General features: G+C 43.8%; 11 protein-coding genes, 1 long non-coding RNA gene and 1 pseudogene across 20 annotated transcripts in view; 6 read left to right on the top strand and 7 right to left on the bottom strand.

Moving 5' to 3' along the window:
• The first annotated feature begins 12,499 nt into the window (after positions 1 to 12,499).
• Positions 12,500 to 14,775, top strand: LOC139612118 (transcription factor Sox-11-like). The gene has a single exon (XM_071467347.1). The coding sequence runs from the start codon at positions 12,685 to 12,687 to the stop codon at positions 13,864 to 13,866; it is 1,182 nt and encodes a 393-aa protein (XP_071323448.1). The 5' UTR covers positions 12,500 to 12,684; the 3' UTR covers positions 13,867 to 14,775.
• A 12,167-nt stretch (positions 14,776 to 26,942) lies between these two features.
• Positions 26,943 to 41,035, top strand: LOC139612101 (protein NLRC3-like). Of its 4 annotated transcripts, XM_071467310.1 has the most exons (10): positions 26,963 to 28,031; positions 30,265 to 30,375; positions 31,207 to 31,328; positions 31,442 to 31,520; positions 31,711 to 31,994; positions 32,067 to 33,857; positions 38,234 to 38,407; positions 38,552 to 38,725; positions 40,172 to 40,218; positions 40,463 to 41,035. In XM_071467310.1, the coding sequence occupies exons 4-10, from the start codon at positions 31,518 to 31,520 to the stop codon at positions 40,993 to 40,995; spliced, it is 3,006 nt and encodes a 1,001-aa protein (XP_071323411.1). In that variant the 5' UTR covers positions 26,963 to 28,031; positions 30,265 to 30,375; positions 31,207 to 31,328; positions 31,442 to 31,517; the 3' UTR covers positions 40,996 to 41,035. The 4 variants fall into 4 exon arrangements, with proteins under 4 accessions (XP_071323413.1, XP_071323411.1, XP_071323409.1 ...); XM_071467308.1 differs by lacking the exon at positions 31,207 to 31,328; XM_071467309.1 differs by lacking the exon at positions 31,207 to 31,328 and having other exon boundaries at positions 26,970 to 28,031; positions 31,711 to 31,939; positions 32,063 to 33,857.
• Positions 41,036 to 43,811: 2,776 nt separating this feature from the next.
• LOC139612098 (NLR family CARD domain-containing protein 3-like) lies at positions 43,812 to 54,848 on the bottom strand. Of its 2 annotated transcripts, XM_071467302.1 has the most exons (15): positions 53,991 to 54,848; positions 52,220 to 52,322; positions 52,010 to 52,126; positions 51,671 to 51,784; positions 51,235 to 51,351; positions 50,896 to 51,009; positions 50,573 to 50,686; positions 50,340 to 50,418; positions 49,969 to 50,191; positions 47,946 to 49,755; positions 46,934 to 47,107; positions 46,286 to 46,459; positions 45,996 to 46,169; positions 45,128 to 45,174; positions 43,812 to 44,872 (listed from the first exon to the last, which is right to left on the bottom strand). In XM_071467302.1, the coding sequence occupies exons 2-15, from the start codon at positions 52,306 to 52,308 to the stop codon at positions 44,301 to 44,303; spliced, it is 3,918 nt and encodes a 1,305-aa protein (XP_071323403.1). In that variant the 5' UTR covers positions 52,309 to 52,322; positions 53,991 to 54,848; the 3' UTR covers positions 43,812 to 44,300. The 2 variants fall into 2 exon arrangements, with proteins under 2 accessions (XP_071323403.1, XP_071323404.1); XM_071467303.1 differs by lacking the exons at positions 51,671 to 51,784; positions 52,010 to 52,126.
• A 111-nt stretch (positions 54,849 to 54,959) lies between these two features.
• LOC139612127 (uncharacterized) lies at positions 54,960 to 55,711 on the top strand. Its single transcript, XR_011686439.1, has 3 exons — positions 54,960 to 55,154; positions 55,236 to 55,312; positions 55,394 to 55,711. It is a non-coding gene; the product is annotated as an uncharacterized lncRNA (long non-coding RNA).
• Positions 55,712 to 56,519: 808 nt separating this feature from the next.
• Positions 56,520 to 87,651, bottom strand: LOC139612102 (protein NLRC3-like; annotated as a pseudogene).
• On the bottom strand, positions 71,498 to 75,112 carry LOC139612075 (basic salivary proline-rich protein 3-like). Its single transcript, XM_071467249.1, has 4 exons — positions 75,030 to 75,112; positions 74,808 to 74,924; positions 74,631 to 74,692; positions 71,498 to 72,123 (listed from the first exon to the last, which is right to left on the bottom strand). Exons 1-4 carry the CDS (start codon positions 75,110 to 75,112, stop codon positions 71,498 to 71,500), a joined length of 888 nt encoding a protein of 295 aa, XP_071323350.1.
• On the top strand, positions 75,759 to 85,470 carry LOC139612074 (uncharacterized). The gene is made up of 3 exons (XM_071467248.1): positions 75,759 to 75,806; positions 75,921 to 75,962; positions 84,940 to 85,470. The coding sequence occupies exons 1-3, from the start codon at positions 75,759 to 75,761 to the stop codon at positions 85,468 to 85,470; spliced, it is 621 nt and encodes a 206-aa protein (XP_071323349.1).
• On the bottom strand, positions 86,674 to 93,513 carry smpdl3a (sphingomyelin phosphodiesterase acid like 3A). Of its 3 annotated transcripts, XM_071467336.1 has the most exons (9): positions 93,354 to 93,513; positions 92,526 to 92,739; positions 91,104 to 91,248; positions 90,784 to 90,880; positions 89,522 to 89,685; positions 89,229 to 89,409; positions 88,820 to 88,944; positions 88,074 to 88,354; positions 86,674 to 87,651 (listed from the first exon to the last, which is right to left on the bottom strand). In XM_071467336.1, the coding sequence occupies exons 1-9, from the start codon at positions 93,424 to 93,426 to the stop codon at positions 87,642 to 87,644; spliced, it is 1,290 nt and encodes a 429-aa protein (XP_071323437.1). In that variant the 5' UTR covers positions 93,427 to 93,513; the 3' UTR covers positions 86,674 to 87,641. The 3 variants fall into 3 exon arrangements, with proteins under 3 accessions (XP_071323437.1, XP_071323435.1, XP_071323438.1); XM_071467334.1 differs by having other exon boundaries at positions 86,674 to 88,354; XM_071467337.1 differs by lacking the exon at positions 92,526 to 92,739 and having other exon boundaries at positions 86,674 to 88,354; positions 93,354 to 93,488.
• Positions 93,514 to 95,180: 1,667 nt separating this feature from the next.
• LOC139612126 (fatty acid-binding protein, brain) lies at positions 95,181 to 96,779 on the bottom strand. Its single transcript, XM_071467362.1, has 4 exons — positions 96,619 to 96,779; positions 96,342 to 96,514; positions 95,935 to 96,036; positions 95,181 to 95,463 (listed from the first exon to the last, which is right to left on the bottom strand). Exons 1-4 carry the CDS (start codon positions 96,689 to 96,691, stop codon positions 95,413 to 95,415), a joined length of 399 nt encoding a protein of 132 aa, XP_071323463.1. The 5' UTR covers positions 96,692 to 96,779; the 3' UTR covers positions 95,181 to 95,412.
• A 9,223-nt stretch (positions 96,780 to 106,002) lies between these two features.
• LOC139612108 (oocyte zinc finger protein XlCOF22-like) lies at positions 106,003 to 112,033 on the bottom strand. 2 transcript variants are annotated; one of them, XM_071467323.1, is made up of 3 exons: positions 111,693 to 112,033; positions 110,388 to 110,903; positions 106,003 to 107,752 (listed from the first exon to the last, which is right to left on the bottom strand). In XM_071467323.1, the coding sequence occupies exons 1-3, from the start codon at positions 111,862 to 111,864 to the stop codon at positions 106,563 to 106,565; spliced, it is 1,878 nt and encodes a 625-aa protein (XP_071323424.1). In that variant the 5' UTR covers positions 111,865 to 112,033; the 3' UTR covers positions 106,003 to 106,562. The 2 variants fall into 2 exon arrangements, with proteins under 2 accessions (XP_071323424.1, XP_071323425.1); XM_071467324.1 differs by lacking the exons at positions 110,388 to 110,903; positions 111,693 to 112,033 and adding an exon at positions 108,334 to 108,740.
• Positions 112,034 to 113,622: 1,589 nt separating this feature from the next.
• On the bottom strand, positions 113,623 to 129,886 carry LOC139612099 (protein NLRC3-like). Of its 2 annotated transcripts, none has more exons than XM_071467304.1 (14): positions 125,622 to 129,886; positions 123,969 to 124,015; positions 123,625 to 123,724; positions 123,372 to 123,512; positions 122,972 to 123,076; positions 121,791 to 121,937; positions 120,776 to 120,892; positions 119,169 to 119,247; positions 118,750 to 118,978; positions 116,801 to 118,580; positions 116,524 to 116,697; positions 116,206 to 116,379; positions 115,468 to 115,514; positions 113,623 to 115,223 (listed from the first exon to the last, which is right to left on the bottom strand). In XM_071467304.1, exons 3-14 carry the CDS (start codon positions 123,705 to 123,707, stop codon positions 114,670 to 114,672), a joined length of 3,630 nt encoding a protein of 1,209 aa, XP_071323405.1. In that variant the 5' UTR covers positions 123,708 to 123,724; positions 123,969 to 124,015; positions 125,622 to 129,886; the 3' UTR covers positions 113,623 to 114,669. The 2 variants fall into 2 exon arrangements, with proteins under 2 accessions (XP_071323405.1, XP_071323406.1); XM_071467305.1 differs by having other exon boundaries at positions 120,776 to 120,886.
• Positions 129,887 to 130,040: 154 nt separating this feature from the next.
• LOC139612125 (cysteine-rich protein 2-like) lies at positions 130,041 to 136,961 on the top strand. Its single transcript, XM_071467361.1, has 8 exons — positions 130,041 to 130,231; positions 133,342 to 133,436; positions 133,951 to 134,008; positions 134,099 to 134,230; positions 134,611 to 134,679; positions 134,885 to 134,979; positions 135,908 to 135,965; positions 136,400 to 136,961. The coding sequence occupies exons 1-8, from the start codon at positions 130,189 to 130,191 to the stop codon at positions 136,462 to 136,464; spliced, it is 615 nt and encodes a 204-aa protein (XP_071323462.1). The 5' UTR covers positions 130,041 to 130,188; the 3' UTR covers positions 136,465 to 136,961.
• A 1,532-nt stretch (positions 136,962 to 138,493) lies between these two features.
• Positions 138,494 to 139,682, top strand: part of pnrc1 (proline-rich nuclear receptor coactivator 1) — a 4,587-nt gene continuing 3,398 nt past the window's right edge. Inside the window, exon 1 of the mRNA XM_071467357.1 lies at positions 138,494 to 139,192. Within this exon, the coding sequence (XP_071323458.1) occupies positions 138,884 to 139,192 (309 nt within the window). The 5' untranslated portion in view covers positions 138,494 to 138,883. The remainder of the gene's footprint in view (positions 139,193 to 139,682) is intronic.

Genomic DNA, 139,682 nt, shown 5'->3' with positions numbered 1-139,682 from the left:
ACCAGCTTCAGCTTCAGTCTGGACATTTAAACCAAAACACATCAGAAGTGACGTCACGACTGCTGTGGCGCCGTGACATCGTTCTGAGTTACCCGGCCTGCTCTCCTGGGTCAGGCCTGGTCTGTCTCAGGCTAAATCCTGGATCCAGGGAGGTCCTGGTTTGTCCTGCTTTGATCCCTGTCCACACACAGGTTCCTGCCTGGTTGGTCCTGCTCTAATCCTTGGTGTAGTTTAACTTAATCCACAGTCTGTCCCCGGTTGATCTGGATCTGAGTTAGCCCCTGATTCTCCAGGGTTAATCTCCTGTTTACATAATTCATCTCAGTTTTATTCCAGGTGTCTTGGATTAATCCTTGGTTCATCCTGAAACTCAGCCTCGGAAATGAAATGTTAAAAACACTAGAGCAATGGGGCGGCAGTGCATACCATTTGAGCGCAAGACGCTCTTAGCAGGCAATCACCGGTTCCTGCATGTTATTCCCCTCTCTCTACCCCCTTTCCTGTCAGTCTCCACTGATCTAATAAAGGAACAAAAAGCCCAAAAACACTGGAGCAAAAACTTCAGAATCTTTCTTTTTGACGGTTCACCAGCCGAACAGGATTAGAGCCTGTGCTCCTCAGTCTAGTCCTCCTCCTGGTCTCATCTCCTTCTTTTCAGATGAAAACATGGTTTGTGAAGGTCACTTTCACCTGAACGCTGTGTACTGTACTGTGTTGGATCAGGTGTGGGCGGAGCCTGTGTGTGTCAAACACGTAAACATCCCACTTCCTCAGACTGGTGAGAATATCAACCTTACATCAGACATAAAGAGGATCTTCTGTCAGATCACAGGGATCCTGCAGGAGCTGAGACCTGAGACCAGGACGTTCAGTTCAGCTGCTCTGACAGGAGCTGGACCCACAGAGGAGAATTCACACGTCACTGTCCTGGGACACGACGCCTCCTGCCTGCACACACACACACACACACACACACACACACACACACAAACACACACACACACACAGTCAAAACGACATCTCCTAATTTTCACCACCAAACATATCCCACCTTGTTGCTACTCAGCAGGAGGATATTAATTTGGTTTGTGTGTGTGTGTGTGTGTGTGTGTGTGTGTGTGTGCAGCCAGGAGGTGTCGTCAGTGGTTAATTGCAGCAGCGTCTGGCTTCTCTGTCGGCTGCAGAAATAAATTCAGACAGCCAAATCCATCAGCTGATGTGGAGATGTGGACTCCGCTGCAGCTTTGACAGTTTCTGTTTGGATCCTGTCAGAGCTGATCGTCCTGCCCTCAATCAGACGCCGCTGTCGCCGCCATCTCATTTAAACAAACACCTCTGTGATTATTCGCAGGTTTTGGTGGAATATGGTTACCTGAGCAAGTCTGTGGAGGGATATGAGGGTGTTTTACTGCTGCTGGACCAAAGACCAAAGTGGATCATGGTGGTCCTCCAGAGTCTTTAAGAGACAGCTCAGCTCCCCCTGCTCAGAGACGTCCTGTAAAAACCTCCTGAACCACTGACACTGAAGGATCCAAACCAGGAGAATTCAACAACTCCCATGATCCCACTCTGCTGCATGATGTCACCAAACGCCGTCTGTTGTTAGTTTTGATGGAGAGACCACTAGAGACAGGAGTCACCTGTCCATCAGCTGGGTTTAGTTTAGTACATCCAACAGTCAAGACCCAGGCTAACGCTACCAGACTAGACCCAGAAAAGGACCTAACTGAGTCCATATCTGTGTCCCTATTCAGGGGCCACATCTGTCAGAGGATATGGTCTATGAAGGTGTGGCCTTTGGTAATAATATGTAGACATACATACACACGTCCCCCACCCCGCCGTGAAGACCAAACCAAGATAAGACGTTCAGGTCTAAGGAGGATCTGGTCTAATTTTTGCTCTCCTCACCGTTGCGTCACAAAGTGCTGCTCCTGGTGTGGTGTTTGCTTTCATAACCACTCGATACCAGTTTGAGACTCGACATGTCAATATTTTCAGTTCAGTTTTAGTGTTCAGTTTATAGAGTTATAGGTTTATTTTTAGGTAAAGCCAACGATCTACAGGTTTTTATTTCATGTTTCGATCTGCCTAAGAGACTGACAGTTTTACTGTTGCATCAGGTGAATCTTTAGCTAGCGGACACTGGCTCCTCCTCCTCCTCCTGTTCCTCCTCCTCCTCCTCCTGTTCCTCCTGCTCCTCCTCCTCTCTGAGCCTTGACTAGCTGGTTAGCAGCAGGTTGAAGTCAGTGTCTGTCTTTGTTGTTTTCATCCAGACTTTAAAAATATCTTTGGATTTTTGGACGACTTTTAAAAAATACACCTTCCTGACAGGAAATTCAGCAAATCACAATAGAGTTCATCAGTCACATGACTTCACTGTTAAACAGGTGTAATGACAGGAAAATTATTCTTTTTTTTTGGATGGGTGGAGGTAGAGGGATTATTTCTGAGTCTCTGATTGGACAGTTCATTTAACCTGAGCACTTCCTGTCCTGAGCTCAGCATCTGTGAATGAAACATCTGTGTAGTCTACACTTACCCCCCCTACCTGATCCTCCACCTGTCTGCACACACCTGCCCCTTACTACCTCATCATCATCATCACTGTGAGGTTCCTGCCTTCCTGACCTGCACCGTTACCTGTCTGCAGATAGAAGGATGTGTGATGTATGTGCAGTACACAACCATGCATAGTGTGTGTGTGTGTGTGTGTGTGTTTTATACAGGTCTATATTACACACACACATATACATAATAATACGTAGACATACACACACACGTCCCCCACCCCGTCGTCTTATCAGGTGTCTGGTGATGAATTTCAATGACCATCCATAATGCATGACGGGGCCTGTTGCCATGGCAACACACATCCAAGGTTAGGCCCCACCCCCTTTTTTCCTGATGCATAATTGGTTGTTGCGAAATACTGGGCTGATCTAAATTCTGTTCATGGTGGAGGGGAGACATCCATCAGACCCCCCCCCCCCGACACCACCAGCACCAGTGCTAATCAGCCCAGTGCTCCCAGTATCAGACTGGGAGGAGGAGTACAGATGGAGGATGAAGACAGAGGGAGAGCAGGAGACTTCAGATTTCAAAATGAAAGTATCATAATAAAAAAAAAAATCAGAAGCCAAATAAAGAGGAAGAATTTTCTTCTAAACATTTTCAAATTAGTTCTATATTTTAATTTTCCTTTGATTTTCATTTTGTTTTCATTTTGTGAGGCGGGAAACTTCCTCAGTCTGTCAAATCTAAAACTTGTCTGAATCTGATTCGATGATTCAAAAAGGTTTAATCTCTAATTTCAGTGGAACGTTCTTCATTTCCTCACAGCTGAGGTCTGACCACAGGGAATCCCTCTGTCACTTCACCTCAGGCTGCTGTGACCTCTGACCTTTGACCTCCTGCTCATCTCTATGAGGAGTCAGACGTTTGACATTGAAGTTGCTGACCTCAGTGACCTCTGACCTCACAGATGATGAGGCCTGTCACATGTCAGAGTTTTGATTCGTTGTTGTGTTGCCACAGTAAACCAGTCTCTCCTCCTCTTCACCTCCTCCTCACCTCCTCCTCACCTGACCTCAGTTTACTGGAGGGGGGTGCAGCTGTGGCTCGGCAGCTGTCAGACCTGGTCTGGGATCAGGTTCACAGGACTGTGTCAGTCTGTCCTACAGTCTGTGTGTAATATGACATCATAGGTTTATTGTGATTTATTTGTTGTGTTTTCAATCCTCTGTTCTTATGTGAAACCTGTCGATCACTTCTCAGATCCTCCATCGGGCTCTGGGCTGTTCTCCCTCCTTCCAGACAGACGCTGGTGTCACGACGTGTCTGTGTCGGTGAAATCAAATGAGTTGAGTTAATGAAAAACCGTTTTCAGACTGAGGCCGTGATGAAGAAGATTCACACTCAAACATCAACATTCGTACATTCAGTAAGTTTGACATGTTCCAGCTGTGTTGTGTTGTGTTGTGTGTTTGTGAGTCAGTCACAGGTGAAGGTCAGTGAGTTTATCTTTCCCCTGCAGACAGCTGCTGTATCAGCCGATCAGGTGTATTGATCAGGTCTGATCAGAGCTGAACTGAACTCATTGACCTTCCTGCAGATTGATCGAGAAGAGAAGAAAAAACTGTCTCAACAGTGTCCCCCAGTGTGTGTGTGTGTGTGTGTGTGAGTGAGTGAGTGTCTGAGCTTCATGCCCTGACCTGCCACCCTCCTCTCTGGCCTCAGGCTGCAGCAGAGGTCAGAGGTCAGAGCCTTATTAATCCTTCAGTAAACAGACCTGAGGTCAGCTCAGCTCCAGGTGTTTCGGTGCAGGAGGTGACACCTGGAGCTCACTGCTCTTTTCCTCTTCATTCATCATCATCATCATCATCATCATCATCATCATCATCATCATCACAGCACAGACTTCATCAGAATTTGATTTGTAATTATTCTAAATGTAAAAAGAGAAAATAATTTATTTGAATCCAGATGTTTAACGATGCACAGACGTGTAAAGTGAGGATCCTTTCAAAATAAAACCTGAATGGTTTTTATTTTTCACTGAACTTCATGCAAAGTTCAGCAACTAGACACATCTGATCAGTAATTGCTGTGCCCCCCTTCAGTCTTTAGTCCCACATCTGAATGAAATGTTGACTCACCTTAAAACACACGTCCACTCACCATCACCATGATTTCCCTCATAAAACCTTGTTTTGAACGGGGACTATTTTCCATGGCGGAGGTAGACATATACACCTTCTGCATAGTCCCATGTTCTGTTAGCAGAACAGATGAGTAGCTGTGATTGGACGGACTCTGTGAGAGGAGGTGTGAGGGTCATGATTCAGCCGAGTTACAACTAACAGTCAAAACGAAGACATGAACTTTCTGCAGCACTGAGACGAGACGCTCTGTCTCCGGATCTTTATTCCTGCTCCTGAACGCACCAGGAAGGATTCACAGATTCTAACACTGATAAATCTTAAGACACTTGAACAAACCCACAGCAGACGAGTGTCTCATTATGATGCTGTGACTCAGAGCCTCTCTTCTGATTGGCTGACTGTTTTCTGAGTGATCCAATAAAAATATAGTAGATTTCAGGTAAACACTCAGAGAAACTAAATCCTGCAAGGTTGGATGGTGGGTCCAGGCTTGGGGCATGGTTGGGAGTGGTGACTGCTTTGTTGTGACATCACAAAGTTCCAGAAGTCCTGACGGCTGGTTTTAAGGCTCAGTGTCTGAATACAGGCTGTGTGCATTTCTCTGTGGACTGAGGCTTTGATACTTTCACAGTATTAATATAGAACCTAGACCTGCTTTATAATCACACACACATGGACATCTACCTTTAGACTGTGTGGAGCTTTAATAACGACAGTAATGTGAGTTATAAACAGGATTTACTGAGCAAAACCACTGAATGGTTCTTCAAATGAAAAGGCTCAGAGGAGTTCTACAGCTTCCTTTCAAACTGACTCATTACATTAACTGCATCCTGTAAACACACACACACACACACACACACACACACACACACACACTTTGTTTCAGCCAATCAGCTGTTAGTCTTTTCGTATGCGAGCTGTTGGTGATAACATCTGAGCTGCTTCCCTGCTGCTCTGCACATGAATGAACCACACACACACACACACACACACACACACACACACACACAGGGATTATCACACTCATTTGTAAACTCTTTACAGATTTTTTACAGTGTGTGAAATAATGATCATCTGTTCTTCATCACATGAACTATCACTTCAGTGTCTGAGCTTTTAATTTGACGTGTCAGTGAAGTAACTGAGTTTGTTCCCAGACTCTGATTGAATTTCCATCTGAGGACGCTTCACATGAACAGTGTGGAGGAGCGGGACGTCTCACTGAGCTCACCATCAGCTGAGGAGGGTTTCTCTCAGGTTCATCCAGTGACAGACTCTGTTCTGGTTTGATCAAGTTTCATTTCATGTTGTGGAGAAGCTGCTGTTTGTTCTGATTCCACAGTTTAGTGACAGAAATCTGCTTCATAAGAACTTGAACAAGAGCTGATGATTCTGGCAGAAACATCATAAACTGAGTAGAAGGTGTTTCCACAGACTTTCAGGTGACCCTCTTCATTTCTGTGGTTTCCTGAAGATGAATTAGTTTAAAGTCTCAGCCTCACAGTCTCTGTCGCCTGCAGCTTCTCTCCTCAAGTCTTGTGTTTCCAGACAGGTGTTTGGCTTCAGGTGAGACGGACACAGTGAATCTTCATCATCATCTTCACACACTGACACCAGCCGCTTCCATCCACGCTGTGACAACCTGAGTCCTACAGGTAGTTTACCACACAACAGCAATACAACTGATCAGTGAGGTTTGAACACGTTCAGGTTCCTTACCACAAGATTCATTCTGGAGCTTTTGTTCATGTCACATGATCTTCATCATCAGATGACTGTTAATCACTGTGACCACAGAGTCTGATTTTAGCAGTGTCTCTGAAAGTCTCTGTTTTAGGGGCTGAAGACTCCGGAGTCGTGTGGACGGAGGAGGAAACAGAGAAGAAGAGCAGCAGGGTAATCTGCAGCTGGAGGATCCAGATGAAAAAGAAGCTGCAGTTCACCGCAACACAAGAGAAGAAGAGAGGCAACCATGGACACAGCCCAGAGTCCTCCATGTTTTCTGTTCCACTTCTTCTTCTGCACTCCTTCAGGTCTCAGATCGTGACAGAGTTTAGTTCAGTGCCAGAAACAAGAGCTAACACTGCTAACAGCTGCTAACTGCATTACCTGCAGCCCCGACCCGTCTGTTTGTAGTGGTCCGCGGTCGGCCCTGTGTCGGCATGTAGCTCTGAACCGAAACATGATGATTTCATCTGAAGAAAATATCTTATTTATAAAAGTTGACGGAGCAGCTGGAGAAAAGACCAAAATGCACAAATCACACAACACATCACCCTCCCACCAGCAGCATGAAAAACACAGAGAACAAACACACAGTAAATCAATAATGAAATCAATCAATACATGATAAATCAGACATAAAATAACCGATGTTATTGATTTGTTGTTTTCTTTAGTACTCGACTATATTTCCATCATGTGAAGGCCTCTCCAGGATCTCCTGCACTGAACTGTGGGGAACCTACAGCCTGTGTGGTTCTGGTTCCACATCTTCATCCAACTTCAATTAAATTCAGGTCTGAGTCTGAGGATCTATGGAGGCTCCTTATCACAGAACTGTAGAGGGGGAGGGAAGAGTCCCTGGGTCTGGGGGGGGTTTGATAAAGTGGAAACAGCTGGAGGATAAGGCCCTGGTTGTGTTTGTCACGGCCCTGCAGCTCCTGCAGCTCCATGTTATTAACTGCAGTGTCACCAGCAGCAGGAGCTGTGCTCTAATAATGACCTCTGTTATCTCCTCAAGCACCAGCTCCATCTCTGGACCCCGCTGCAGTGCTCCTCCTCCTCCTCCTCCTCCTCCACCTCATCCTCCTCCTCCTCCTCCTCCGGTTTGGGATTATTTTGTCACACATTTACTGATGTCTTGTTAAAGTCTGAAGCTCCAGACTCAAACCTGCAGGAGCACAGAGAAACCTCAGACTCTTCTCTGGTGAGTTTTCAAAGTGTTGCAGTAAAACTCCATTAAAATGCAGCCGATGTGTTTGAGGAGGTTTTGTTGACAAGAAGCTCTTCACGGATGCAAATACATCTACCCCCCCACCCCCCAATGATCCCTGTGTCCATACACATGTTAAATGAGGACTGGGGGGGTTCAGTGAGCAGCTCTGTGAGTTTTTAACACTGAATAACGAGAAGCAAGTCAGAACCTGCAGCACCTCCACGTCTGTGACTAAACACAAACTGTTTCAGGAAATAAAGCAGGAAACTATTCATATCTCATAACACACAGTGTAAATGATTTGGTTTGAATCGCGAATATGAATGATCCAGTTCTGCATCTGGATTTTTTTTTTACCTTGCAGAGATTCATTAGAAAATAGCCCAACATTAAAAATGTCACATTTCTTCTACATGTAATACACTCTGGAACATCCGTGTCCAAAATGAATTTTATATGCTTGCTCACAAAGTCCTGGATCTGGAGCAAAACCTGCTCTGTTGTTGTCTGGCTGCTGAATGTGCTGTTGAGCCGTGAAGCAAACCTCTGAGCCTTATTTTGAAAGACTCTCCAGATAAACTTGTTTTCAGAATCTTTAGAAAAATGGCATTTTATTTTATAACATTAAGATTTTTTTAAGAGAATAAAAGTAAAAACACGAGGAGGAGTCCTGGTGATATGGAGCTTTCTACAGGGTGGAGGTGTTAATATTACTGTGTCCCTCAAGGCTCTGTTCTCGATCCTGCTTTCTTTTCTATCTGCTCGACTCTGGTTTTTCCTAACTGATTATTTTGTTTTAATTCATCTCAGCTTGATGTTTGTCACCATCCTCTCTTTAATATTTTGCCTTCAAAGCTTTTTTTGTGAAACTCAGACTAACTTTTATTTCATAAGTGCCACATAAATAAATCTTCACGTACTCATGTACTTAACTCCTGCTCTCCGTTGTCATGGAGACAATGTAGGTGTAACCGATTAATACTAATATTTCCTGCAGCAGCAGCTCGACCTCTGACCCCTGACAGCTCACAGGACAACAGCTACATTCCTGAGTAACGGCTCAGCTCATCTATGTGAATGGACGGTAGTGCACTCACACACACACACACTCACACACACTCACACACACACACACACTCACACACACACACACACAGTCTAATCAATAGCCAGCAGTGATTGTCTCTCTGCAGCTGCTTTGTTTTCACAAGTAAAAAGCTCCAGATATATAGTGTAGTATAGTGTAGTATAGTGTAGTGTAGTATAGTGTAGTATAGTGTAGTGTAGTATAGTGTAGTGTAGTATAGTGTAGTGTAGTCTAGTATAGTGTAGTATAGTGTAGTATAGTGTAGTATAGTGTAGTGTAGTATAGTGTAGTATAGTGTAGTGTAGTATAGTGTAGTGTAGTATAGTGTAGTGTAGTATAGTGTGGTATAGTGTAGTGTAGTATAGTATAGTATAGTATAGTACAGTTTAGTATAGTGTAGTATAGTATAGCATAGTGTAGTGTAGTACAGTGTAGTATAGTGTAGTGTAGTACAGTGTAGTATAGTGTAGTATAGTGTAGTGTAGTACAGTGTAGTACAGTGTAGTATAGTATAGTATAGTACAGTGTAGTACAGTGTAGTGTAGTATAGTATAGTACAGTGTAGTATAGTGTAGTATAGTGTAGTATAGTGTAGTGTAGTACAGTGTAGTACAGTGTAGTACAGTGTAGTATAGTATAGTATAGTACAGTGTAGTACAGTGTAGTATAGTGTAGTATAGTGTAGTATAGTGTAGTGTAGTATAGTATAGTATAGTACAGTGTAGTACAGTGTAGTGTAGTATAGTATAGTACAGTGTAGTACAGTGTAGTATAGTGTAGTATAGTGTAGTATAGTACAGTGTAGTACAGTGTAGTATAGTATAGTATAGTGTAGTGTAGTATAGTGTAGTATAGTGTAGTGTAGTATAGTGTAGTGTAGTATAGTGTAGTGTAGTATAGTGTAGTGTAGTATAGTGTAGTATAGTGTAGTGTAGTATAGTGTAGTGTAGTATAGTGTAGTGTAGTATAGTGTAGTGTAGTATAGTGTGGTATAGTGTAGTGTAGTATAGTATAGTATAGTATAGTACAGTTTAGTATAGTGTAGTATAGTATAGCATAGTGTAGTGTAGTACAGTGTAGTATAGTGTAGTGTAGTACAGTGTAGTATAGTGTAGTATAGTGTAGTGTAGTACAGTGTAGTACAGTGTAGTATAGTATAGTACAGTGTAGTACAGTGTAGTGTAGTATAGTATAGTACAGTGTAGTATAGTGTAGTATAGTGTAGTATAGTGTAGTGTAGTACAGTGTAGTACAGTGTAGTACAGTGTAGTATAGTATAGTATAGTACAGTGTAGTACAGTGTAGTATAGTGTAGTATAGTGTAGTATAGTGTAGTGTAGTATAGTATAGTATAGTACAGTGTAGTACAGTGTAGTGTAGTATAGTATAGTACAGTGTAGTACAGTGTAGTATAGTGTAGTATAGTGTAGTATAGTACAGTGTAGTACAGTGTAGTATAGTATAGTATAGTGTAGTGTAGTGTAGTATAGTATAGTATAGTATAGTATAGTATAGTATAGTATAGTATAGTGTAGTGTAGTATAGTGTAGTGTAGTATAGTATAGTATAGTATAGTATAGTATAGTATAGTGTAGTATAGTATAGTATAGTGTAGTATAGTGTAGTATAGTATAGTGTAGTATAGTGTAGTATAGTGTAGTGTAGTATAGTATAGTATAGTGTAGTATAGTGTAGTGTAGTGTAGTATAGTGTAGTATAGTGTAGTCTAGTATAGTGTAGTATAGTGTAGTATAGTACAGTGTAGTACAGTGTAGTATAGTGTAGTATAGTGTAGTATAGTGTAGTATAGTACAGTGTAGTACAGTGTAGTATAGTGTAGTACAGTGTAGTATAGTATAGTACAGTGTAGTACAGTGTAGTATAGTGTAGTATAGTACAGTGTAGTATAGTGTAGTACAGTGTAGTATAGTGTAGTACAGTGTAGTATAGTGTAGTATAGTGTAGTACAGTGTAGTATAGTATAGTTCAGTGTAGTACAGTGTAGTATAGTGTAGTATAGTACAGTGTAGTACAGTGTAGTATAGTGTAGTACAGTGTAGTACAGTGTAGTACAGTGTAGTATAGTGTAGTACAGTGTAGTACAGTGTAGTACAGTGTAGTACAGTGTAGTATAGTGTAGTACAGTGTAGTATAGTGTAGTATAGTGTAGTACAGTGTAGTACAGTGTAGTACAGTGTAGTACAGTGTAGTATAGTGTAGTATAGTGTAGTACAGTGTAGTACAGTGTAGTATAATGTAGTGCAAACAGGACAAATAAGTGAATAAACACTGTAAAGTTTGCAGAGGTTTAAGGTATCAATACAATAAGGAATGATAAGTTATTGAGAGCTAAGAACTACTTGTTACCAGGACCAGGACCAGGACCAGAACCAGGACCAGAACCAGAACCAGAACCAGGACCAGAACCAGAACCAGAACCAGGAACAGAACCAGGACCAGGACCAGGACCAGGACCAGGACCAGAACCAGAACCAGGACCAGGACCAGAACCAGGACCAGGAACAGAACCAGGAACAGAACCAGGAACAGAACCAGGACCAGAACCAGAACCAGGAACAGAACCAGGAACAGAACCAGGACCAGGACCAGAACAGCAGGCTCTGGCTCTACTTCCTCTGTCTGTTGTTGCTTCCTGAGCAGCACTGGGGACATAAGTGTCCACTGTTGTTTGTAAAGCTCACCGCTGCAGGTAAGTGCCCCGTAACCCCAGGGGCAGAAATCTGTGGTCAGTCTTTTGAATGTACAGTGCAGCGGTGGACATCTGGCCCTGCTACAAAGAGCTCGGTGTCTCAGTTCAACAGTCTGAACTCCGTTTTCCTTCCACAGCATGCAAATGTTAATACAAGACTCCTGTAATTTACAGGCACGAACAATGATAAACAGATAAACTGTCACTCATATATTTAGTCTCATCTTTCAACAGATAACATGTGCATTCAAATTCACTAAAGAAATGTTCATCAACATCCTCCATCTGTCCTCAGAGTCCAAAACCTGTAGAAAGCCACGAATGAACTAAAAGAAACAAACTGAACAATGCTGAAGAAACAGTGTGAGGTGGTGTCACTTTAGAAAAACTGTAGATATTTGAGAATGTGGGGGTTAAATGAGGGGACGTGCCCCCCCAGCACAGCGTGAGGACAGCATTAAAACCTGCGATGATGTCATGTTGAACAGTGTGTTAGCAGCAGCTGATTGTGTGTTTATGCTCATAACTCACTGCAGACTGTTGTAAAGATCCTATCACTGCTCGTTAACTGTGGTAAAGCGAGCATCTGTTGACTCCTCTCTCTCTCTCTCTCTCTGCAGGTGTCGCCCTCTGTTGGTGGAGAGCTGCCCCCCCCCCCCCCCCCCCCCCCCCCCCCCCCACTCAGAGGCACCTCAAGGACCTGTGCAAACATTTCAGTGATCCTTGAAGGATCTACCTGGAGCTCCATGGAATTCCTTTATCGTTCCTGGAAAGGTCCTGGAATCCGCTCACAAACCCCTGAAGGTTTTTTAATTATCACTTTGAAGGTTTTAAGTCTGTGCTCTGACTTAAACCTGACCCTCATCTGCTGAATCCGCTTCAAACTGCGTCACAAAGGGACCCGTGTTTCTTCTGTGGGTATCGATCCTGCGATTTAAAACCACTAAACACCAATAAAACCCGAGGAATATCGATTACTTTCACTGTAATGATTTATCAATTGGAAATGAATTGAAGTAGCGGCCAGGCCCAAGGGGAGAGCAGGGGAGCTGTGATTGGCTGAGGCAGCTGCGGAGGCGGGAAGGTGGCGGAGAAGACGCGCGGTGATTGGTCGAGCGCGGTAACGTCGTGCGCATGCTCCGCCGGTTAATAAGCCGCCGGTTTGGGGGCTCCGCCGCAGAGAGATGCTGAAGGGCCGCGGCGGGGACACCGGAGCCCCCAGGAACCGTCAGCTACAGCCGGGAGAGTCTCCGCGGGGTCGTTTGAAACAGTAAAGCGGACTATGGTTCAGCACACGCAGCATGGCGGGGCCGGGGTCCACGCCGGGTCCCGCCAGGCGACCGACCCGGAGGACAGCGAGCTGCTGGCGGCCTCGGCGTGCAGCCCGGTGCCGCTGAAGCCGGACTGGTGTAAAACAGCGTCGGGACACATCAAGCGGCCCATGAACGCCTTCATGGTTTGGTCCAAGATCGAGAGGAGGAAGATTATGGAGCAGTCACCGGACATGCACAACGCCGAGATCTCCAAGCGGCTCGGGAAGCGCTGGAAAATGTTAAAAGACACCGAAAAGATCCCGTTCATCCGGGAGGCGGAGCGGCTCCGGCTCAAGCACATGGCCGACTACCCGGACTACAAGTACCGGCCCAAGAAGAAGCCCAAGACGGACGGCTGTGCGTTTCCTGCGGGGAAGTCCGCCGCCCAGTCCCCGGAGAAGAGCGCAGTCAGACCCGCCGGTAAGAGCACGGCCGCCGCCAAGAAGTTCCCCAAGTTGAAGCCCAGCGAGCCGGTGGTGGGGCCCGGCAGAGCCCGCGGCCACCTCCCGCAGCACCGGCACCCGGACCCCCGGTACCGGTACGTTTTGACCACCAGCTTCAAAACCAGCAAGCTCATTAAACGAGAGTTTACCGACGATGAGGAGGACGATGAAGAAGACTCCGAGGAGGAGCCGGAGCTGAAAGCGGACGAGGAGGACGAGCCGGCCCGGTACAGCCTCGCCAAGGTCCCGGCCAGCCTCAGCCTGAGCTCCCCCGCCACCGAGCCGGAGGGAACCGGCATGTACGAGTCGTCCGGTCGGCTCTTCTACAGCTTCAAGAACATCACCCGGCAGGGCACCGGCGCCTCCTCCTACCCGGCCTCCCTCTCACCCACACCCTCGTCCCGCTCCGGCTCCACCTCCTCCTGCTGCGGGGAGGACCTGGACGATCTCCCGGCGGAGGGCAGCGACTTCACCCTGAGCCTCCTGGCCGGCTTCCACGCCTCCTCCGAGCCGTGGAGCTCGTCCTGCAGCCCCGCCCCGGGGAACCTGAGCCTGTCCCTGGTGGATACAGACTTGGACTCGTGCGGCAGCGAGGGCAGCCTCGGGTCCCACTTCGAGTTCCCGGATTACTGCACCCCGGAGCTCAGCGAGATGATCGCGGGGGACTGGCTGGAGGCCGACTTCTCGGACCTGGTGTTCACTTACTGATGCTGGGGGGGGGGGGGCAGACTCCCCGGAGCCGGTTCTGGAGGTCGGGGACCGGTGATGTGGCCCGGACTGGACACACTCTGCGGTACTTCAGCAAAAAATGAAATGAAATGACCTCAACAGGGTTTTATGGATGTTGTTTTCAGTTGCTCGGGTCTGAACCTGGACCTGAACCCGTCCAGACCCAATGACTGTAACTGACACTAAGATCAGGACCTTAAAGTCTTTATTTTCTTGGACCAGGACCGTATGGGACTCTGGGTTTCCCTCACCTTTACCCACCTGTTTGTTTTGTATCGTGGGGGCTCCCCCCCCAGGTGTGGGAAATGTCATTAGATGTTGAGTTTAAAAACCCAAACCGACCACAGGTGTGGCAGGAAGCATTTTTTGATATTCACATAACCAAACATACCTCATCTTTTTAAAAATACGGAGAAGTAAAACTATTTTCAGGCATATTTTTGTACAGTCAAAGGGAATGTCACAGGTTTTTTCAGGCACTTCTTCTTCTACCACTTTTCATTCAGACTGTTTATTATTGTCGGTTACTGAGCATGTGAGGGTTCAGATCCCAGCCAGCCTGTTTTAACGTGTACAGACAGGGAGTCAGACCTGTGTGCTGCCACATCAGGATTGTATATGTTGTGTAAAATAGTTAAAGTGGAGGAGTTTATGTATATTGGTGTGAATGACAGCAGGAGAGAAACTGGATTTTCTGTTAATTTTTTATATCATCAACGGCACATGTTTGTTTTTGCTCATTATTTTTGTGCAATATAAAAGAAAAGAGGAAAAAAAATGAAATAAAGGAGCATCCGGCGTTTTTTGTAGCAGAAGAAGAAACTGCGTTTACTTGTCCTTCATGATGAAGTCTGTACATCCACAACTGAATAAATCAGCTGGAACTGAGCCAGGTCCACTGCTCTGTCTGATTATTGATCAGTGATCGGAGATTTCATTTCCGACTCTAACAACAACGTCCATTTAGCAGCTGCTCTGGAGCTTTCAGTCACATTTCATGATCTTCATTAAGGTAGTTTGTCCAGATGCAGAGCCTAAAGCTTTTACATTAGATTTAAAGTACAAGCCTGGTCAAGGATTTTCAAGGCTCTTCAGGTTTTCAAAACATTAAAGTCATTCATCTCTATTGTTTCAAGATGTTCCAGGAATCCTTGACGAGGGTCCAGGTGTCCATCTGGATAGAGATCACTGAATGTTTTTCACAGTCCTTGAAATTACTTGAAAATTCCCAAGATGGTCCTGAAAACCTGGACTGAGTTTCAAAGTGTGGGGGCGGTGGTTCAACGAGTGTCAAGGATTTACAAGGGTCTTGGAATGTTCTTTTAGGGTTCCAAGGATCCTTGAAGAACTTTCCATGTCCTTTCAGATCCTGAAATTGTAAGAAGGTGAGTTGTTTCAGTTTGAGGTGAATGAGGCCTGGAACTTCAAAACACAACAGTGAGGAGTCATGGAACGTCATTGCCAGTCCTGGAAAGTTATTGAAAAGTCATCACACAGCTCTCTGGATAAGAATCATGTAGATTTTACAATTTTTCAGAAGATTTTCAAAAGCAAGCTCAAAGCACTCTCATTACAAGGTCTATTTAGTAGCTTCTGGAGCTTTCAGTCATATCACATGGCCTTCATTAGCAAGAATGAGCTTTAAATCTCTTTTCTATGAGCTGTTTCCTTTTCCATCGTCTCCAGTGGAAGCTGAGCTGAGTTAATCCAGCAGCAAACATCTGGTCTTTGTCAGTGCAACATTTGGACCAAAGATCATCATCAGTTATTTTGTCTGTCAGAAGTTAGTGAAGGAAAATCCAAAGTGACGTCTGCTGATATCTGGATTTGTTCAAAAGTCATTGAACTGTCCTTGAATTCCCAGTCTCAGTTTCCTCTGATGGGTCAAAGTTACACATGAACAAATTCAACATGAGCAGCAAATGTTAAAGATCCCAACAAAAGAACTGATTCAGGTTTGTTTCAGTCTCATTCTGCAGGACGTTCACCAACACACTCAGACACACAAACACACACTGCTTTCTGAACATCACAAAGTTCAACCACAGTGAAATTTGAAGTAAACAAACAGCAGGTATCCCATGATGCTTTAGGGCCAGAACCTGTGAGGAAACTTCTCTCATTAAATGTGGAAAGAAACAGAATAAAACTACAAAGTCTCCTGTAATAAAGAGTCAGAGGTTTGTGCGACTGTTGTAGATGTACTGAGTCGTGATAAACACCAGACGTCGGATGATAAAGCAGATTACTGAGGAGGTTTGTGGTCTGACGCCCAAACACAGGGAGACTGTGGTCAGCAGTCTGACCAGAGGAGACCGGATCAACTGGAGCCGGTTTAACCGATCTCACAGCTGAGCGGTGTGAGTGTGTGTCTGACAGGACGCACACACTCATGGGAACAGCAGCAACACCCGACACTTCAACAAAGCACGTGTTGTAAAACAGATGGATGTGGATCTGCAGTGACCGTCGTCCTGTCAGATTCCATTCAAATTTATGTCAAATCTGTGAGGCTGTTAGTTTCTTACATGTCTATACTGTAGTTTTGCTTCTCATTTGACCACCAGTCATTCAGAGCTTGATTGTTAAAGCTTTTCACTGGAATTTTTAGTTGAATATTTAGTTGAAATGGACAAAAAATGATTAAAAAACCAATTTTTTAAATATGGTTAAAAAAATAAACATGGAGAAAATCTGTTACACAGCTTACACGTTAAATGTTAAACTTATTCATGTAATATTTTGTTCTCAAATGATTTTATTTCCTTATGTATTAGAAACCAGAGAAACTGAGGCTGCAGAACTTCACTGAGAATCCTCCTGTTTTTAAGTTTCCTTCAGTGTCACAGTGAAACAGAGACATCATGATACACTGCAGACAGCAGCTGATCACAGCTGATCACAGCTGATTCAGCATATGTCATTTTCTGCAGGTCTCCAGTCATAGCTCACTGAATCCATGGCAACGGTTACTTTACATCTGTTCCTGAGGTTTTTTAACGTTGACTCATAAATGATCTAAAAGACCATGTAACATGTATTTTACAGGATAATTAGGCTTAAGCTCCACTTACTAGCTTGTTGTGGAGCTTTTGATCGTCTTTCCTAAACATGCCCAGAAAAAAGGCTGATGATGATGATGATGAAGACGTGGTTAAAAGCTCCAGAATAAACTAGTAAGTAGACCTTGAGTTGATGTTTTTGTCAGCTCGGTTTCATTTGACTGAGACTCCACCCTTGGTTTGTTTACGTTACCCAGAATGCAAAGCTGAGGCGTGATTGGAAGTCGGAGTCTGGGGGGGTGGGGGGTCAGGAGGTCAGCAGGTCACTGGGTCGGCGAATGGGAGCTCAGACTGAGCTCGGTGTGTTTTCTCAACTGCTGCTGATTATGAGGAGGCTGAGTCCAGAATTTAGAGGAGAATAAACACAGACCACTGCTCGGAGGAGGAGGAGGAGGAGGAGGAGGAAGAGTCAGAGTCATCAGGGTCAGAGTAAGTTCTGGTTTCAGTGCAGAACATTTTAGATTTGTGATAAATAGACCACCGGAGTGGGTCATATCCACCTGAGTGTGTCAGATCCACTGGAGTGTGTCAGATCCACCGGAGTGGGTCAGATCCACCTGAGTGGGTCAGATCCACCGGTGACGCTCACCGTGTTGGTCCCTGGTTGTGTTTTAACAACAAACACTTGAGGACAGGAAACAGTTTGACACTCGTCCTGAAGAGAGTCCGTCTGTGAGGTGACACAAGAAATATCAGAAATGGCCCCTGGACACAGACGGGTACGCCCCCCCCCCCTCCACATGAGACCATCGGAGGGAAAGAGCCTGGGTGTGTGTGTGTTCTGTGTGTCTCTGCAGTTGTTTGTGTGCCTGTGATGTGATGTGGACTTGAATGAAGAGTCTGTGTCTGTGTCTTTTCTTGTGTTTCTCATGTTAGTCTGAACAGAACCTGAATCCCAACCAGCATCTTTCAAAACCTCACACACAGTGAGGTGTGTGTGTGTTTGTGTGTGTGTGTGTGATAAACAGAATGAATGAGGAGGATCAGTGTGAACTTCTCCTCTCTCAGACTCACTGATGGAGAAACACACGTTTGAAAACACTTGACCTAAATATTCAGAGAGCGTATCTGCAAAGAGTGTGTGTGTGTGTGTGTGTGTGTGTGTGTGTGTGTGTGTGTGTGTGTGTGTGTGTTAGTAGAAACAGCTTTGATCAGCAGCATCAGACTGAATTCACACACTGTAAAAAGAGTCCAGTGGATTTGATTTGAACCTCCTCTCCAGCAGGTCATGTGATGTTTCGGGTCAAAGTTCAGCTTCGTTATAACCAATGAAACAAGACTTTAGAATCAGATGTTCTGACTCACTGCAGAGATCTGAAGCAGGTTCCTCGTTCACTGCGACATGTTTTCTTCTTACTGCTCAGAGTTTCACTCTGATGAGTTTTAGGGTCAAAGGTCAGTCGGAGTTTCTCTGAAACATAAAGGTAATATGAGCAGCAGTGGTTGGTGTGAGTGACAGGTCAATATGAGCAGGTTGTTGTGACTGTGGCCCCTCCTCCTCCTCCTCCTCCTCCTCCTCCTCGGCCTCTTTAAGGCCTCGATGACAGAAAAGCTCATTTGAGCTCCAGCAGAGGACAAAGAGTCAGTGTTGTACTGCAGTGACATCATAGACCAGAGAGATGTAAAGACGGACTCATCATCAGACGCCGTCACTCACCTCAGCGTCAGACTGATGTAGCTCGGTGGTTGACACAGACGATCACAGACTGTCAGATCAATAAAAACTGTGCAGATGTCACTGTTCTGCCACCAACTAATATAACAAGCTCCACCTGCTCAGCTGCTGCAGCTCTCAGACCTGGACCTCCTCAGCTCCGTCTGTCAGCTCTCAGTAACAACAAGCTGCTGTCTCACTGTGTTTTCAGGGGACTGTTACAGCAGCAGTGTTTTTTGTGTGTGTAGAGTTGTGATGTTGTATCTCAGTCTGTATCTCCACCTGTAGAGTCTCCAGCTTCATGAAACCAGTTTCAGGGTCTGTTCAGACTCACACAGCTCCTGGTTCAGGTCAGAGAAAGATCCTGGTCTGGTTTGATCCAGTTAACCAAAACCACCACCTTTCACTAGCCCGAACCAAAGACAGACCAAAGGGTCTCTGGATGTGAACCCGGCCTCTGGCCTCACTGTCGTCCATCCTCCTGTTAATAAATGCAACTCAATTCATTAAAACCACGTCGCCTCCAGATGATCTGTGGTTGTGCGGTTGAGTTGTTTAGTGTGTTGTCAGATGATTGAAAACAAAACTTCTCTTCAGGCAGATTCATCTCTGCTGAATCCTCGTCTTCATGTTCAGTTTCATCATTAACGTCATCAGACTCTGAACTCTGACCTTTCTGATCAGATCCAGAATCAGAGACTCACCTCAGACTCAGCAACCATTAGTCTGGTCCCTGCTCCTTTTCTTTGGCATGACTGATGAAACATCTCCACAACGCTGACCAATCACTGAGTGGGGTGGCTGTGATGTCAGGACGTTAAAGAAATGATTGGAGGGAACCTCCACAATCTTCAGCTGGCTGCAGGGAGAGAGAGTCCTGCAGCTCCTCTGTCAGCTCATCTAGACTGCTGAGGAAACCACACACACACACACACACACACACACACAGACACACACACACACACACACACACACACACACACAGACACACACAGACACACACACACACACACACACACACACACACACAGACAGACACACACACACACACACACACACACACACAGACACACACACACACACACACACACACCCACACACACACACACAGAGCCTGAGGTCAGTTCAGGGAGGTGGGAAATGAGGGACAGGAAGCAGGCGCTTGGCCCTGTCTGACCTTGTCTGATTTTTCCACAGTGTGTGTGTGTGTGTGTGTGTGTGTGGGTGTGTGTCTTCAGTCTGTAATAACTCAGCTTTCTGCTCAGTTCTGCTTCTCACTGATGAAACTGGGAGAAGTGATTCACACACAGACCCCGGCCCTGTTAGAGGACTGGTCCACATGTTTTCAGGCCTGTATTCAGATGAACTGAAGGCAGGAACAGCTGATGACCCATCAGTGTTTGTACCTGGTCAGGTGTGACTCAGGACCCACCAGGTGAACTCGTGTCCTCTCTTTCATTCCTCTGAACTTCACACCTGAACAGTGGTGTCGTGGAAATTCCCACCCCCAGTGAACGCAGCATGGAGTCAGCGTTCATGTGAGATCAAACATGTGAGGATTGAGTCCGTCGGAGGAAAAGAAAAGTTTCCCCTGGCGTTCTAACGTCTTTATGACCGTCTCCATGACAACGGGAGCTCAGTTTACTGCGTGTGGTGCAGACTCACAGGAGCTGCTGCAGGACCAGAGTCACGATCACAATCAATAATATTGATACTGAACCTGTCTGAACCAGCAGATCTGTGATCAGCACAAACTCAGCTCACTCTGTTCCACACAGGACAGAGTCCCTCTGTTTGCTTCCTCCTGGCTCTGAGACCTCCAGGGGCCACCATCAGGGGCCACCTCTCCCAGCAGACTTTGCTTCATATCCCACCAGGCAGCAGCAGATTTGTTCTTCGAGCCAACAGGGTGGAATCATCACAGACAGTTGTGTGGCTGAATAATGCATTGTGGGTAAAAACACCAGACCGGGCCCGATAATGAGAGGGGTCCCTGGGGGCCACAGAGCCCAGCCGGCCATGTCTGTATCCAGGGGCCCGTCGTGACAAACAGCAGCAGATTTACTGACATTGTTTCATATCAGAATATTCACAGTTGTTTATTTGTGCTCATTTGTATTTCACATTTCACATTTTTAATTATTTTACAAATATGCCCCCCCCTTTAAAACTGCCCCCCCCTCCAGTTAAAGGTTTATAAAACTGCCCCTGCTTCCTGGTGTCATGGTGAAATCACTCATGGGCGTTAATGTCATGCAACGCTGCTGTTCCTAATGAAACCTTCATGGTTGGACGAACAAGGGGGATTTAACCTCAACACACACTGACACACACACACACACACACACACACACACACACACTCACACACTCACACACACACACACAGTCAGGCCTCGGTGCTCCAGCTTCCTGCTCTGGTGTTTATGGAACATTTGCTGTGATTATTTCCTCTGATTCCACAACAGCAGACGAAGCTCCAGCTCCTCTTCTCTCTTTGAAAACCTTTATTTAAACCCTGTTCGTCCACGTTCGTTCCTCCTTCAGTCACTTTCACTGAAGTGACTTGTTGTCACTGTGTGTCACTGGAAACATTTTGTGTCAAATCAGTGAAAAGTTCTTCACAGTTTGGTTCATGTGACTCAGAGAAGATGATCCACATCTGCCCTGATGATGATGATGATGATGATGATGATGTTCGTTGACTTGTTAATTCATGGAGCTCAGACAGCAGATGGAAAGCAGAGCTGAACTCCTGCTGTGTGTGTGTGTGTGAGTGTGTGTGTGTGTGTGTGTGTGTGTGTGTGAGAGTGTGTGTGTGTGTGTGTGAGTGTGTGTGTGTGTGTGTGTGTGTGTGTGTGTGTGTGTGTGTGTGGGTGTGAGTGTGTGTGTGTGTGAGTGTGTGTGTGTGTGTGTGTGTGTGTGTGTGTGTGTGTGAGTGTGTGTGAGTGCGTGTGTGTGTGAGTGTGTGTGTGTGTCTGTGTGTGTGTGTGTGTGTGTGTGTGTGTGTGTGTGTCCTGCTGGGAGGCTGCAGGCTGCCTCTTTGATGTTTTTAATCCTCCTGTTTTATTATTTCACGTTCTTTATTCATTTCCTGGTTTGAGTTTTAATTTTTTTAAATCCAGAAACATTTTATAACAACATCGTTTCGACTGTGGTGCAACGTTTCATTACTTCCTTCGAGTTAAAGGTCATGTGTCGTTTGTGTTGCTGTAAATAAGTGTAGAGTCACAACGTGCTGCACAACCAACAATAACAGACGACAGAGACATCACACTGAGAGGTGTTTCTGTTATTTAGTCCACCCTCAGTGAGGTTGTGGAACTTTACATGTCAGATTGTCCTTGAACACACCAACAGGAAGAGCTTTCACCATGTGATGATAAAGATTGACCGACCAATCACAGCCTGTGACAGAAGACCTGCAGCTGGACCAAACAGGATCTGTGAGTGTTTGATTCACTGAACAACAGGTTAAATAAAGAAGCAGAATCTGGTGTTTTTCTGAACAGTTACTGTCACTGAATCTCTCATGTGGACTCAGACCAACACTGTGTCAGGTCTCTGGTCTGTCTGCCGCAGCCTCCTGGTTCCTGAGGCTCAGTCTCCTCCTCAAACAGCAGCTCACTCTTCTTATCACACAGACAGGAGGACACAGTGACTGTGGAGGGGACTAGTTTCTGTAGTGAGTGTTTGTGGCTGCTTTGAGTCTGAACATGAAGTTTTACTTTGATCATCATCTCTCTGAAGTCGCAGCATCACAGCAGCTCCAGTCTTCCAGTTTTTCCTGGTGACAAGCGAAGGCCTCGTCTCACTCCTCACAGGAAGTGGAACACTGCCTGGTTGGGAGGGTGGTGGCCCAGCTGAGGTTAGTGAATGTAGAGGTCAGAGGTCAAACTGACTCTCACTCTGGAAGATTCACCTGAAAATGTCAGTTTCACACAGTTTTCTGTCCAACACCTGAGAAACACCTGAACACCTGAGATACACCTGAACACCTGAGATACACCTGAACACCTGATATACATCTGAGACACACCTGAACACCTGAGATACACCTGAACACCTGAGAAACACCTGAACACCTGAGAAACACCTGAACACCTGAGATACACCTGAACATCTGAGAAACACCTGAACACCTGAGATACACCTGAACACCTGAGAAACACCTGAGAAACACCTGAACACCTGAGAAACACCTGAACACCTGAGAAACACCTGAGAAACACCTGAGATACACCTGAGATACACCTGAGATACACCTGAGACACACCTGAGAAACACCTGAGAAACACCTGAACACCTGAGATACACCTGAACACCTGAGAAACACCTGAACACCTGAGATACACCTGAACACCTGAGAAACACCTGAGAAACACCTGAACACCTGAGAAACACCTGAGAAACACCTGAGATACACCTGAGATACACCTGAGATACACCTGAACACCTGAGATACACCTGAACACCTGAGAAACACCTGAACACCTGAGAAACACCTGAGAAACACCTGTGGGTTTTCTCTCTCTGCAGGAGGTGATATCTGCTTCTAGTGCTGAAGGGATTTGAGAGAGGAGAGAGGAGAGAGGACAGAGGAGATAGTACAGAGGACAGAGGAGATAGGACAGAGGAGAGAGGAGGAGGTGGACGAGAAGGAGGTGAAGGTGAAGGTGGAGGAGGTGGAGGAGGTGGAGGAGAAGGAGGTGGAGGTGGAGGAGGTGGAGGAGGAGGTGGATGTGGGGGTGGAGGAGATGGAAGAGGAGAAGGAGGTGGAGGTGGAGGTGGAGACCAGTGAACAGTCTGATCTACTCTGTGACAGACGTGATTTAACTCTTACTCAGTGTCAAACTGTTCTTCCTGGTGAAGGAGAGTTCAAACCTTTGTTCTGCTTCAGTTTCTTCTCAGACTCTTGTGGTTCTGAACAAAGGAACCCGACGTTCTCCGTTCTCTTCATGAAGGAGAGTTTAGGAACAAGGTTGTGCATATTTTCTGAAACGTTCAGGCTGGACCAGTTATTCCGAGGAGAGGAATGAGAGTAATCACACGTATCAGACTCCCATCGGAGGAAATGCTCTCGATCTGCGGCGCTCTCCGTCTCTGCGGCACTCTGATCACATGTTTGGCAGCAGATCAGAGGCGGCGTTAGCTCTCAGCTGGATCCTCTCCAGGCTGATAAATCTGTGCGTTCTGCTCGGGGATAATTGAGACGAACGCCGGGCTTTCTGGGTAATGGGGAGACGAGGTTGTGGAGAGGTCGCAGAGATGAAAATGATGCAGAGCAGCCAAAGGTTCAGAGTTAGATTTTAGGACGTCTCAGGAAACGCTGGAGGTCAGTACGTTTGATTACTAACCACAACCTCCGATCACTTGAGTCTAACCCTCACTCACACATGAAACACACACTTTTAGATGCAGAGGAACTCACACTTTCAGATGTTCCTCCAGAAAACAGAGACTGCAGAACTTCATTGAGAATCCTGCTGTTTTTACATGCCCTCAGTATCACAGTGATCCAGTGTCTGAACGTGTGATGGCACAAAGCAAACATTGAGCATAATGAATTTTATAAAATGTGAACAAAGACAGGCTGAAGTTGTAGCTCACAGCGTCACAATAAACTGTTCATATATGTGAAGACTGGATCTAAAAAATCATTTAATGCTGCTGATAGTTAAGCTTGTATTCAGTGTGTGTTCATTGGCTGGAGAAGAGAAGCCCCCTCCTAAATGACAATTACAAATAGAGCTTCCTTGAAGACGACAGGTTACTGGTCTTTTTGGAAACAATGGCTGTCGAACTTTAACCCCTCTGCAGCTGCGTTCACCGCCTCAGCTGTAAAGTGGGAAACGGCTTTTTCAAAATATGGAAATGAATCAAATTATCACTACAAAGCTCGACAGCAGGGAGCCGTCAGAGGAGGAGAGGCAGTGCAATAAAGTGACTCACAACAGAGAGGATTGTGGGAGCAGTTTCAGGTCTGTGGTTCCTGTAGGACACAGGTTTCAGTCTGAACCCAGTGGTGTGGTTTGAGCTGAATGTAAATAAACATGGAACCAGACCAGGACCTGAACCTAGAGCTGTGAGGGTCTGAAGATCAGGTGGAGTCATCTGAACCGTTCCTGATGTAAAAGCTGTAATCTGGCTGAACTGAGAGGCAGCCGCTGTGTCCTCATGTCTCCTAAAAAGGAAACACAGCTCCATCTAAAGTCATCCTTGGTTCGAGTCCAGACTGAACGAAACCAGCAGGCGAGACCACAGAGACGTGGTCTGTGTTCCTGCTCCGCTAATGACGGAGGGAACAGCTGTGCTGCTTTTAATGCCTCCTCTTATCCTCCATCTCAGTCTGCTTCCTCTCACTGTGATTTGCATATTTTCACTGTACCTTAAACTGTCTTATCTGCAGAGCGGGATGTGAGAACACTGCGAGGTCAGAGCTGGCAGACGTTAACGTGGTGTTTTCAGAGGGGGGGGGGGTTTATCTGAGGCCTCTCATCAAAACAGCGGGACGGTTTATTTTTGGTGCTGACGGCCTCAGACTGGAGCTGATCAGAGCACGATGCGTTCACTTACTGCTGTATGTGCTGGAGAGAATTTGTATGACACTTAATACATTTGAATGTCTCACTGATCAAGAGTCTTGAATCTGAGAGTTTGATCTACTTTAGAGTAAACTGAACCAAGAGTCGGACAGTCAGCTGATGGTGTGTTGAAGGTTTGCATGTTTTTCTCTGAGGTCACAGAGACAACTCTTCTTCTTCTTCTTCTTCTTTTTCTTTGTTTGCTCCCAGTTTTTCTGCAGCATCGTGTTTCTGTAGCCTGGGGAGGTTTTTTTTGTCCTGACTGACTCTGAATGCAGCACCACAGGGTGAAACCAGATCCATCAGCTGGGCCTCAGCGCTGCTTTGAAGTGACACTGCTGGGTGTAAATGTCACCGCTGGCCAGAGGTGAGGGCGGGGGCACCGCCTTAATAATTCAACAGGAAAGACTGTGACCACCACCACCACCCACACTTCCTCTGAGGAGGGGGTCTGGTTGAGGGGGAGTTAGTTACATGTTACTCAGCAGAAACAGGGGAAGGAGGTGGGAGGAGGTGAGATCTGCAGCTTTCACAGGTTGTAAAAACTTTAGTTAATGTTCAGTTTGTAAAGAAACATGCGTTCGAGTTTCTCTGCTCTAAATTCAGGAAACTTTTGTGCGACTGAACACAGAAACCCAGGGTCTTCTGGGTAATGTGACCATCATACAGGCTCATGTTCTGACCTCAGGACTGAATGATTTCAGCTTTGTTTCTGATAAATCAGCAGTTTTCTCCACTATCTTGAAATACTACACTACCCATGAGCCTCAGCTGCTGGTGCTGTGGAGAAGAAGCCAGTCAGAGACCAACACCCTGTAGAGGTTTATATTAATGGATATAAACCTCCTATTAATTGTCTTTGGGGAGGTTTTCATGATCTACTTTTTTTTTTTTTTTTTTGCACTTTATTATAGTGCAGTGGAGACTGACAGGAAAGGGGTAGAGAGAGGGGAATTACATGCAGGAAAGAATCGAGCCGGTCGGGAGTCGAACCGGTGACTGCTTGCTAAGAGTTTCTTGCGCTCACATGGTACGCGCCCTAACCACTCGACTACTGGGCCACCCCAAATTCATGGTCTACTTTTTGGAACCACAGCTCCCATGATGCTTTGGAAAATGTAAACAGGAAGTAAAATGTTGCCATGAATTCAGAAGCTGTATCCCAATTCAGGGGCCACATCTGCATTTGAAGACCGATGGTGCAACTAGAGTGTCCTTGAGATGGATCCTCCTTTTCCTGGACAACAAAGGGTCCAACAGGTGGATCCTTTATGGTCCCACATATCCCAAGATTCATTGTGCTGGTAACGACACAAACAGAGTCTGAGGATCACACTGTTAAATGTCAGTGTTGTGTTTCAAGCTCAGTTCAACAATAACGGTACAACTGTTAAAACCAACGACCTGAAAACCTCAAGTTACTGTGAAGAAAAGTTACATGTTGTCAAGGTTGCTAGGCAACAGGAGCCACACTTTGCAACTCAGTGTTAAGGGCAAGCTTGTGTTGACAAGCGAAAATCCTCCATAGACCAGACCGTCTCATTTCAGTTCAGCAGTCTACAACGAGTACAAAGGGCCAAACCTTCGTAGACCAGGTCCTCCAAAGGAAAGTGGCCGCTGAGTTTGGACACAGCTACAGTGTGATGCTCTTTGAATGTGAACAGTGAAATGCACTTTGGGAGCTGTAGTTAACTTATCTCCTTCAGACATTTTCTAACACAGACATTTGTCTTTGATGTGATGAAGCAGGAAGTTCATGTTGTGAGTCATGAACATTGTCTGTGGTCTTGTCCCACTAAAGGTCCACTTACTCATTACTTGTGCAGCAGATAAAATGTCCCAACTGGAACCTTTAGGTGTTTGAGTCCATTTTTTTCTCAGAGTGACTTCTTGTCCCTGTGAGCATAGGAACTGTTTGACTGTTTGTTCTTTCATCAGCTGTGTCTTGGTGGGTTGGTGGTGTTGATGTTTTGCCTTGACGCTGAAAAGACAAAACCAAAGTGAAACTAAAACTAAAACAAAACTTTTTTGTACCATTTTTACAGAATCAGATTCTTCTAAAGGTCTAAAGGTCTAACGTATCTGATTCTGAACAAAAGTGCAAATTATTTATCAGAACAGAAGAGAAATATGAAACAAGACTCCACTGACCTGTTGGAAACCTCTTTCCTAACACGCATTCTGCATGACAGACTCCTGATGTTACCTGGTCTTTAGTGCCACCTGTTGGAACTATGTTATGTAACTTTAACAAACATTTATTATATGAAGCAGTAACTGTAGCAGTTCTAAGTTCTAACAAACTTTATTTTTAAACAGAGGCTCAAAGTCTTTACAGTGAGAAAAAAGTAAAAGTGGTTGAAAGAAAAACCTAATTTGAAGATCTGTCAGCCTGAGGTTCTGGAGGTTCTGCAGGTTCTGGAGGTTCTGGTCCCCTTCTGTTAGGAGCCAAGACTGAGGGACAGTCCTGGCTGCCCTCAGATCCCCAACAAACCATCCTGTCCAGAGTCTGTTCACCTGTGATCCAGACAGCTGCTCCTCCATCACGTCCTACTGTGGTCTGTTCATTAGATGGTCAGTCAGCTCCATCTAGTGGACAGATAGTAGAACTACACCCTCTGATGTGTGATCTCTCTGACACTGACTGGGTTTCTGTCACAGGTTAGACTGGTTCTGATGTCACTCTGATATTTTTAAACTTGGACTCTGAAGTTATGAGGATGTGACTTGTCCTCAGATCAAATGCTCACAGACACCAGGACTGACGAGGGAGAACGAGCAGCTTCTTCTCTGCAGATGTTTCCTCGACACATGAAGGTGGAAAGTGTCTGTAAATTGACCTGAGGTGAGTTCAGCAGGTGAGAATCACATTGTGTCACATTGTGTCACATTGTGATGTGTCACTGTTTGACTGGACAGTAGAAATAGTGTAAAAATATGTTAAAAATATTCTTAAAGAATTTCTGTTGGAGTTAAATATGATGATTTGAGGATTATTTGCATTAATGTCAGCGGATCTTAGAATCAACAGAGGTTTTATTGTAATCTGAGACATGATCACTAGAAAACACAGGCAGTGTCAGAACCAGTCAGACAGGTTGGATCCACATGACTGAGGTGTTGTTCAAAACACAATCTTACCAGTACAAACACTGACTTTTCTTTAGTGGAGCCCTGTTCTCACAGTTTATGTCTCAACTGTCGAGGCTGAGGCTTTAAAACCTTTCATGGATGAATCTGGTCAGTGTCTGATGGACAGAGAAGCTGGTTCAGTATTTAGCTCAGTTTATTGTAGAGCTCCACATGTTGGAATAAAACACCTGTTTATAGATATGATATGATACATTTTGAGATAAAGACAAATACATTTCATGGTCACTGTATCAAATCTTCTATAGGTATAAGGTCTATGTAACTAATTCCGTGGTAATAACTTAATACAAGTTGTTGTGGGTTAATAAACAAAAGATTTAAAATTTGAAATGAGAAAGAGATTACAGGTTTTATTTATACTAAATTAATTTTGTGTGTTTATGCTACAGATTTGGTGATTTCAGCAAAACATAACATTGGGAATTATATGATATTTTTTAAATCTTATTTTCCCAGGATAAGCCACTGACTATCAACACAGCTGCCTCGAGTACTGGGTACATAAACAAACAAACTATGACCAGTTGAGGGATTATTAAACAATAGTGGCACAACAGAAAAAACTGACAAGTAGCTTTAAGGAATCAACACATTTTGGATTATAACGTATAAATGAGAGATAACAAATGGTACTATCACAGATAAATGCGGTGTCAGGGGATCATTAAATTATTATGGGCCTCCAGGTTTGGGTTGGCTCAGAATTAGAATTAGAACTTTTGTGTACTGTAAAGACAAGAAGGTGAGAATCCTACCTATCTGTAAATGTCTGATGAACAGATCACTGTGGTCACATTGTGTTGTATCGCCGTTTGACTGGACAGTAGAAAGCCCCAGCACATATAATTCCTTATGCAAGATGTTTACGACACCTCATCAAGGCCAGCAAACCTCGAGCTTTAGGTCAAGACTGATCCATCTTCCTGCCTTCTCACTGCTGGGACAGGGTCGCAACTGACCAGGAGCTGAAGGCAGTTGCGCAGAGTTTCTCTTCAGCCAAGACAAACAACAGGCGACACTGCCCTGACTACAACCCAGAGCTCAAGAGACTTGCAGCATGTTTGGCCTTGACCCAACCGTTCGGGGCAGACTGCCGCCCATCCTGAGCCCAGTTCTGTTGGAGGTTTCTTCCTGTTGAAAGGGAGTTTTTCCTCCCCCGTCGCCAAGTGCTGCTCTTTGTGGGATCTGTTGGGTTTTTCTCTGTAACAAAGTAAGGTCTCGACCTGACCCTGTAAAGTGCCTTGAGATAATGTATATTATGATTTGGCACTATACAAATAAAAATTGAATTGAATTGAATTGAATTGAATTGAATTGACAAGCAAATCAAGTTTCCGGCACAGATCGCAGTTACAACTTTGCGACCAGACATCATCATCATTTTGTCAGAGGCCTCAAAACGGAAATGACCATGCTCTCATAAGACCGCATAGAGGAGGCATTTGAAAGGAAGCATGCCAAGTACCAGGGACTGTTGGAGGAATACCAGAAAGAGGGTTGGCGAGCAAACTACTTCAAACTACTTTAACCACTGTTACCTGTCATCATTATTATTGATAACACCATTACCTACACAGCTGTTCCTGGTCTCTCTCTCTCTCTCTCTCTCTTCTCTCCCCTCTCCTCCCCCTCCCCCTCTTTCTATCTTCTCCTAAACCCAACCGGTCGAGGCAGACGGCCGCCCACCCTGAGCCCGGTTCTGTTGGAGGTTTCTTCCTGTTAAAAGGGAGTTTTTCCTCCCCCCTGTCGCCAAGCGCTTGCTCGTTGTGGGAACTGTTGGGTTTTTCTCTGTAACAAAGTAAGGTCTTGACCTTACCCTGTAAAGTGCCTTGAGATAATGTATATTATGATTTGGCGCTATACAAATAAAATTGAATTGAATTGAATTGAATACTTTTCATTGGTCACTTGTTTGTTTGTATCAGGATGCAGCAGCAGAGACCAGACTCTCCTGAACCCAGCTGTGTGTCCATGAACAGTGACCGGTCTATAGGTCGCTATATTGACTTTAAAGATAGACGACCTGCTGATGGAAGGTAAGAATTTAAAACTAAACTTTGTTATTATCTGACTCTGCTGAGAAGAGGAATCAGGTCTTGGTCCAGATCTTCACAGTCTGTTGTAGGACTGAACTATAAACCGTTTCATCATCATCATCACAGTGTCCACCTGCACAACAGTCACAGTCAAATCTGACCACAAAACAGGAAACAAAGTGAAAAGATTTTGTCTCGTGTTGTTTCTGTAGCACAATCCATCTCATTAAAACTGCAACAGTCACAAATGTCACCAAACACACAGTCAGTAGTACTGTACCTCAGACGCAGGAAAGGGTTTTATTGTGAAAGGCTGTCTGTCATGGCTGCCTTCAGCTGAGCTGCGGTTGAAAAGTCAAAAATGTTCTTTCCTAACCTCTTCTCCTTGAGCTCAGTATTAAACGTCCAGGCTGTGATTGGACAGTTGGTTGTGATTCGTTTTGACACTGACATGTTGATGTGAGGAAGAAGCAGCTCCTCTCACCTGCAGAGCTTTTTATTCAGTGTTTCAGGTCGATGCTGCCCTCTGCTGGAGAACACTCAGAGATTTTACCAAGGCTCCTGAGATATGTGGGACTGGGGGGGGGGGGGGCAGAGAAAAGCGGACTTTAACCACACCTCTGTTCCCAATCAGTACCAGGGACCTGGATTTAACCGGCTTGAAGCTTGATCCTTGTCAAAGTAATGAGGTTTTCCAAACCCTGGACGGTTGCTCTGCTGCCCAGGACTAATGGTGTGGTCTCTGTGAGGTGGTCCATCAAAGTCCTGGTTGGGCGCTGTTGTTTTTGGTGATAGTGTCTCTGCACTCATTGAGCCTTTATGCTCTTTCAGCATCAGACACCTTCAACAAGGTGACCCAGCTGAGACTGATGAGTCCCTGATTTGTGTCCCAGCATCACCATCCCACAGATCACTTCTTCTTATCCATCAACATCAGGAGGATTTTTCAGCAGGTCTGGTCCTGATGGCCCCTCTTTGCGTCTGATCTGGTCCTGATGTCTCTAATCCTCTTCAACTCTGTGGTTTGACTCATTCATTTTCCTTAAAGTTGATGTTTTCTCCACAGAGTTCAGCAGCAGAGCTCAGAGGTCCACAGTGATCAGTCTGCCCAGCAGCATCAACCAGACCTGGACTCCATATTTATGGTGTGTACATGTACAATCACACTGTTACTGTTTGACTCCATCAACCACAGATTCAATGCTGAACTTCCCTTCAGGTCCTAACAGTCTCCATGCTGCTCTGTTTAGACCAGCAGGCCTTCACACTGACACATGAATCACATGTTGTGTTCTACCAGTTTAAATCAAATGTTCAGTTCATCATCTGTTCCAGCTGCTGGAGGAGAACATTGTCACTTTTGTGAAGAAGGAGCTGAAGAGAGTCCAGAGGGTCCTGAGACCAGATTACCCAGAATGCTCAGAGAGTCAGACGGAGGATGAGGAGGTGTTGGACAGTGAGGATGAAGAGCAGAGGAGGAGCAGCAGAGAGGCATTTGTGAAGATCACAGTGAACTTCCTGAGGAGGATGAAGCAGGAGGAGCTGGCTGACTGTCTGCTGAGCAGTAAGAGGATTTCTCTAAAGATTCAACATGATGGAGAAATGAGACATTTACTAACGTCTCAAGAGACGGAGGGAAATATGTTCATATACATTAATTGAACCTGTTTGTTGTTTGTTCATTCAGAAAGTCCTGCTGCAGTTTGTCGACTTAAATTCAAATCTAACCTGAAGAAGAAGTTCCAGTGTGTGTTTGAGGGGATCTCTAAAGCAGGAAACCCAACCCTTCTGAATCAGATCTACACAGAGCTCTTCATCACAGAGGGAGGGGCTGGAGAGGTCAATGATGAACATGAGGTCAGACAGATTGAAACAGCTTCCTGGAAACCAGACAGACCAGAAACAAGCATCAGACAAGTAGACATCTTTAAAGCCTCACCTGGAAGAGATGGACCAATCAGAAGAGTGATGACAAAGGGAGTGGCTGGCATTGGGAAAACAGTCTTAACACAGAAGTTCACTCTGGACTGGGCTGAAGACAAAGCCAACCAGGACATACAGTTCACATTTCCCTTCACTTTCAGAGAGCTGAATGTGCTGAAAGAGAAAAAGTTCAGCTTGGTGGAACTTGTTCATCACTTCTTCACTGAAACCAAAGAAGCAGGAATCTGCAGGTTTGATCAGTTCCAGGTTGTGTTCATCTTTGACGGTCTGGATGAGTGTCGACCTCCTCTGGACTTCCACAACACTGAGATCCTGACTGATGTGACAGAGTCCACCTCAGTGCATGTGCTGCTGACAAACCTCATCAGGGGGAAACTGCTTCCCTCTGCTCGCCTCTGGATAACCACACGACCTGCAGCAGCCAATCAGATCCCTCCTGAGTGTGTTGACATAGTGACTGAGGTCAGAGGGTTCACTGACCCACAGAAGGAGGAGTATTTCAGGAAGAGGTTCAGAGATAAGGAGCAGGCCAGACAGATCATCTCCCACATCAAGACATCACGAAGCCTCCACATCATGTGCCACATCCCAGTCTTCTGCTGGATCACTGCTACAGTTCTGGAGGATGTGTTGAAGACCAGAGAGGGAGGAGAGCTGCCCAAGACCCTGACTGAGATGTACATCCACTTCCTGGTGGTTCAGTCCAAACTGAAGAACATCAAGTATCATGGAGGATCTGCAACAGATCCACACTGGAGTCCAGAGAGCAGGAAGATGATTGATTCTCTGGGAAAACTGGCCTTTGAGCAGCTGCAGAAAGGAAATCTGATCTTCTATGAATCAGACCTGACAGAGTGTGGCATCGATATCAGAGCAGCCTCAGTGTACTCAGGAGTGTTCACACAGGTCTTTAAAGAGGAGAGAGGCCTGTACCAGGACAAGGTGTTCTGCTTCGTCCATCTGAGTGTTCAGGAGTTTCTGGCTGCTCTTCATGTCCATCTGACCTTCATCAACTCTGGAGTCAATCTGATGTCAGAGGAACTAACAACACCCCAAATCAACACAATAAAAGGTAAATTTGCAGACTTCTACCAGAGAGCTGTGAACAAGGCCTTACAGAGTCCAAATGGACACCTGGACTTGTTCCTCCGTTTCCTTCTGGGTCTTTCACTTCAGACTAATCAGACCTTCCTACGAGGCCTGATGACACAGACAGGAAGTAGCTCAGAGACCAATCAGAAAACAGTCGAGTACATCAAGGAGAAGATCAATGAGAATCTGTCTGCAGAGAAAAGCCTCAACGTCTTCCACTGTCTGAATGAACTGAATGATCGTTCTCTAGTGAATGTGGTTCAGTGGCACCTCAGATCAGGAAGTCTCTCCACAGATAAACTGTCTCCTGCTCAATGGTCAGCTCTGGTCTTCATCTTACTGTCATCAGAAGAAGATCTGGACGTGTTTGACCTGAAGAAATACTCTGCTTCAGAGGAGGCTCTTCTGAGGCTGCTGCCAGTGGTCAAAGCTTCAAATAAAGCTCTGTAGGTGGATGAACGTGACGATTTAACAACTATGTGAAACTTGTTTGATATTTTACTGACTTACTTACAACTAAAACATTCAATTACATTAAATTTTATTTGTATAGCGCCAAATCATAATATATATTATCTCGAGGCACTTTACAGGGTAAGGTCGAGACCTGACTTTGTTACAGAGAAAAACCCAATAGTTCCCACAAAGAGCAAGCGCTTGGCGACAGGGGGGAGGAAAAACTCCCTTTTTACAGGAAGAAACCTCCAACAGAACTGGGCTCAGGGTGGGCGGCCGTCTGCCTCGACCGGTTGGGTTTAGGAGAAGATAAAAAGAGGGGGTGGGGGGAGGAGAGAAGAGAGAGAGAGACCAGGAACAGCTGTATAGGTAATAGTGTTATCAATAATAATGACAGATAACAGTGGTTAATAGTAATGATGAGTCGTGGTGGATCTGAATCCTGCAGATAACTACAGAATGAGGACAGAGAGCGGGAGAGAGAGGAGAAGCACAAACTACGGGAGAGAAAAAAAATACAAAGTTAACGGCATAAAGTAATCGAGAGAGAGAGAGAGAGAGAGAGAGAGCCCAGTGCATCATGGGAATCCCCCAGCAATCTAGCTCTATAGCAGCATAACTAAGGGATGGTTCAGGACATACCCAAGCCAGCCCTAACTATAATTCAATTCAATTCAATTTTATTTGTATAGCGCCAAATCATAATATACATTATCTCAAGGCACTTTACAGGGTAAGGTCAAGACCTTACTTTGTTACAGAATAAACCCAACAGTTCCCACAAAGAGCAAGCGTTTGGCGACAGGGGGGAGGAAAAACTCCCTTTTAACAGGAAGAAACCTCCAACAGAACCGGGCTCGGGGTGGGCGGCCGTCTGCCTCGACCGGTTGGGTTTAGGAGAAGATAGAAAGAGGGGGAGGGGGAGGAGAGGGGAGAGAAGAGAGAGAGAGAGAGAGACCAGGAACAGCTGTGTCGGTAATGGTGTTATCAATAATAATGACAGGTAACAGTGGTTAATAGTAAAGATGAGTAGTGGTGGATCTGGATCCTGCTGCTCCCGGGGCAGAGATACCTGCAGAATGAGGACAGAGCGAGGGAGAGAGAGGAGAAGCACAAACTACGGGAGAGAAAAAATACAAAGTTAATGGCATGAAGTTATCGAGAGAGAGAGGGGGAGAGAGACAGAAATAGAGAGAGAGCGCCCAGTGAATCATGGGAATCCCCCAGCAGTCTAGCTCTATAGCAGCATAACTAAGGGATGGGTCAGGACATACCCGAGCCAGCCCTAACTATAAGCTTTACTAAACAAGACAGTTTTAAGCCTGATCTTAAAGGTAGAGAGGGTGTCTGCCTCCCGAACCCACACTGGGAGCTGGTTCCACAGGAGAGGAGCCTGATAGCTGAAGGCTCTGCCCCCCATTCTACTCTTACAAACTCTGGGAACCACAAGTTGACCTGCATTTAGAGAGCGAAGTGTCCTATTGGGAAAATAGGGAACTATAAGCTCTCCAAGGTACGATGGTGCCTGACCATTAATGGCTTTGTAGGTGAGGAGGAGGATTTTAAATTCGATTCTAGAGTTTACAGGGAGCCAATGCAGAGAGGCTAGCACAGGAGAGATGTGATCTCGTTTCCTAGATCCTGTCAGTACTCGTGCTGCCGCATTCTGGATCAGTTGGAGGCTTTTTACTGAATTTTTGGGACATCCTGACAATAAAGAGTTACAGTAGTCCAGTCTTGAGGTAACAAATGCATGAACTAGTTTTTCAGCATCCTTGAGACATAGAATCGGTCTGATTTTAGCAATATTGCGCAGGTGGAAGAAGGCTGTCCTAGAGACTTGCTTTATATGTGAAGTAAAGGACAAGTCCTGGTCAAAAATGACACCAAGGTTTCTGACTGTAGCACTGGAGGCCAAGGTGATGTCATCCAGAGTCAGTATATTATCACATAGTGTATCTCTGAGGTGTTTTGGGCCAATTACAATAACCTCAGTTTTGTCTGAATTTAAGAGTAAGAAATTAGTGGTCATCCAGGTTTTTATGTCCTTAAGACACACCTGAAGCTTGGCTATCTGGTTAGTCTCACCTGGCTTCATGGATAAGTACAGCTGGGTGTCATCTGCGTAACAATGGAAATTCATCTGGCGCCTCCTAATAATGTTTCCCAGAGGGAGCATATATAGACTGAAGAGCATTGGTCCTAGCACAGAACCTTGTGGAACTCCATGACTAACTTCTGTGATGATAGAGGAGTCATTATTAACATGAACAAACTGGAGTCTATCTGACAGATATGACTTAAACCAGCTTAGTGTGGTTCCTTTGATGCCGACCATATGTTCTAGTCTCTGTAATAAAATCTTATGATCAATGGTGTCAAATGCGGCACTAAGATCTAGTAGGACAAGTACAGAGACAAGTCCATTGTCTGAGGCTACGAGGAGATCATTGGTAACCTTAACCAGAGCTGTTTCTGTGCTATGATGGACTCTAAAACCTGACTGAAAATCTTCAAACAAACCATTCCTGTGCAAATAATCACATAACTGGTTTGCAACAACCTTCTCAAGGATTTTGGAAATAAAGGGGAGGTTGGATATAGGTCTATAATTGGCTAAAACATCTGGATCAAGAGTAGGCTTTTTAAGTAGAGGTTTAATTACTGCAACTTTAAAAACCTGCGGTACATAACCAGTTGATAAAGATAAGTTAATCAGACTTAATATAGAGGTGTCAATTAAAGGAAAAACTTCTTTGAACAACCTTGTTGGAACGGGGTCAAGAAGACAAGTCGATGGTTTAGATGATGAAACTGTTGAAGTGAGCTCAGGGAGATGTACAGGAGAGAAACAGTCAAAATATAAGCCAGTTACAGTCGACTCTGAGGCTGCTGAACTGGACAGTACATCTGAGCCGGCTGTGGGGAGGAGATGGTGAATTTTTTCTCTAACAGAGACAATTTTATTTGTAAAGAAGCTCATAAAGTCATTACAGCTGAGGGCTAAAGGTATAGATGGAACAACAGAGCTGTGGCTGTCTGTCAGCCTGGCTACAGTGCTGAACAGAAACCTGGGATTGTTCTTGTTTTCTTCTATCAATGATGAATAATAGGATGTTCTGGCTTTACGGAGGCTTTTTTTATATGCCAATAGGCTGTCTTTCCAAGCCTTTAGAGATTCTTCCAGGTTAGTAGAACGCCACCTTCTTTCTAGTTTCCTTGAATTTTGCTTTAAAGCTCGTGTTTCTGAGCTGTACCATGGAGCTAGCCTTCTCTGACTCACTACCTTCTTCCTCAGAGGGGCCACAGTGTCTAGAGTTGCACGCAGTGAGGCTACAGTACTGTCAACAAGATCATCAACCTGTGTGGATGTGAAGTTAAGAGAGCTGTTCCCTACTGCATTGATACATGGCAGTGGGCTAAGTACTGATGGGATTCTTTCTTTAAATTTGCTAATGGTATTGTCAGAGAGACACCTGCTGTAATAGATTTTTTCCCCAGATGCTGTGTAGTCCATGACTGAAAACTCAAATGTTAACAGAGAATGGTCAGATAAAAGAGGGTTTCTGGGAGAAACTGTTAGATATTCGATGTCAATCCCATAAGTCAGAACCAGATCAAGGGTATGATTAAAAGAGTGAGTGGGTTCATTAACATGCTGAGAGAAGCCAATTGAGTCTAATAATGAATTAAATGCAATACTCAGGCTGTCACTTTCAACATCTACGTGAATGTTAAAATCACCCACCATGATAACTTTATCTGTGCTGAGAACTAACTCAGATAAAAAGTCTGAGAACTCAGATAAGAACTCAGAGTAAGGGGCAGGTGGACGATATACAGTAACTAGTAGGACTGGTTTTTGTGTCTTCCAGTTTGGGTGAGACAGACTAAGAATAAGGCTTTCAAATGAATGAATGAAATATAAGCTTTATCAAAGAGGACAGTTTGAAGCCTGATCTTAAAGGTAGAGAGGGTGTCTGCCTCCCGAACCCACACTGGGAGCTGGTTCCACAGGAGAGGAGCCTGATAGCTGAAGGCTCTGCCCCCCATTCTACTCTTACAAACTCTGGGAACCACACGTAGACCTGCATTTAGAGAGCGAAGTGTCCTATTGGGAAAATAGGGAACTATAAGCTCTTTAAGGTACGATGGTGCCTGACCATTAATGGCTTTGTAGGTGAGGAGGAGGATTTTAAATTCTATTCTGGATTTTACAGGGAGCCAATGCAGAGAAGCTAACACAGGAGATATGTGATCTCATGTCCTAATTCCTGTCAGTACTCGTGCTGCAGCATTTTGGAACAATTGGAGGCTTTTTACTGAATTTTTGGGACATGTTCTTCATCACTTATTCTTCTTTCAGACTGAGTGGTTGTAACCTCTCAGAGAGAAGCTGTGAAGCTCTGTCCTCAGTCCTCAGCTCCCAGTCCTCTAGTCTGAGAGACCTGGACCTGAGTAACAACAACCTGCAGGATTCAGGAGTGAAGCTTCTGTCTGCTGGACTGGAGAGTCCGCACTGTTCACTGGAAGCTCTCAGGTCAGGATAAAGCTGTTTTTTAGATAGCTGATCTTTTAAATCCTGCTTTTCCTGCTTTAGGTTCTTGTTGGTGGAGATGTTCAACATTTTCCTGTTGACATGATTTTTCTAAAATACTGAGTTGATCATATTTTCTTACTCCAGTCTGTCAGGCTGTCTGATCACAGAGGAGGGTTGTGCTTCTCTGGCCTCAGCTCTGAGCTCCAACCCCTCCCATCTGAGAGAGCTGGACCTGAGCTACAATCATCCAGGAGACTCAGGAGTGAAGCTGCTGTCTGCTGGACTGGAGGATCCACACTGGAGACTGGACTCTCTCAGGTATGGACAGACAACAAGACCTCAGTCTCTGAGCTCTGTCTCCTGTCTTTTATTTCCTGTTTCCCTGCTTGGCTCCGTCATCATGAAAGACGTCTTATTTCTCTTAGTTGTGTTCAGAGGAGTGAGTTGGCCTGAATCAGCAAACACGTGGATCCTCACAAGTCTTTGATCAAATGGAGACATCCCTTCATCAGAGAACCACATCCTCACTTTGAGCCATAATAGCAGTTTGGATGTAGGTGTGATGGTGTCGGTTTGTCGCTCCACCTCTTTGGTCCAGACTGTAACATCTCAACAACTACTGAACATATTGAGGTGAAATTCAGTTCTGATATTTCTGATCCTCAGAAGATTCATCTTCTGGGGATCATCAACAGTGACCCTCTGACTTTTCTATTGGATTGTGATCAAAAGTGAAAAGATGAGCAGGATGCAGAGAGATTAAACCCTCGTGACCTCAGTAACCCTTCATTTTCCTCTAGAGCTGCCACGAGATTGTTATTTGTGGTCCAGACTCAAACATCTCAACAACTATTGGATGATTGTGCTGAAATGTACTTCAGACGTTCATGTTCCCCTTTCATTCATGTTCTTACATGAACTGTAATAACCTCGGTGACCCTCTGACTTTTCATCTAGTGCCATCATCAGGTCAACATTTAATTTGTCCAATACTTTGGTTTCACGTCTATTTTTCCACCTCAAACACCTTTTCTATATATTTTCTTGATTATTGCACATTTGAAGTAAAAACAAAGAACAAACACAGATTCATTTAATGACTTTACAAAAGCTTTGCTGCTGATAGAAATGACACATAGGAACATTTATTCTCTGTTCACTTCAAAATGATCATTTAACAGGAAAAACCTTCAGTTTTTCACATGAAATTCTCAAGTCAAGTCAGTTGACTTTCATTCATCAGCCTCAAATCCTCAACTTTCCTCAGAGGGCTTTACAATCTGTACAGCAAACGGCCTCTCTATCATTAGAGCCTCTGTTTCAAACACAGAAATGACACTAAACACATTGAATCTGGTGTTAAACTGATCTGTGAACAGTCTGTATACACTTTAGTTGTTCATGTGTAAATTCTGCTCAAACTTCATTTGAAGGGAAAACTTGCAGAGACCAATATTTCCCATTCTGTTGACTCATGTAGGAGGACATCAAGAAAAACACACAGCAGATCAGTGGAGACTCTGATTGTTTCTACGTCACATGATCCTCTTCTTCTTCTTCTTCTTCTTCTTCTTCTTCTTCTTCTTCTTCTTCACATCTTTTCCTCACAGACTCCAGTGAAAGAAACAAGGAACCAGTTCAGACTGATGAGTTTCAGCCTGTTTCTGTGTCACACTGACAAACTGAGGAACACTGCTTCATGTTGAACAGCAGTTAGGACTCATGTTGGATAGAAAATCATTCTGACTGTGTTTCTTCCTCCAGGGTGGACCATGGTGGAGAGCACAGGTTAAAACCTGATGTCAGGAAGTGTAAGTGTGGATTTAATGTGACTGATGATGAGCAAACAGCTGACTGTCAGTTTGTCTTTAAACACAATGTTGGTAGTTGTGGTTTTTATTCATTCAAACATTTCTGATGACAGACGTCTGACAACATGTGTCACTGATAAACTTGACAGGAAATAACAACATGTCAGTCAATAATCAATCAATGAGCCATCAGATGAGTCAGATGATAAACTGCAGCTGTGTTGTGTCTTGTTCTCTCCATCAGATGCCTGTGAACTGGAACTGGACACAAACACAGTGAACACAAACCTGAAACTGTCTGACAACAACAGGAAGGTGACATATGTGACAGAGGATCAGTCGTATCCTGATCATCCAGACAGATTTTACTTCTGGCCTCAGCTGCTGTGTAGAACTGGTCTGACTGGTCGCTGTTACTGGGAGGTGGAGTGGAGTGGAGGGGTTTATATATCAGTGAGTTACAGAGGAATCAGAAGGAAAGGAGACAGTAAAGACTGTGTGTTTGGAAGAAATGATCTGTCCTGGAGTCTGAACTGCTCTGATGATGGTGGTTACTCTGTTTGGCACAATAAGAGAAAAACAACCATCTCCTCCTCCTCCTCAGCCTCTCACAGAGTAGCAGTGTATGTGGACTGTCCTGCTGGCTCTCTGTCCTTCTACACAGTCTCCTCTGACTCACTGATCCACCTCCACACCTTCAACACGACATTCACTCAACCTCTGTATCCTGGGTTCAGGATCTGGTCTGGTTCCTCAGTGTCTCTGTGTCCAGTGTAGGAGGGAGAGTCTCTGGAAGTGACAGCAGCTTCAGTCCTGTGGTTTATCATCATAATCATAATCTAATCTGCGTTCCGGCCCCCGCAGCACCGGCCTTGGCCAAGACCGGTGCTGGAACAACTCCCCCACGAGATCGCTGCAGTGAGACGCTTCTACTCCTACCCCCCCCCCCTCCTCCACGGACACCTGTGGATTGTTGACTCCGTCCAGGAACCGATCAAGGATGTCTCCATGGCAACTTGCTGTGTTATCGCGATGACACCCTGCGAACTGAGGCTCTGATTGTGAACTAGACGAAGCGACTCCCCAGGCCTATGCACACACACACATTCACGGACACCTCTTACATGTACATATGCAACTCACAACCCAACCCCATCCCACGCCTTCGCCGCTTCCTCCCATCCAGCGCGGCGGGCGGGGTCCGATAGCTGCGCCTAAATGGCAGCGGCTGCGGCTGGCTGCCTGTCTGCACTGGAATCACCTCCCCCCCCCCTTTACCCCCTCCCCTGGAGCAAATTGTCTTGAGTCACTGTGTTGTGACTGTGTAGATGTGTTTGTATCCCACACTGTATCTCCCCCCCCCCCCCCCCCCCCCCCCCCCCCAGGAGTATAGTTTGGGTTCTGTTATTTTTTCTCCTCTCCTCTCCACTTGTTTTTTCCCCATTCCTCCTTTTTAAATGGCGCCGCAGATGGCTGCCTCGGTGTTTTGGTGCGCTCTGCACCATTCACTAGAACAAATTCCTTGTACGTGAAAACATACTTGGCAATAAACCTGATTCTGATTCTGATTCTGATTCTGATTTAAATGTTGGTGGTGGACGAGGTTTCACATCTTTACAGGAAATAAAAATGATCTCATTGCTGAACTTACACACAGGATGATGACTTTTCTTAACCTTCCTGATGTTTTTATATGTATATTCTGTCTTCAGGGTCAGCAATGCCCCCTCCTTACAAACAACACCTGAAACCATCAAGTTGGGGAATAACTGTGATATTTGTTGTGAGTTTTGTTTTTCTATGGATGATCTTAGGGTGATAATCAGATTCTAACGGGACATGAAAAACTGCAACATCCTCTGACTGACTAAAAGCCTCCAACTGCCGGATCAAGTCGTCCAACCATCGTAGTCCTTCTGTTTTCTTTGTGCTCAGAGCAGACGAGTCCAGTATGTCCAAGAGAGGAGGAGTCTGTTTCATGATGAACAAAAACTGGTGTAATCCCAGAGACACTAGAAATCTCTGCTGCTCACCTTGCTTGACTATGTGACAACCTCACACTGCCTTCCCCACGAGTTCACTTTGGTTGTCATCTCTCCTGTGTGTGTACCACCTCAGGCAGATGCTGATGCTGCATCAATGGAGCCACATGGTGATCTTTGTCCTCATACACACTGTAGACAAACACACTGTCCTCGTACACACTACAAACACCCATAGTGTCCTCATATGCACTGTCCCCCCACTGTCCCCATACACACTGTAGACATACAAACTGCAGACACACACACATACACACACACACTGTCCTCGTACTCAGTGTAAATTAACATACTGTCCTCATACACAGTGTTGACAAACACACTATCCTCATACACACTACAAAGAACCATATTGTCCTCATACACACTGTCCCCCACACTATCCCCATACACACAATAGACAAACATAATGTGAGATAGATGTACTAATATATAGTAAAATAAAAAAGGCCTAAAGGACTATTTATTTGTAATTTTTTTACATCAGAGGATAAAACTACATCATCAGAGCTTTATGATCCATCTGATATGGATTCTTACTTTCTGTTAATTATTGACTTCAGTCGTTGATTCCAAAGGATGAACACAGAGAGTTGAGACTGTGTGTGGACCTACAGACCTGAAAACCTCCTGCTGTCAGTCACATGTTTGTTCTGTTTCTGGTTGGGTTCCCGGTTGAAGCTGCAGTTTAATTTCACCTTCTCTCATCAGCTTCATGCAGATTATTTCCTCCATCAGAAGGTAACGTAACCAACAGCTTCCATCATGTTGGTGTCATAGATTAAATCAACTTGAGTTTCACTTTGTACCATTTCACTGACTCCTTGTACTAAAAAAAAAGTTACATTATCATAAACAAGTAATACATGAATCAATAGATTTATCACTCATTCTTTGGGCCATTGTGGTCATTTTTAACTAGGCATCCGCTATCTATTTTGATTAACTGATAACCTTAAATGCAACAGCCAGCAACATATGAAGATTAGATGACATTAGTGTTGTCTGATGATGTCAAGGTTTATTTACATCAGGGTGATATTTTCATGCTTGATTCACTGACAGGTTATCAGTTGTTCTTGTATGTGTGATGATGTGATGCAGTCGTTTCACTCTTTGCCTTCAGTCCAACCCTGTACCCTAGAAATTACATCCATTATAGTACTAAGTTATTGTCCTAATTATGTCGTTGTCAGAAACATAATGACTATTGAGATTAATTTTACAGGAAATGACACTGCCTGGATTCACATGCTCAGGTTTATTTAATTTAAAGATTTGAATAAGTGGAATTTTTCTATTAAATCCCACCATGACCTTTATCCAACTTTAAGGGCCAATTCATACCTTCAACATCTGCATGAAGGTGAAGGATCCACTTTGGTCCTTGTGACATGAATAAATTATCATCTACCCAAGTCCACGAGGGTCCATGTGGACCCGTATAGATTTGCCCACGTGCAGCCCAAAATTAGTGTCCACAGGGACCCTACACAGAAAATGCACAGACTGCACATGCTCCAGATGAAATTAAGAGGTTGTGTGAGGAGGTTTATTGTTCACAACATTTATTTTATTATTATTCTTTGAAACATTACACAATACAAACAATACACAATTCTTTTTTGCCCTCCTCCTGTTCTCTTATTTTATCTTTTGATTTTTATAATCATCAGCAAACAGCATTGTGGTGCATTACTGCCTCCAAGTGGTGGATTAGGAAATGTGCAATATATGAAACGCCAGACAACAGATGTTTTAGTAAAAACAAAAGTCAGCAATCATTTTACTAGTAAGTTCAGCATTTCATCAGTAATTTCATGACTTTCTGGAACCATTTATCACCAACAATGAAAAAAAATATTAGCATTAGTGAACCCTGACTCTCATTATCTTGTTTAAAGCAAAAAGTTATGCAAATGACATTATATTTCCTCCAAAAGGCTTTTTCAAATTAGAAGAATATGAATGTAAAAACATGAGACAGAGCTGCTACAGTTAGCAGTGTGATTGTTTCTCTACACTATGAGATTCTCGCTCCTACACTGGACACAGAGACACTGAAGAGTCCAGTGACAACATCAGAGACTCCACTCCTAACCCAAATCCCAATCCAAACCCAGGATACAGAGGTTGAGTGAATGTGGTGTTGAAGGTGTGGAGGTGGATCAGTGAGTCAGAGGAGACTCTGTAGAAGGACAGAGAGCCAGCAGGACAGTCCACATACACTGCTACTCTGTGAGAGACTGAGGAGGATGGGGAGAGAGGGACTGATGTTTCTATGTTGTTGTGCCTGACAGAGTAACCACCGTCAGAGCAGTTGAGACTCCAGGACTGATCATTCCCCCCAAACCTGCAGGTAGCACTGTTTCCTTTCCTCTGAATCCCTCTGTAACTCACTGATATATCAACATCTCCTCTCCACTCGACCTCCCAGCAGCAGCGACCAGTCAAACCAGTTCTACACAGCAGCTGAGACCAGAAGTCAAATCTGTCTGGATGATCAGGATAAGGCTGCTCTCTCTCTGTCACCAGTGTCACCTTTCTGTTGTTTTCAGACACTTTGAGCTTTCTGTGTGCTGAGTTCGTGTTCAGCATGATTTCACAGGCATCTGACAGAGAGAACAAGACACAATGACAGCAGTTTATGATCTAACTTTGTAGTTATTTACACATGGGCAACTTATATAAAGGTTTAAAGACTACATAACAAAATGAATTCAAATTAAAATAGAAACTGAAATGAATATTTTAGAACTTCACTCATTTGTTGTCGCTATGATTTGTATAAATACCAGATGTAAGGACTTTAACTGAAATTAACTGTGATGTTCTCATGTCATGAATCAACCTGAATCCACACTTACACTTCCTCAGACCAGGTTTTAACCACTGTTGTCCGTTCTGGTCCACCCTGGAGAAGGAAACACAGTCAGACCAGCATATTCCCTTTGATTATTATTATTATTTATATGGAAGGTATGTTACTTTTACCCTCTTGTAGATGGTAATCTACATTAAATCTCATTTTATATCAATCTCTTCTATTTGTTTCTGTAAAAACAAATATATCCTAAAATATACAAAAATACCCCTGGTTATTTCACTACTAGGTAAAAAGCTGCCTCCAACAAAATTGTTCTGCTTTAAATTTTCACATGACCTGACAGATGACCTGATGATCGTAGGTGATTCTGGGCTGTTCACTATACCTGTGGTCCTTGATTTGAGTGCAGCCTTTAGCTAGAGAGGTTATCATTCTTTGGAATAATTGGCACCATTAGTACCCATCTTACCAAGTTTAAGGCGTATCTATCTGGTAGCACTCAGTTTGGTCAGTTAAAAAATTTCAGATCACAGTCTTGCCCACTTATTAGTGGTGTTCTTCATAGCTCTGTCTTAGGCCCCCTTCTATTTATCATCTACCGCCTGCCTCTTGGACACATTTTTAGGAAATTTGGTATTCTGTTCCATTGTTATGCTGATAATATCCACCTCTACATATCTGCAAAGTCAAAAAATCAGCTAATTTTGTTGCAACTGTATTGATATGAAAACACATTGTTATGTAATACACCTGAATTATTAGTTTTGTTGTTTGTCATTCCAACTAATTACTGTACCTTCTACAGTGAGCATTGTCTTCCAACCGTCTCACTCTTTAGAGCAATTTCAAGAGAAACCATTGAACCATTGAACCAATGATCAATTTGATGAGCTCTTGTCTGTCCATACCTGAGAGAGTCCAGTCTCCAGTGTGGATCCTCCAGTCCAGCAGACAGCAGCTTCACTCCTGAGTCTCCTGGATGATTGTAGCTCAGGTCCAGCTCTCTCAGATGGGAGGGGTTGGAGCTCAGAGCTGAGGCCAGAGAAGCACAACCTTCCTCTGTGATCAGACAGCCTGACAGACTGAAATCAACAAAATTGCAATATTTTAGGTAATCGTAGGAATCTTCACTGATGTTAATGGGAGAGTAAAGAAACATTTAAAAGCTTATCTCTCTAACAAACTGCTGATTTCATACCTGAGAGTTTCCAGCCTACAGTGTGGACTCTTCAGTTTAGCAGACAGCAGCTTCACTCCTGAATCCCGCAAGTCGTTGTTACTAAGGTCCAGCTTTCTTAGACTAGAGGACTCGGAGCTGACAACTGAGGACAGAGCTTCACAGCTTTGCCATGACAGGTGGCACACACCCAGCCTTTAAAGACATGTATATACTGTGAACACCTAAGAGATGATGTGATGGAAATCTTTTGAGTTTTGTTCTTTTGAGTTCTGATGACCTGAGTCAGATCCAATCCAAATTATTCTCAATCTAATTGGGTTGGGTACATTCTAATTTAACTGCTACAGGTCCGAGTGCTAGTATGTTCCGGGAAAATGTATATTGGAGAGTCTATTTGGGTCTATTTGAGTCAGGTGAGTTTCAGATTACATCTAAAATTTTAAACTGCTAAAGACAAGGAAAAATGTTTTCATCCATAAAAATCATAGAAATTCCAAGGCAATGAACCAACACTGGGAAAGTAATACATGGATAAGTCACATGTTTTAAAAGCATCATTAAACTTAAAAATAATTTCTTTTCAATCATATTGAGCAGTGCCCTTAAAAATGAAATACTGTAACAAAGTTAAACATTTAGTGTGTGATTTTACAGCTATATCCTGACCTGAGTGCTTCCAGTGCACAGTGTGGACTCTCCAGTCCATCAGACAGCAGCTTCACTCCTGAATTCTGCAGGTTGTTGTTACTCAGGTCCAGATCTCTCAGACTAGAGGACTGGGAGCTGAGGACTGAGGACAGAGCTTCACAGCTTTGCGATGAAAGATTACAACCACCCAGCCTAGGTAGGAAATAGCAATGAACAAGAAAGGAACATTTTTGCTAATTATTAGGCTTGTCCTGGTCCGATCTCAAGTATCGGATCAGGGTCCCAATCAAGGCATTTTTGATTTTGTCGCTGACTACACTCAACTCCCAATCTCTGTTGTTCTATGCTCAATATGGGCCAAGGCCTACTGCTGCGCCATAATACAGCTGCCGTAAAAAGTTGTGATGGACCGTGCCAAGATGTCTGCTGTATGGAACTATTTGAAAATAGAAAATGAGAGCAGTTCAGTAGCCACTTGCAATGTTTACCGTTCGGGTATTTTGCACGGTGGTGGTTATAGATCTACATTCAAACACTACTATTACTACACTACTGAATTTATCGCTCTGTGGTTGAGAATAACAGTTTTCGCTTTTGGAGCTGTTACAGCCACGGTATGCCCTACCATCTTGACACTATACAGCCGACACAGCGCTACCCGAACTGTATAAAAAAGTATATTTTACATGCTGTACTGTGTGGAAGCACATAAAGAATTACATGGCTTTTTTTTTTACCTTGTTGATAATAAAAAAACAACTTAAGGAACAACATGAACAAATGTTGTTATCTTTACTGCATTTTAGAGCTACTGAGGTGTCAAACATATACATGGCATTGATTTTAACAATTTAAATGTACTTATGGTGTGCAGTTTGCAAGTCTGTGCTGTAAGAAAATGCAAATATTGGATTGAGACTCTGTATCCGCAGATACTTAATCTTAAATGACTTGGGTTGGTATCTGGTACAAATAATCTTGGGACATCCCTACTAATTTTATTTATATGTCTTGGGATTCAGCCACCTACAGAGCTTTATTTGAAGCTTTGACCACTGGCAGCAGCCTCAGAAGAGCCTCCTCTGAAGCAGAGTATTTCTTCAGGTCAAACACGTCCAGATCTTCTTCTGATGACAGTAAGATGAAGACCAGAGCTGACCATTGAGCAGGAGACAGTTTATCTGTGGAGAGACTTCCTGATCTCAGGGACTGTTGGATCTGCTCCACTAGAGAACAATCATTCAGTTCATTCAGACAGTGGAACAGGTTGATGCTTTTCTCTGCAGACAGATTCTCACTGATCTTCTTCTTGATGTACTGGACTGTTTTCTGATTGGTCTCTGAGCTACTTCCTGTCTGTGTCACCAGCCCTCGTAGGAGAGTCTGATTGGTCTGAAGTGAAAGACCCACAAGGAGGCGAAGGAACAAGTCCAGGTGTCCATTTGGACTCTGTAAGGCCTTGTCCACAGCGCTCCGATGTAGATGTTTTACTTTAGGCTTTTCTTTAAAGACTTTAGCTGTCTTGGGGGTTGATTGTCTGTATGTCATCAGATTGTCTCCAGACTTGATGAAAGTCAGATGGACATGAAGAGCAGCCAGAAACTCCTGAACACTCAGATGGACGAAGCAGAACACCTTGTCCTGGTACAGGCCTCTCTCCTCTTTAAAGACCTGTGTGAACACTCCTGAGTACACTGAGGCTGCTCTGATATCGATGCCACACTCTGTCAGGTCTGATTCATAGAAGATCAGGTTTCCTTTCTGCAGCTGCTCAAAGGCCAGTTTTCCCAGAGACTCAATCATCTTCCTGCTCTCTGGACTCCAGTGTGGATCTGTCTCAGATCTTCTATCATACTTGATGTTCTTCAGTTTGGACTGAACCACCAGGAAGTGGATGTACATCTCAGTCAGGGTCTTGGGCAGCTCTCCTCCCTCTCTGGTCTTCAACACATCCTCCAGAACTGTAGCAGTGATCCAGCAGAAGACTGGGATGTGGCACATGATGTGGAGGCTTCGTGATGTTTTGATGTGGGAGATGATCCTGCTGGCCTGCTCCTCATCTCTGAACCTCTTCCTGAAGTACTCCTCCTTCTGTGGGTCAGTGAACCCTCTGACCTCTGTCACCATGTCAACACACTCAGGAGGGATCTGATTGGCTGCTGCAGGTCGTGTGGTTATCCAGAGGCGAGCAGAGGGAAGCAGTTTCCCCCTGATGAGGTTTGTCAGCAGCACGTGCACTGAGGTGGACTCTGTCACATCAGTCAGGATCTCAGTGTTGTGGAAGTCCAGGGGAGGTCGACACTCATCCAGACCGTCAAAGATGAACACAACCTGGAACTGATCAAACCTGCAGATTCCTGCTTCTTTGGTCTCAGTGAAGAAGTGATGAACAAGTTCCACCAAGCTGAACTTTTTCTCTTTCAGCACATTCAGCTCTCTGAAAGTGAAGGGAAATGTGAACTGTATGTCCTGGTTGGCTTTGTCTTCAGCCCAGTCCAGAGTGAACTTCTGTGTTAAGACTGTTTTCCCAATGCCAGCCACTCCCTTTGTCATCACTCTTCTGATTGGTCCATCTCTTCCAGGTGAGGCTTTAAAGATGTCTTCTTGTCTGATGGTTGTTTCTGGTCTGTCTGGTTTCCAGGAAGCTGTTTCAATCTGTCTGACCTCATGTTCATCATTGACCTCTCCAGCCCCTCCCTCTGTGATGTAGAGCTCTGTGTAGATCTGATTCAGAAGGGTTGGGTTTCCTGCTTTAGCGATCCCCTCAAACACACACTGGAACCTCTTCTTAAGGTTAGACTTCAATTTCTGTTGGCATTGTCGACCTTGTGAGGCGGTTCCTGGATAAAAACAAATGAGAAGATGATGATACAAGTCGTCATCTTTGACATTGTCCAGTTGTGGTTTGTCTGTGTTTCGCTCCAAAAAAATTAATACACAAGATCTGAGATGTGTGCAACATTTTGAAAGTGTAGTTTGTAAATGTAATTCTTTCCCATGTTTCCTCCATTTCCTCTTTACATCATGTTAAATCTTTAGAGAAATCCTCTTACTGCTCTGCAGACAGTCAGCCAGCTCCTCCTGCTTCATCCTCCTCAGGAAGTTCATTGTGATCTTCACAAATGCCTCTCTGATGCTCCTCCTCTGCTCTTCATCCTCACCACCCACAAGGTCCTTACCTTCACTCTGAATCTTGGAGGATTCTGGGTAACTGAGAACCATCTTGAACTTGTCCAGCTCTTTCTTCACAAAGCTGACAATGTTCATCTCCAGCAGCTGGAACAGAGTGATATTCAAATATTAATGAGAAAAACAAAATTATTCATCTGAAAGGCTGCTGGTCTATTAAGTACAGAATGGAGGCTGATGGAACAGAATGGTTGTTGAAGTTAGCAGTAGAAGGGGTTCATGTCCAAATACACACCATAAATATGGATTCCAGGTCTGGTTGATGTCGTTGGGCAGACTGACCACTGAGAACATCTGAGCTCTGTTGCTGAACCCTGAGTAATGATTGTATGTTTTTTAGCAAATAACTTCAATGTGATTATTGAAGCCAGAAAAACAAGATGAATGCTGCTCTGAATATCCAATTTGATGTTTTAACAGAGGACTTAAGTCTTAATAATGTTAAACAAATCTGTGTCAATATCTTACCTTCGATCAGACTTCTGTCCGTGTTTGAAGTCAACAGGTCGACCCTTAGACCGGTCACTCTGCAGGGACACACAGCTGGATACAGGAGAACCTGGTCTCTGCTGACGGATCCTCCTCCAATCACAGGACACAATATATAAATACAACATTTACTATCTTGTCCAAATAGTATGAAACCCTTAAGGAAATATAAGCAAAATGTTTTTCCACAAGTGTCTTTCAGATGAAATCTTGTGTGAACCAGGTGATTTTCAGTAAGAACCAGAATCTGGGGCAGTGTTGTCTCATTTAGATCGGTATAGATATTAGTTATCAATTCTTACCCTTGATCATCAGACTTCTGTCTATGTTTGAAGTCAACAGGTCGACCCTTAGACCGATTACTCTGCAGGGACACACGGCTGGATACAGGAGAACCTGGTCTCTGTAGATGCATCCTGAAATGTAAAAAATGAAAATTGAATTCCTCCTATATGTTTGGGGAGACTTTTTAAAAATGAACCTTAAAACAGCTTGGTTCAGTAGTTTTACCTATGCGATTGTATCTAAGTTGAAACTTATGCAAGAACATGTTCAGAAAGATTCTTTCTGGATAAAATGCTGCTGAGAATGATGTAAAACATTGCCTGTCAGATGAATCCTGTACAGTTTTAGATTCTTACCCTGGATCATCAGACTTCTGTCCGTGTTTGAAGTCAACAGGTCGACCCTTAGACCGGTCACTCTGCAGGGACACACAGCTGGATACAGGAGAACCTGGTCTCTGCTGACGGATCCTCCTCAAATCACAGAATGTAATATATAAATATCACTTTTAGTATCTAAGTCAAATACTGCATAGCCTCTAAAGCAGTATTAGCCAAAAACAATGTTGGTGGCCAGATACGTCCTGTCTGAACCAGACTGACTCATATCCCCTGACTGGCCTTATGGAATAATGACATACTTAGATAAATGCTTTTCTTTCAGCTTCATATAGACGTTTGTTGTAGTGCTCTTTATTGACAGAACTGTCTGCAGTGTTGTCTCATCTGTTCCAGAGAGAAACACCACTGATAAGTACACATGTTCTTTCTGGATAAAATACTGATTTCTCACTTTTGATCATCAGACTTCTGTCCGTGTTTGAAGTCAACAGGTCGACCCTTAGACCGGTCACTCTGCAGGGACACACAGCTGGATACAGGAGAACCTGGTCTCTGTAGATGCATCCTGAAATATAAAAAATGAAAAGTTAATTCCCCCTATATGTTTGAGGAGACTTTTTAAAAATGAACCTTAAAACAGCTTGGTTCAGTAGTTTGACCAATGCGATTGTATCTAAGTTGAAACTTAGAAACAAACGTGTTCAGAAAGATTCTTTCTGGATAAAATGCTGCTGAGAATGATGCAAAACGTTGTCTGTCAGATGAATCCTGTACAGTTTTAGATTCTTACCCTGGATCATCAGACTTCTGTCCATGTTTGAAGTCAACAGGTCGACCCTTAGACCGGTCACTCTGCAGGGACACACAGCTGGATACAGGAGAACCTGGTCTCTGCTGACGGATCCTCCTCCAATCACAGGACACAATATATCAATACAACACTGAGTGCTGAGCTCTGACATGGAGAAGAGTCATGGACAGTTAGAGATCCTCATCTCACCTCTGAGCTCTGGTCTGGCTCTCATGGTCCCCACACAGAGTGGTTTTAGAGGGAGGAGCTCCCTCCTCTCTGTCCTCACACTGATCCATAGCAGAGCCCCCACCTTCACACAAACACAACAACATGCTTCATTACATCAGGATCAGCTTTATTTTTAGTGGAGTTTTAGTCCAACTCATTATTTTATAGAGTTCATAGAAAATGTCCAGACCAAGACAAAAACAGGCAAAACAGAGAGGCCATAATTAAATAACCATAACACAGAAATACTGAATATACAAAAATAAAAAAAGAGAAATGAAATTCTTTAAAAAAAAAAAAGTTGGGTAAGTTGAAGAATTACTAAAGCAGGACAGTTTTTACATATAAAAGAGCAAAACTGACCACACAATAAAACTTTGCAACTTGCAACTTTTTATATACTATAGTAAAAAAGATAGAATACTTACAAAGTGGGTCATGTTGCATGGTACCACACAACATGGTTTTATCTTTTTATTTCTATCAACACTAAGAGCAATGGATTGGACGGAAAACTATATATATGGCTGTTCAGGTTGCAGGGTGGAATTGGATGGTTGGAATAAAAAGATAAAATACTGTCTCTAGTTATTTATTTATTATTAGTTGTTTAATTTTTCATCACTGATTTATTACATATTTTCTGTTGTATGATTCTGTTTTTATGATTATGATATCGGTATGTTTTATTTTGTCCTTTTCACTTGGTGATAAATGTTTTCATCAGCACTAATGATAAGGATGTTAATGCTGACATGTCAGTGATTTTATGGTTTAATAAAATAAGGCCTTGAACTTCAACTACAATTAATAGCTCCAACTGAGAGATTACGAGAGTCTGAGGCAACACAATGCAGAGCTACAGTAGAAAAAAAAAGGTGCAAGTTGGGTCTAGACTCAACTTTTTTATAATCAGACTTTGTTGTTGACACTGATTCATTCTACATACTTGTGGCACAGTGGTCCTGACTGTTGTTGGTTTGAACATTTTCTGTTCCTGCAGCCACTGCAGCCTTAAGCTCATTTACACAAGTAATATAATAAATCAAATATTAATTCCCACAATATTTTTGAGGAGAGATGTCATGGTCAGTACTTTTTTACCAATTCATGTAGTAATGTAATGTATTTATAAAACCAATGCATCATACTTCAGTTAGTTCAGTTTGAGACATTGTACTTATTTATTTTTACAACAGGGCATTTGTTTAAAAAAATGTTCATATACTACTAATTTGCAACAGTAAATACATTTTAAGGAAACTTAAAGCTGCCTGGATTATGTTTTCTCTTCATATAACAAGAAAATATTGTTCATCAGCATATCTAGAGCGTTAAAAGCGTAAAAGAAAAAAAATAAGTTCATTCTAAATTTATCAAAGACAAACTCAATATACAGTATTGTGGGTGTGAACCTGGTCTCTGCACTTCTTCTGCACTAAACTGACCCCGACCCCCTGCCTCTGACATAATGCAGGCCAGTACATCGTTACATCGTCATTGGGAAAGTAATTCAGTCAAAGAGAAATGTAATTTCTAGGTGACAGGGTTGAACTTCTCGTGGTGCTGGCAGTTTGCCATGACTTACATAATGCTAATGATGAGACAGTGGGAGGTAAAGGGGTAACATTCAAGTGCAGTAATAACTAAACCCTGTGTTCAACAAATTAACACAGCACTACTACAACCACCTCTGCCGTTATGAGATCAGTTTGACATATAAGTGGTGGAAAACCACCGGTCACGTTACCTTTTGTTGTTAAAAAAGAATCAGCATGAAGCTGATGAGTTCTTCAGCAGCTTAAACCACCCTCAGCTCTCTGTGTTCATCTTTGTTCTGAAGTGTTGTCTGAAGAAATCTGATCACAGAGCAGCTCTGACCTTTGAAATAAAGAATCTGGATCAACTGAAGTCAAACATTGACAGAATAAACCCTCATCAAAGGATCATAAAGCTCCGACACTGAAGTTTTAACCTCAGGGTATCGTATTTTGTAAAGACAGATATGATCTTCAAAACATCACCAACTGTCAATCATTTCTTAACAAAAACAGACTCAGCAGGTCAGAGTCAACCAGACTTAACCAACTGACACTCTAATGTGGTGACTGGTGTTTAACGTCCAGCACAGTGTCCAAAAGCACAAGGTGTTTTCATACACTGACTTGTTTAATCCAACCAGTACTAATCCACGACACATTATCTGGCACACCTTGGTTTAGGTAACAAAGGCGAAATGCAGCTCCAGGTTATTCCAGAGCTGTCTTGTTTAAATTTTGCCACCTGGTTCTATTTAGATTTGGAGGGTGCGTAATCAGGATTTCTGGAGAGCTGTGTAAAGCCACAGAAGCTAAACCAGCTGCTGGATGCATAAAATAAAGTTAATTGATTTAACCAAACGGCTAAATCACAGCACTATAAAGTCCATACAGTGTTTTTTTCTGGCAGAAAAGAGAAGGCAGGGTGCTGGAATGATTATGAACTGCACATGATTCATGTTCATCCTAGCGTCTCTGTTTCGCTGTTTCATGTTGCTCTGCATGACATCTATTCTGTCTTTAGACCAATGCATGTGAGAAAATAAAACTGATTGTGGCCGGAGCACGGCTTACTCCTCCTCACAGTGGGGCGCTGTGTCACCCTGTGGCACTGATTTGTGGGCGGGGAGCGCACCTTTATATATAGGGGCCTGGGTACACCTGGCACGCTCTCTCTCTTCCTGTTCCGCTCGTCCGTGGTGGTGGCTGTGGCCTGGAGTGGCGTGGTGAAGCCATGTGGCGTGCTGGCACCAGAGCGTCTTCAGCGTTTTGCCATAATAACGCACGCTCTGCCCTTCAGCGCAGTGCAGCGTGCCCAGCATCGGTGCGTCTTTGGCGTGTCGCCAGAACGACGCGCGCTCTCCTTCGGCGCACGGGTAAGGGGCATTGGCGCACACTGCTGCTTTCTCTCCCACTCACGTGTTGACTGTTTGGTGATATGGCTGTTTCTGCTACAGTGTGGCGGACTGCTGGAGTCACGGGGCTAGGCTGCCCTGCTGGGGGCCGGTCGGCGTTGTGGCGCGGTCTCCACGTGGTAAGTCGGCGTCGTCCGCCTCTCGTTTCAGCCTGTTATGCTGCTCCCGACTGATTGTTGTGTCCTGCTCTGTTGTCCTAGACCTCTCGGCGCTCTGTAATGCCCTGCTGGTGAGGCCCAGAAACTATTAAAGCCACCATTTCCTGGACCCACTGCTGTTTTGGCTGCGTTGGTTCATCCTGACTGTTTTGGCTCACTGAAGCCGTTTTGACTCCTCAGCTCTTCTGAGCTGTGGGGAAGTGACGTACTAAGGCTCTCTGCAGAGTTTGTGTCAGGGCCTATTGCTATTTTTAAGGATTCTGTTTAGTTCATTAATCAACCTTGAAAAGATTTATTTTGTATTCGTTTGTTTAATTTGTTGAACATTATTGACTGTTTGTTGTTTAAGGAACATTATTTACCTTTGTTTTTTGGTTTGTTGTTGTTTTTAATTACTTAAAGTAGTGTGTGTTTGTGTGTGCGTGTGTGTGTAAGAGTGTTAGATAGCAATTAAGGGCCATATTAACTGGGAGGCCAGTTTTATAACTTGCTTTCTTGTCTTTGCGGACAGGTGCGGAGGGCCAGGCGGCAACCCAATTCCTGGTGGTGGTATTTTCTTCACGAACCCCTTGCGGGTGTGTGTGGTTGCAGTGTCATGGGTTTTTTGGTTAGTTATTCCTCCCCCTTGATTTGATTTTGGGCCGCCGTAGCCTCCACAGCCCTGTTCATTCTGCTCTGTGGCCCCAGTACGTAATTACGAGCCAGTATTGTTCAAGTGATATTTTAATTGGTTGTAAAATCATTTTTCTACTTTTCCAAATACATCTCTGCCCGTGGTATACGGACCTGTGTAGACCTGTGTATAGTAAATTTAACCATCTCATATAAACTATCTCCTGGGGCGAAATTCCCCAGGTGGCGTTGTCGGTACACCCTTTTCCACCCCTCCACTCGCCACATGATGAACACGTGTGAAAGTTAATGACCATCTTCTTTGTCTTGGAGGTGTTCAGAAGGAGTCAGCTCTTGTCACTCTGTTCACTGAAGGCCATCGTCAGATCCCTGTGCTTCCATCAGCCAGTCTACAGTCATTTATCTCTGCAGGGCTTCCTGCTTTAGGTATTGGAAAAAACATTGTTTTCCACAGGACTGGGAAAAAAAGCAACTTAATGTATTTTAGACCATCTGATGCTAAGACACAGAGGGCCATCAAACAAACAGAAGACAATTTCCTGCTGCATTGCACTCTGGCTGCATCACTTTTAATAATTACATACAATAATAATCATCTTTATTTATAAGGGCACTTTTCAAAGTCTATGTTACAATGTGCTTAACAAAGGCAGGAATAAAATGAAATCATTGAAATCGATAGATTTAAAAGAGAAGAAAACAGATAAAACAATTAAAACAGAGTATAAAAACCAAGACAGAGTCATTTTGAGTGAAATAAAAAAACTTCAAGGGAAGATAAAACCAGGAAAAGTAATATGGGAGCAGATGGGCAGATCCTCCAGAGCCTTGGGGCCCTGACTGCAAACGTTCTGTCCCCTTTCGATGTTGGCCGGGCCTCAGGAACAGACAGTTCACCTCTCAGGAAAGAATCTCACTTGTTCTAATTTACAAGAGTAGATTATTCAGCCATTTAAACACATATGATTCTGCACAAATCATTTCAACCCACTTTTTTCAGTCATCATTGTACTTTGTTTCCCTGTGGACTCCTCCCTTCAGCTCACACAGAGACACTGATGATCTAGACCTGAATCCAAAGCCAAATCCAAACCCAGGATACAGAGGTTGAGTGAATGTGGTGTTGAAGGTGTGGAGGTGGATCAGTGAGTCAGAGGAGACTCTGTAGAAGGACAGAGAGCCAGCAGGACAGTCCACATACACTGCTACTCTGTGAGAGGAGGGGGGGTGGGGAATGGGTGTTACACTGTTATTGTGACAAACAGAGTAACATTTATTGGAGCAGTAGAGACTCCAGGACTGATCATTCCATCCAAGCCTGCAATCACCATCCTTTCCTTCCCTTCTGATTCCTCTGTAAGTCACTGCAATCACAACCTCTCCTCTCCACTCCACCTCCCAGTAACAGCGACCAGTAAGACCAGTTCTACACAGCAGCTGCCAGCAGTAGCTGAATCTCTCTGGGGAATCAGGATACGAATGACACTTTCCTGAGTGTCTGACTGTCCTGTTGTTGTCAGACAATTCGAGGTGTTCGTTTGCTGTGTTTATGTCCATAATGAGCTCACAAAAATCTGACGGACAGAGCAAGACACATTGATTAACATTAAGAAACTGACAACTGATGTTTTTAATGAAACTTGTACAGTAATGAAATGAGCACAATAACCATAAACTTTGTATTTACACAAACATTTATTTTGTGGCATAGATTTTTTACAAATCAAACTGAATCCAGACTTACACTTTCTAAAACCAGGTTCCAGCCTCTCTTCACCACAATGATCCATCCTGGAGGTAGAAACGCTGTCAGACTAGAATATTCTCTTTATAGGACATTTAAGATAACGATATAAGAACATTTACAATAACGTTCCCTCTGATATTTGAGCCCTAATTGCTGTTCAGCATGAACTGTTAACAGGATATTTAGTAGACTAGAAGTTAAAGGTGTATCCCTCTGCAGTCTGTCCATACCTGAGAGAGTCCAGTCTCCAGTGTGGATCCTCCAGTCCAGCAGACAGCAGCTTCACTCCTGAGTCTCCTGGATGATTGTAGCTCAGGTCCAGCTCTCTCAGATGGGAGGGGTTGGAGCTCAGAGCTGAGGCCAGAGAGGCACAACCCTCCTCTGTGATCAGACAGCCTGACAGACTGCAAAGTAATAGAGGGAGGGAGGGGCAATCAGATGGAAATGAACCCAGGAAAAAATATAAAAGAAAATATTCTGACTGCTTCAAGAGCAGGAGAGAGTGTGAGTCTGAGACTGTTAGACGAGATAGACAAACATGGGTTTTACCTTCAGCTTCAATGGGATTGTTTCATGTTTCACTGTCACCAGAGAAAAGTCTTCAAGGATGAGAACTCTCTTCTCTTTGATTAATGTTATTTCAGGCAAACTTTCCCAACAGGACCAGTGTGAAAGTGCACTGTACACTGCCAACATTTACTTGACCATTATCAACACTAAAACATCAGGGACATCGCTGCTTTGCTTCACCCTGGTGTTTCTGATAGCATGGATATCCTGAGTAGATTTCTTGGCTCTGCTTTGGTGGAATGCAAAGTAGCTTTAAGGGCGCTGATGCAGTTTGATGTTTCACCAATGAGTGTAAACTCTGTCTCCAAGAATTCAAATATGTTTTGCAGGAAATATAATCAAATCAATGGATCTTGCATGTCGCAGCCCAGCAGGCACCGGACATCAAGACATCATCAGAATGACATTGGACAGTCATGATTCTAAGATTGGGCAGACATTAAATTTTGGTTGAAAATTAAAAGGTTGATGTCAAAACCAAGCATTGGCTGACATGAGATGTTTGGCAGATGTTGGGTTTTGCTCTCAACTCCAATGTCTGCGTTTTATACACTGTTGCCCATAAAGTTGGAATAATTTTGTTTTTAGACACATTCCTCTTTTTATTCCTGTTTATACACATCAGTAATCACCTTTGACCAGGTGCAATGATTACATACTGAGTCCCAGTTGCCCAAGTGAAACAAATTCATGCGTAACAATTGTTTGGCACTATAAAAGGCAAGACATTTGCTGTGTTGTCCTTTTCCCGCTTAAAGTCCATGTTTTCAGAATTGGCTGTATAATTTTCAACCAAATTTGACACAGAAGTTCCCTAGTCTACGCCTCATCCAACGCAACTGGCAATACGCCAAAGAGTGCTTGGACTCCGACAGGATGGACACAAACAAGCCAACATTGCTGAGTTCCATGGAATATTGCAGAGTGCGGTCTGTAAAAGCCTCAAACATCATCGAGAGGAGGGTCATTTGAGGCCACAAAAATTTCCAGAACGACCACAACTAACTACCAGACGAGATGATCTGCAATAGCTTAATCTGTGCCGTAGAAATTGGAAAATGCCAGCAAGCCGCTTTCGTCATTTGCAGAGAAGACACTGTGGAATCAATGTTTCTTGCCAAACTGTAAATCGAAGATTGCTTCAGCATGGTTACCGAGCAAGACAAATGACCAAGTGTTTACGCCTAACTGTTCAACACAGAGTTGTTCAACTTCGCTGGGCTGCGGAGCACAGAAGATTACAGCTTGGGCACTGGCGACATGTTGTCTTTATGGATGAGAGCCGCTATATCCTTGACCATATAGATGGAAGACAAAGGGTGCGGCGATTACGTGGTGAGAACCTCCGCGATGACTGCATCCAGGAAACCACTCACGGAGGTGGCAGCTCAGTGCTGGTATGGGCCGGTATTCATTATGGAGGAAAAATGCCATTGGTGGTGCTGGATGGAAACGTCAACACCATAGTGTACCAGGACATCCTGGAGAACCATTGCCTCCCACATGCAAGAAGGATCTATGGGAACAACTTTAGGCTCCAAGACGACAACACATGAGCACATAGGGCGGCTGAAGTGAGAGAATTTCTTGACGCAGAGGGGGTGCAGCAGATGCCATGACCTGCTTGCTCCCCTGATAGGAACCCTATCGAGCATGCCTGGGATGCCTTAGGCAGAGCCCTTAATGAGAGGGACAATATTCGTCAGAGTCTACAGGAATTAGCCCGGGATCTGACAGAAGTATGTGACGCCCTGCCCATTGACGGCATCAACAAGCTTGTGGACAGTATGCCACGCATCTCTTAACGCATTGACCCGTGTCAGGGGTGGCCATACTCAATATTAGTGACTGAGTGACATTTGAAAGAGTAATATTGGACATTCTTATGCATGAAATCCCTTCGAATATGTGTTTACTGTTAAATTGAAAAATTTAAACAAAGCCCTTAATCCTATTGTTCAATACCCCCAATTTTGTTTAAGCCTGAATACACAGTTTGCAAAGGTTAATTGTGGTTTAATTTTCACTGTGATATGTTTGGAAGAGATTGATCAATAAAGTTTTGAGAAGATATATACTTTATCATTAAGAATAAACCACATTGTCACAATCATTTCATGTGAAGAAGTAAAATATATTTTATTCCAACTTCATGGGCAACAGTGTATATCGAGATGCCTTTGGCATGAGAGCTTTGGAAAATGTTGGATTTTGATCACGTATAAACACAACTTAAACTAAACAAAACATCAACATCAGCTGTCATCATTATTCTACGTCAAACTGGTGTTGGTATTAGACTTTGAATTTTGGTCACCAGTGTTGTTTCCAACATTAACACAAATATCAATGTCTAATGACATACTGTAACTTGCCAGCTGCGAACCTGCAGGGAGGATGTTGATACTGAATGTATCTGTAAAGTTTTCAGTGACCACATATTTAATTTTAACAGCCAAATTGTCTGATTTCATAATATCGGCTCATATGTATACTTGTACACACATCATGGACTTGGTTCAATACAGAAAAAAACTGCAGCAAGTGAAACCACAATCTTTAACCTCAACCAGAGTCTCTGTTGTCTGTTGTCACTCATGATGTAACAGCACTCTCCAGTATCAAGGTCCTGTACATTCTACCCCACCATCCCTATAAATCCCCTATCTACAACTTCTTTGCGGTATATAAATATAGCATTGTAGAAAGCAAACATTCCAGTCAATGATTATGTTTGCTTCCACAACATAATTGAGAAAACAAAGAATATGAATGTAATTTGTAGGCAGTGTCGCCCTAATACCCATTATTTACCCTGAATTTGTAGCATTCAGTATTTACTACAAACTTACTAAAAAGAACATAGAAAAACATGTTTGTTTCAATACAGAAGAGAGACATTAAAGCCATGTTACATGTCTCTTCTGAGTGAACTTCTTTGTATGACTCAAGCAGAAAAATCATATTGATTTCCAGTGTCTCTATTCACGCTTGCCCACATGTTTAGCTATATTTAAGTGGCCATCAAATAAATCACTGAATCCCAACCTCAGACCTTCCAGTTTACAGTGTGGACTCTCAAGTCCAGCAGACAGAAGCTTCACTCCTGAATACTGCATGTTGTTGTTACTCAGGTCCAGGTCTCTCAGACTAGAGGACTGGGAGCTGAGAACTGAGGATAGAGCTTCACAGCTTCTCTCTGAGAGGTTACAGCCACTCAGTCTGAAAGAGGAATTAATGATGAAGAACATGTTTTAGTTTTAAGTAAGTCAGTAAAATATCAAACAAGTTTCACATTGTTGTTAAATTATCTTGTTCATCCACCTACAGAGCTTTATTTGAAGCTTTGACCACTGGTAGCAGCCTCAGAAGAGCCTCCTCTGAAGCAGAGTATTTCTTCAGGTCAAACACGTCCAGATCTTCTTCTGATGACAGTAAGATGAAGACCAGAGCTGACCATTGAGCAGGAGATAGTTTCTCTGTGGAGAGACGTCCTGATCTCAGGGACTGTTGGATCTGCTCCACCAGAGAACGATCATTCAGTTCATTCAGACAGTGGAACAGGTTGATGCTTTTCTCTGCAGACAGATTCTCACTGATCTTCTTCTTAATGTACTGGACTGTTTTCTGATTGGTCTCTGAGCTACTTCCTGTCTGTGTCATCAGGCCTCTTAGCAGAGTCTGATTGGTCTGAAGTGAAAGACCCAGGAGGAAGCGGAGGAACAAGTCCAGGTGTCCATTTGGACTCTGTAAGGCCTTTTTCACAGCTCTCTGGTAGAAAAGTATTGGTTTAGATTTTACTTTAAATAGCTGAGATGTTGATTTTTTTTCGGACATCAGATTGACTCCAGAGCTGTTGAAGGTCAGATGAACGTGAAGAGCAGCCAGAAACTCCTGAACACTCAGATGGACGAAGCAGAACACCTTGTCCTGGTACAGGCCTCTCTCCTCTTTAAAGACCTGTGTGAACACTCCTGAGTACACTGAGGCTGCTCTGATATCGATGCCACACTCTGTCAGGTCTGATTCAGAGAAGATCAGGTTTCCTTTCTGCAGCTGCTCAAAAGCCAGTTTTCCCAGAGAATCAATCATCTTCCTGCTCTCTGGACTCCAGTGTGGATCTGTCTCAGCTCCTCCATCATACTTGACCTTCTTCAGTTTGGACTGAACCACCAGGAAGTGGATGTAAATCTCAGTCAGGGTCTTGGGCAGCTCTCCTCCCTCTCTGGTCTTCAACACATCCTCCAGAACTGTAGCAGTGATCCAGCAGAAGACTGGGATGTGGCACATGATGTGGAGGCTTCGTGATGTTTTGATGTGGGAGATGATCCTGCTGGCCTGCTCCTCATCTCTGAACCTCTTCCTGAAGTACTCCTCCTTCTGTGGGTCAGTGAACCCTCTGACCTCTGTCACCATGTCAACACACTCAGGAGGGATCTGATTGGCTGCTGCAGGTCGTGTGGTTATCCAGAGGCGAGCAGAGGGAAGCAGTTTCCCCCTGATGAGGTTTGTCAGCAGCACGTGCACTGAGGTGGACTCTGTCACATCAGTCAGGATCTCAGTGTTGTGGAAGTCCAGAGGAAGTTGACACTCATCCAGACCGTCAAAGATGGACACAACCTGGAACTGATCAAACCTGCAGATTCCTGCTTCTTTGGTTTGAGTGAAGAAGTGATGAACAAGTTCCACCAAGCTGAACTTTTTCTCTTTCAGCACATTCAGCTCTCTGAAGGTGAAGGGAAATGTGAAGTGTATGTCCTGGTTGGCTTTGTCTTCAGCCTAGTCCAGAGTGAACTTCTGTGTTATGACTGTTTTCCCAATGCCAGCCACTCCCTTTGTCATCACTGTTCTGATTGGTCCATCTCTTCCAGGTGAGGCTTTAAAGATGTCTTCTTGTCTGATGGTTGTTTCTGGTCTGTCTGGTTTCCTGGAAGCTGTTTCAATCTGTCTGACCTCATGTTCATCATTGACCTCTCCAGCCCCTCCCTCTGTGATGTAGAGTTCTGTGTAGATCTGATTCAGAAGGGTTGGGTTTCCTGCTTTAGAGATCCCCTCAAACACACACTGGAACTTCTCTTGCAGGTTAGATTTGAGTCGTTGACAAACTGCAGCAGGACTTTCTGAATGAAGACACAAGAAATAAGATCAATGAATAAATGAATGAAGTCAATATGCCAACACTTCATCCCCCTAAAGAATGAGTATATGAACATATTTCCCTCATGTGTTGAGTCGTTAGTAAATGTCTCATTTCTCCATCATGTTGAATCTTTAGAGAAATCCTCTTACTGCTCTGCAGACAGTCAGCCAGCTCCTCCTGCTTCATCCTCCTCAGGAAGTTCACTGTGATCTTCACAAATGCCTCTCTGATGCTCCTCCTCTGCTCTTCAACCTCACTGTCCAACACCTCCTCATCCTCCTTCTGACTGTCTAAGGATTCTGGGTAATCTGGACTCAGAAGTTTCTGGATCTTTTTCAGCTCATTCTTTACAAAAGTGACAATGTTCTCTTCCAGCAGCTGGAACAGAACAATACGTAAGTAAGACAACAAGAGATCAGGTGCACTGTCACAGCCTGAAAAGCCTGCTGGTCTAAATAGTGCATTTAGGAAATTGCTAGGATCCATTTCTGGCTGTTGTAAATGTGCTTATACATTTCCACACCATAAATATGGAGTCCAGGTCTGTTTGGTGCTGGTGGGCAGGCTGACAACTGAAAACCTCTGAGCTCTTCTGATGATGTCTGTGGACGCACAAGCACACACACACACACACAAATATACCTTTGTTAAATGTCTCTCCCACCATGATAAATCCTAGAAACACCAATTTAACTGTCCGGTAGATGCTGCAATGATTGTTGGAAGAAATGTGTTGACAAGAGAAACAATTCAGCAGACTTAAAAAAAATTGGTACCTCAAGAGGATTAAAAAAATCCAAGCACATCAGTTTTAAATTCTTACCTTTGCTTGGTCGTGTTTTCTTTGTCCTTAAAAACAGCATGGTGGTCCATTGACCAGTCACTCTTTATGGACATACAGGTGGGCACAGGAGAGTCTTGTCTTTGTTGATGGAGCCTATTGGTGACAATACACTGACAAAAGAATAGCAGGAATAAGTAATAATTCTGACCACTCTTAGTTTTGGTTGTAGATGTTTTTATTTCCTTCAATGTCAAAAACAAAAACCAGTAATTTCGGGACAAACCCATCTATACAGAAACCCTGCACAAACTAACATCCTTAACTTGAGAAAGTAACTTGAAGTGCATAAATTCTTTTATATGGAAGATAATCCAGCAGTAGAATAAAGGTAATTTTATACTCCTATGATGAATTGATGCCAGAGAAACAGCATAGCTGTGTACTCTACACAGTAGCATCACCATCCTCTGGCCTCACTCTGTTCAATGGTCATACACAACCATCTCCTCTGACATCTTGTCTTTTCTGCATTGCAAGAATTTCAGTAAAAGTAATTGTTGTTCAACATTTATTCACTCCAACTCCAACATGGACCACCAGCATGTCCGACCAAAGCAAATGCCAACAAACAACAAACAAAACTAACAGTTATCCTGCTAGCGATTGCAACACTTGCCAATCATGGCATTATAACATAATTGTAATATGTGTAACAGCAGTCAGCTCACGTTATCATGCTAGTGTAGCCATCCCTAATGAACGCAACCATGTAACATTGTGCAGCATCAAGTTATTGACACATGAGGAGAAGAAAGCCAGTTCTGAGTCCAGCTGGAGCCTTTAGCAGCTCTTAGGGTTCTCCATCCAAGTAAAGACAGACCAGGACTGGATCCACTGTCGCACTGGGAAAGAAATTCAATCTTCAACCGATGCACTGGGACCACGGTCACAGAAATAACACTGATGGAGCTGCTAAAGATACTTATGGGGCAGGTAAAAATTTTATGAATGTTGGAAGAACTTCTGGAGGAAATGCTGCTGCCGTGAGACGTCGCGAGATCCGTGCGTAACCCAACATGGCGGCTTCCATCTAAATGGAAACAACACAACTAGCTTCGATAGCCAGCTTAATTAAAGCCCAACAAACAAACTTACCGATATACACTCCTCTGGTGGTTTGATACTTCCATCAAACCGACGGTTTCTTCATCCTGGACGAAGAAACCTTGGAAAGCTTACAGGATTACGTGGACGAGTGTTACCACCGGCTCGTCATGGGGAAAAAACAAACTCCCTCCTCGAAGAGAACTCGCTCGGAGTGTTCTTCCAATGCACCTCCCTCACCCGATAGGGAATACGGAGATATCTTAGAGTCCATCGATAACAAACTAACCAGTTTTGACGCCCGACTGCCACTGGTCGAAGTCCTCCACAAGGAATTCCAAGCGCTGCGTGAATCTCTGGAGTTTAGCCAGCAACAGGTGGAATCGCTCGCTGCAGAGAACAAGCTTCTCAGAGACTCCGTCAAATCCCTTAATGAAGGTATTACGAAACTCTCCGGAGAGAATAAACGGATGAAAGAATCCATCCTGGATATCCATGCGCGCAGTATGCGGGACAACCTTGTTTTCTCTGGAATCCCAGAGCGCGCAGAGGAAGATCTTGAAACCACCATCAAAAACTTTCTCCAGCAACAACTTGAGCTCCCGCCGGACGTCGTGGAAAACATCACTTTTCACCGGATCCACCGCATAGGAGGGACAAGGCAAAAAGGTCAGCGCCCAAGACCTGTCGTCGCTAAGTTCGAGCACTACAAGCAAAAAGAGCTGGTGAAGAGCCGAGGCAGGGAGCTGAAAGGAACAGACTTCAGCATCAATGACCAGTTCCCGAAGGAAATCCTGGAGCGCCGCAAATCCCTGTTTCCCATCAGGAGGAAGTTCATCGCTGAGGGATCCCGGGCCGTCATCACAGTCAATAAACTTTACGTGAATGGCCAATTGTTTCGCGACCAGGAAATCACTCCTTGGCTCTACTGAAGTCACCTCTTCTTAAAAGGCAATCCCCGATTAAGGTAATACAATGTAGCTTAATAAACAAAACTAAAGGTATGGGCATTTAATATAGGCTACTAACGCACACCCCACATTGATGTAGTTTTGTTTACAGACTGCTAATGTTGGAATACCTGTTTCTCCTTACTACCTCCCATCTCATACGTCTTAAGTTTTACTGTTGTCATTATTGTTGTTGTTATTACTGTTGTTGTTGTAACATATCCACACAGATGCTTAAGAACACTCTACATGTAAGATGCCCAACACATTCAACACGCACGCACTTAGGCATACACGCACGTGTACGCACGTGTACACACACACACACACACACACACACACCTCTCCATTCAAACTTTAGATTATATTCAATAGCCACAAGTTAGTTTAGCATGAATTTGTCACTTGGAATGTGCGTGGAATCAGCTCACAAGGAAAAAGACTTCAAGTTTTTGAACATCTAACAACATTACAGGCATACATTGTCTTACTGCAGGAAACACACTTATCCAAAATAGGACATCATACACTTAGTTCATCACAGTTTCCTCATGTATACTTAGCTAACTATAATTCAAAACAAAGAGGAGTAGCAATTTTAATTAATAAAAGAATACATTTCGCTTGTAAGGATACCATCACAGACCCAGAGGGAAGATTCATAATTATCAACATATCAATAAATAACAAAGAGATATGTATCGCCAATATATATGGTCCAAATGGCGATGACCCATCCTTCTTTCACCGCTTCTTCAGCACACTCAGACACAGCACTTATCGTGGGAGGGGACTTCAACTTGGTTCTTAATCAAGAATTTGACCGACTTAGTAGAGCAGCTAGTCACCGTAACTGCCAATCATCTGAAACAATAAAACAATATATGAACGATTTTGGTCTGTGCGATGCTTGGCGCTCTTGTCACCCTATGCTCAAAGAATACACCTTCTTCTCACCAGTTCACCACCCTTACTCCCGTTTAGACTTTTTCCTAACCAGCAACTCTTTCATGAAGGATATATCTGATACACAAATTCACCCTATCACAATCAGCGACCATGCACCAGTCACTATGACAGTCATCGGGAAAATATGCACACCACCAATTAGACACTGGAGATTGAACACATCATTACTTACAGATGTGGAGTTTATTGATTTCTTCCAAAAAGAGTGGACAACTTTTTCTGAAACAAACGACCTGCCCGGCATCTCTCCTTGTGTTCTCTGGGAGACGGCTAAGGCTGTAATACGAGGCATAATAATTTCATACTCATCACACAAGAAAAAAAAGGATAAAGCACTTGAGATAGAACTGGATCAGAAAATTAAAACCTTGGAAGCAGCTCATGCTGCCTCTCAAGAGGAACACCTGTTGAATGAGTTGAGAAAATCTAAATTGAAACTAAAAGAATTAAGAGATATAAAAACCCAATTTCAGCTACAGAGATTGCGCCTGGAGAACTTTGAACATAGTGATAAATTGAGCAAGTTTTTAGCAAACCAACTAAAACAGAGCAAAGAAAAAGTAACAATCTCCTCAGTTACGGACTCCTCTGGGACCTGAGTTGTTTTCCCAGAGGAGATAAATAAAACGTTTAGGAATTTCTATAAAAACTTATATTCATCCAACATTAACCCATCAAACTCTGAAATAGAGGAGTTTTTGAGCAATATCGATCTGCCAAAACTAAACAAAGAGCAAATGATGGCTCTGGAGTCGCCTCTCTCAATTGCAGAACTCCATGATGCCCTCCAATGTATGCCTAACAGAAAAGCCCCAGGTCCAGATGGCTTACGCTGGCACCAGTATTTCATAGAATGGTTACAGAAGTTAATGAAACCACCAGACTTCCTCCAAACATGAACTGTGCAAATATTAATCTCCTCCTTAAACCAGACAAAGACCCTGCACTTCCATTTAGTTATCGTCCAATATCACTCATAAATGCAGATCTTAAAATCATCAGCAAGGCGCTAGCTAGTAGAATTGAAAAAGGTGAAAACACCTTACATAATAGACCCAAATCAAAATGGGTTTATTAAAGGCCATCGGTCCACTGACAACACACGGAGACTAATTGACCTAATAGACTTCTGCAACATCCAAAATAAGAAAGCTATAATTGTCTCACTGGATGCAGAAAAGGCTTTCGACAGGGTGAACTGGAAATTTCTTTTTGCAACCTTACAGAAATTTGGATTCAGTGATAACTTCTTATCTTGGATTAAAACATTATACAGCTCACCTAGCGCTTGCGTCAAAACAAATGATCAAACTTCTCCACGCTTCAATCTCGAAAGAGGCAGCAGACAAGGTTGTCCACTCTCTCCCTCTTTGTTTGCCATATTTATAGAACCACTGGCAGCTGCAATTCGGTAAAATAATAATGTTAAAGGGATTCAAACAGAAAATTTGATCCATAAAATCAGCCTTTATGCTGACGATGTATTACTTTTTCTTCAAGACGCACATGCCTCTCTTTCTGAGGCTATAACAATCATAGATAAATTCTCATCCATCTCAGACTACTCTATTAATTGGAACAAATTGACTGTCCTTCCCATAGCTTTTGACCTCCAGTTCAACCCAACTATTCCACTACAACCTGGTGCAAACATCAGATACCTGGGCATCAACATTTCCACCAAGCTATCAGACCTGACACAGTTAAATCACATTCCCCTACTTAAAAAAATAGAGGATGACCTCACCCGGTGGAGTACTCTGCCCATATCGCTTATGGGAAGAGCAGCAACAATCAAAATGATTATCTTGCCAAAAATCAACTACATTTTCTCAATGGTCCCGACCCATCCTCCCAAGGCTTGGTTCAAATCACTGGACTCCATAATATCCAAATTTTTATGGAAATCTAAGCCACCACGAATAAGCCTTAAAACCTTACAAAAACCCAAAAATCGAGGTGGTCTGGAGCTTCCAAATTTCTACAATTACTTTCTTGCCAATAGATCACAATACATCTTAAAATAGACTACACAAAGTTGAACTGACCATATTTGGCTGGACACTGAACAAACTTTCTGCAACACCACCCAAATCCAAGACCTGCCATTTATTAGCCCCATCATCAAACAATATCCCTGCTTTAAGAGCATCAATATTAGCACATCACTGATGGCCTGGTGGGAATTTCTAAAAATGAATGGGTCTTCACTGGTCCCCTGCAAACTCTCACCCATCTGGAACAATCCTGACATCCTGCAAAATAAAAAAACAATAAACTTTACAACATGGTATAGTAAAGGAATAAGATGCCTAGAACATATTCTCCAAGACAATCGTATGATCCCATTTGACAAACTGGTAGAACTCTACGGCATTGACAAAAACAGATACCTAGAATATCTTCAATTTAAATCCATCATTCAAGCTAGGTTTAACCTCAAGCAATTAGACCTAGAACTCCCACCAACAATAGCAAACTTTTTCAAACTTCCATCCCAAAAACTACTCTCTAGAATTTATGTAAGTTTAGCCGAATTAGAGCCAACTCTCTCGATCCCAACTCTCAAATGGGGAAAAGACTTACTTATCAACCCAGACTCCAATTTCTGGATACAAATCTGCACAAACACCTTCAGCATGACCCAAAACTCAAATCTGCAGTAGATACAGTACAAAATCCTTCACAGAGCACACTACACAGGACAAAGGATGTTCCAGATGGGTATCAGAAATACTAAAAGATGTATTAATTGCAAGAATGATGCACCAGATAACTATCTGCATGCTTTTTGGCACTGCACACCGGTCAGCAATTTCTGGCAGAGGATTTGTGAAGATCTATCGACACACCTCGGACATCCCATCCCTGTCTTCCCCTCACTTTGCCTGCTCGGTGACCTCACTAACATTAATATGGACACAAAAAAATCTCGCATGCTTCTCACAGTCCTAACCATGGCCAAGAAAACAATCCTCCTGAAATGGAAGTCAAAAGAGAACTTAGACATAACACAGTTTAAAAAGCTACTATTAGATCATGTTTCCATGGAGAGGATGTCTGCCTGTAAAGAAAATCAATTAACAGAATTCAAACACATCTGGACTCCAATAATTAGTCTTATTACGTAGTGTTCTTGGGCGTGGCGGGGCTCCGCCTCCCTGGCCCCCGGGCGCCTGTGGGCGCTGTTTCTGGGTGGCTGCGTGTCTGGCCTGTTCGGGGGTGGACTCTGGCCCCCCGGGGTGCGGGGTGCTCGGGGGAGGGGGGGGGGGGTGTGGGGGCCCTTGGGCTCTGTCTGTGCTGCTGCACTGGCATGGGTGGGTGTGTGGGTGGGGGGGCGTCTGCATCTGGGGCCGGGCCTGGCCTCCTAGTGGGGTGGGCCCGTGCCTGCTGTGGTACTCTGGGGCACTGTGGGGGTTGTGGGGGGGTCTGGGGGTGTGGGGGGGGGGCCTGCCTCTCCGCCTGGGGGGATGCTGGGGGGTGGGGTGTGCAGGTCAACCTGCTTGGCCGGACCGGCTCCCTGTTCGTCGGCGGATTTGGATGTCCCATCCTGGGCACCTGACTGGGGTCTCACCATGCTCGGCAGGTCTGTGCCCCTCCAGCTTGCACCTGCAGGGGTGGTGGCCCTACCGCTTGGGCCGCCTGAAGGCATCTCTGGGCACCCCGGTTCGGCTCCCCGCTGGCTGGGTGGTGCAGCGATGGAGAACGTATTGGGGCCAGTCAGGGATCTGGCCCCAGTGGGGGGGTACATGCCTCGCCTGCCCTTGTTGCTCCACTACACCACATTCCACATGACAGTAGGGCCTCTAAGGGATGGTGCGGGGACGAGGCAGGTTGGTGGGCAGGACTGCCCACTGGCCCTGCTATTGTTGTTGTGCTGCTCCTCAATTTTAAATGCACATTAGATATCACATGACACTAGGGCCTCGGGGGGTGGGAAGGGGCAGGTGAGACTCTGCCGTCTACGAGCGGAAGAGTACCCATGCCCCATCTGCTCCCTCAATTTTAATACACCTTAGTCATCCACACGACCCACAAGCCATATGACACTAGGGCTTTGGGGGTAGGGAAGGGCAGGGAGGACCCAACCGCCTGCTAGCGGTGGGGCGCCCATGCCCTGACCGCTCCCCCAATTTTTAAAGCGCTATAGTCACCCACACACCCAACTCACTCACACACCCACACATACACACTTTGCACCCACACCAGACGCAGAGTGGGGAGAGGGTGGCTTGGTGGGCCCCCCTGTCTATCTGTTCCTGGTGCCGTGTGGACTGTGCGGGGAGCCTGCTATGTGGGGGAAGAAGATCCATGGCGGGGATGTAGCAGGTGGCCCTGCTGCGGGGGTTTGGGGCTCCGGCGGGTAATCCGGGCATTTCTGGGATACTCTGGGCCCTGCCGGCGAATTTTGGGGGATTGGGTTTGGGGCCGAGCGAGGGGGCCTGCTGTTCTCTATCCCCCCGGGCTTGGCTTCCCGGCGGGGGGGTGGGGACTCCGTCTGCCCTCCTTCCCCCATTTGTCCTGCAGGGTCACTGGGGCCTGAATACCGGGCCGCCGCGGGCGGGGGCTGGGGGGTTGGGACCTCTCCGGTGTGTGGCAGGTTCTCCGCCGGGGGTGTGGGCAGGCCTTCAGTTGCCGGGGCCAGTTGGCTCTGGGTCCGGCTCGCGCTGGGGTTGGTGGTCGCGGGCTGGCTCTGGGGCTTCCTGCCGCTGTCCCTCTGCGGGCCTCCTTGCGCTGGGGGCTGTTGCCTCTGTACTCCCTTGCGGGCTCCTCCTTGGGTCGGGCACGTGGCTGCTGGGGGGGCATGCTGCCGTGGGTCCTTGGGCTCTGGGGGTGGCTGGGAGTCTCGGTGGCCTGGTTTCTGGCCACCTGTGCCTTTGGTCTGGGGGGGCGCTGTTACTGCAGCCCCCACATCAATTACCCACCACATCCAATGACAAATCGCTACACACTTGCATACACACATGAACACATACACATACATACACACACCTACCCCTTCCCTCATACACACACACACACACATATACACATATGGAGCTTCTAACGGTTAAGGACTATAGAGTGACCATAAATGTGGCTATTGTTAGTTATTGTTATTGTTACTGTGGTTGTTTCTCTGTTGGTGTGTTGTTGTTGTTGTTGTTTTTCCCCGTCTCTCCACTCCCATTTTCCTTTTCCCCATATTCTCTCTGTTTTTCTCTTCCTGTCCACTCTCATTCCTGATGCGGTCTGGTTGTCTTAATAAAGTTAAAATATGTGATAGGAGGAGTATCCCACATTCCTCCTTCGCAGAGTAAATCTGCCCCAACAACACAATAATATTGTGCAATAATTTTGGGACAGGACAAAAAAAAAAAAAAAAAAAAAAGGAAGAACTTCTGGAAGGTCACTTTCACCTGATTGGTGCATACTGCACTGAGCCATCTTGTCTGTGGGCAGTGCTTGTGTGTTTATAAATGTGGGGAGGAACCAACCAACGGTTTAACAGAAGGGACTCACACACACTAACATGCACATATGCGTGTGTTAACATGCACACGCTATCAGACTGGCAACCAAAACAGATAACAGAGAAGCTCAGAGTACAAGATTACACATAGAGGGGGTGTGGCTTTGTTCTTTTCTCAGGATGCCATTAATCCACTACATCTTTACATAGAAAATATTTGTTTGCTGCTGTGTTGTTGCTTAAAGTCTTGTTTACAGAACCTTTAATGCCACAACTAAAGTAGCTCAGCTGTAAGAGTAACTGAATTGGTACAGTAGAATACCTGCCACCTTCTTAAAGATGCTTTCCAAGCTTCATGATCTTCTGTGGAATTCATTTGATGATTTGATACAAGCACCTTTCCCTCTTGGGTCTGCACCACTACCCTTTCCCCTTACATAAAAACCTGTACCAGATCCAAAGCCAATAGTCATAGCAGATTTGGTCCCTTCTAGCACTCAGGGGTCTCAGTAATCCTGACACCAAATTCAAGGACAGCTAGAGCTGAGTCTCAAGTGGATCCTAGGTTTCACAGAAACATATTGAACATACAGGCTTTGTCCATAAGACATCTTGTGTATGTGATTGTTGACTGCTGTGCTTCTCCAGTGTCTGTTGTTTCCCCCCCTGTTATTTATCAAGAACGGGTCTGGTAACAACAGTTGAGGTTTAGAAAGCTCAAAAAAACTTGGGGTATGGGAATAACTTGGTACCATCTGAGGTCTTGTAGCTCAGCTGAGTGTGCCACTTTGGGAATTGCATTTGAGGATAAAGATTTGAGTGCAATATATATTTGGACCTTCTATCTGGATCATCTTTAATGGAGTATTCAAGCCCCCTTGAAAACACCTTTTGATAAGAGACTCTGATTTACCTCAGGCATTGTTACCTTTACAGGCACTAAACCTGCTTTTGTCCTGTTGCTGAACCATCAGGCTCCAGTACTGGGCCAATAGTATATGGTCCATTTTTCAGATATCCTCCTGTTCCCAAAAGAAGCAAAGGCTTTACATAAGAAAGAAAAGTGGAATAGCAGAAAGTGCCCCAAGGCTTTGCTGTGGCAAGGAGCAAAGAGTGGATGAGATTCACCCTGAGATACTAAAGGCTCAGAATATTGTTGCATGCTCAGTGTTGTGTCAGGGACAGTGCGTTTGGACTGGCAGACTGGGGTGATGAAAAGAATAGTTCCAGTGGGTTGGGAGTGATTCCTTGTCCAAAAGAGTGACACTGTCTTTGAGTTTTGTTAACATTATATGTTTTTGTTTTTGTGCCTGTCAGCAGTAATGTGGTACACTGCACTGTCATGGTGGTTGTACTGTTCGGCCTCCGGCTGGGAATGTAAGGAGCTGAAGGAATGTTCCAAAATATGGAAAAGAACTAAGCAAACAGACGGGGATGGAAAAAAATTAATGGATTTTTTTGACAGTCCAATGGCGACATGATGCAATGAGAAGGATTTGACGTGATGGCCAGTGCGACTATGGATGAGCATGGAAAAAGGTAGCAGAGGACTGTTCTGGATTGTTCTTGCCCACTTTAACCCCTGGGTATACCTATAGGCAAATCCCTCTTGATGGACACACAGCTGGGTACAGCAGAGACTGGTACTTGAAACTGAGAAACATGTTTGTGAAAAGAAAAACACCTAAAGACCAACAGCAGCAAATTTCAAAGATGGAAAAACAGCAAAACAAACACGAAACACAGAAATATCAGAGTTACAAATTACTGATAAAAATGTTTGTAAAAATTGGATGATACTTTTCTTTAGGAAGATTTAGTTCATGTTCAGTTGCAAATATTCAAAAACAATATTACATTATATTCACTTACTGTGTTTCAGAAGAATGTTGTCCTTTAAAATCAAAAATATAACGCATAGACTGCTCACTCTTCATAGACAAACAGTCGGGTTCAGGTCCAGGTAAGTCTGGTCTGAGCTGCTGCTCTGGACTTCAACACAACACACACAGAACTCTGAGTGTGAATAACGATGGAGCAGCAAGTGACCACGTTACTAAAGTTCAGCAGAGTCAGATAATAACAAAGTTCAGTTTTAAATTCTTACCTTCCATCAGCAGGTCGTCCATCTTTAAAGTCAATATAGTGACCTATAGACCGGTCACTGTTCATGGACACACAGCTGGGTTCAGGAGAGTCTGGTCTCTCCTGCTGCTTCCTGATACTAACAAACAAGTGACCAATGAAAAGGAGTTTTAAGCTGAAAACAGATGAATGTTGAGCTCTGACATGGAGAAGAGTCATGGACAGTCAGAGAACCTCATCTCACCTCTGAGCTCTGGTCTGGCTCTCATGGCCCCCACACAGAGTGGTTTTAGAGGGAGGGGCTCCCTCCTCTCTGTCCTGATCCATAGTAGAGCCCCCACCTTCACACATACAACAACAACATGACACACTGGTCATTAATGACAGTAACATGTCACAAATACTCACGCTGTAGAGTGATAACCTGACTGGTCTGAGGAGGATGTTTCTAGTACATTTGTGCCTGACTCCACAGAGCGTTTCCAAAATGGACATGGACTCTGGGTCTTGAAGAATATGTCATACTGCTTATTTGCTTATTTTTCATTTAATGATCACGAAGACACAGTAAAAGTAACCACATATGATTTTAGTATGATGTTAATATGATTTTAAATATGATTTTAAATATGATGTTAATATGATTTTAATCTGATTCTAATATGATTTTAACATATGCTTTTAATGAATACATATGATTTAACCCTATTATAATATGAGTGTATTTCACCAGACTCAGGGCTGCAGGACTCATATTAAACTGTGGTGTTTCACCAAAAGGCTACAAATGTCAATGTCAATGTCATGAAGAATATGTTTATACAATAGCATTGTGTGTGTGAGTATTGCAAGATTATGAGGAACATGTGGAGACAGGATGATTGCTGATATATTTTGATAACTAAATGATGGGGAGTTGCTGAAATCTCAACAGGGAGCAGGGTGCCCCAGATAGTGAAGCCAAGGATGCATGATGGGGTTTTTCTCTAGGTGCAGTGCGGACGTGCCACGGCCAGACTGCGTAGGCAAAGACAAGGATAGAAGTGTGTAAGGGCACGGTCAACTGATAGAGGGGAGACAGCCCTGGGGATGTGGGAATGTGGTGTCTCTGTCTGTCTTCTTGTCTCTGTTTCAGGCACAAGTGAAGGAGGTCAAAGGGAGTCAGATAACCACGAAGGTGCGAGGGCAGAACGGGCAACAGCCAATGAAGAAGAGCTCAACCTACGTTCTCTATCTTTTTTGTGTAACAGTAATAAAAACACTGGGCAAGGGGAAGTTAGGAGGTCAGACTTCATGAACTGGCACAGCTGCATGTTGTTGTCAGGGAAAGATAGTCTGGACCCAGAGCTCTGTAACGATCCTCTTTTAATTTTGTGAAAGCTTGTTTAATAAATTAGTGAAAAGAATTCTGAATTCGTCTCCTGCATTAACTTCATCAAACGAACACGCGAGTTTACTTGAAACGAGAAAAGACAGTAAACTCAACAGTCTGAACAGTGAAGCTGATGCAGAAGAGCCTTAAACCTTCATCTCTCTACTGACCATCAGGGGGCGACTCCACTGGTTGTAAACAGAGTCTGATTGTATTGAAGTCTATGTGAAAATGTTTCTACTTCTCTCTGATTTATTACCTCAGTAAACATTTTCCTGATGAGTTTATGTCTCAGTCTCTAGTTTCAAGTCTTCTTCAACACAACATGATGTTCAGTTTTAAATTATGCTCCATTTAGAGGAAAATAGACCTTAAAGCAGGGGATGCATTAGGGCGGGGCTACTGTGTGATTGACAGACTGTCCCTGACAATCAGGATGGAGTACAGAGCAGGTCAGCTCCACCCCTCACTCCTCCTCAGCTCCACCTTCTCCTCCAAATATGGTTTCTTCTGGTATCAAAAAACCAACATGGTGACAGAAAAACTACAAACTGAGGCTTCTGATCAGCAGCTCACAAACCAGTGGGTGATGTCACAGTGGGTTGACACTTGGTTTCATCACACTTCCAAAGTGTCTCACTTCTGTTTAAATGGGGACTTTGTGGATTTAAGCAGAACTGAAACAGGAAATATCTGTCCAGTTTTAAGTTGTGTGGCCCAAGAGAGAAATTGTCAAAAAGCAAAAAAAAAAAAATCATTAAATGAATCGTCTCTGTCCAACTAACAGACGAGAGTTTCACCGCACACCTTAATTCTTCGTGGCACAGATTCAACAAGGTGCTGGAAACATTCCTCAGAGATTTTGGTCCATGTTGACATGACAGCATCACGCAGTTGCTGCAGATTTGTCGGCTGCACATCCATGATGTGAATCTCCTGCTCCACCACAAAACACTCAAACATCTGCTTCAAGATTCGACATGTTGTGCTTTCAGAGATGCTCTTCTGCAAACCTTGGTTGTAACAAGTGATTATTTGAGTTACTGTTGTCTTCCTATCAGCTCGAAGCAGTCTGACCATTCTCCTCTGACCTCCGACATCAACGAGGCATTTTTCTCCCAGAGAACTGCTGCTCACTGGATATTTCCTCTCTGTCGGACCAGTCTCTGTAAACCCTAGAGATGGTTGCGCAGGAAAATCCCAGTAGATCAGCAGTTTCTGAAATACTTTCTTCCTCATTCTGATGCTCAGTTTGAACCATGTCTACATGCCTAAATGCATTGAGTTTCTGTCATGTGATTGGCTGATTAGATAATTGCATTAATGAACAGGTGTACCTAATAAAGTGGCCGGTGGCTGTATGTATGTAATGTAACAGCCTGTTATGCTGTTACTTTAATCCCTCAGCAAGCTGCTGCTAATTCAAATGAGCTAGCACTTCTGATTAGCTGGCACACATCATTAAACTTTAATTTATAAGACTTGACAGTTTCACTCACCAGAGAGTGACGGTGTTTTCATCTGATACTGTGAAGATTGAGACGGACATGAGCCTGTGGACGTCGCACTCTGAGAAAGTTTGTGTTACTGTTGGGACGTGTTAGCTATCTGACACCTCCTAACATGTTCACAGCAAAGGAAACTCCACTCATTTAGTCTCTGTTCTAGCCAATGAAGTCAGATTATTCTCAGTGCACTTTCTCTGCATCAGTATCATGAAACAAAGCAGAACAGATCCACATATTCAAATCACTGGTGTGGTTTAGCTTTTCTTACAGGATAGATAAAGATTTCTAGACTTGATGATAACTCACCTGTTAGATGGTGATTTTTGTCCTGTTGAGTTGTTGTAAAGATTAACAGCAGCTTTTAGACAAATAGCTTCACTTTCACAGGTGATAATGGTCGGCTAAAAACTTTGCTGGAACAATCAAGGAGTAAAACACAGAAAACTGCCCATCACAATAACCTAAAAAAAATAAATAAATAAATAAAAGGGAACTATTCAGAATGAGAAGTGAAACGAACCAGCAGCACAGAGATCAACAGGAAACAGGGAATAAAATCACTTCTTTTTATGTACACAGTAGACTCAACAGAAAAATGTCATTAAAAAGAGAAAAAAGTATACTGAATGTCATCTGGGATTTTTGTTTTTATTATATGGGATGAATTCAAGTCGACACAAAGACTTAATAAATGTTATTACATACCTCTTATGAATCCTATAATAAGGAAAAGATAATACACAACAAGCTCTTCATAAACTGACTATAATAGTTGACACAGAGGATACAAATCTTATCTTCCTGGTTCTTCCTCTGCAGAGTAGAGCTACGCTCATTTGTGTGTGTGTGTGTGTGTGAGAGTGTGTGTGTTACAGTGTACACAGGGAACTGTCACTTCCAGTCACTGTGTGCGAGTTTCTTTACTCAGGAGGAGCCTTGAACACAGAGACACTGAACCAAACCACACCCTAAACCCAGGGTAGAGAAGTTTAGTGAAGGTGGAGTTGAAGGTGTGGAGGTGGATCAGTGAGTCAGAGGAGACTCTGTAGAAGGACAGAGAGCCAGCAGGACAGTCCACATACACTGCTACTCTGTGAGAGGCTGAGGATGGAGGGACAGGGACGACTGTCTCTGTGTTATTGCGGCAGAGTAAAACCAATCAGAGCAGCTGAGACACCAGGACTGATCATTTCCTCCAAACCTGCAGGAGCCTCTCTATCGTTTCCGTCTGATTCCTCTCAGAGCCACTGATATATCAACCCTTCCTCTCCACTCCACCTCCCAGTAACAGCGGCCAGTCAGACCAGTTCTACACAGCAGCTGACAGAAGAAGTCGAATCTCTCTGGATGATCAGGATACGGCTGCTGCTCGTTCACCACCTCCACCTCCCTGTTGTAGTCAGACAGTCTGAGGTTTCTGTGTGCTGTGATTGGGTCCAGTGTCAGTTCACAGTGGACTGAAGGAGGAAAAAACACGCAATAAAGAGGAAGTTCATTATCTAACACAACTTGTGGGTTTAACATTTGTTGATCTATTAGCAGAGTGATAAACAGACAGACTGCTGACTGTGCTTCACTCTTATTCAGACTTTTTAGATTCATACAAGTGTGTGACTAACACAACCTTCAATTCCAGGAATGAATCAAGTCACAACAGATCCCAGATCAGTCTGTCGCAGTCAGACAGTGATACCACCCAGTTATCCTCTGTGGTCCACGAATCTCACCCTCATCACCACTTTCGCTCAGCCTCAGCTGGGGAAGTCTGTCAGCTCAGATAGATGTGTGCAGTGGGAGCCAGCTGCACACTCCTGACTGCATCACCTCGCTCGATATCCACAATCAGAACCAGACCTTAGAGACTCAACTGTACCCCGTCTCCAATGAGCCCTAAAAGAGAGAAGCTTTGTATATGGGAGAAATGATTTTCAGGGGAAAATGTCTCTAACCTTGATAAACTACAGACGATCAGTCCTACATGTTCATGTTCCTCAGTCTGATCTAACATTCTGTTGAAGAGGTTTAATTTACAACCATATTCAAGGATATTTAATCAGCCTGTCTCCCCACAAAGTTCACTAGTTTGTTAAAACCAGACAATGAACTAAATATCCAAACATATTATGTCTTATAACAACCTCTGTTTTACAACATCCTCTCCCTCACTTTGACATCGTTCTCCCCGGACTGCCAACTCTAAAACTCTGAGTCACAGCAGCAAAACTCAGAACGAGGCAAACTGTTAAAAAAACAAACTGGTAGCAATTCTTACATTTTTAGAGGAAGGTGAAGGACGATTTACTTTCTGCTTTTTCTGTATTTAATCAGGTGAAACAATCGTTGAGATTAGAAACACTTTTTTTAAGACACCACCACTGTAGGAACAGCAGATGGCAGCGTTACTTCAATAAGTAAACCCACTTCTAAAACCTTCACTCTGACTTCAACCAAAATGAAAAAGTAAATCTAAGAAATCTGTTGATGCAGCTGCTGTTGTGATATGAACATTTCACACATTTGTATTTTTAGTCATATGGATTTTTTTTTTACATTTTCTCTGTGTTCACATAAATTAGTTTTGAAACATTTGATTGAAGAGACAGAAAAACTGAGACAGATAAACATATCAAGATAATGGCAGCAGCAATTTTTCTTGTTAACATTCAGGTTTTGTGTAAATGTTGTTGGTCCACAGTGAAAATAAAGTGTTCATAATTTCATAATGACAGTTGATAACTAGCAGCCCACTCAGAGCGCAGACCTCCACCAAGGCCAGTGTCAAACGCCTCACACCAGACTTCATAGAAAAAAGTTCAAATTCATAGTAAATGCTTCAGATTAATGAGTCGGTCCCTCCCCAGTGAAGCTCAGTGCAAAGCGGTTCAGGACTTTGTGTTTAATCCTGCACAGCTCAAACCTGCTTTACAGAGGTAATGAGTGTTTAAAGTGGTAAAAGCAGGTTTCATGTCAGCTGCTAAATCTTGAGACGAACACAGACTTTTTTCAACAATTCAAAACAGTTGGAGAGTTTTTGAAGTTTTGAACTGTTGGATAAAAGAGTGACTGTGGAGAAATAACGACTGGAAAAGGCAGAATTTCTGAAAGACTGATTTCCCCGAGCTCCACTGAGCCCCAGACACAGTGGTTTCTCCACTGGGGGTCGGACCACAAGGTCAGTACAGTGCTGATCAGGTGGAATAAAAAGGGTTGTAACCCCCATAGTGATCAAAGACACCGGTCAACATGCCACACCCCTCTACCCCTCTCCTCCTGTACAAACCTCTCTGAGGGCAAACCCACTGACCCTGCAAACACAGCAGACTACGATGGAGGGGGGAGAAAAGAAAAGACACAAAGAAACTCCACACCACAGCTCACACAACATCCAGACAAGGTGAATCTCAGATCTGTTCAGTTTCCAGTGATTTTGTTGTTCAGGAGCTGAGAACCTGGAGCGTCTGAAGGTCCTGACAGTGACCCAGCAGGACTTCATGTTCCTTCTCTCCACCATTGTTCTACAACACTTTGTCACACACACAGAGGCAACCTAACACTCTCCCATACTGACACTGACATACTTTTTTTTCAATGGGCGTCAGCTTTTGTGTCCATTCACAAATTCATCACCGGCACAATAATCAGAGCTTTGTGTCCCTGTACAACAGCTTTACTCCAGTGGGAAACGTACAACTCCTGTTACTGGGTGAGATTTTAATTGGAAGTGGAGACTCGACCGTGCTGCTGCGACGTCAGTGGCTGGCCTCCTTCCAGCTCATTCATACTGACAGCACACACATGCATACACACACTCACACAGACACACAACCAGTCCTTACAGACCCTCTAGAAAAGGTGGTGAAACATATGGTGCCTCTTTAATGTTTGGCTCCTCAGGTGTTTGTGAAATGCTCCTGGATGGAGTTTCCTGCATCACAGGTTCAGGAAAACATCCCACGTGCTGCTGAAATGAAAACCTACAAACTCTGTGCCAGTGAACGTGACTTGTTGGTAAATACATAAACTAAATGTGATGACAGTCTGCAGAGACAGAGTTCAGACGTGCAGGGCAAGTGTCCACAGATGTCAGGACATTCATGATTCAACTGTTCATGAACATGTGAATTTCATGGTCTTTAGATTTAGATTTTTGATTAACAAGTGCTAATTCTGTCCTGATGGAGGAGGTGGAGGAAAGGTGAGGACACACACACACATGCACACACACACATCCTCTGGGGACCCTGAATACTGACCCAGTGCTGCTGTCAGGTATGTCTGGCTCAGCCTGAAACTAATGATTATTTTCATTATTAATTAGTTGATCAATTTTTTGTGTGGTCCAGAAAATTTAGAAAATAAATACAAACCACAGTCTGTAAATAAAGATGGGCGGAGCCTCTGTGACATCACCCTCAGGTTTCTGAAGCTCAGAGTGAGCTACTCCACCGTCGCCATCTTGGTGGTGCCTGACTCCGCCCCCAACTCCCAGCTAATCCAAAAATGGTCAAAGAGGTGGGGCCTGTGTGGAGTTGAGACTTTGGTTAATATCAGTTTGCGGTAAGCATACGCTCACCCACCTGTCACTCAAAGAGGCCACGCCCTCAATTCTCCATCACTTTAGTCCTTAATAAAATGTGAACAGGTGAGTTGTATAAATTCAGCCGTACAGGTGTCATGAAGGAGGAAATGATCTCTAGAGACCAGAACAGTTTCTGTACCAGGCTGTAAACATGTTTCTTTCTGCTGTAAAGTTGGACATTTGAACATGGGAGTCTCTGGGACTGACTCACTGCTGGAGCCAGACTCTAGTGGTCGTTAGAGGAACTGCAGCTCTCAGCTCTTCACTGCTGAAGCTTCATGTTTCAGACCTGAGGTTGATGATTGGTACTAATGTGTGTTTCTGGAATCCAAGACATCGTCTACCAATTGATTATTTTGTCGGAACAACAGGTAAAAGACCTAAAAAGATTAGATTTATATTGTACTGATAGAAACAACAATTTTGATTCATAAATTACTGGAAATGATAAAAATCAATGATAAAAAATGTTGGTTGATAATTTTTTACCGATCACATAATCAACTATTTATTTCACCACTGTCTTTTTCATTGGTACGTAGTATTTCTATCCTTTACTGAGGTATGATGAAACAACAGATACACAAGAATCAGCCAAAAATGTACTGAACGTCTGAACTAAACTTTTTTTATTTACAGAACAACACTTTTCTTCCTTTTGTCCTGCTCTCTTCAAATTAGCTTTTTTTTTTTTTAGTGGATTCTGGTCCAAGTTGGCACAGCCACCATCAGAGAGTGATGTAATGGGCTTTGTGGAGTCTGATTGGCTGTCAGAGAACTGCCTATGGTGGGCCCATACAAAGGAGCGATTTGGGCTACAAGAGGCTTAGAGCAAACTCCAATCTGAGACTGGACCCCCACTAGTGTACACACACACACACACACACACACACACACACACACACACACACACACACACCCTACCCTCAGATTGCTTGTTTCTGTCTCCATCACTGATGAAGGGGCCCATTCATGCCCGCTGACAAATTACTACTGAAGCATGAGACTAAAGAGACCCCCCATCCCTCTGTCTCTGTCTCCCGCTCCATTATAGACTGTGTGAGACTTGGGTGTGAGAGAATATCACACGGGAGTCCACAGCTATGAAAGGAGCATTATGTGTAACTGCTCTCAACAACACAGTGTTGACAGTCATGTTTCTTAATGCAAAGTGTTTCATGTTGTATTTAACCTGAAGGTTCAAGATTCACTGTGATTAATAATAATAACTTAGTTTGTGTGGAGCAGGTTTCAGAAACAGGTTTCATGGGCTTTACAAGAAGAAATAAAACTGGTTCATTACAGAGCAGAGAGAATAAAATGCTGCTGAGTGCAAAGTGTTGAAAAAGTTCCTGTTCAGTCTCCATCTACCTTTACACTATACAAGGAGGACAGATTAGGATGCAATAGATCTTTTAATGAGATCAGCAGCACAGTGATTAGTGAGTATTAGCAAGTATGTATGCTCACACATGATGCTGGGTGGTGGGGGGTCGGGGTGGGGTAGGGGGGTGCGGGGTAGTTTAAATGCTAAAAGTTGGATTTGTGTTCAGAGAAATGGTCAACATTAAAGTCTCAATATCTTCAAAGTCAAACTGATTAAACTGATGTTGTGATTTAACACTTTAAGGACCTCAGTAAAACGTTGACTCAGCAACAAATGGCACTAATCACTTTTAGTCCAGACAAGGTCTGTTTTACACGGGAGGATTAGCTGAGGTCCAGGGAGGAGGTAACCTGCGGTCAGACGCCACTGCTGACCTGGTACAGGAGGTAGAAGGATGCTCTGAACATGTTGGCGTCTGCATGAATGCAGCAAACCTCCAGACTCTCGGGTGAATCCAAGGCCTGGGATCAGGTGGTCTGGTCAGAGAAATCGTGGCGACCCGCTCTTCTTTAAATCATCCTGTACCTACAGAGTGTTAGGGCCCCTGAAAGGCATAAATGTGGCTTCATGTAGGACAACACCACTCAGTGTAAACACTGGTTTGAAGATTTGCATGTAAAAATATGTTTAAATGTCTTTAAAACTTTGGTAGAAAAGTGACTAACTGCGTGCTGGAGTTCAGGCCCTTCACTTCGGTGTGTTATTACTGCTAAACCACACTCACAGCTGTGGGGGTCACTCTGCAGAGAGGGTGTAAATAAACAGGGAAAATATTCAAGCAACAGAGGAACTGATTATAGGTGGAGATAAAGTGATGTTTCTTCTTTTATTTAAACTTAGATGGTAAAGGAAACATAATTTAAAATTATGCTCTGTATTTTCTGACACTGACGCCTGTGAAGTACGAGGGGTCAGCGCTAGTGAGGGTTTTATTGTAGAGCTCCAGTCCAGACTAATAACCATTATTATGGTGAAAAAAAAGTGGGGCAAACATGTCAGGGTGGGACTGGGACTGAACCATTAATATGGCAGCTATAGTTTCCCCATGTTACTGCTATTGTAAAAACAATGATATCTATATATTCATGTCATATCTCTCCTTCCTGCCTGACATCAGCATTTAGGAGATAAAACAACTCCAGTGTTTCAAAGTTGAAGATGTTAAAGGGGATTATCTGATCTGCACCACACACACACACACACACACACACACACACACACACACACACACAGATTCCTGCTCCCCAGGAGAGGCAGCTGGACGGCTGTACTGTCCTGACACTAATCCTCCGATTAACTGGCTGTGAGGCCCCAACAGTCAGCCAACAGTCAGCCAACAGACAGCCAACAGTCAGCCAACAGTCAGCCAACAGACAGCCAACAGTCAGCCAACAGTCAGCCAACAGACAGCCAACAGACAGCCACCAGTCAGCCAACAGACAGCCACCAGTCAGCCAACAGTCAGCCAACAGACAGCCAACAGACAGCCAGCAGACAGCCACCAGTCAGCCAACAGACGGCCACCAGTCAGCCACCAGTCAGCCAACAGACAGCCAACAGTCAGCCAACAGTCAGCCAACAGACAGCCACCAGTCAGCCAACAGACAGCCAACAGTCAGCCACCAGTCAGCCACCAGTCAGCCAACAGTCAGCCACCAGTCAGCCAACAGTCAGCAACCAGACAGCCACCAGACAGCCAACAGTCAGCCAACAGTCAGCAACCAGACAGCCACCAGACAGCCAACAGTCAGCCAACAGTCAGCCAACAGTCAGCCAACTGGAACAAAAGCAGAGATGTATGTAAACATGAACATGTGCGACGGACAGTGGGATGTTTAGATATTTATTCATCATCATCAGGAGGCGTTGGTCCAGGATGAGCCCAAACACACAGCCAGAGTCATAAAGAACCATCTGCAGAGACCAGGAGAACCAGGAGTCCTGCACCTGATGGTCTGCTCCCCACAGAGTCCTGATCCCAGCAGAAACTGGGGGGGGGGTTACAGCAAATATTAATTTGCCTTTTTTTTCCTGCACTTTGTCATAATTAAAGTCAAAGTAAAGTTCTGAAAAACTTGTGACACTAAATTCGGATCGACAGGTCCAGTCACACAAACACAGCCTTTAGCTCCGTGGTGAAATAATAGAAGCTAACAGTGACCTCAGACATGGATTCAGAGGACTGGGAGCTCTACTGCCGTTACCGTGGCGATGGAGTCTTCTCCATCACTATGCTCACAACCAACTCTGTCTCCACGGTTACGTTCTGTCAGGCGCTGAGCGGAGGGAGGCCGGGGTTGGTCGGGAATAATAATGGCAATGGGGCACATGAGGGGAAACTTTTTCTCACACACACACACACACACACACACACACACACACACACACACACACACACACACACACACACACACACACACACACACACACACACACACACACACACACACACACACAACCTGGGTTGTGACCACCTTAATGGGAGTAATTCTATTCTCCATGTTTGGTTTATTTAAATAACTTTTACGCCTCTGAACAGATAAAATTAACTGAAACTAGTCTAAAAATAAACCGTTCTTATTTCTTAGTATCCACCTCACAGCCTCTAAGATTTACCCTGTAAACCCCCCTGGTTGTGACCCACTGCTCTACAGAACACATGTATTGGTGCCAGGATATGACTGAAACAAACTGTGGTTAACGTTGGGCTCATTTCTGCTGCAGCCCAACTCTTGTTGATGGGGAGGGGGACAAAAGAGAGAGGGAGGGAGGAGAGGAAGAGGAGAGAGAGGCAAATGTTTGAGGTGGAGGCTGAGAAACGAGAGGAGTTTCTGGAAAGTTTGGACAGGAGAAGAATAAGATCGGGGGGGGGGGGGCTGAAATTGAAGTGAGAGGGTCCGATGAGGTTAGTTGCTGTTCCTTTGCTGCCCCCACCCCCCACGAGTTTCACTGACTTTTCAGTTAACATCCAGGCTGACGACCTGTGTGAGTGAAGCACTGGGCTGATGTTCGTCTGAAAGGTGCCATATAAATAAAGTTACACGTGTTCAAAGATCTTTATTTAGTAGAAAAATAAAAAACATTCCTCTCTGTGATATGTACGTAGTCATTTTACATTTTACACCTTAAATGTGTTTCTGGGACCTGCTGGAACTTCATGTTTAACAAACGTCATTAACTGTTGGTGTCACATGATTATAAAGTGTTGTAGTTAAAGCTGAAGACATGATCAAATATCATGGATCTGTGTTATTTTATACATGTATATATTTATCTGATTAAAAGTGACACTGTGACTAACCCCGCCCATCATAGAAAACCACACTAGTGCTGTGTCTCAAATCAGATACTTCATGTAGTATTCAGTATACTCTCATGTAGTACTCTGTGTACACACTGGTGTAATGTGTGACTTTCAAGAAGGGACATGAAGGACATGAAAATGACGCCGCCATCGGCGTCCACATTGAGTTTGGAGTTTGAGTTTTGAGTGGCCCCTCCTCTTCCGCTACATAGCCAAGATGGCGACTGTTGGTCTCTAGAGATAATTTCCTCCTTCAAACAGCCACAGACCAAAGTCTCAGCTCCACACACGCCCCACCTCTTTGACCATTTTTAGATAAGTTGGGAGTTGGGGGTGGAGTCAGACTCGACCAATATGGCGACGGTGGAGCAGCTCTCTCTGAACTTCAAAAATCACCCGAGGGTGACGTCACAGAGACTCCGCCCATCTTTACCTACAGTCTGAAGCCAAACAGCAGGTGTATGGAAGTGAACTGAGACCCAGCAGTGGGCTGCAGGTGTCAGAGCATCATCAGCTGCTCCTGCTGATCTAACCGGAGGTTAACAGCTGGTTAACAGTCCTTCACACCTCTGAGCGATCCAATCAGATCAAACCTGCTCACAGACGATAAACACTGAGACCCTGCTCTTGTCTCACCTGCTGCGATCAGGTGTAATCCATCAGGTGAAGATACAGGGAATGAAGTCGAGCTGTGGACAGAGGAGCTTCATCTCATTCTGTAGAGCAGATAACAAATTAAATGGTCCATCTTACGCCTTTTATGAAGCTGTAAAGCTAAAAGCCGCCGTTGATTATCTCTAGTCTGAAGTCTGAGTCTAAAACACTGCATCATCACGTTATCTATAATATTCTTTACATTCTAAGAGAATATTTCCTCTAATTTAACCACTTATTGTCCATGGACGTGTGAGTGTGCAGCTGTGTCCTGAATTCAACACCTTAGATGTAATGTTCCTGATGAAAACCCAGCTTGGAAAAGATTTCACCCCTCAGATAAAGCAGAACCTTTGTCATGATTCATCATTTAGTAAAAAAATAGACATCAATTAAAAAAACAAATCAAAAACTGAACGTGACTCCTGAGACGAACTCCTGAGACAATCCACCGTCACTCTACCATCCTCCCTGTGCCACACACCTGGAGTAGGTCTGCTGGTCCAGGTAGAGCACAGCGCACACCTGGCTGACCTTACAGGCTCCCTCGCAGGTGATGCTGCTGTTGTAGCTGACCATGTAGTTCCTGAAGTACCTGTCAAAGGCTGCGGTGTGCGGCAGCCTGAAGCTCAGGCCCAGCTGGAGCAGGCTGCGCGGCTGCAGGTCAGTCAGTCCAAAAGCCTCAGTCATGATATATTCAAGCCTCCAGTCGGACCTTTGTTTCTCGTTGGCTTCCGTCAGATTCAGATAGTACTGCCAGATATCCTTCAGAGGGAGAGAAAGGCAGCAGCAGGGGGAGAGAGGGAGGAGAACAAAGTCTTTGAGTCTTTCTGAATGGCAGAGACGGTTTTTGTGAGCTGATTGACACCGTGATTAATCATCAAGACAGACTGAAGTTAGAGGAGGTGTCTGAGCTTGATCTAAACTTGTCAATACGTTAGAGAGCTCGAGCAGCTCTCACGTCTCTGCTGTGCCTCTGTTTTCTTATTATAGCGAAGTAAACATCACAGAAACCTGCTTGGATCTCAACTGTAACGCTCCAGATCTGTGAACTGTGTCTCTGTCTCACAGATGATTTAATGACTGTAACCTCTGCTTTATGTTTTATATTATACAAACAAACAGACTGAAACAAGCTCAGGCAGATACAAAGGTGACCTTGGTTTAATGAAGGTATGTCTCACTCAGATCTGTAGTTCTGAGCTGACTGTGAAGCTCAGAGCCTCTTACCAACACAGTGTAGTCCTTGCTGTTGTACAAGTACATGCGGAAAGCCGGGTTGTTGGAGTACGGCTCCAGAACATGTTTGATAGGTGTAACAGCCGGTGACACAAACAGAGAATTCACAGGTTTACCTGCAGAACAAAAAAGCCAAACGCACATACGACACAATCAGCTGGACAGATGTGTAAATGAACATCCCAGTTTTTAATTTTTCTTTGTAGACCAGACGTCTGGACTGTACGAGACTGAAGCCAGACCAGATCCCAGCTCTCTGTTCCTCCTGGCTAATCTGACCTGTGTGTACTTCAGGAAGAAAACCTGGTCTGACATGTTGCTATGATTTAAGTGTTGTTCTGTACCTTTGAAAAATGTCTGTCCTATAAGATAAAATAAGTTTTAAAGAGTAACTCGTTACCTTTCTGGTCCAACAGCACCATGATGCTGTCGCGGTGGGTGTGGCCGTAGAAGTGACCCGCGATGACATGACTGTACTTCCTGAAGATGGCAACCAGCCTCTCGTTGTGGCTCTCTCTGACAGCAGTGGTGCTTCTGGCAAAGGGCAGGTACCCCACAGGTACATGGGCTATGATGTAAACCTGGAGCACCGGGAAACACGTTTAAATCAAATGTTTTCAGGCACAAACACACTGACTGAAAAACAATCAACATGGTACAGTGTGAGGCAGGTCAAAGGTCAGGGTGTTCGACCTTCTCCAGGCTCTGAGCAGCTTTCTCCAGAGTTTTCTCCAGCCACTCAAACTGTCCAGCAGGGTCGGTCATGTTGCGTGTGACTTTATTGGGTCCGTAGTAAAGGATGGTGTTGAGACTAACCACCCGTAAACCAGCCTTTACCAGCTGGGAGTAGAAACCACCTGCAGGAACAGAACAAAGTATGAAACAAAGCCTGATTCTCACTGGACACAAACTGCAGCCTCTCAGTGTGAGGATGTGCTGTTTGACCCTGTTACACTGTGACTGAAGATCTCTGAGCTCTGCGCTGTTGGTCTGACTGAACAATGTGAACACGACACCTGTTGTTTTTCACTGTTTCCTGATATTTTACAGACAGATTTATCAGTGGCTGTCTGTTCAGACTTAAACAGCAGGAACATCATCATTTCCTGTGTGAGCCAGCGTCTCTTGGCGGCAAGCAGCAGGCTCGTTGGCGGCGTGTCTTGGGCAGTGCTCCACTAGAGAGTGGGAGGGACTTTCATGCTAACTATAGCATCCATAGCATGCAAAACTGTGTTGACTGACAATTTGATACGAATCAGTCAGTAATGTTGACGTCAGTAATTTAAAGCATTTAAAGCTGTTCACTTATAGCCTTCTTACAAACATACCTGCTGACTTGTCTGTTTGCTTTAAGGACCAAGATTCCAAACAAACTTGCTAACTGTTTATTTCATCTACGTCACAGCGTCACCAGCTTCAGCAGCATCTATGGCTGCTTGCAGTCTGAAAACACAGCCGCTGATTTGTCAAAGTCACTCAGGTTGTTTTACCTGCACATTTCTCCTTCATCCAACACGTTGACCACGAGAGCTGACCGTTCACTTACTGATCAATAAACCCAGACCTCCACATGCAGCACTGGTACGACTAAATTAACATTATTCACTTCATCTGTCTCTCATCTGTGATTGTGAGTGAACAAGGCATCAACACCAGCTGCAGTTCCTCTAACGACCACTAGAGTCTGGCTCCAGCAGTGAGTCAGTCCCCAGAGACTCCCATGTTCAAATGTCCAACTTTACAGCAGAAAGAAACATGTTTACAGCCTGGTACAAAAACTGTTCTGCTCTCTAGAGATCATTTCCTCCTTCATGACGACTGCACAGCTGAATTTTATAGAACTCACCTGTTTACATTTTATTAAGGACTAAAGTGATGGAGAATTGAGGGCAAACACTCTGTGGATGTGAGAGTCTTAAACCTTTGACACAGTGATTGATGTTTTATGGTTTAACCTTGTGAGAGTGTGAGCAGAGCTTCAGTCTGCAGCCAGGGTTTCCACAGCTGGGCAGCAGCTTCGTAGATGTCATTGGTGGACGTCGGCATCTGGTCCTAAAAACAACGATGTACAAAGTCAGTCTCATAGACGGTGAAGTTATAGTGACATAGATTATAACATCTTTCTAAAATACAATAATTTCAACATTTAAACAATCTATTGACTCACATTCGGTTGCAAATATTAAAATAAGCTGTGATTTTGGGACCAGACATGATGTTGATATCAAGCCACATCCTTCTCTGAGCAGAGGGGGGGCACAGCTTGCCCTCCTACCTGAGGCCAGTAGTCGTGGTTGCCCAGGGCAGGATAGACGGTGAGGTTGGGGAAGTGCTGCCTGATGGTCTGGGTCATGTTACTGATCACCTGGATCACGGTGTCTGTAGAGAGCTCGTCTGCAGGGACGTGAGGTGGACTGTCTCTGAGAGAGGGAAAAGAAGACCCACTGACATCAGTTTGGATAAACAACAGTTAACTACAGAGTAGGAATATTGTACAGGTTTATTTTAATAATTTCAGAGTCCTGTGCATCAATGGTTGTGCTGCTGAATTAATTAATTTAATTTGTTTGTTTATTTATTTTTTGATGAAATGTCAAAAAAACTGAAAAAGCTGAACAATACAGTCAGTCTGTCAATCAATAAAGTGGTTTAGATAACCCAGAGTTAAACTGTTGTCTAGTTACAGCCTCACTGTCTGTCTGCCTCAGTTTCTGTCCCGTCAGATGTTGTAGCTGACAGCAGCAGTTAACCTGGAGAACACGGTGTTATGGAAATGACTGACAATAAGAATTAAGTCTGAGAAGGAGAGACTGTTCACAAATGCAACATGTAAAACATTTCCAGAGGGAGGAATTTAATGAGATTTTAAAATGAATTAGCAGCAGCAAAATGTTGTTTTTTTTTCATTTGTGAAACTACCCTGAGAGGCAAGGCAGTAAAAAAATCATTATTAGAGTTTAATGAACATTAGTTTCTCTCCTTTATGCTAATTTCAGAGCAGGTAGACGACTGTCACTCATCTCTCAAAGCTCCCTCCTTCGCTGCTCCCGTGGGGTTTTATTCACTAACTGTAAACACACGGAGCAGTTCAGATCCTATACTGATATCATGAGCTCCATTGTGTGCTCACCCAGAAACCACAAGAGAGATAAAAGAGAGATAATGAAGTGAAATTGTGTGTTTTCACAGTCAGCAAAGACTGAATAAAACAAGAGGAAGTGGCACTTCTGCTTCCTGAAACACATGAAAGCACAGAGCTTCTTACAGGAACCCTGCACTCATCACAAACTTTAAAGCTCATCATTTTAGAGAGAGAGGGAAGAGTTTAACAGAGCTGAGGGCGTCCTGAGCTGACACTGAAGCAGACACTGATTTAGCCTCAACACTGCTGGTCTCATGATGGGCGGCGCCTGACGAAGCCTCGAGAACAGATGAGGAGCGAGCTGCAGAGGTCTGGTTAAATCACTGCTGTCTAACTTCACAGCCCCGACCAACACGTCCAGACCTCGCACAGCTCCAACACCTGTAAACACACTCTGATGTGTGAAGCGTGGACACTGCTAACTCCTGTAACCGCTGGGAACTGTTCACGAGCTGCTGTTTGGCTCCCAGTTCTCATCGAGGCAGCACAACGAGTTTAATTCTCAAAGAAGGAGCAGAAGAAAAACATCCATCTGTCCCTCATCGGCGTACTGACCCGGTCCATATGATGAAGTCCTGCTGCTGTGTGAGCGGAGCCATGTGAGTGAAGGCGGACTGGATGAGGCGGTAGGGAGAGTCACACAGGAAGTCCCCGAACAGGCCGGCGTGGGCGGCTGGGGCTCCTTTAGAGGAGAAGCAAACCTTGGTGGGATCTGGGGCCAGGTGGTAGGTGGGGTCCAGGTGGAGGTCGGTGATGTGCCAGAACCTCCCTGGACAGATGGAGGCACGGTGAGAGATAGTGAAGAGATGACTAAAATATAGTTTGTGAAAGTGAGATGTGAATGTCTGGTGTCTGATTAAGTTTTGTTTTCGTGTGTAATGTATCACATATATTCACCGAGTCTTTACTTTCTTTTACACGTCCTACTGTTTATCATTTAAGTCTTATTTCATTTTAAGTTATAAAAAAACCTCCAAACTTGTTTTAAAATAAAATAATAAATGTAACAAATCCATAAAACCATCATGAGCTCCATTTAATGTTCATGTACAGTAAGAGAGTGCGGTTCTCTGGCGTTTCTGGCTAGACTCCGTTTGAAAAACTATCAAATAACAAGATTTTGATTATTTGCAAAGAAAATGTACATGTGACAGAAAGATTTAACACCTGACACCAATCCACAATATGTTAGAGTGAATTCGGCCATAATGAAATCCAGCATCCGGCTCTTCATTCAGGAAAATATCGACTTTTATCTCGCAACCACACAAAGGTCTCACTGTTCAGTGAAGTCAGTAGCAGATGAACCAGATGTCTTATTTCAGCCTCTGTAGTTCTGTGGGTAGCGTTTTCACTGGCGGGAGTCCCCGGGTTTCTACTCACCTGTTCCCGGCAGGTAGCTGCCTCGAGCCGCGGTGCACAGCAGCAGCAGCGAAGAGCACAGGAGCTGCTCCATGTTCAGGGTCTCACAGAGCACACAGACACTGCACCACCGAGCGACGTCAACAGCCCCAGACAAACAGGAAGTACGGCGGCCGACTGGTCATGTGACCGCCTGAGGCTGAGGGAGGAGCAGCTGAACTCCACTTGTTTCCGTTTCATGACACTTCACACTTTAATTATTCTGCAGCAATGTTCAGGACCAAGTGTTTGACTTTTCACTCCTTCACGTTTATTTGACAGGTCAGAAATTAAGACTCACACACAAAACCTTTGATGATTTCATAAACTCAGGTGCATTATCATAGATTTAGCCACAGAATTATTTCCTCAACCAACTAAAACAATAAATTGCTGCTGGATTAACCTCCAATATTTCTTATAACTACAAATATTTCGTGTTGGGCCCTAACTGACCCCCCAGGTGTTTCATTATTTCTCCAGACACCCAGAAACCACCCAGTGCTGCACAGAAAGGATTAGTCAGTCACCAAAGGTTTAGTCATCAATTTTGATCATTTATTTATTGAAGGAAAAAACGATTGTAATCAATAAATGCTAATACTTTGGACTGATAAACATTACCTTTCCCCAGGTCTTCTGTTAATTACATGTAATTATTTGAAATCCATTCGATTAAACACATTGAATTTAGAAATGTATTCACACATGAGCAGAATATAAACTAATAAAACTTTGACATGTTGACCCTCTGCTTCATTTGTGGAGCTCACAGCTTCAAAAATACATTTAAACCAGCAGCAGCAGATTTATTAGGTCCTGTGGGGGCAGCGCTGAGACCACCACACTGCCCTGCCAGCACCTTTAAAGCTGATGTGGTGAACTTCTCATCCAGCTGTTACAGAGCAGCGTCATTATTCATGTGTTTGTGTCACCTGATGAATCCGAGTCCAGTGTTCCTGCTCTTTTAGCTCTGTGTTTGGTCTCCTCCAGCTCCTGAGGGAAACGTCTAAAGGCTCCTCTCTGTTCAGCAGCTGCTGTTTGCTGCTCGGCAGGTGGAGGACTGAGGCTCTTCACAGCAGCCGAGGATGATGGTATCAGAGCCGTGTGAGCAGACAGATCAACAATGAGCTGAAACTCACTGTAAAGCTCCTTAAAGCTGCAGATTCAGGTGATGATTTAACTGACAGGGACTATTTCTTTGGTCAGGCTGCATTAGTTAGTCCATTTACCAGCCGTCACAGCTGTGACAGTGAGGTCCATTATTCACAGTAACAGGGAGACTGTGTTCCTGAAGAGACGGGCTGCTGCTGAATATCTCAAACCAAAGGTGTCAACATGGCCACCACCGGAGATGTTTGGGTGAACAGACTCTTTCAGTACAGTCCATGTAATGATTGTTCTGTCTGAGCAGACCTGAGGATTAAAGAGTCTGAAATCAGGTAAAATATCATCAGGGGGCAAACAGACACAAACTGTTTTCTCTGTGGGGACGTGTTGAAGCTGCTGCTCCACTTTGTCCCAGTAGCAGTTTGTGATGATTCTGGTTTTACAGCTGATGTGGGAACATTTTGTAAACTGACTGATTCTCACACTGATCAGATTCTTTTATTGTGCAACTACAGAAGAAATGTTTTAGTCATAACACGGTGACGCTTCATGGCCTCACACAGACAAAGACTATAGAAAGGTCAGAGGTCAAAGTTTGGCACAGATTGGTGCCTGAGGGTTAACCTGAACCTGAGCACCATCTGTTCTCTCAGTGGTTATATTAAATAGAGGAAGGATCAGCGCATCAGAGACGAGACAAACATTTTCTCTCTGTGTTTTTATTTCATGTTTCACAAAGGGTTGCAAAGACGATCCATCCATCACAACAGAAATGTATTCATATAAAAAAAAATCTTACAAAACGTGCAGCCTGTGGGTCGTGAACATGTGGAGGAGGATGAAGTGCAAAGAGAAGCAAACAGTCAGTCAATAATAATTATAAAATCAACACTTGTTGGCTGGTTCACTGGGAGGCTGGTGGCTGCAGCTCTCACGCCTTCTCGTAGGTGCGCACTGCGTGGACGTCCTCAAAGGTCAGATTCTGCAGGGGAGAGGAGACGGTTACCGTGACAACGAACTGAAACCTCCCAGACCCTTTAAGTTTTTTTACCAGATCAGTGCTGTGGAGAATTTTTAACAGACAGAAAATAACTTTGATTTATTCAAAACAACCGAGGTGAAGAGGTTTATCCACCAGGACAGAACAGGAACAGAAATGTGGTTTCTATCTGCTACGTCTCTATCTTTATTTCTACAAGGAGTTCCCACACACAAGTGGCTCCTGAGTAACGTCTGACAAGCTGCACAGTGTCCTCAAAACATGGAGGCAGCAGTTTCTCTTTCTGTGAGGATGCCGAGGAGCGAGTGAAGCGTTTCAGTGGTTTTAGAAAACCTTGTTTTCCTCGGTTTTATTCCTGTAAAACTCTAACTGTCATCTGTGGCACAATTACACTCATAGTGTGTGTGTGTGTGTGTGTGTGTGTGTGTGTGTGTGTGTGTGTGTTTCTCTTACCATGACCAATTTGCCGTCCTTGATTTCTCGGACAAACTTGGTCTCCTTGCCGTCCCACTTCTGGACATGGACCAGCTTGTCTCCCTCCAGACTCACTGTGGACTGAGGGACAAAAGAGGAGGCGCGTTAAGGCGTCTATTTCCAGACGTGTCAACATGTCAGGTCTCACACAAACTGACACAAAGGAACCGGCTGCAAGTTTGAACTTCATCTAATGTTTTATCTGCTCCACAGAGAGAATGGTGATGGATTAAATACAACTTTGATAAAAATGATTATTTGACTTAAACCACTTCTAATACTGCAGGACACCTCATGGAAACCCCTCAGACCCTCTCTGGACTGTCCTCTGATTACAGTTTGTGGCTCAACACATATAAAGTGGTTTTAAACGGATGTGGTCTTACTTTGCAGGTCCTGTCATCGGCGGTGGTCTCGTCGAACTCCTCTCCCAGCTTGAAGGAGATCTCTGTGTTTTTGAAGGTGCTCTGGGTGCGAATCACCACCTTGTCGCCCTCCTGGCTGATGATCACAGTCGGCTTGGTCACATTACCGACCTGCCGGGTGGCAAAGCCCACGCCTGAGCAGGGGACAGGGGGAGACGTGGTTGTTGTGTGATGCTCCATGAGTGAAATGAAACCAAACAGAACGCACTAAAATGAAAAGAAAAAAGCTGTCACTCACCGAGTGCTTTCATGTAGTCGTCGAAGTTCTCACTGTCGACCAGTTTCCAAGTGGCACAGAAGGCGTCGACCATGGTGGCAGTTTTCAGAGAGGCAAACTAATCTCCAGAGCGCACAGAGCAAACTGCAGCTTTTACAAGTTTCCCCCCTCGTGTCGTTCTGCCTCTTATTATTATGCATGCAGGTGGGCGGCTTCAAGCATCCCATTGGCTCAGGAGATTTTCTCTGAGTTGTGATTGGGCATTGAAATTGGGTCATGGTCTTATAGATTCTTAGACAAGTTAAAAAAAAAAGCTAAATTAGCCCATTTGTATTCCTAATGATGTAATTACTCTCATGCATGGCTTCAGTTGGGCTGGGTGAGGTGAGGGGCCGTAGCTCAGCTTCAACACAAAATACCTAAAGGATGTGGTCTGTAAATGAAACAGTGCTTATCTGTAAGAATGAGCTTTAAAGATCAGATTCTGAGGAGTTCATCCATATTTCTGTTTTAATTGATCTCCTCATCTTACTCCGCCGTCGGCCTTCGTGTGTCTGGAATGTGTCCTGAGCTCCAGCGAAGCAGAATCAGTTTGTTTGACAGCCCTTTGTCCTCAACAGCATTAACAGCCCCCCTCCAACTGCAATTTATTCATGCTCAACACACACACTAATTACTGTTACTAAGTGTGTGTGTGTGTGTGTGTGTGTGTGTGTGTGTGTGTGTGTGTGTGTGTGTGTGTGTGAGACACAGAGCATGTGAGTGTAGTAAATGTATGTTGGTGTTGAATCTGTTCCAGGATCTGAACCAGAGGAAGTTTGGTGATTCCAAACTGTTTAAATTGACAATAATCAATAATCATTTATTGATGATTTATAGACTCAGTATTTATTCCTTCCTCCCTTAAAGCCACATGTCATGATAAGCATTAATGACATTAAACTTAAAGACCTGGTAGTTGAGACACTGGCAGAGGAGGAAATTAACCAGTTGAATGATCTCGTGTTTGGTTTCACGTTTCAGATTCTTTCTGTGGATTTTCTCATGTCAGATATAAATATTGTACATTTTACTGACTTTATTTATGTGGTAATGATGATGCACTTTCTTTTTTCTTTTCTTTTTACTCCTTTCTTCTCTCTTTTCACTTTTATTCTCCTTTTTCAGTATTTTCTTCTCCCTTCTTTCTTTTCTTCACTGTCTTTTTTCACTTTCTTTCCCTTTTTCTTTTCACTCCTCTTCTTCTTCATCTCATTTGAAAACATGAAAATCCCCCAAACTGATCATGTCGTCACTGCATATTATAATATTTATTTATAATATTTAGATTTTATTGCCGCAGTAAAACAAGTTTCACTCTCAGGACTCAGACTGATGAGGAGTAAATGTTTGGTGTCTGTATACTTTTGGCCACATGGTGCAGGGCGGGGGACCAGGATCTCTGGTGCCGCTCTGTGGTGACAAACAGAAACGTGTTGAAGGAACAGAAACTAAACTGTCCCTCAGGTCCCTGCTGAACCTCATCATCAGTGACCTGACTGCACTTTGAGGACTTTTCCTGCTCATTGTCTCGTATCATTTGCTCTGATGGTCCCATGTGCAAATGTAATATATGTACATACTGTACGTTAAATCACTGAATATGAAACACATCTACATAAGAAATACAAACATATATGTTAAAATTATATATAAAACCTATTAGAAATAGGAACAATTTCATATATAGACATATGTGTCTATGTTTCTGTTTGTTGTTTATACTGTAGAATATGTTCCATAGATATATATTCATCACAGCCTGTCAGTATATGTTGGTATATAAAAGTCTGAGACCAGTTTCCCAGAATGAGACGTGTTTAAAATTAAAAAGAAAAACATAGATAAGAATATAGAATTTTTATATGTATGTTTTTTTAATAAACATACATATATAAATAAATATATATCATTAACATATGGTCACAACATGTTTTACCACAAAAAATTGAATCATAGATATTTTTGTACATATTTAAATTTTACAGTGAGTGTTTAGACGTTTGTCATGAACTCGCCTTCAAATATCCAGAGGACATATGTGTGATAATAATAGAAGTAACACATGTTAACATCCCTCTTGATATCAGGACATATGTGTCATATATGACATTGGTGTGTGGTACAACCAGAGGACAGTTCACTGGGACACTTGAACCAGATCTGCTGCTGCTGCTGTTTCCTGAGTCACTGCAGGTTGTACTGTCACATTCTCACTGAGCCTCTGTCTACATGTAATATATATAATCTCATCCACTGACAGCTGGGCAGCCAATCACAGGGAACTATTATGGGACTTCACTGAAAATTACAAACTGACTGTTTCAAACATGGAGTGAATCAAACTTTATTTATACAAATGATGAAAATTAGAAACAACAATGTTCACAAAACTTAATCATTGGTTTCCTTAATCAAATAACATTCTGGATAAAATAACGTATAATGAATAAGGTATAATAACGTAATAATGTGTGATTATGTGATACGAAGCAGCTGCTTCAGAAATAAGGACAAGAAAATTATTTTGAAATCCTGAGACACAAAAAAATTTACAATAAATCAGAGAAAAATATGAACATGAATAATAAAATGTAACGAGCGAAAAGCAAAAATCTGTTAAATGATGAGCAAAAAAAGAAAAAAACAGAATGAATTCAAGCCCCAGTTTAAATGTCTGTCCCCTGTTTTTCTCACTCTCCACCTCTAGAGGACGCCTCACTCTCTCACCTGTCTCTCACCTGAACAGCAGATAAAACTCTCACCTTGTGTCCTCTGTGATAGACGACCATTATCACACATTACTTTAAGACTCTGTCACTGTTTTGTCGTTTGACTAAAACTAAGCGAAGGAAAGAAACAGCGACCTTCATCTTCACACCTGAGATCCAAACAGTCCTGCAGTCGCTACACCAACAGGAAACACGTCACTTCTTTGGTTTGTGGACGGTGGTGTAGAGGTGACTGGGATCAGTGGAGGCTCCGGCTGAAGAGGAGGGAGCTCTCACAGAGCTGTAGGTCACTGCTCCACCTTCATCATCATCATCACCACCTTTTCTCTGGAGGGAAACAACACACAGATTACACACACACACACACACACACACACACACACACACACACACACACACACACACACAGCCTCAACACAACACCACCTGACAGGTCTGACAGTTGTTGACAGTTAACGACTGAAGAGTGGATTTTGCTGCAGCTTTAATCAGCTGATCAGATGACCACACATCTGGAGTGGCGTTCACATGTCGGTCTGACGGCGGCGCTGCCGTACAGGAAGTGAGGGGGCTCACCCGGGCTGCAGTCCTGGTCTTCTTGGTGAAGCTGATGGAGACGTAGGAAACTCCGTCTTCAGGATCGGCCTGTGAACGCAACACAAAGACTGTGGACTCACAACACAGGCAACACCTGTGCAGCGTAACACAACAGGTGCGTCGTGTGTGTGCAGGGTCAAAGGTCACATGATGGATGAGCAGTGAAACGTCCTCATGAAGAACCACAGAGTTCACACACAAACCACGACTCACCGTGTTTTCATCCGTCTGAGTTTTGTTCTCTGGAAGAAGAAACAGTTGAGTTCAGCTGCGACGCACAAATTTCACATCGATCAAAGTTTCACCGTGAATCTTCTCACCTTCACGTTTCTTCCGTCTGATGAGAACAACAACAACAGCTGTTGTCATGGCGACTAAACCCACAGACACAGTGACGCACAACCACAGCAAGACTGAAGACAGAAGAGAAGAAACAGTCACTGATGTCTGTGTCTGTGTGTGTGTGTGTGTGTGTGTGTGTCTGTGTGTGTGTGTGTGTCTCTTTGTCTGTGTGCGTCTGTGTGTGTGTCTGTGTGTGTGTGTCTGTGTCTGTGTGTGGGTGTGTGTGTCTGTGTGTGTGTGTGTGTGTGTGTGTGTGTCTCTGTGTGTGTCTGTGTGTGTGTGTGTGTGTGTGTGTGTGTGTGTGTCTGTGTGTGTGTGTCTGTCTGTGTGTATGTGTGTGTGTGTGTGTGTGTCTGTGTGTCTGTGTCTGTAATGTCTGAAGTGCCAACATGCTTTTCTCCTCCCACAGTCACACATATAATATATATAATACAATGATACACATATATACAAAAAATTCATATATATATATATATATATATAAAGAGAGAGAGAGAGGGTCAGTCTTTACCTTTTGGATTATTTTTGTTTGTAGATGTTGTGTTGTTTCTCCCTTCAGATGTCCCCATTGTGATTGTTATTGTTGTTGGTTTCCTCATTGTTGTTGTTGGTTTCCTTGTTGTTGTTGTTGTTGGTTTCCCAGTTGTCGTTGTTGGTTTCCTTGTTGTTGTTGGTTTCCTTGTTGTTGTTGTTGTTGGTTTCCCTGTTGTCGTTGTTGGTTTCGTTGTTGTTGTTGTTGGTTTCCTTGTTGTTGTTGTCGTTGTTGGTTTCCTTGTTATTGTTGTTGTTGTTGTTGTTGTTATTGTTGTTGTTGTTGGTCTCCTTGTTGCTCCACCTCCACCTGAACAGTGAACACAGATAAAACTCTTCATGTTTCCTTCCTGAGATGAAATTTCACTGATTGAAGTGAAATAAACTTCAGAGCCTGAAGTAAAGACCTGATCTGTGTTCTTCTAAATGTTGCTCCTCATCTTCTGACTCCAGCGAAGCTGCTGCTCTTTTCTTCTTCACACTTTGGTTCTGACTAAGCTGAGCTGTTGGAAATGTCTCCGAGACAGAGCAGGAGACTGAGACGTCTCCACGTCTGTAGATTGTCCTGATCTAAACCTGAGGACACTCACTGCGCTGCTGGAAAACACAGGGTAACTGTACGTTTAGCTCAAACTGGAACTCAACACATCGTCTGCTAATAAACCTGCTTTTAACTTCAGATTCAGGACGATGGAAAATTCTTCATTTCATCTCTTTTCTGTTTGAAACAGTTTCAATCAATCTCAGTGACAAAGAGAATCAGATGAATTATTAATGATCAATGTTAATATGAACTTAATCAAGTGATAATACTGTGAGGAGGACGACGGAGAGAACAGGCAAATGTCTCCAACCACAGTCTAGTGGTTCTCTGATGGGGGGGTTAGTCACTACCTTGTGGGTTTGTTGTGTTTCCTTTGTTTGTCTTCTCTGTCACTAATTTAACTTTTATAAAAAGAAATAACAGATGATAAACGTTGGTGCAATATTAAAACTTCAAATCCATCAGATCAACAGAGAAAAGTGACTTGAACATGATGTAAACAGCTGATCATTTCTCACCTGTTTCCTCCTCTGATATCTGAGCCCTGAAGTTAAACTGCTGCTCTGTTCCTCTGTCAATATCTGTCACTTTACACCTCAGTGATTTGTATTTGTTCTTCTTCACCCTCTGATCAGGATGAGATGTTTGAAAGGTGACAGAGGCAGAACAGGAAGACTGTGGTGTCTTCATGTCTGTGGAATCAACCTCTTTCCCCTCATACAGCCACTCTACTGTGTTTCTACAGGGTCCATGTGTCCACACAGAGCAGGTCAACAAGAGTGAAGTGAACTTCATCACTGTAATAATCAGAATGATTGTGATGTTTCAGTGTTTTGTTCTAACAGACAGGTTGATGGAAATATTCACTGGTAACAACAGACAGATAAACTGTAGTGTCTGGACCTTGTTGTTTTCCTGATTTAAACTGTCTGCAGGTGCCTGGCCAGCATCCTCAGCTGTGACCTTCTTTACAACCAGAGAACAGTTCTCTGTAACACTCAGTCTGTCTGATTTAGATTCAGCTTCTTCACCAATCTGCCCGAGATCAATCAGCTCTACAGATGAGTTGCTTCCTGAACCACTGAAGATCCAGGTCGTACCGTCACATTTAACCTGACCAGGTATCACATCCTGACAAGTTAAAGTGACGTCAGCTCCGTCTCTGACAGAGACGTGTGGAGAATTTTGTCCAGTTGCTGCAGCTGAGAAACAGAGAAATTAGACAAATAGACAGAAATCAGACGACGACTTCATGAGAGGATCATTTAGATCCAAGAGAAATTTACACGTGTGTCTGGTCTTTGGTTTCAAAGAGTCGACTGAACTCAGCCACAGACTTTACTGCCTCAGTTAACAACACAAGACTAAATAAAGCATCATTATAAAGATGGACGCAGTCTTGTGATGTTTCTTTAATGTGTGTTTTTTGTGTCCTCACCTGTGAAGTGAAGCAGCAGGAAAATCCATCTGAACTCAGCCATCGTTCTTCTGTCTCTGTCTCTGGTTCTCATTCTCTCAACTGTCCAAGTCTGTGAAGAGGTTTATTCTTAAAGATGAGCTCAGCCTCCACTTCCTGTGATGTCACTTCCTCAGTTGAGCTCTTCTTCATTTGGTCACATTTGAATGTGTTTTAATTTGAAAAAGATGAAGAAGAAGTCAAGCTCCTGCTTCATGGAGCAACATGGTGATACTGCAGCAGCTGATGAGAACAGAGAAGATGGTGTTACTGGTCTGAGACCTGCTGGTTCCTCGTTCAGGCTGAGGTCATTTTCTCTGAGAACTGAGGGGGAAGTGTTTCAGTGAGAATGTGGGTTCAGCAGCAGCAGCAGAGCTCTGGAGGTGTTACCCTCTGATGATGACGACATTCACACCAGAAACACACAAGGCCGACACACTGATGAGCCAATGAGGAGCTCATCAGTGGATGAGGATGAAGGGATGAGGGGATGAGGGGATGAGGGGATGAGGGTCTGGAGGGTGAGCGATGAAGGAATCTGGGTTGTGGACGGTTGTATGATGTGGAGGTTGATGGATGAAAAGATTGTTGTGGCCTGGGAGCTGAGAGTCAGAGCGGGGAAGTCGTCTCTTCACACTCAGATAAATAAAGCTCCAAGTTCCTGTTTTCAGGCAAAAGGGAGAGCGAAAGAAAAAAGGGGTCAAAGTTCAGAGGAAGGGATGAGGTGTGTTTAAGCTTGTGGTGTGAAACTGGGATGAGCTCTTACTCTTTGTTGCCGAACCTCATTATAAAACTTCATTTGATTTCCTGGAGAAATGCTGATGCTTTCTCCAGATCACCAGCTTTCTTTGAGTAGAAACAGCAGTGAGCCCTCCCCAGGAAGTGTCAGGTGGTACTGCTCCATAAGTGTGTGAAATGCAAGTGGAGCTTTTTCTACTTTAAAGTCTCAGTGAAAACTGAAAAGCTTCTTGCCAACAGCAAACCCACATCCATTCTGAGGGAATGAAACATGAAAGTGCTTGTCACTGTTACAGAGACCATGATATGTAAACAGCAATTTTTTTTAGCAATTTAACTATTGTCACAATCTCACACTTTCACATCCCCGACAGCCTGTTTACCACTGCAAAGAAGTTCAGAGATCGGCCCTCACTGGAGGCCCCAGCCAGCCAGAGCTATCGTGTTGTGATGCTATCGACTTTCAGGTCTTAGCTGCTGTCTGCTGAGACGACACACAATAACACGACAATCATCCCCACCTGCTGATGTGTTGGTCATAGGTGAGTGCAGGCAAGGGAGTGGCTCCCACACTGTGATTGGTCGAACCCTTCTTCTTCTTTTGCTTGAAAGATATTTAGCTCCAGTCCCACATCTATCTTAAAGCTAAATGTCCGATATTGTAGATTTTGGTTGGCCAGTTTTGGTCAGAGGGCAGCCAGGTGCCGAGCACTGGGCCAGACACTCATTGGCACCGACTTGAGTTCTGCACAAGTGGTCAAACCAGCTTGTGCACTTTACAGCGACAAATCGTACCAGTGTACTTTGATGTCAAAATGCCTACATGTTGGCAGCTCTGCACTCAATTACAGGGATGTAGCTATTGCAAAGTCTACTTCGCTCTCCAGGTTCATCTGTATGGTTTCTCCTGTGTAAACTCAACTGCAACTGTGTGGCTCTTCAATTTCGGTCAGTTCCTGTGTTTGGTCCAACTAGAACTAAATGCCCTCCTTCAAGGCTCCTTGCCTGTGTGTGATCTTATATGCTTTCCAATCAAGACACATTGAAGTATCTTTACTCTCAGGCGCTGCAGAGATGTGATGTCACACCAGCGTGGCTCCTCCCATGTTGGGCCATCAATTAACCACCAAGTCTGAAAACTCACTTGTTTTTTGAATGTTTCTAACCTGTATGAATTAACACGTGCTTCTTAAACTCTGACCTGCACGGTTTCTCATCTGTATGAGTTCTTACGAGGACTTTCAAGACACTCCTATGTACAAAAGCTGTGTTTTCTCATGTGGACCAACAATATAAAACTCTTTCCACACTCTTCTCGGCCGTGTGCACTTTCATGTGTAACATTGCCTTTAAACCTTTTACCACAGGTCTTGCAAGATTATGGTCTCTCATCTGTGTGAGTTCTCAGGAGTACATTAAATCCAGACTTGTACTTTTTTCCACCAGTGTCACATTTGACCCTTCACCTGTGTGTATATTAGAGTCAGTCTTTGACATAGGAGAGTTGTGTTCGTTGTCACTGTGACTCCTGTCTTGTTTTCTTCCTTCCCCTTCCTCTTTTTCTTTAGCTTTATTGACAGTTGGTGAACAATGTAACGTTGCATTGCCCCGACCAACTGGTCCACACTGTGGATTAGGATGTCTAGTTAGATATCTAGCCCATTTCTTAATCCACAATTAAAAACCCGGGGATATTTCCAGGAACTGTCCCTGGAAAACAGACATGTGTAGTCACCCTATTCTGACGGGCATGCTCAGTCACATCTGCTTGTAAGTTCACTTTTAATTCAGTGTCCAAATCTAAGTCTCGATACCTTTAGCTCACCTCTTCCTGCATACCAAGTTTCTCCCACTTTCCTTTGACATCTATAAAACCACCGTCCATCCCTGTCTTCATCTTATTGCTTCTGGCCAACATTCCTTCAACCTCTGCTTCATTATGCTCTTGGTTTCTTTTCTGCTACAGCTGCCAAGTAAATGTTATTATATTTTGTGGCCTCCTTTGCAACCTCGTGCACCATTTCATTTTCTTTAATATCACTATGTGCTGGTTCCCATAAGCATCTCAATTTAAGACCGATCATTTGAGATGTTCATGTTGTACGTCTGGTCTGCTGTCTGAGTGACTGCACTGGAAAACGACTGGTGAGCCTGAGTCTGAACATGATTGCTCTCAGTGCATCTTCTATCCACTGCGCTGCTGGAAATATTGCAAGCATTTTCCCTCTCACTGATCCTTTTTCTCTAGTTTGAGATGATAAGATACGTTTCATTAGTCAGTCGAAAGTTTGGACACACTTTCCCGTATTGCCACCACTTAAACTAATGGTGCTCATAGTCACCAGTCACTCCATTCATCAGTTTAGGAACATCAGGAACATCAGAAATGTTCTTGTTATCAAAATTCTGTCACAAAACTAAGCAAGTTTATTTATATGGCTCCTTTTATTTAAAAAAAAAGAGTGTCGTTGGTTCAGCATAGAGTTCACAAACAACTAAAATACTGAAATAAATATAATTTAAGAGTCTGCCATTTACATTTGTTGATAATTAAGCACACACTTTTTTCTGGGAGCTTACAATACAAGTTTCAAGAATACTGTTGCGAGCAGAAACATGAGTCATCCAGTCATGTGAAGGGATACGTGAAGGCAGTTTAACATAACCTGATGATACTGTTGATAATGTATCACGTTAACTGAGATTCTGCGACTTCCTCTCAGTGGAAAACAGAGATGTAGCTGTTGCAGAAGTGTTTTTACTTGCTGTTCTCTACTCAAGGTCATTTTGATGGTTTCTCCTGTTTCCTCTGAGGATGGCTCTTCACTGCTGTTGGTTCCTGTGTGCTCTGTCCAAAAACAACCTCTGAATGCTGCCCCACATGCTTTGCAAACACAAGGCTGCTTGGCCCTGAGTGATCTTACGTCTTTCCAAGTGAGACACATCAAAGTACCTTTTACCTCAGGCACTGCAGGAACACGGGTTCTCAAGTGTGAGTTCTTATGTGGCCTTTCAAGACACTACTATACGCAAAACATTTCCCACAGGTTTCACAAAAATAAGGCTTCTCACCTGTGTGCACTCTCATGTGCTTCTTTAAAGCTGAAGTGTTACTGAATCTTTTCCCGCAGGTGCTGCAGTGGTACGGCTTCTCGCCTGTGTGAGTTCTTAAGTGGACTTTCAAGGCGTCACTAGACCCAAAACTTTTCCCGCACGTTTCACAAGAATATGGCTTCTCACCTGTGTGAGTTCTCGTGTGCCGTTTCAATATTGACATTGCACTAAACCTTTTCCCACAGGTGCTGCAGGGGTACGGGGTCTCACCTGTGTGAGTTCTCATGTGGATAATCAAGCCTGTTCTTGTTGTGAGACGTTTCCCACAGGTTTTGCACGGATATGGTTTCTCACCTGTGTGAGTTCTCATGTGGATCAACAGGCCCGCTCTAGTCCTGAGAGTTTTACCACAGGTTTTGCACATATACGGCTTCTCACCTGTGTGTGTAATCATATGATCCAACAATTCACTTCGACACCTGAAACTTTTCCCACAGGTGACGCAAATATACGGCTTCTCACCTGTGTGTGTTCTCATGTGGGCCGACAAGTCGCTTCTACACCTGAAACCTTTCGCACATGTTTCACAAGAATATGGTTTCTCACCTGTGTGGATTTTCACATGTTTATTCAGTCCAGACTTATACTGAAAAGCTTTTCCACAGGCGTCACATCTGAAAGCCTCTTCACCTGTGTGTGTATTAGAGTGAGTCTTGGACGTGGGAGAGTTGTGTTCATCGTCACTGTGACTCCTGTCTCTGTGACGTCTCTCCTGCGGCTTTGACTCTGCAGCTCCAGCTGATCCTGAGTCCACATGTCGGCTTCCTCTCTGCTCTTGGCTCTCAGCTACAGGAGAGGTGTGAGAGAGGAGCTGCTGCTCACTGTCTGCTTCTGCTTCACTGTGGTCACTTTCCTCCTCATCAGGAGTCAACATCAAGGTCTCAGTCTCCTGCTTCAGTACCAGCTGCTCTCCCTCCTGACTGCTGCAGAGTTCCTCCTCTTCCTCCTTCACCTGGAGCGGCTCTGGCTCCTCCTGGTCCAGACTGGAGCTCCTCTCCTGGTCACAGAGCTGCTGCTCAGTGAGAACCTCCTCCTCCGGACAGACATGTTGCAGTGGGAGCTCTGCAGGGACAAAGGGACACAAGAGATAGGTTACACACATGTGCTGATGGAAAATGACAACGCTGAAGTTAGTTTCAGATTCGACAATGACGGGAAAGTAAAGGTACAATAATAAGGACTATCATCACCCCCATTCTGGTCCAACTTCATTGGCTGCTCGTAAGCTTCAGAATTCACTTTAAGATACTCCTGATCACACTTAAAGCCCTCACATCTTCTTACATCACTGTCCTCTCCACCGAGATGATCGACGGCCCTTAAACGTCCCACGGTACAGGGTCAAAACTAAGGGGAATGAGCTTTTGACGTTTCAGGTCCAACTTGGTGTTTTCATAAGATTATTTTATTTTAGTTAGTTTTATCTTTTATTCTTGTTGGTTTTGCTCTTTTTATGAAAACAGAAATACATTGCTTTAACAATTTAAGCGTGTTGTCACATCCTCTTTATTTTTGAAGTAAAATGTAGGTTTGATGAACATGTGGGTTTAAAGCTTGAGCCGGTCTCCTGTTCTCTGGAAGCAGAAACTCAGCAGCTCCGCTCCTCTGTCAGTGTGAACTCAGCCCATCGTGGCTCCACAGACCTGTCCTGTGCAGCTTCACTTCAGGCTTCAGGACCAGGTCCAGCAGTCTGCGCTGACGATCCACCTCCTCCTCGTACTCGACGACGGTTTTCTCAAAGACTCGGAATATTTCTTCAGCAGCGGCAGCGAGTCGCTCGGTGACGAACTCTCTCAGACACTGAAGCGAAGACATCGCTGCTTCGTTACAGCGGGAACATTTAGCGGAGACACGACCACACCACCGTCCGGAGGCGACCCCACACCACGGAGCTAACGCTGCTAGCGCTCCTCTGTTTACTTCCGCTGGGTGTCGCACTGTCAAGCCTCCGACGGAGCGAGCGCGTCGGCTTTTCGTTCCCCTCAGACCAAAAGGCAGCAGTTTGATCATCAGTCCTCTGAGCTGCGGCGGAAATGTTCTCAGGTCTTATTGAATCAGCTCTAACATTAAAACTGCTCTTGTCTAAGTGAACACTATGAAACCTGTTGATGTCGGTCACGCTGATCTGCAGCCGTGATCAACAGTTTTCTTGAAGCTTTAAACTTCAGTGTGAATCAGATAATCTGACACCATCACCTTAATAAGCTCCACCTTATTAAAATGACCTTTCACTGCCCGGGTTCCTTTATGCACTGATCACTGTGTGCATTACTCTCTCACACTGATCATCATTCAATGCATCGATTTATATTTTTATTTTTTAAATAAAAGATTTAACAAGTTGTTGAAATCAAATACAAATAAAAACATCAAATTAAAGGACATGATCAAGACAAAAATGAAAAGAGTGTAGTTGGCAGCATGACAACATGAATGACCCAACATCAACATCAAAGTTCACAGTCCAGTCAACAGCAAAATAAAAATCATTTAATAAGTCAGTTCTTTCCATTTGTTACAAGTTTTTTCTGAGATTTGGGAGATTACAAAACAAGGTTCAAAGAAAATTCTGCTGCAAACAGAAACATGAGTAATATCATCAAATGAAGGGAAAACAATGAGGCCAGTTTAAAAGGCCTGATGTCACTGTTGGAGATGTGCTGCAGTAAATGAAGCTGCAGTCAACCAAAGAAAGGTGTGTTTCATTTCTCCGCTCAGATCTCATCTCCTGTGTGAGCTGACTCTGACAGGAGCTGCCATTGTGTGGCTCTTCACCTCCGTCAGTCCCTGTGTTTGGTCCATGAACAGCTACGTCTAAAAACTCTCCCATGTGTTTTGTACATAAATGATTTTTATCGAGTATGAATTTTTAAATGTCTTTTAATGTCGGACAGCTGACAGAAACCTTTGCCACAGGTGTTGCAGGAGTACGGCCTCTTACCTGTGTGCCGTCTCATATGCATCTTCAAAACTGACTGATAACAAAACCTTTCCCCACAGGTGCTGCAGGAGTACGGCTTCTCACCTGTGTGAATTCTCATGTGGACTTTCAGATTACTTTTACGTCCAAAACTTTTCCCACAAATTTCACAAGAAAATGGTTTCTCACCTGTGTGCGTTGCCATGTGCTTTTTTAAAGCTGAAGTGCAGCTGTATCTTTTCCCACAGGTGCTGCAGTGGCACGGCTTCTCACCTGTGTGAGATCTTTGGTGGAGTTTCAATACATAACTAGATATTAAACGTTTCCCACATGTTTCACAAGAATATGGCTTCTCACCTGTGTGAGTTCTTATATGATTTTTCAGTGCTGACTGGTTACGATGTCTTTTCCCACATATTTCACATGAATATGGTTTCTCACCTGTGTGAGTTCTCATGTGGATGAGCAAGCCTATTTTACTCCTGAGACTCTTCCCACACGTTTTGCATGAGTACGGTTTCTCACCTGTGTGCTGTCTCATGTGATCTTTCAAAACTGACTTGTACCCAAATCTTTTCCCACAGGTGCTGCAGGAGTACGGCTTCTCACCTGTGTGGATTCTCATGTGGACTTTCAGATTACTACTGCGTCCAAAACTTTTCCCACATGTTTCACAAGGAAATGGTTTCTCACCTGTGTGAGTTCTTATATGATCTAACAAGTTGCCTCTCTGTCTGAAACTTTTGTCACATGTCTCACAGGTATATATTCTCTCACCTGTGTGGATTCTCAGATGTTTATTCACTCCAGACTCACACTCACATGTTCTTCCACCAGTGTCGCATCTGAAAGCCTCTTCACCTGTGTGTGTATTAGAGTCAGTCTTGGACGTGGGAGAGTTGTGTTCATCGTCACTGTGACTCCTGTCTCTGTGACGTCTCTCCTGCGGCTTTGACTCTGCAGCTCCAGCTGATCCTGAGTCCACATGTCGGCTTCCTCTCTGCTCTTGGCTCTCAGCTACAGGAGAGGTGTGAGAGAGGAGCTGCTGCTCACTGTCTGCTTCTGCTTCACTGTGGTCACTTTCCTCCTCATCAGGAGTCAACATCAAGGTCTCAGTCTCCTGCTTCAGTACCAGCTGCTCTCCCTCCTGACTGCTGCAGAGTTCCTCCTCTTCCTCCTTCACCTGGAGCGGCTCTGGCTCCTCCTGGTCCAGACTGGAGCTCCTCTCCTGGTCACAGAGCTGCTGCTCAGTGAGAACCTCCTCCTCCTTACAGACATGTTGCAGTGGGAGCTCTGCAGGGACAAAGGGACACAAGAGATAGGTTACACACATGTGCTGATGGAAAATGACAACGCTGAAGTTAGTTTCAGATTCGACAATGACGGGAAAGTAAAGACACTATAATAAATAAATGATTTTCACCAAATATTGTTTTGTAAGCTCATTCTCTTCTAATCTTTCATGCTACTTGAAACTCACTTTCAAATTAGGGAAATTTTAATTCATTTTATTATTAAATGAACAACATTTCAGTGAGTTTTCTCTATCCAGGCAACATTAGACTTGGGTCCAGCTTCAAAAACCTTTTGTACCTTTTGTACATTTGTGCTTATCAAACCCATACAAACCCTACACTTTACAGAGTGAACGTAAAGACTCTTTCAAAGCATTTACAAACTGTGAAGCCATTATTCTTTTCATGAATTCAGAAAAAAATGTGTTTTAGCAGCTTTGCAGTATTACCAGGAGGTATCTGTTTGTAGCTTCAGTTTTTTATAAGTCAAAATATCTCAAAAATCATGAGGAAAGATGAGAGAACATATACTTCTATTTTCAAGAAGAATTAGTGCAGTAAGTGACGTTTTAAAGTGAGAAAGGAGACATTTATAAACTTCTAAATAAAAAGCAGTCAAATGTCCCTTTTTTAAATTTTCATCAGTGTGACAGGAGTGAATGTGATGCTGAAGTCCAGGTGTGCCTGTAATGCTGGGTGTGGGCCGGTCTCCTGTTCTCTGGAAGCAGAAACTCAGCAGCTCCGCTCCTCTGTCAGTGTGAACTCAGCCCATCGTGGCTCCACAGACCTGTCCTGTGCAGCTTCACTTCAGGCTTCAGGACCAGGTCCAGCAGTCTGCGCTGACGATCCACCTCCTCCTCGTACTCGACGACGGTTTTCTCAAAGACTCGGAATATTTCTTCAGCAGCGGCAGCGAGTCGCTCGGTGACGAACTCTCTCAGACACTGAAGCGAAGACATCGCTGCTTCGTTACAGCGGGAACATTTAGCGGAGACACGACCACACCACCGTCCGGAGGCGACCCCACACCACGGAGCTAACGCTGCTAGCGCTCCTCTGTTTACTTCCGCTGGGTGTCGCACTGTCAAGCCTCCGACGGAGCGAGCGCGTCGGCTTTTCGTTCCGCTCTTCACTTGATTTCACGATGAACAGAGGTTGAAAACAAAACGGCAACAACTTACCGTCTCTCTTCTCTCTTACTGGAAGATGAGACACTGAGCAGCTGAGACACGAAGGTTTCTGAAACCTGTGGAGCAGCTTGTGAAGACATCCAGCTGAGATCCTTTCAGCTGGAGAGGACGAGGATCAGCGGGGCTTCAGATGTCTGGGGCAGACATGTTAACTGTTAGTGTGTTGACACGGATAAAAAGACAGGCAGTACAAATCCAGCATGTGAATCAGAGTAAAGCCTCATCAGAGAATATATAACCCAGATGTCACATGTCCTGATCCAACTGTTGTCTTGTGTGTCTTGCCTTTTGTCCTTCTTCACTCATATGTGTCTTGAACCAGGTTTGGACAGTGTCCTCTAAGTTGTTATATATGAGACCTTGGTTACCGTAGCTACAGAGGACAGAGTTGGCTCCATCCAGACACTATAACAGAACTCAAACAGTGAACCACTGTCAGGTCATTCTGATCTGAGCTCTTGAAATTTGAGTGAGGTGTGTGTGTATGTGTGTGTGTGTGAGTGTGTGTGTGTGAGTGTGTGTGTGAGTGTGTGTGTGTGCATGTGCGTGTCTGTGTGTGTGTGTGCGTGTGTGTGAGTGTGTGTGTGTGTGTGTGAGAGTGTGTGTGTGTGTGTGAGTGTGTGTGTGTGAGAGTGTGTGTGTGTGTGTGAGTGTGTGTGTGTGTGTGTATGTCTGTGTGTGTGTGTGTGTGTGTGTGAGTGTGAGTGTGTGCATGTGCGTGTCTGTGTGTGTGTGTGCGTGTGTGTGAGTGTGTGTGTGTGTGTGTGAGAGTGTGTGTGTGTGTGTGAGTGTGTGTGTGTGAGAGTGTGTGTGTGTGTGTGAGTGTGTGTGTGTGTGTGTGAGTGTGTGTGTGTGTGTGTGAGAGTGTGTGTGTGTGTGTGAGTGTGTGTGTGTGAGAGTGTGTGTGTGTGTGTGAGTGTGTGTGTGTGTGTGTATGTCTGTGTGTGTGTGTGTGTGTGTGTGTGTGTGTTGGCAGGTCTGGACTCCCCCTGCTGGTCAGGATCAGCAGTCTCAGAGCTGGTCTGGATTCTGACCTGTGGATCCGTACTGAGCGTTGCTGCAGTGAGATCTGTGTCTGACTGGATGTGAATGAGGTAGAGATCAGGTGTCAGTGTGTGTTTGCTGAGTTCACACCTGAACTGAGAGCTGTCCACCTGTGAGATGCTGTAAACCAATCAGAGCGCTCCCTTTAACGGCCCAGAGCACCTGCACAGATGGTTCATATGATGGTGCAGAGTTTCACAGTCAAAGTTGATCTTTTCCTCTCTGATGTTTTCTGATGAGACGTGTGAATAAATCTTCAGCTCTTTACGAAGCTGTGGACAGATGCAGGTGATGACTGGAAACTGTGGAGGACTGAACAGGTAGTAAGAAAGAAGCTTCTCTGCAGAGCCTCCACATTGTGCGACACACAACTGAGCAGCGCCCCACTCCAGGTGGTGATGTAGTGAACGTGGTGACGGCTGTGACTCAGTGGGAGCTGCTCCACCTTTACACTGCTTTAATATGAATGAACAGGGACAAACAGCAGATTATCATTTGTTTATTGATTTCATCATTTATTTGGCTTCACCAACACAAATAGTTCCACAACTGGACTGATGCTGCACTGTTGCTAAGCAACACATGAACATGTTCCTCTCCTGCACACTAGCTCACTTTGTCTACACGTGACCTTTGTGGTGCAGAGTTTGTCACAGTGTAAGACAGAGAACAACCGTTACTGTAACGCTGATTAACAGGTAACAGAACACCTGTGAAGCAGAGACACATGCAGGTACAGCTCCCAGTGCTGTTGTCCTCTATCTCAGCTCTCACTGATGCTTCTCGTCCAATCAGATCACGATTCACGATCACAAGAAGGCTCCAACCTTCTGAGGTAACAGTGACACACTGATCCACTGACTCCAGACCAGGTTTCTGTTGCTCCATCACTTTCCACTGTCTGAAGATAACAGTGCAGCCACAGTGTTCCTGACCTCACCTCATTTTAACACCTACACACCCATGGGTGCAAGTGTGTTTGTTCTGTAAACAACATGGACGCTGCACAGGAAATGACAAATGTGTGAGTCTGACAAAGACAGTTGTGTTGTGCTCTGAGCAGGGTGTAAGACAGAGCCACAGGAGTCTGAAGAAAAGTCACGAACATCCTATAAACAGGAGTTTGAACCGATGACAGAAGAAGCTGCTCAAAAGAAAATCACTCGTTACTCCAGAACAGCTGCTGGTTAATACAACAACAGTCTGCTCAGAGGAAGGAAGGAGGTGGAGCAGAAGCATGAAGCATCTTTAACTTGTACAGAGATGAAATAAAGACGTTTGGTGAAGTCATGTTCACATTGACTCCTAAAGCTTTGACTGAACTAAACAACAATGATAAACATGAGAAGCTACGAGACACTGCTCCAGAAATGTTACACAAGGAAGAATCAGAGTCAACACAGTGTGAACACAAACAGTTCATTAAAGACACAATCAGTGATTCACATGGAAACCAAAGAGAAACCTCGTCCACCACCAACATTTAAACCACAGGACTGAAGCTGCCGTCACTTCCAGAGACTCTCCCTCCTACACTGGACACAGAGACACTGAGGAACCAGAACAGGACACAAACCCAAACCCAAACCCAGGATACAGAGGTTGAGTGAATGTGGTGTTGAAGGTGTGGAGGTGGATCAGCGAGTCAGAGGAGACGCTGTAGAAGGACAGAGAGCCAGCAGGACAGTCCACATACACTGCTACTCTGTGAGAGGCTGAGGAGGAGGAGAAGGAGGAGATGGTTGTTTCTCTGCCATTGTGCCTGACAGAGTAACCACCATCTTCATCAGAGCAGATCAGACCCCAGGACTGATCATTTCTTCCAAACCAACACTCGATACTGTTTCCTTTCCTTCTGATTCCTCTGTAACTGACTGATATAGAAACCCTTCCTCTCCACTCGACCTCCCAGTAACAGCGACCAGTCAGACCAGTTCTACACAGCAGCTGAGAACAGAAGTCAAATCTGTTTGGATGATCAGGATACGACTGATTCTCTCTCACCAGTGTCACCTTCCTGTTGTTGTCAGACAGTTTCAGGTTTGTGTTCATTGTGTTTGTGTCCAGTTCCAGTTCACAGGCATCTGATGGAGAGAACAAGACACAACACAGCTGCAGTTTATCATCTGACTCATCTGATGGTTCATTGATTGATTGTTGACTGATATGTTGTTATTTCCTGTCAAGTTTATCAGTGACACATGTTGTCAGACGTCTGTCATCAGAAATGTTTGAATGAATAAAAACCACAACTATCAACATTGTGTTTAAAGACAAACTGACAGTCAGCTGTTTGCTCATCATCAGTCACATTAAATCCACACTTACACTTCCTGAGACCAGGTTTCAGCCTGTGCTCTCCACCATGGTCCACCCTGGAGGAAGAAACACAGTCAGAATGATTTTCTATCCAACATGAGTCCTAACTGCTGTTCAACATGAAGCAGTGTTCCTCAGTTTGTCAGTGTGACACAGAAACAGGCTGAAACTCATCTGTCTGAACTGGTTCCTTGTTTCTTTCACTGGAGTCTGTGAGGAAAAGATGTGAAGAAGAAGAAGAAGAAGAAGAAGAAGAGGATCATGTGACGTAGAAACAATCAGAGTCTCCACTGATCTGCTCTGTGTTTTTATTGATGTCCTCCTACATGAGTCAACAGAATGGGAAATATTGGTCTCTGCAAGTTTTCCCTTCAAATGAAGTTTGAGCAGAATTTACACATGAACAACTAAAGTGTTTACAGACTGTTCACAGATCAGTTTCACACCAGATTCAATGTGTTTAGTGTCATTTCTGTGTTTGAAACAGAGGCTCTAATGATAGAGAGGCCGTTTGCTGCACAGATTGTAAAGCCCTCTGAGGAAAGTTGAGGATTTTAGGCTGATGAATGAAAGTCAACTGACTTGACTTGACCAAACTGCTATCATGGCTCAAAGTGAGGATGAGGTTCTCTGATGAAGGGATGTCTCCATTTGATCAAAGACTTGTGAGAATCCATGTGTTTGCTGATTCAGGCCGACTCACAGGAGACTGAGCTCAGAGACTGAGGTCTTGTTGTCTGTCCATACCTGAGAGAGTCCAGTCTCCAGTGTGGATCCTCCAGTCCAGCAGACAGCAGCTTCACTCCTGAGTCTCCTGGATGATTGTAGCTCAGGTCCAGCTCTCTCAGATGGGAGGGGTTGGAGCTCAGAGCTGAGGCCAAAGAAGCACAACCCTCCTCTGTGATCAGACAGCCTGACAGACTGGAGTTAGAAAATATGATCAACTCAGTATCTTAGAAAAACCATGTCAACAGGAAAATGTTGAACATCTTCACTAACAAGAACCTAAAGAGGGAAAAGCAGGATTTAAAAGATCAGTTCTCTAACAAACAGCTGTATCCTGACCTGAGAGCTTCCAGTTTACAGTGTGGACTCTCCAGTCCAGCAGACAGAAGCTTCACTCCTGAATCCTGCAGGTTGTTGTTACTCAGGTCCAGGTCTCTCAGACTAGAGGACTGGGAGCTGAGGACTGAGGACAGAGCTTCACAGCTTCTCTCTGAGAGGTTACAGCCACTCAGTCTGAAAGAAGAATTAGTGATGAAGAACATGTTTTAGTTGTAAGTAAGTCAGTAAAATATCAAAGTTTCACATTGTTGTTAAATCGTCTTGTTCATCCACCTACAGAGCTTTATTTGAAGCTTTGACCACTGGTAGCAGCCTCAGAAGAGCCTCCTCTGAAGCAGAGTATTTCTTCAGGTCAAACACGTCCAGATCTTCTTCTGATGACAGTAAGATGAAGACCAGAGCTGACCATTGAGCAGGAGACAATTTATCTGTGGAGAGACGTCCTGATCTCAGGGACTGTTGGATCTGCTCCACCAGAGAACGATCATTCAGTTCATTCAGACAGTGGAACAGGTTGATGCTTTTCTCTGCAGACAGATTCTCACTGATCTTCTTCTTGATGTACTGGACTGTTTCCTGATTGGTCTCTGAGCTACTTCCTGTCTGTGTCATCAGGCCTTGTAGGAGAGTCTGATTGGTCTGCAGTGAAAGACCCAGGAGGAAGCGGAGGAACAAGTCCAGGTGTCCATTTGGACTCTGTAAGGCCTTGTCCACAGCTCTCTGGTAGAAAAGTGCTGGTGGAACAAACAACGATGTTGTTTGTTCCTCTTTCATCAGATTGACTCCAGAGTTGATGAAGGTCAGATGGACGTGAAGAGCAGCCAGAAACTCCTGAACACTCAGATGGACGAAGCAGAACACCTTGTCCTGGTACAGGCCTCTCTCCTCTTTAAAGACCTGTGTGAACACTCCTGAGTACACTGAGGCTGCTCTGATATCGATGCCACACTCTGTCAGGTCTGATTCAGAGAAGATCAGGTTTCCTTTCTGCAGCTGCTCAAAAGCCAGTTTTCCCAGAGACTCAATCATCTTCCTGCTCTCTGGACTCCAGTGTGGATCTGTCTCAGCTCTTCCATCATACTTGACGTTCTTCAGTTTGGACTGAACCACCAGGAAGTGGATGTACATCTCAGTCAGGGTCTTGGGCAGCTCTCCTCCCTCTCTGGTCTTCAACACATCCTCCAGAACTGTAGCAGTGATCCAGCAGAAGACTGGGATGTGGCACATGATGTGGAGGCTTCGTGACGTCTTGATGTGGGAGATGATCTTTCTGGCCTGCTTCTCATCTCTGAACCTCTTCCTGAAGTACTCCTCCTTCTGTGGGTCAGTGAACCCTCTGACCTCTGTTACCAAGTCAACACACTCAGGAGGGATCTGATTGGCTGCTGCAGGTCGTGTGGTTATCCAGAGGCGAGCAGAGGGAAGCAGGTTCCCCCTGATGAGGTTTGTCAGCAGCACGTGCACTGAGGTGGACTCTGTCACATCAGTCAGGATCTCAGTGTTGTGGAAGTCCAGAGGAAGTCGACACTCATCCAGACCGTCAAAGATGAACACAACCTGGAACTGATCAAACCTGCAGATTCCTGCTTCTTTGGTTTCAGTGAAGAAGTGATGAACAAGTTCCACCAAGCTGAACTTTTTCTCTTTCAGCACATTCAGCTCTCTGAAAGTGAAGGGAAATGTGAACTGTATGTCCTGGTTGGCTTTGTCTTCAGCCCAGTCCAGAGTGAACTTCTGTGTTAAGACTGTTTTCCCAATGCCAGCCACTCCCTTTGTCATCACTGTTCTGATTGGTCCATTTCTTTCAGGTGAGGCTTTAAAGATGTCTTCTTGTCTGATGGTTGTTTCTGGTCTGTCTGGTTTCCAGGAAGCTGTTTCAATCTGTCTGACCTCATGTTCATCATTGACCTCTCCAGCCCCTCCCTCTGTGATGAAGAACTCTGTGTAGATGTGATTCAGAAGGGTTGGGTTTCCTGCTTTAGAGATCCCCTCAAACACACACTGGAACTTCTTCTTCAGGTTAGACTTGAGTCGTTGACAAACTGCAGCAGGACTTTCTGAATGAAGAAACAAGAAATAAGATGAATGAATAAATGATAATGTCAATATGTCAACACTTCATCCCTCTAAAGAATGAGTATATGGACGTATTTCCCTCCGTCTCTTGAGACGTTAGTAAATGTCTCATTTCTCCATCATGTTGAATCTTTAGAGAAATCCTCTTACTGCTCAGCAGACAGTCAGCCAGCTCCTCCTGCTTCATCCTCCTCAGGAAGTTCACTGTGATCTTCACAAATGCCTCTCTGCTGCTCCTCCTCTGCTCTTCATCCTCACTGTCCAACACCTCCTCATCCTCCGTCTGACTCTCTGAGCATTCTGGGTAATCTGGTCTCAGGACCCTCTGGACTCTCTTCAGCTCCTTCTTCACAAAAGTGACAATGTTCTCCTCCAGCAGCTGGAACAGATGATGAACTGAACATTTGATTTAAACTGGTAGAACACAACATGTGATTCATGTGTCAGTGTGAAGGCCTGCTGGTCTAAACAGAGCAGCATGGAGACTGTTAGGACCTGAAGGGAAGTTCAGCATTGAATCTGTGGTTGATGGAGTCAAACAGTAACAGTGTGACTGTACATGTACACACCATAAATATGGAGTCCAGGTCTGGTTGATGCTGCTGGGCAGACTGATCACTGTGGACCTCTGAGCTCTGCTGCTGAACTCTGTGGAGAAAACATCAACTTTAAGGAAAATGAATCAAATAAGGATTAGAAACATCAGGACCAGATCAGAAGCAAAGAGGGGCCATCAGGACCAGACCTGCTGAAAAATCCTCCTGATGTTGATGGATAAGAAGGAGTGATCTGTGGGATGGTGATGCTGGGACACAAGTCAGGGTTTCATCAGTCTTAGCTGGGTCACCTTGTTGAAGGTGTCTGATGCTAAAAGACCATAAAAACCATATGACCCCAGGTCACATCAGTCATGAGGAGCAGAATTCTAAGACCGTGGATCAGTTCAGATTCATCTCCCTGCTCAGTGCAGGGGGGAAGATATTCTTTGCTCTCATCAACAGGATCACAGAGTTCCTCCTCAACAACAACCACATTTGTCCATGTGGTCAGTCCAGAAAGGACTCCCAGAACAACAGAGTACCTGGATCACACAGGTGACATAAGAGCTGCATCAGGGAGAAATGTGAGAACAAGGGAAACCTGGTGTTGTGGTGAGACCTCACAAATACATATGGGTCCACAGCACACAAGCTAATGGAGACTGCACTGGACCTCCTGAAAGATCCAAGACCTTCATCTGAACTACTACAGATATGACAGACTCGGTCACTTCTTGTACAATGTCTTTAGCATGACATGGAGAAGGGGGGAGTAATGGTTGCACAAAATCAGGTGCAAAAGCTGAGAGAGAGAGAGCAGAGGCACTATCACCAAATCCACTGTGCAACAGCCCCCAACCAGGACTTTGATGGACCACCTCACAACTACCACACCATCAGTCCTGGGCAGCAGAGCAACCGACCAGGGTTTGGAAAACCTCATTACTTTGACAAGGATCAAGCTTCAAGCTGGTTAAATCCAGGTCCTTGGTACTGATTGGGGACAGAGGTGTGGTTAAAGTCAATTTCTCTCTGGATGCCTCCTGTGATGCACCGAGTTGGGAGGCAATGAGGAGTCACAGGTATCTTTTCAAAAATATTTTTATTTTACTATTTATTTTTATTTTATTTACCTCAAATTACAAAACTAACTGAGGCAAAATAACCTAGCCAAGCTCAACCTAACTCAACTGACCTACCTGCAAATAACACAGGGGAACATATATACTGGCTGATCAGACCAGCTAAGACACACAGGGGGATAACTAACAAAAAACTAACAATTTAACTAATAAATAAACAAACAGGACAGTTGGGCTTGAGTTTAACAATATCCAATAACCCTGCACAACAAAAAAGAAATACCCTGCTATCAAACTAAGGTCTAAATAAGTAAATAATCAAACATAACAACTCCAATCCCCCTCCATAATGACAGATACTTTGTTCAGTCCTAATTAGCACATCCCCTATAAAAATCTACAGCTTCATTAAGAGCATCCTTTGCACAACCCCAGCCAGATGAGCCAGGCAGTAGAGGTAAGGAAACCCCGAGCACCAGCAAAACAGAAAGAAGAATTAACACATCTTAAGGTAACTTATATAAATAAACACAAATGTCAGTTTTAAATTCTTACCTTCCATCAGCTGGTCGTCCATCTTTAAAGTCAATAAGACGACCTATAGACCCATCACTCTTCATGGACACACAGCTGGGTTCAGGAGAGTCTGGTCTCTGCTGCTGCTTCCTGATACTAACAAACAAGTGACCAGTTAAATAAAGTTTGATCCCATTGTCAGCTAAAAATATTACAATCTGATATGAAATCAGTGAGAAGACAGAGGACAAGTTTGTGAGATGGAAAATGTCTCATTACAAACAAATCAAACTAAAAACCTACAACACACACTGATACATGTATTTGCTTTAAACTGTTTATCTTGTGTTTCATAGTTAAATGTTAAACAGTTGAAATAAATAAATACTATTTGTCTTCTAACTGAACAACTGAATGTCTTGTTTTCCCTGCAGCATTAGAGTCAATCAGAGCTCAGAAGACAAAGAGAGGAGGTGTGTTACATCTCAGTGTTCTCCAGCAGAGGGCAGCATCGACCTGAAACACTGAATAAAAAGCTCTGCAGGCGAGAGGAGCTGCTTCTTCCTCACATCAACATGTCAGTGTCAAAACAAATAAAACCAACTGTCCAATCACAGCCTGGACGTTTAACACTGAGCTCAAGGAGAAGAGGTTAGGAAAGAACATTTTTGACTTTTCAACCGCAGCCAATCTGAAGGCAGCCATGACAGACAGCCTTTCACAATAAAACCCTTTCCTGTGTCCGAGGTACAGTACTACTGACTGTGTGTTTGGTGACATTTGTGACTGTTGCAGTTTTAATGAGATGGATTGTGCTGCAGAAACAACACGAGACAAAATCTTCTCACTTTGTTTCCTGTGTTCTGCTATGATTTGACTGTGACTGTTGTGCAGGTGGACACTGTGATGATGATGATGATGATGATGATGATGATGATGATGATGAAACTGTTTATAGTTCAGTCCTACAACAGACTGTGAAGATCTGGACCAAGACCTGATTCCTCTTCTCAGCAGAGTCAGATAATAACAAAGTTTAGTTTTAAATTCTTACCTTCCATCAGCAGGTCGTCCATCTTTAAAGTCAATAAGACGACCTATAGACCCGTCACTCTTCATGGACACACAGCTGGGTTCAGGAGAGTCTGGTCTCTGCTGATAAATTCTGATGTTCTGATATTCTGGTTCCTGCTGATGGATCCTGATAGAGACAAAAAATGATGACATGATTAAATTTAACAGCCTCAGTAAAATTCCTTGTGGATCATTTACCATATATTCTGATATCACTATATTTCCATCCTATATTGTCTTTAACCAAGACGAGGGCGAAGTGTGCTTAGTCAGTTAGGTTGGTGCTCTTAGGGTGGAGTGACTCCGATGTGTTTTTAGTGATCTGTGGTCAGGTTTATTTTCTGGTAACAGCACTTTAAGTTTGATAAGGTGTGATCATGATTTCAATAGATTCTTTCATTCAGGCTCCCTGTTCAGCTTGTTCTGCATTAAAGAATAGTTGTGGAAAACTGAACATTTTTACATTGAAATTGGGGCCAGTTGTTTAAAAGATAATGAAAATAATAAATAGCACAGCTAAAGTTTCTGCTCCTTCAATTTGACTTTCATGGTAATTAGAAATGATCAGACATGCAGAACAAGAACAGCCCTGTATTAAAACAAGTGGCTTCAGTGGGAGGGGTTTGTTGCTCATGGTACCAGTGAGACAATGAAATAATATTTGGAGACAGTTTTCTATCTCTTGATGATCACAGCAGTTACTATTTCATTTTTTTGTCATTACAGACTCAGGGTAAACAGTCGAAATACACTCTTCACATCACAAATGAATCCAACAGGAATATCTGCTTGCATGTATGTGATTGGCCAACACACCGCTTTGCTAAGTGATGGTGCGCTGCATTGAAGCAAACATTGAGCCATTCTCAATATATTTTCTAGCCCCTCTGTGTTCATCCATGACCATCCACTTGATTCAATACATCTCTGAACAGTTTCAACACAAAGTCAATATTATAACCTTCATGCCAGAGGATTTATTACAGAACTATTGGATTAGACAGATTTAGTTTGAGCTGGATGTCACTGATTTACAAGCCAAACATTAGCTCTCATATTTTGTTAAATAAATATTTAGCTTGAAAAGTCATGTGTGGTCCTCTGCTCTTTGGACCAGGAGACTTGTAATATAAAAAAAAAAAATCAGTTTTGCATTCTTACATTTCCTGACGTCCACCTTTGAAGACAGGAGTTTGATATATAGACCGGTCACTGTTCATGGACACACAGCTGGGTTCAGGAGAGTCTGGTCTCTGCTGAGGGACCCTAATAGGACACAATATTGATTCAAATATAAAAGGGTTGTTATTGGTGCTTTGTTTGTTCTTTTTAGTGATGTCCCTATGATTTCACTGTGTGATCTCACTCCACAGATCTATTAACTTGGTGAACATGATGTTAGAAATGATGGACAAAACTACTAAACAAAGAACCAGGTTGTGATAAAATATAAAATAATTGCCCTTCACTGTCATTTTGAAAAACATATTTAGATGGTATTGTAGTTTTGTAAGAATACAAAGCAAAGAGTAAGGACTTAAGTGCATACAAACAATCTTACCTTTGATCAACAGACTGCTGTCCATATTTTAAATCTTTTTTTTCGAAAATCGCCTCTATCTTTTTAACAGACATTGAGCTCGGTCCAGGTCCAGGTCCAGGTCCAGGTCCAGAAGAGTCTGGTCTGAGCTGCTGCTCTGGGCTTCAACACAACACACACAGAGCTGTGAGTGTGAATAATGATGGAGCAGTGATGTGAGTGCTGTGCTCTGACATGGAGAAGAGTCATGGACAGTTAGAGATCCTCATCTCACCTCTGAGCTCTGGTCTGGCTCTCATGGCCCCCACACAGAGTGGTTTTAGAGGGAGGGGCTCCCTCCTCTCTGTCCTGATCCATAGCAGAGGATCCACCTGCTGGAGAGATGCTCTCAGTCAGTACAACAAGGTTTATACACCTGTCTACCACAGTCATTCTGAAGTCAACCACCAGGTGGTGCTGAAGGAAGCAAATTAAACTGAGGATAAATGTTTCAGAAACTACATGAACCATGTTCCAACAGTATTTTTATCCACTAGAGAACAAACATGGAACCAATGAGAGTTCACCTGTTGACTGAAAACATGAATCAGCTGTGTGGTAGAACAAAGAAACACTCACCAGGTGAATTCAGATCCACATCCAGTCACAGAGTCGTTTACCTTCACCTGTAGAGGAGACACAGAGAAGCTGCAGCTGATCCTCCTTCATCAGCCCTTCACATCATCATCATCATCATCATCATCATCATCATCATCATCAACCTGAGGATACTGTCACACTCTCATCACTCCACAGTCACAGTCTAGAGTTCAGCTGCAGTCAGACTGTCAGGACGTGTCACATGGACCTGATCTTCTTCTTCTATTGCTGCTGGACTCCACTCAGAAAGTTTATGTCTTATCTTTGACTTCTGCACTTTGACCAGTGTTGGAGGACGAGGATGTTCGTACTGAAGTTTCAGTGACTTTATGGCTGCATTAAAAGAGCCATAAACCTTCATGGTTCACGTTAACAATATCATCTCCAGGAACAACGAAGAATTCAGACAGTGAGAGAGTAAAATCTGTCAAACACAATCTACAGATAAACAGAAAAAGATTTTCCATTTTTCCAGAAACAGGATTTACTGTGATGACAGTGATTCTGTATCTTATATATCTCACATTTTACAGTGTTGTAGTGTGGAGATACTGATTGTGTTGCTGCAGTTCTCAGCCAGGTTAAATTACTGAATTTATTTCATGATTTCAACAGTGTTTCTGTTCCTGTGAACATTAGATGACTCTTTATTTCCTGTTAACCTGTGAACAACTTCAGACTCTTTTTCCTGGACTGTGGACGGTGAACATCTCTCACTCACTGAATCACACTGGTTGTTAATGTGCGTCAGTTTCACAGTGACTGAAGGTGGTGACCTTTGACACTGCCACTAAACTTCAAAAATAAAATTTTGGCCCACACAGTTTTATTGATCAGTTTGCTGTTATAACCTCATCTATCTATAGTTCTACTGAAGTTTCATGATCAACAAAGTCACTGACTGTAAAACATCTGTTCCAACAACAGAGTTCACTGTTACTGGTCGACACTAAAGAGAACTAACAATCCTACTGTGATTATTTTGTTTGTTAAATCTTCTGTCATTGTACCATAACCCTTTATCACCCAGTCTCAGTGACATTATCTGACATATATTTCAGTCACATATTTACTATTTTGAAAATGACCACAATGATAAAAATACAGAAAGTCTAATATATTGGTTCAAACACCACAGGTTCATATTGATGTGACTTATTTTAACAGCAGTCAGAGGAAGTCAATGTACAAGCGACTATGACTGAAAATACAGCAGAGTAATAAATCTAATCTTTGTCATTTTCACGATGCTGATGAACTTGATCACATTTCAATGTGCAGCTGTTTCTATTCATTTCTCTCCTCATATACATGAAGATGAGGGAGACTAAATATTAGAAACTTCCAGCAGCAGCACAGAGCAGTGACTTCATATGAACCACAGATTCAAACATTTGAAGTCAGGTCAACACAACAACATTTATTGCAGCTCTGTTGTGTTGCATCACATCACACAGGTGTTTCTAATTTTCTGGTCACTCAGTGTGATTTACCAACAGGCTGAAGTTTCTTACTTCTTCTTCTGTTTCAGTCATTTTCACCAATACAATCAACAAAACAACACATCTGTACTGTTCTCAGATCAGTTTATCAGCTACACACCAACATGATGGAAGCTGCTGGTTACATTACCTTCTGATGGAGGAAATAATCAGCATGAAGCTGAAAAGAGAAGGTGAAATTAAACTGCAGCTTCAACCAGGAACCCAACCAGAGACAGAACAAACATGTGACTGACAGCAGGAGGTTTTCAGGTCTGTAGGTCCACACACAGTCTCAGCTCTCTGTGTTCACCTTCAACTGAAGATTTCTTCAGGGAAATCTGATCACAGAACAGCTCTGACCTTTGGAATCAACGACTGAAGTCAATAATTAACAAACAGCAAGAATCCATATCAGATGGATCATAAAGCTCTGATGAAGAAGTGAATTTTATTTCCAATGAGGAAATAAAAACTGTGAACGTGGCCTTGTGTTTAGCTATAGTATATATGAGGACAGTGTTTGTCTATAGTGTGTCTGGGTACAGTGAGTTTTTCTGTAGTATACATGAGGACAGTGTGTTTGATTATTGTGGATATTAGGACACTTTGCTTATCTACAGTATATATGAGGACAGTGTGTTATCTACAGTATATATGAGGACCATGGGTTTTGCTCGTGTATATGAGGACAGTGCGTTAGGATTGCATTCTCTTTTCATCTAAAACAACCCCACAGAAGAAATATAAAACAGGAACAGGAAATATACAGATCCTGCCACCAACAGCTTCTAGTCCTGTTTTGACACATTCTTGTTACAGTCTTGGAAGAATTTAATACAGAGAAGTTAAAACAGCAACAACTCGTAAAAATTCACCTGTAAGACAAACAAAATGACTTGCATCAAAGTATAGTTTAAAGTATGAAAGGTTGAAGTCCTAATACATGATGTCCCTGGTCACAGTTACTGAGGCCGTGACGTATAAACAGAATGGTCAGATAGACAAATGTGAAAGGCAAGAAAAGCTTTTAAGCAGATATGACACAGAAGCCCCCCCCCCCACACACACACACGTACCCACACACCCACACACCCCAGACATCCAGTCATTGTTGATGTCTGTGCCAAAACTAGACGAAGACAAAGTGCACTAACTGGAACAAATTGCCACTGTTTCCATCTTTCCTGAACCTGTTTATGTGTGTTTACCTCATTGAAAACACAGAGAGACTTGTCAGGGTAAAGGAAAGGAAAGTCCCACTAACACTAATTTCTTCTTGCATATTCCAGATATTCCAGATAGTGTCTTCTTCATCAACAGAAACCGTGATGAATATGGCGCCAGTTTGCAAACACAAAGACCAGAAAGTGAAAACTTCTAAATTTAACAGAATTTTCAGGAAATGCTAATCATTGGATGTTTCCAACTGTTACTGTAATGTGATTTTAGAAATCAGCTGCATTAAGATAAAAGTTGATACTGCTAATTGTCAGAGGCCATAAATCAGTGCAGAGGAAGAGGGTCAACCCACTGTGACGTCACCCACTGGTTTGTGAGCTGCTGATCAGAAGCCTCAGTTTGTAGTTTTTCTGTCGCCATGTTGGTTTTTTGAAACCAGAACAAACCATATTTGGAGGAGAAGGTGGAGCTGAGGAGGAGTTAGGGGTGGAGCTGACCTGCTCTGTACTCCATCCTGATTGTCAGGGACAGTCTGTCAATCACACAGTAGCCCCGCCCTAATGCATCCCCTGCTTTATGGTCTATTTTCCTTTAAATGGATCATAATTTAAAAATGAACATCATGTTGTGTTGAAGACTTGAAACTAGAGACTGAGACATAAACTCATCAGGAAAATGTTTACTGAGGTAATAAATCAGAGAGAAGTAGAGACATTTTCACATAGACTTCAATACAATCAGACTCTGTTTACAACCAGTGGAGTCGCCCCCTGATTGTCAGTAGAGAGCCTCAAATGAATGAAGACAAAGTGTACATGTGTTTCTTTTTGTTTCCTCAGTGCTCTGAAGATCCAGTAAGCACCTTGTCTAAAACACAAACACCTTTAGATATCTGCATGTAAAAGCAGCTTTCAATGAATACTAAATACATCACTAAAGTACATTAGAAAGTGAAATGTTGGAGTCCTGGATTGTTATCTGATGTACTGGAAATGTTCTAAACTTTGATAAATATGCTTCTTTATTTTCTTGCCAAGACATAAATGAGGTTATTGGTTTCCATCACTCTCAGGTCTCTGGGGTAAATATAAAGCTCAGCTCAGGATAAAGACTGGACACAGTGGGAAACCTGCACATGAGCACAGTTAAAGGTCGATACAGTGGACAAATGACATATTGCTATTTTTACACAGGCTTACGTGCCAGACAGCTTCTTTGTCAGAACCACTAACTTCCTGGACTTGAGCGACTGGTATTTCCCAAAACGTCAAAGTTTTCCTTTTATTATTTCTGTCTATGTTGTATATCATATGGGATATTTCACTGAGGGTTGCCCAAGGCCTTCAGGTGGGTAAATCAGTTCAACTTCTGTCCAATTTTAGAAGAGGAAAATATGAAGATACTGTTTGGCCTCAAAAATAAAATATAAAACAAGCTACATTTAAATTAGAATCTATTTCTATTCTTAATTACACACTTCATGTCAGCTCTTTAGTGTCACGGTGCCAAGAATATACAGAGCAATACACTCAGGAGCTGCAGAGCATCACTTAACATTCCCTGTGAAGAGCCGCGTAACCTAACAACCACACGAGGAAACAAACAGAACTGACGGTGACACTGATGAATGCAGAGGAGCCAACATTGCTAGGATTTAGGATTAATGACATTTCCAAAATAAAAGCATCTGCAATGACAAACATGTAGAGAGGATTAGACTCAGAGGTCTAACCTTTGTGGAGTAAAAAGTGTGCAACCTGAACACAAACGCTATGATAAGCAGCATCAGATGTTGATTTCTTTTTCTCTTGTGTGGAGCTGGAACTTTTGCCCTGATGTTGAGGTTGAATGAACAGCTGGGTGTCCAGCAGTTTTCCTGTGGAAGCAACAGGCATTCACACACAGTGTTGTGATAATATGACCAGAGTAACTGTGGAGAGTTGGAGCTCTTGACCAAACATGAGTTAGCAGTTAGTTAGTTAGTTAGTTAGCAGGACAAAATTATACCAAATAAATGTTGGAACTACAGTAAATGTCATGTGTTGTACAGTGAAAGAACTAATATGTAAACAAAAATACACAAGTTAAAGTCCTGCATTCATCAGCAAAGAAGCAGTTTGTTGTGTGCATCTCCCTCCTCAGCTCTGTGTAACACTTTGGCTTCTTTTAACTCGTTGTCTCTGTGCAGGTTTGGTTCAGTCTCTGGAAGAAGCCTCTGTCCTTCAGAGACACAGTCAGAGAGCAGCTGGGGAACATAGTGGAGCATTCAACAGCTGGAGGAGACCAAAGCCAGAGTTTCATAAGACAGCTGATGTTGCCCTGCACCTGATGTGTAAATACCAGAAAGATTAATTAAGCAACAGAAGATTAATTGGTAGTTATTTTGATAACTGATTAATCATTTCAGTTATTTTTCAAGCAAAATAATCCAGTCTAGGCAATTGTAAATTTCTTTTCTTTTAGAAAATAAGCAGCAGGTTGATTAATTGATAAAGATAACTGTGCAGAGTTGCAGCTTTTAAACAGCTTCAAAAGTGATGATATGTCAGTGTTGTGTTCCCAAGTGACCGAAATATGAATGCAGATCTAGATGAATGTTCAAAATCAAGTTTAACATTAGGTTTAGTTGGAGCTCACATTACCTACTTTACAGTGTGTTGCACTTTAGAGGATGATGTGTTTTGCATGAAAGGTCTGAAGTAACTGTAACAGCTGCCAGGAAGAAATTAAGTTTCTATACAACTAAACTGCAACAGCAAACATGTTTGTAGGAAATGATTATGCTCAGATTCAAGTTGTTTGTTTTTTTTGAGGGAATAAATAAAGTTTTGCAGTTATGACCAGCAGGCTGGAGGTGGTTGTGGTGGATGGCTTGTGTGCAGAGCAGACCGGGATCTTTCCACAACCTTAACCAAGTGCAGCGAGTGTCTTCATATATGCCAACAGTAACACACTTTGACACAGCTGGAGTCACTGCAGGTGGATTCTGCTCAGAAAGATTATGGCAGAAGACAAACACATTGTCTGTGAACATGTTCCTGACACGTTCAGCATCAACAGCTTTGTGACTGAAGAAACAGGTAAATAAGATCATATCCTCATTATAATAATAAAAAAGTATTTGAGTAAATGTTCCTGTTTATTTGTGTCTAAGAGCTAAAAGAAATGAAACTGAAGTACAAAGATGTGGTGATGAGTCGACTGTTACCATAGAGACCGTGATGGAGCAGCTGATCAGTGAGAGTAAACTCGATACTGATAAAAACACAAAGCTTTTATTTTCTGGTAAAGCATTGTGAAGCCCAGACACAGGGTGGAAGTCTCATTTCATCTATTGTTTCTGCATGACGTCATCGCGGGGGCGGGGTTATGCAGATTGAGGCGAGGAATCAAAGGGAGGATGCGCGCCTCGGCCCCTCCCATCAGCACCATCCTCTGAGGTGTGTCTGCGCCCCCGGAGCTGCAGACAGACGGCGAGCGGAGAGCCAGGCTGCCGACGACCCCGTCCCTCTGCCCGGACCCGGATCACACGGACCATGGCGTCAAAATGTCCCAAGTGCGACAAGACGGTGTATTTCGGTGAGTGCGGAGGGGGGGGGGGGGGGGGGGGGGTTACCGTGGGTGTCAGGGTGGAAGAGTCTGGTGTCCTCAGTCCTTCATTTCGTTTCATCCACAAAGGCAGTTTCATGGTCCGGGTCCGTGGATCCTCCACCCTGACTGCAGGCCAAGCAGCTGCACCACAGAGGGACAGAGGCCCCGAGGGGACTATCAACCACTGACAAACTCTTAAAAATGTATGAATCTGTATTTTATGAAATAATTGTATTTTGTCATTTGAATTCAATAAGCTACATCGTGTCTGACAGATGTGTGGCTGCAGAATACCTCATTTGGACAAAAGGCAGCGTCTGATGATGGATCAGGTTTTAAATCGGCGGCTGTTGTTGTCCATGATTTGAAAAGACTCGTCAGTAATAAAGCTACAGCCTCAGGAGCAGATTTGACTGCAGATTAGATCAACACGCCTTAGTCTTCAGGGCGTTGTGAAGGGTATTTTAATTGACTAATGGATTAATCAACTAATTGGCAGATTAATTGATAAAGAAAAAAATGATTAGTTGCAGGTCTCATTCATAAAGTGACTTGAGTCCAGTCCAGGGGTCGGGCTCAGCCCTGACACTAAAGTCAGATCAGCCTGACAAGGTTTAACTATAGAAATACAGGCTGAGACGAAGGAGGTCCATCCAGCCACTAACTGTTTACATCCCAATAACAAAGGTCGAGTTTGAAGGCAGTGGTGAGAACCATGAGTCTGAATATTACATGTGTTCACTACCTCAGGCCTGAATCTGATAACCCTCTGATTATCTGACTAGCTCTGTGTCAGCATCCTTACCCTCTAAGATACAACAGCACCAGCGTGGACAGTGTGTGGACAGAGTGGACAGTGTCCGGTGGACCTCAGGTGGTTAGTCCCAGGCTGGACCTGGCCTCAATTCAGACCAGGGACCTCTCTCTGTGGATGAGAGTACAGTGAGCCCCTCCCAGACCTGAAACCAGCTTCTTTACACTGACGTCTGTTTTCACTGTTGAATGGAAGAGCCGCTGGTTTATGTGGTTGATCTCCGGTTACTGGACATTTGCTTTTCTAGTTAACAGGAGAAAAGAGGTTTCATCTTCTCGTCAGGGAGAGAAGTTAGTGGCTGTGTATCAGTTTTCAGCTTCTTCTCTTTTTGGAGCCGCGCCACATGGCGCTGTAAATAATTTATTGATTGCTCATGCTTCATTGTATCGATTGATTTTCTTTCTGTTCATTCCTCCTCATTTCTCTGGAGAGCAGCAGCAAACCACGCCCTGCTGCCTCAACCCAACACCACACAGGCCTGAAACTCTGCAGGAAATCTGATGCTCAGATTTGTTTCCCTCAGGCTGCTGTTGTTTTCAGGTGCAGGGTAAATTTACTGTGGTTGAAATGCGTTTAATAAATCCTGACTGAACAGAGATGCTGATCTAGAAAATAAAGAATAACAGTGGGTTAATGTGATTAGTTCAGTAGAAGAACCAAACTGCTCCCTGTGTGTCAAGGTGACTTACTGTCACATATCACAGTGCCAGGCCGGCCAGTCACGGAGTCTGAGCAGGAAGGGTCATGTTGTATCCAGGCCTGTGTATCTGCAGGGGTATTTTGGGAGGAGGACAAACAGATAAATGACTGTTAGTGAAACCCCCCCTCTGTCGTTTCTACAGACGCCTCTGTGAATGAAACTGTTGAGCAGTTTGGACAAAGGCTTTTCCTGAGGGACTGTGCAAACATTTTTGGGGGAGAGGAGGGTTTAAAGGTCTCATATGACATAAAATACAGATCTAACGAGGAGTGGGAGGCTCGCTGTTTCCAGTCTGTTCAGTAAGCTGTGCTCATTAAAACCAACATTAGATTGGTTTTGGTTTCCTCATATAACTCTCTCCAACAGATAATGGTATTTCCCAAAATGTCCGTTCCTTTAAAACTTTTTTAGGGTTTTAGGGTTAAGTTTAGAATTTGGTTTGGGTTTGGGTTTAGGTTCAGGTTTACAGCAGGTTTAGGTTCAGGTTTTTTTTTTTTTTTTTTTTGGGCCTTTATGCCTTTATTGATAGGGCAGTTGAGAGAGACAGGAAATTGGGAGGCAGAGAGAGGAGAATGACACGCAGGATAGTGCCGCTCGGAGCGGGATTCAAACCGGGGCCGCCTGCAGTGAGGACTACAGCCTCAACACATGGGGCGGGTTTAGGTTCAGGTTTACAGCAGGTTTAGGTTCAGGTTTGGGTTTAGGTTCAGGTTTACAGCAGGTTTAGGTTCAGGCTCAGTAGCAGTACAGTAGCTGTGATAGTAAAGGACAGCACTGAATGGATGTCGTGTGGATACAGCTGCAGGGCTGGAGGAACAGACTAAAGGTTGGAATTGATATGAGAATGAAAATCTCTGGGTCATGGAGCTGCTCTTCAGACCTGGTGGAGGGAACTCTCTTCAGGTTGACATGAACTCTTGACTTCGACCTGTTCATCACAGGATGAACTGCTCTGCTGTGACGTTTCGCTCGCTGTGTCCTGTCCATTCAGTGAAACAGCTGCTGCTCTGTGTAGAGCTACACACTCACCACCTCACACAGTGCAAGCGCCAAGATGTATTTGGTGTGAACAGTCACATTTAACTTTTGGTATCTGAGGGATCCTTTAAAACTGTGATACTGAGAAGCTGTCTGTCTGTGTTTATGTTTCTTTGCCTCTTGCTGTCTGCCTTTCTGAACCTGTTGACCACAATATTTTATTTTTTACACTTCCTGCTTTTCTATCTAACACAGTATTGGTGACGAGTTTGAGAAGCTGAATTTTTCACTGTTTCTGAATGTGTTTCAGTCAAATGCAGCTTTTAATGGATTTCCTGCTCTAATATTTATAATCCACATCTTCCTCTTCTTCTTGTACTTCACCATGTTTGAGTATATTTTAGCAGCAGTGTTATAATCTTAGTACTGATGTGTGTTTTCTGGACCATCTGTGTTAATCCACCTCCTGTGAACACATTTCAGTTTCACTTGAGGCCAAATCTTCTTAGATTTTGTGCTTTTTTTGGAGCAGCCTGTTAAAACCTGGTCATCCAGACTCGAGCAGTTTGATGTGAAGCCTGATTTCTGTCTCCTCTTCCTCCACAGCGGAGAAGGTGTCGTCTTTGGGGAAAGATTGGCACAAGTTTTGTCTGAAATGTGAACGCTGCAGCAAGACGTTGAATCCAGGAGGCCACGCTGAGGTAGGAGGAGCTGACCTCAGGACAGCCACTTCACAGGGTCTTAGGTAAAAGTCATGTGACTCCATGTGAGACCAATTAGCTGCACTGAGACTTATAAATGTAACTCTCCCTCCTAAATGTGGTGGAGTGCAGATATGAAGTGACAATAAAAATACTCAAGTACCTTAAAGTTGTATTCTGTGACAACAAATGAGCAAACACCCTTTGTTTCTCTCTTTGTCACTGAATAACTCATGAACTTTTACATACATGTCTTTAGTTGAAGTTTTACAGGAAAAGACAGATCAGTTTTAAGCAGGTCAGATCACAGAGTGGACTGACACTGATATTCAGCTCTTTTGTATCGTGTTGTAAGTTGTTGTGGAAGGAGAAAATAACAGAGAAACGTATAAACTCCTGGTTCCTCTGTTCTTTGGCCGCATGTGAATCCAAACAGACTGAAAACACAAATGTGTTCAACTAACAACGTTTTCTCTTCACCTTTGCCCTCCGTCCCTCCCTCTTGTGTTTCCAGCATGATGGGAAGCCTTACTGCCACAAGCCCTGCTACGCCGCCCTCTTTGGGCCAAAAGGTGCACGTTTCTTCTCGTTCTCACTTCCACTGTGGAAATGATCCATACTGATCATTTCCAGGTTTGTTCATGCAAATGTGTGTGTTTTAGGTGTGAACATCGGCGGGGCTGGTTCCTACGTGTACGACGCTCCTGTCAACGAAGCCCCTGCAGCCGTTTCCATGGAAACAGATGCAAAACCAGAGGAGGTGAAAAAAGCTCCTGCGCGGGGACCAGTGAAGGGTGAGAAATACTCATGTGTTACAGGAAGAGGAACCTGTGGACGGATCAGGTTCAGTTTAGGTCACTGCGACATACTGAAGACATGAGCAGAGGATTTTAAGGCAGGAAATCAAAATGACGAAAGGAGAAACTGACAGAGGAAGAAAATATATCAAACTATAAACTGATAGAGAGCTGACGGAGATGAAGATGTTTTCATCAAAGTGAAGATTTGAAGACGTAGCAGGAAGGATGATGTGAGAGAAACACGAACACAAGCTGCCTGTGTTAACAAGTTGTTACACAAGCAGAACAGATTAACAGTGTTCAGTCATTGCTGATAAAGCTGCAGTCTCTGCACAGCAAGTATACATTATTCCAATGCGCTGCTTCTCTTCCAGCTGCCAGCTTTTCCTCCTTCTCCGGAGGACCCAACATCTGCCCCAGATGCAACAAGACGGTGTATTTCGGTGAGAAGATACAGTAGCTCCCTCATAGCTCTCTACATGCAAGTGTCTGCACTGGCATCGCAGTGACTAAATCGGCTAGTTGCCATAGTGACTCAACAATGGTGTGTGTGTGTGCGTGTGTGCGTGCGTGCGTGCGTGTGTGCATGTGTGTGTGTGTGTGTGTGTGTGTGTGTGTGTGTGTGTGTGTGTGTGTGTGCGCGTGCAGCTGAGAAGGTGTCGTCTCTCGGAAAGAACTGGCACCGGCCCTGTCTGCGCTGTGAGAGATGCAGTAAGACTCTGGCCCCTGGGAGCCACGCAGAGGTGAGACATGGGAGGGGGGAGTCAACTGTACAACAATATGAGACTCACAAAACGGTGCTTCCTGGTATTTGTTGTGATTTTAGTGCGTTTAACCAGGTAGAAGAATTGACCACAGCCTGACAAACACGTTCAGACTCAGAGATGTGAGTCACCATCACTGACTCTCAGACATCTTTACTTTGTGGTCGTCCAGGCGGTCACACACCGAGACTCACCACAACCTTTATCATATAAACCTGCTCTGACATGAAACACTCACGACATCACGCTTCATTTTCCAGGCAGAAATGTCTGAATTTGATACATTTTGACGACAGATTTCTGATCAGACCGTTTTGCAACTGGTCCAATCAGTAAGAAGAGTTTACCCCGAGTCAAAGCATGTCCCCTGACACGGCCCTCGAACAGGCCGGGGTTCTTGGCCCTTACAGGAGACATACACTTATAATACACTGGTAATAGGTGTATGACAGGTGGACAGGATTCCTACAGAGACAGAGTAAGATCCTTTTTGTTTAAGCAGAAACACCACCAGACTCCACTGACAGAACCATGAATTTTACCTCACACAGCACGATCGATGTGTGTCACAGTGCGACTTTCAGAGGTGGAAGAAGAATTCAGACAAAACCCACCTACATTTCAATGCAATCAGGTGTTTTACTCTGCGTTTGCTGTAGCGCTAAGATCGATGTTTGTAGTTCACACTTGATTCCTGTGGGTGTTTCTGTCTTTGCACTGTAGCCAGGCTGGTAGTAGAGGTCATGTTGCATCATTAGCCAGAAAATGAACCAACAAACATGGATGGAGCTGAGGGGGAGCTGAAAACTCGTCTGTTTCCACTTCCATGCTGATCTTATGTTGCTGAAACTTTAGGTACAATGACACACAGGAGGAGTTAAGTGGAATTCTTGTTTTTCTGTTGCAGCATGATGGACAGCCGTACTGCCACAAACCTTGCTACGCTGTGCTCTTTGGACCCAAAGGTATGAGCTCCAGAGAGAAGCCTGAGAGAGGAGATGTAAAACTACACTGAGACGGTTTTTGGTTCTTAAAACCACAAATATATCTTCTGATGGAGATCAACACTTCAGATAAAACACTGGAGAAGTTAAAACATGGAGCTTTAAAGTCTTACAGAAAATATTTTTCTCTCATATAAATCTTTGCAGATACATGTTTTAATTGTTCAGGTTTTCAGGTATCCCTTGTTCTGGATAATCCAGAGGAACCAGGACTTTATTTCTCAAAAGACAAGTTGCTTTTGAGTTTTTTTAATGTGTTGGATTAATGTGTCTCAGAGGAAATGATCTGAAAACATCTGCAGAGCTTTCTGCAAGGCCTGACACCACATGTAGAATTTTTTTATTTGGGTGAACTGCCCGTGTGAAGCGAAAGGCTGTGTGTCCTGCTCTCTCAGGTGTAAACACTGGAGGCGTCGGCAGCTACATCTACGACGATCCTGAGGCGGAGGCGCAGCCCTGAGCCCGGCGCTGACTCCAGCACCCAGACGAAGCTCCACCTCCAGGACCCTCAACTATGTCTCTTTGATTTGCCTTCAAATGTCGAGGTGACAAACGATATGTATTGCACTCACAGGGATGGATATGTAGATGTTTATGTTGTACTTGTATATTGTTTATATATCTATTTTTTGTACTGAAACAGACCTTTAATATGTCCTCCTGCGCGAGTTTCAGATTGGCCTTTCAGTTTCTTGGTTCTCTTTGCCAAACACTTATTAGCCTAGTATGTGGTGGATTAAAGCGTCTGTGTTTTTTCACTCACAACTGATAGTTTTTCAGACTTTTGTGCACTTACAACATATAATGTATGAAAAGTACCAGCCCACCAGTTTATTGTCAGTGTTTTTTGAACAAGTTGATCCAGACTGTAAAATGAAGGACGGCGTAGACGTAGTGCTGAAGGTGAGTTTGGGTTCTGTTGTGAACGTTTCTACAGTAAAACTGTGTCATACCAAACCTGTGTTCAGTGTCGGTGGATGTGTGTTTGTTTGCTCCTTTATTACAAAGCAGCAGCAACACTCACGAGATATAATTAGACTAACTTTATATAGATCAGTGGCTCCCAACCTTTTACAACTCATGACCCACTTGAAAACACACATCTGACCCCGGAACAATGTGGAGGCCGAATTAAGCTTTCTCAGAGCACTTTTCATTTTAATGATAACGAATGAACAAACCAGAGGAAACTCTCTTTGCTTTTAATTCTTCCTGCTGTTAACCAGTGATCCAGTTTGTCCAGTTTTTGCCGTGGATTTAATACGAGAATTTTCTGACATTTTATTTTTACATTTAATCAATTACTAGAGAAAACAATTGTCAAGACAGGTTCATATGAAGATAATTGCAGCGTCACAGTTCTCCTATGATGGTGTAATAATAACTCGGGGATTTTCTGACTGTTGCCACACACAGATAAAATTATGCAACTGTACATCAAACGGGCTGTTAGCTGACAGGCCCAGCTCTGGTTTCTGTCAGTCCCTCACTGTGCTGCTGACAGAGCACTGCAGCTGCGCACTGCAGCTGCGCACTGGGCTCCTCCTGAGAAAGGTGCAGCCAAACACAATGTGAAACGTCACTGACAGGATGACGTTGGCAACACCTCTTACTGGAAGCAGGGCACCGGAAGAGGAGGTGCATACCAAGCTACCACGAAAATACCGGAAGTTGGGAGAATTTGTCTACAAAATAACAGTGTAGAGGGCGACAATAATGACACCCTATAAATAAGCTGCAGTAACAAGTGATGAAGAGTAATAAAGTATAGTCAAGTACAATAATTAGGCACAAATTCGAGGTAGACGTATTTTATGCTACATTATAGGTCAACAGCAACTTACACTTTGTACTTTTTACCCCACTACATTTATTTAAATGCTATAATCACTTATCTTGCAGTTCTACATTTTACACGCCAAACATTTCATCATCTCATCTCGTCATTAGAAAATATAACATGTCTAACAAATCAAATTAGGCTTCTTTCCAGCAACAACAATGAAATGTTGCTTATGCATATATTAGTAAGCATTATGATCCAATGACATTCAATAAAAATTGTAAAAACATAATTAATATTTTAATATCTTAGTTTCAGTATATTTAAATTTGACTATTTTTTTAGCCCAGTGGAAAACAGCAATTACTGCAACATTCATGTTGCTAAATAGCGTTATATAATAATAAGTGTTAAGTAAATATAAATGAAACTTTCTTTTACTATTTCAGGCTACTGCCTACAGCCCAACCTTGCTTGCATAAAGAATATAGTGATGGAAGAATCTTCAAATTCTCACATTTTAGAAGCTGGAATCATAAAATGTTGGTATTCTGACATGAAGAATGACTTAAAGACTATCAGGATAGCTCATTTCTGTCAATCAACAATTGACTATTAATTTCAGCTCAAGTACTTTGATCTACTGCAAAGCATGGAATTAAATAAGCGTTTCATATCATTTGTCTCCGATCCGGACTCTGCCTGTGCTGTGTGAACAGAACATTCAGGCACTGCATCTCTGCTTCGCCCACTTGTCAATAAGTCGTCTTATTTTGAAAACCATCACCGGAAGTCCCGTCTTTTATTTTGGATAGCTGGGTATTTGTGGCGCTTCTTCCTCTTCCTGTCAGTGCTCGGACGCCGTCTCTGACCGGGACGTCCCCCGATGTTCGTCGCTGCAGAAACAGTTCAACCCGACAGGTTTCCACGCAGGAACCTCTGAGACCAGAATAAAACGTTATACTCGTTAAGCAGATCTTTCGGCGGGAGGGAAACCGAGATAGGAGAAGTGTGTTATCCACGAAGCTAACTGTTAGCTTGTGACGTCGTTAGCTAACCCAACCTGGCCTGTTTATGTTCCCGCCGCTTCAGAGGAATGCTGCACGGATCTCCGGCTCACGGCGATGAAGCCAACATCGGCAACGTCGAAAACAACAACCCGGCGACGCTGCTCCCGGGCGGCGACGGGCAGAACTCGGGCAACAAAGCGAGGCAGGCGCTGCTGAGGAAAGGAGGGCGGAAGCTGCGGGCGACGGCGCCGCTGCACCACCAGAAACCCCCGAGAAGCAGCCCCAACACCCGCCTGGCCGACCACAACAACAACACTCAGCCCGGTGCCGAGCTCCCTGCCGGTTCCCAGACCGTGCTGACCCTGCATCACCTCAAACAGGGGGCCAGGAAAGAGGTTGGTTCCCGGTTGTAGCCGCTGTGATCCGCGGTGCTGCAGCTGCTAGAGCCGCAAGGCTTCACTGACAAACACGTTGTTACAGCTATTTAAACCTGATGTGACCTGATCAGCCAGGTCACCGATTAACTCTCATAAAACAGTTCACATAAGGACCCAGGTCATTTATCTAAGCACCAAAACACACTGTAAAAATACCACAGTGCTTTTGATTCAGTGTATATGTGTTTTTATCTCAATCAAAAACTATACAAATTCAAATAGTGAGAAAAAGCCATCACAGTTAGTCACAGCCCCTCAGGTTGGACTGAAGTATCCCTCCTCTCAGCTTTGATGAAAGTTTTCACACCTGAAATGTGAATGTTTGGATCTGCATGGTCTCTGTAAAATCACAACAGCATAATTCACTATTTTCTGAAATTTCATAAACCAAAAGATTGATCAATCAATCCTGATAATAATCAGTTGAAAGTAATGTTTAGATGCAATA

The sequence above is a fragment of the Trachinotus anak genome, unplaced genomic scaffold (genome assembly GCF_046630095.1).
Source record: "Trachinotus anak isolate AG129_WGS33_773 ecotype Australia unplaced genomic scaffold, CSIRO_AGI_Tana_v1 ptg000031l, whole genome shotgun sequence".
In the NCBI taxonomy this organism is placed as follows: Eukaryota; Metazoa; Chordata; class Actinopteri; order Carangiformes; family Carangidae; genus Trachinotus; species Trachinotus anak.
The sequence above is the reverse complement of the archived record's forward strand: the minus strand, read 5'-3'. Positions and strand labels throughout refer to the sequence as shown.

What these genes read in the sequence shown, in the direction of transcription:
- LOC139612118 (XM_071467347.1), top strand. Translation starts at nt 12,685, where the DNA reads ATGGTTCAGCACACGCAGCATGGCGGGGCCGGGGTCCACGCCGGGTCC.
- LOC139612101 (XM_071467308.1), top strand. Translation starts at nt 30,266, where the DNA reads ATGCAGCAGCAGAGACCAGACTCTCCTGAACCCAGCTGTGTGTCCATG. An exon ending in GAAATGAGACATTTACTAAC is followed by an intron (nt 31,995 to 32,066) that starts GTCTCAAGAGAC and finishes TCATTCAGAAAG; the next exon opens with TCCTGCTGCAGTTTGTCGAC. An exon ending in AAAGCTTCAAATAAAGCTCT is followed by an intron (nt 33,858 to 38,233) that starts GTAGGTGGATGA and finishes TTCTTCTTTCAG; the next exon opens with ACTGAGTGGTTGTAACCTCT.
- LOC139612098 (XM_071467302.1), bottom strand. Translation starts at nt 52,308, where the DNA reads ATGGATCAGTGTGAGGACAGAGAGGAGGGAGCTCCTCCCTCTAAAACC. An exon ending in CAGAAGTCTGATGATCAAAA is followed by an intron (nt 51,352 to 51,670) that starts GTGAGAAATCAG and finishes CTGTGATTTGAG; the next exon opens with GAGGATCCGTCAGCAGAGAC. An exon ending in TGTGCACTGGAAGCACTCAG is followed by an intron (nt 46,460 to 46,933) that starts GTCAGGATATAG and finishes ATGTCTTTAAAG; the next exon opens with GCTGGGTGTGTGCCACCTGT.
- LOC139612075 (XM_071467249.1), bottom strand. Translation starts at nt 75,112, where the DNA reads ATGGATCAGGACAGAGAGGAGGGAGCCCCTCCCTCTAAAACCACTCTG. An exon ending in AGCCAGACCAGAGCTCAGAG is followed by an intron (nt 74,925 to 75,029) that starts GTGAGATGAGGT and finishes CTTGTTTGTTAG; the next exon opens with TATCAGGAAGCAGCAGGAGA. An exon ending in GGACGACCTGCTGATGGAAG is followed by an intron (nt 74,693 to 74,807) that starts GTAAGAATTTAA and finishes GTTGTGTTGAAG; the next exon opens with TCCAGAGCAGCAGCTCAGAC.
- LOC139612074 (XM_071467248.1), top strand. Translation starts at nt 75,759, where the DNA reads ATGGGGTTTTTCTCTAGGTGCAGTGCGGACGTGCCACGGCCAGACTGC. An exon ending in ACGTGCCACGGCCAGACTGC is followed by an intron (nt 75,807 to 75,920) that starts GTAGGCAAAGAC and finishes TCTCTGTTTCAG; the next exon opens with GCACAAGTGAAGGAGGTCAA. An exon ending in GGAGTCAGATAACCACGAAG is followed by an intron (nt 75,963 to 84,939) that starts GTGCGAGGGCAG and finishes ACTGGCTGTGAG; the next exon opens with GCCCCAACAGTCAGCCAACA.
- smpdl3a (XM_071467334.1), bottom strand. Translation starts at nt 93,426, where the DNA reads ATGGAGCAGCTCCTGTGCTCTTCGCTGCTGCTGCTGTGCACCGCGGCT. An exon ending in CAGCTACCTGCCGGGAACAG is followed by an intron (nt 92,740 to 93,353) that starts GTGAGTAGAAAC and finishes CCATCTGTCCAG; the next exon opens with GGAGGTTCTGGCACATCACC. An exon ending in TCTGCTCACACTCTCACAAG is followed by an intron (nt 89,686 to 90,783) that starts GTTAAACCATAA and finishes CTGTTCCTGCAG; the next exon opens with GTGGTTTCTACTCCCAGCTG.
- LOC139612126 (XM_071467362.1), bottom strand. Translation starts at nt 96,691, where the DNA reads ATGGTCGACGCCTTCTGTGCCACTTGGAAACTGGTCGACAGTGAGAAC. An exon ending in CCGATGACAGGACCTGCAAA is followed by an intron (nt 96,037 to 96,341) that starts GTAAGACCACAT and finishes TTTGTCCCTCAG; the next exon opens with TCCACAGTGAGTCTGGAGGG. An exon ending in AGGACGGCAAATTGGTCATG is followed by an intron (nt 95,464 to 95,934) that starts GTAAGAGAAACA and finishes TCTCCCCTGCAG; the next exon opens with AATCTGACCTTTGAGGACGT.
- LOC139612108 (XM_071467323.1), bottom strand. Translation starts at nt 111,864, where the DNA reads ATGTCTTCGCTTCAGTGTCTGAGAGAGTTCGTCACCGAGCGACTCGCT. An exon ending in AGTGAAGCTGCACAGGACAG is followed by an intron (nt 110,904 to 111,692) that starts GTCTGTGGAGCC and finishes TTGTCCCTGCAG; the next exon opens with AGCTCCCACTGCAACATGTC. An exon ending in ACATCTGAGAATCCACACAG is followed by an intron (nt 107,753 to 110,387) that starts GTGAGAGAATAT and finishes TTGTCCCTGCAG; the next exon opens with AGCTCCCACTGCAACATGTC.
- LOC139612099 (XM_071467304.1), bottom strand. Translation starts at nt 123,707, where the DNA reads ATGGATCAGGACAGAGAGGAGGGAGCCCCTCCCTCTAAAACCACTCTG. An exon ending in AGCCAGACCAGAGCTCAGAG is followed by an intron (nt 123,513 to 123,624) that starts GTGAGATGAGGA and finishes GTTGTGTTGAAG; the next exon opens with CCCAGAGCAGCAGCTCAGAC. An exon ending in AAAGCTTCAAATAAAGCTCT is followed by an intron (nt 116,698 to 116,800) that starts GTAGGTGGATGA and finishes TTCTTCTTTCAG; the next exon opens with ACTGAGTGGCTGTAACCTCT.
- LOC139612125 (XM_071467361.1), top strand. Translation starts at nt 130,189, where the DNA reads ATGGCGTCAAAATGTCCCAAGTGCGACAAGACGGTGTATTTCG. An exon ending in ATCCAGGAGGCCACGCTGAG is followed by an intron (nt 133,437 to 133,950) that starts GTAGGAGGAGCT and finishes TTGTGTTTCCAG; the next exon opens with CATGATGGGAAGCCTTACTG. An exon ending in TGCGCGGGGACCAGTGAAGG is followed by an intron (nt 134,231 to 134,610) that starts GTGAGAAATACT and finishes CTTCTCTTCCAG; the next exon opens with CTGCCAGCTTTTCCTCCTTC.